The following is a 144,179-nucleotide window of genomic DNA, read 5'->3' as shown; positions in this document are numbered from 1 at the left end:
CCAAATTGATCCATAGACTAAAATATATGAGAACTAGTATTCCAGAAGCTATTTCCTCAGCCAAATTCTTGTCTTCTTTTATATAATCACATTTCAGTAAATTTATCCTCCAGATGATCTAATTCTCTCTGAATATATGTGACTTTTCACTTGGGTCTGCTGATTTGGACAAACTTATAAGGGTCATATAATATATTTCCTTTTCAGTTTGTAGCAACTCGTTCAGATTAAATATCTAGAGGTAGAAAATAAAAATAGAAAGGCTTTTCTTTTTTACTTTTAAAAAAAATTTTTATACTTCGAACATTTTCTCTCATGATCCAGTATTAACTTTCACTTAACAGCAATCTCAAAAGTATGCCTCTTAGTCAGTTCCCTAGGGAAAATGGTAAACCAATAAAAACAGAGACAGTATAATCATTTTTGGCACGAGAGCATAACTTATTTGAACAGATCAGGAAGCATCAATAAAATATAGTGACGCACAAGATAAATGGAAATGTGATATACTGTAGAGTTATAGACTAACGAGTGTCTCTTCTCCTAATATACATGTCAATCTAGCAAGGCTATGGTCTAAAGCTCTCTGATGTCTATCAGGTCACGGGGTCATCCTGGGAAAACATAGTGCAGATTATGTAGAAATCTGCAAATAGAACAGTGCAAAAAAAGAGAGGGATTTATGTCTTCATGTATTTCAAGAGATAATGTTTCAATTGGAAAATTATAGTATTTGGGCCTTGTGGGGAATGTCACAGTTTCCAGATTTAAAAAATACCTTTGTTGAAACAGCCGTTTGTGAAATACCGAAATCCCTGATTTAAAAACAAAAAATAGAAAAACAAAAAGAAGAAAGGAAAGAAAACCCCAGATTTTGTACTGCGTTTTTCAGAACATAAAGTAAGAGAAAAATTAACTACACCTTCTGAGATAATATCTGTGTGAAGAGTTAAGCCTCAAACCAATTGATTTCTAGCAAAAGGATTAATAGTTCATATGTTAAATTTTCTCTCTATTTTCAAATGCTTAAACGTGAAAACATTCATTAATCTTATATTTGGCGAGTAGATGAATTAAATATATAGATTGATAAATAATGTTTGGCAGGCTCCAATTTTATTTGATTACCATATCATTACCCACAAGACAAATTATATGCTACCATTAAAATATCTGTAATCAAAAAACTTAATAAGTATGAAGTTTATTACATTTATCAGACTTTTTTAAGAAGAAAATCTAAGCCTGAAAACATTTTAATTATGCATCTTTCCTGAGGCAATATATTATATATGCGGTTTTTCAGTTCAAAATGTAAACCCACATCAAGGAACTCTTACTGACTTCACTTCTGAACCAGGCATTTCTCGGCACTAGGAAAGAAACATAAATAGGATGCCGTGCCTGCCAGAAGAAAACTTACAGTGTCATAGGAAAATGAGGAAGCAAAAGTAATTTAAGTTTACTATGGTAATTTAGGTGAGAGAGATTTGCATTGAAGAAATGTAGTTAATTAAGTTTTTTAAAATTAGAAAACTCTTCCTTGAGGAAGTAATACAACAGCTGAGTCTAAAGGTATTATACTGACTCATCGAATTAGAAATGAAGTCCCTTCCAGGGAAAGAAACAGCATGAACAAAAGCAGAGAAGTGTGAAATAGCATAGTGCGTGCACTAATGTGTGTGTGTGTGCGCGTGTGTGTGTGAGAGAGAGAGGGAGAGGGAGAGAGAGAGAGAGAGACAGTCCAAGTATGAGGGAAAAGGAAGGGAATAACAGATTATGCAGCTGAAATAGCAGATCATGATGACCTTAAGTGATTTTTGTTAATGGATGATACAATCAGACTTATGTTTTAGATTCACTCATTTGTGTGTATTGCAAAATTTTGAGAGGTACAAACTGATGCATGAATCACATGGGACTCTGCAGTTACTCAGAGATAGGTAATAAGAATCCAAGATAAAGCAATATATATACAAATGGAACAAAATGGGACCTTTTTTTCATCATATGCAAGTGATGAAAAGTGTAAGACTTGATACTTAATTAGATGTAACTAGTAAGAGTGAGGGGTAGCCTGGTTAGCTCCCCAATCCCTATCTTAGGTGTTATATAGATGGAGGTATCACTAAATGAGATGGAAAATACAGGAAGAATACTAAGACTTGTGATTTAAAGGAGGAGAGAACAGTGAATAATGATGTCAGCATGGGTTACATGTGAGACATCCAAGTGATATGCACTGGGTAATTTTATATATTTTTTCTAAAGGTCAAAATAGAGATAAGGTCAAGAAATAAATACCTGGCATAAAAATAAGCATAGGATTGTTAGTTAAAATTTAGAATATAATTAAGATGGTCTAAGAAAAAAGAAAACTTTTTCTTAAAAAGCTAGTATTTGAAAGGGAGTTCTAGAATGACAACACTGCAATGGAGAATGGGAAAAAATTACATATAAAGCAACCAAGAGAAAAGGTTTCAGAAAACTAAAAATACAGAGTTCAGCCATTGATTTTACATCATGAAAGTTATTGGCTCATGTTCCTTTACCAGGATAGAGTGACCGGGCTTGAAAACAGCTAACAGTTAGTTAAAAAATTGATAAGAGGTGAAGAACCTTGAAGAATGACTACTGGGCCTCTCTCAAAAGAACTCTTCTAAAAAGGGAGGGAGGCAGAGAGAAAGAGGAATCTCCTACACCTCTCTTGTAGAGGAGGGGAAGAGAGAGACAATTAGAATTACTTAGAATTTAAGAATAAAAAGAAGTTATTTAGAATAGGATTTCGGAATAGAAAGAAGTTATTTAGATTAGGAGAAAATTTCAATGAAGCGGTTAAAGAAGAGAACGGATAAGCCACGGTTTAAGCTCCCTGAGAAGAAAGGACATGGAACCAAGAGCTTGAACACAGAAACTGGCCTCCATGGGGAAGGCCCCTCAAATTCTGAGAAGAAAATATTACAGTAGAGTAACACAGATAAATTGGGCTGTGGGATGGGATTGAATGTGAGTCATATGTGACTGTGCATCTCCATTTTTTAAAGGAAAACAGGAGAGGAGATTAAAGAGAATAGATTTGATTTGGGAGCTTAAAGAAACCAGTGAAAAGTATGACTAAGTATGACTGTAGGAAAGACTTTTCCTTTACCCTCGTAGGCTCTATGGCTGGGCAGGAGAAATAAACTGACAAAAGACAAAATAACAGGAAAGAAGTGTACACATTTATTTAATGTCTTTACTTGCATATGAAGAGCTGTATATATAAAAAAATGAAGATCTCAAAAGTAGATATGCCTGAGACAGCTTATATACCATTTTAACAAAGAGTGATAAGTTGTGGAGACATGAGAAAACAAATTAAAAGAGAGAGAGATTTAGGCTAGGAGCAGTAAATTGGGGAAAAGTGACTGGGAAATATATAAGGAAAACTAATTGAAGATAAGAGTTATTTTAGTAGATTTGTTTTTACAGATTCATCTTGGTACCAACTCCCCAGCTCCAGTGATAAAACAAATATTCTCTCCTTGGTACAAGGACTTCTTTTTCAGAAATTCATGCCCTACTTTTTGGTAAAAAGGAAGAAGTAAGAAACCCTTTCCTGCGTCTATCTTTTCTCAATTGCCTTCAGCTCAAAATAATAAATATACCAAAATGGCATATTTTGGGGTAACATATTCTGATTCCCTTCAGAGCTAAAAATAAAAAAGGTAAAGAAACATAGAGGCTATAGTGGAAGTGAACTTTTCCATTCTACATTTTTAATTAGAACTTTCAATCCCAATGTCAAATTCAGCATAATCTCAGCACACCTCTCCATTCAAAGGATAATTTAAATAACTCAAAAATGTAAATAAATGACAAGAACTGTAAAGATGTTGGTAGAAAAAGAAAACACAAGGCAGTCCAGAGATTATGAGAACTCTTGGAATATCTAAAACAAATGGAATTATGAGAGAAACAGAAGAAGGTATACTACAGTCCTGAAATTAAGAGCAACAGGGCCTGTAAGAAGTTTCATTCTGAGAGTCAATAAACTTAAGATCCTTCAGTAAGTTTTCAACTACTAATCATAGTCATCAAATGGAACTTCATTTCGAACAGCTCAACCAGATAGGTCCAGTGGGTTTTACCCTCAGCCTAGAAACCAAGAACTGCTATGAAAGCAAAATGAAACATCTGCCCTGGGAGTTAGGCAAATATGGGTGTTGCAGACTAGGAATCATTTGCAAACTCACCTTGAAGTAGCTCTAGAGTCTTGACCAACATACTCAGAGCTACATAAAAGCAAAGATAGCTTTACCCAAGAGTGGAATACAATGAGTACAAAACTCTTCTTGGATTGGTAATGGTGGGGACCATAGCGTTCCAACTTGTTACACATGTACACACACTGAATCCTAACCAACAGGAAGCACTGATGTAGAGCCTCAGATGTGCTGCCCTACAGAACATGCCTATTGGAGAAATTTACCTAAACTAAAGCAGAGGAAAATTATAGCAGCTACCTAGATAATTAACCCAGCCCTTCATTTTCAAATATAAATTAGTAACTAGACAAGGATCATCAGATAAAGAAAAGGACAAACCTAAATGAAAGGAAGCAAGATAAACTGAACTGGAAAACAAAAATAATTCAACAAAGGAAAAAGAAACTTGTTTCAAATTTGTGATTAGTGTAACAATAGTCAGATAATTAAAATAATATTAACATATTAAAGGTGTACTATAAATTCTTAATAAATATAATTAATATCTAATTTTATAAATAATAATAAAATGTAATTTTCATAGGGTTCCTTTTATAGATACCATTTGGTAGATATATAAATTTTGCTACAAGTTCAAAGTGAACTTTTTCTAATGCAAATGGTATTTAAGTATAGTTGAAGCCAAAATGTTAATACCTGGCTTTAGAGAGATTAGATGTAGGCAGAGAAAGATAATTTATTCTAGGCTGGGTGCGGTGGCTCACACCTGTAATCTCAGCACTTTGGGAGGCTAAGGTGGGTGGATCACCTGAGGTCAGGAGTTCGAGCCCAGCCTGGCCAACATAGTGAAACTCCATCTCTACTAAAAAATACAAAAATTAGCCAAGTGTGGTGGTAGGCACCTATAATCCCAGCTACTCGGGAGGCTGAGGCAGGAGAATTGCTTGAACCCGGGAGGCGGAGTTTGCAGTGAGCCACGATTGCGCCACTGTACTCCAGCCTGGGCAATGAGAACAAAATTCCACCTAAAAAAAAAAGATCATTTATTCTAAAAGAAAATAACAACTTTTATCAATATAAAAAAGTCATTCAGATGTGTCAATTTAAATATGAGACTTTCATTACAAGAAATTTTAGAAGTGAGCAACAACTAATGAGATTAGAAAAACTTAATTTTATTGAAGTATAGATTTTGTGCCCACTTAAAAGAAAGGAAAATGTTTTTAACTTGTGTTTTTTAACAGTAGTTTTAGTTCTATGATACTTAAGCTCACTTGGAGTAAAATATGAAGCAGGCTGGAATATAAAGATGCCGTACCGTCCTGGGTGCTTTTTTGTGTGTGTATGTGTGTGCAACACAGAGCGGGCAACCAATGCTACATGTTTTGGCAATGCTATTTTTTGTTACGTCTCATCAGGAGGCACATAACATAAAGTTGTTCCATTTTTAATGATGTTAAGATTGATCATGGGGCCTGTGAAAATTCCTGAGACCCAGGGGCAAGCTATACCAATTAAATCTGAATGTCCAGAGTTGGTGGTCAGGCATAGTAATTTTTTTAAGATACTCAGCTGATGCCAATATGTGTGTGACAAAGTTTAGAAAACACACGGTCAAAGTGATTCTAGCCTAATCTATTCATTTATATAATTCGCCATTAACATTTAATTCATGGTTTCAGTGTAATTATTAATGCTTAGATTCATTATTTATTAGGGTTTGTAAATGATGACTTAAAGTTCTATCTATTTCTGAACTCATTAGCTGGACTTCTATAAATAAATTTTTGTCATCAACTATTTGGTTACCCTAAAATACAGTTTTTACAAGAAATCCATATAAATTTGTTATATTCATCATGACTATCTTTTTATTCTAGAAATATACTAGATAACTATAGTCCATAAGTGACCCAAGGCCTCTTTTTGTATTGCCTACAAGCTGAAATTCCTTTTTATTTAAAAAAAAATTTTTTTTCAAAGGGTATTAATAAAAACAAGAAAAGACTATGCAACAGATAACAGTATGTAGACCTACAAAAGAAGTGGAGGAATAGGAAAGGGAAGAAAAAAGAGAAGAAAGAAGAAGAAAGAAGAAGGCAGAAGGAAGAAGCAGAAGAAGAGACTGATGTGAATCCCAAAGTCTAAAATTCTTATTATGTGATCTTTCACAGAAAACATTTGTCAGTCCCTGGTTTAGAATAAAGAGTTTGTGTCCTTATAAATTCTCAATGGTAAAAATAACCAGTATGTGTGTTTCATAATAAACTCATAATTTTTAACATCACAGCTATTATTTTTTCATGCTATAGTTCTCTTATATTTTAGGCCAGTAGGAACACTTTCACATAATTTTTAGTTTTGATTAGTTAGTTTAGTCTCGTGATGCTAACTGGACTCCAGCAATATTTCATAGCTTCCTTTGTTTCTGGCAGAAAAAGTTCCAGAAATATCTGACCCTTTTCCTGCTCCAGAGCTGGAACCAGCCATTTCATCAAGGAGTCCTCATTTCCTTTAGTGGGAAATTATATTTAGAGATGAAATCTGGGTGATAATGGAATACCATGCAGCCATAAAAAGGAATGAGATCATCTCCTTTGCGGAGATGTGGATGGAGCTGGAAGCCATTATCCTCAGCAAACTAATGCAGGAACAGAAAACCAAACACTGTATGTTCTCATTTATAAGTGGGAGCTGAACAATGAGAACACAGGGAGGGAACAGCACACACCGGAGTCTGTTGGGGGTTGTGGGGAGTTGGGGAGGGAGAGCATCAGGATAAATAGCTAATGCCTGCGGGGTGTAATACCTAGGTGATGGGTTGATAGGTGCAGCAAACCACCATGGCACACATTTACCTATGTAACAAGCCTACACATCCTGAACGTGTATCCTGGAACTTAAAATTAAGTTGAAAAAAAAAAAAAACAAAATCTGGGTGATAGAGGCACTAATTGCTAATGAGTTGTTTTTGCTTATAGCCTACATCGTTATTGTTTCTATGCCTTTTCAACAAGTTAGATAATGCATATTTATTTGAGAGATATAAAATATTAAGTGTCTCTGATATTTCCAAATTACATTTAAGTCACTTTATATTTCTTTTCTCTTACGCTGAAAGCTTAATTCCTAACAAGATAAACATAATTTCTTATTTGATTTATTCTGTATTACAATAACAGCAACATTATTAATATATTCAGTTCAAATTACATAGCCTTGTTTTATAGGTGATTCTGTTTAAAGACACCTCATGTAAAATACAGTGTTGATTCATTAACACTGAACTTCTAGCCAACCGCAATGTAACTCATGCCTGAAGGAAGCCAAGAAGCCGATGTGACACATCTATTTTCTGTGTATGGCACATCACAGCCATCTTGCAGTCAGGGCCATCTGTGTATGGCACATCACAGAACATCTTGCAGTCAGGAACGTAGACAGCATTGCAGCACTATGCTTGGGGACCATTTTAAAAGCAAAATCACCAACAACAAGCACAAGAATGTGAAAATGTGGCATTAAATAGACCACAAAAATGACACTGTTTATAGTATAACAACTGAAACAAGAAAGTAGAGTGTCTCCTTAGTCAACGTCTACTGGGAATAAGCACCTTGGGCAATTCAATTTTTCTGCCACTCTTAATGTCTGCAATTAACTGTGCCTGAATGTCTGCAAAGGACTGTGAAAGTTTTGTGAATGTTGATTTGGGGGTTACAAATACATTTTAATGTGTAGGTGGATTCTCAAATATGGAATCTGTGAATAATGAGGATTGGCTCTGTGTGAAAGATTCATAGGTAATGAATATACAGAGAAAAAATATGATGCTGGAAGAGTGAGGAAGGGTAATATTAGACTGACTTCTCAAGCTTAGAAGCTTTAGCCTGTAGGAATTTTGCCATGAGACAGGAGCATTCAAGGATTTTTAAGCTGTGGGGTGATAAAATTGTATTTCTCTTTTGTAATAATCACTCTATGTACTGTGGGAAGGACAGTGGTGAGGCAGAAGTTGGATACTGTCAGGCCCCAGCGATGATCCCAGTAAGAAGTCATAAGGCCTCTACTAAGGAAGTGGCAATGGGCATGATGTGAAGGGGGTGGCCATGGCGAGTGCTTCAGTGTGAAGGACAAGAGAAGAGAAATCAAAGATGACCTTCTGGGTAATCAAGGTGCCATGTGGTGGGACAAAATTTCAAAGAGTCAGAACCAGTTTCAACAGGGAAAAATGCAAAATTAAGTTTAGCCAGATTGAGCTTTAGTTGCCTAGAGGTTACCTAGGGGTAAATTTCCAGAAAATATTTACATATAGAAACCAGTTTTTAGATAACATTTAAGTAATAAGTTGAGGGCTGAGAACGGAATTTAAACAAAACAAAACAAAAATAAAATAAAACTAAGAGGTTGAAGACAGTAGAATATACGAAAAAAAATTTAAGCAGCCAGAAATGCTAAGAAGGCAAGCAAAAGTAAAACATTTTCATGAAAACTAAGCAAGAAAAAGTTTCAACAAGGAAGAAGTGGCTAATAATGTTAACTATGGCAAACAAGTAAAGCAAGACAGGCTTGGTAAGACATAAAAGAAATTTGGCAGTTAAAGACTTGGTGACTCTAGCAAAGAGAGTTTCACTATAATACAAGCCAGATTTCTTTTAGGTTGAGAGAAAAACGTGGTAAGAAAGTCTAGACAACCTATTGGTGATCAAGCACTTAGATTCAAGGACGTCATTCAAATTTCAATTCTGCCACTTGAAAGCTGTGGTAGCTTTGATAATTTGTTCAGTGTCTGTTTTTGTTTTGTCATCTGCAAAACTGATCCAATGATAGTACTTAATATATTTGAGTACTGTTTTGAGAAAGAAATGAGTGAATGCAGTGAAGTAATTAGAAAATTTTAAAAAGTTTTTAGCCCAAGTAGAACTAAGATGTGAAACATCATAATGTATGGTACAAAATTTATTTTAAAATGAGGATACTAAAGTTGAATATGTACAAGGAATATTATAAAGGCTCTTTGAAGGCGTATTTCAAAGGTAAAAATAAACATTGGTTTGTGAAATTGACTTTCACAAACATAACGTAATTAAACATAAATTAACATAAAAATTAGTAAATTTCTAGAAGTGATGACCTGAGGCAAAATAAGCACTTAATAACATAAAAAAGATAGACTGTGATAGCATATTTTTCTGATAAACACACTGTCAAAAGAAATACAACAATCCAAAGAGTATGTTGGCACACACACACACACACACACACACACACACACACACACACACAATGTATTTTCTGGAGAAGAAGGAAGGCATATAATCTCTATAAATATCTTTTTGGAGTAGTCTCACAACATATGTATTAAAATAGCCAAAACTTGGGGAACTGGCAACATCAAATGCTGGTTAGTATGTGGAACAAGAGGAACTCTAATTAATTGCTGGTGGGAATGCCAAATGGTACAACCACTTTGAAAGACAGTTTGGTGGTTTCTTAGAAAATTAAACATCGTCTTACCATATATGATTCAGCAATCATACTCCTTGGTATTTACTCAAAGGTGTTGAAAACTTGTATCTGCCCAAAAATCTGCACATAGATATTTATAGCAGTTTTGTTAATAGTAGGCAAAACTTGGAAACAAACAAGAGGTCCTTTAGTAAGTGAATGGATAAACTGTGGTACATCTAGACAATGGAATATTAATTATTGCTAAAAAGAAATGAGTTACCAAGACATGAAAAGGCAGGGGAACTTAAATGCCTATTACTAAGTGAAAGAAGCCGATGTAAGAAAATTACATACTGTGTTATTTCAACATATGACATGGAAAAAAAGAAACTCTACAGACTGTGAAAACAGCAGTGGTTGCAGGGGTTGAGTGGACAAAGAGGGATGAATAGGCAGAACACAAAGGATTTTGAGGGTAGTTAAAATACTCTATATAATAATATAATGGTGGATACATGTCATTTTACATTTGTCTAAACCCACAGAATATATAACATCAACTGTGAACTCTGGTGTAAACTATGGACTTTGGGAAATTAGGATGTGTCAATATGGCTTTATGAATTATAACAAATGTACCACTCTGTGGGAGGACGTGCATGTGTGACAGAAAAAAGCATATGGGTAATCTCTACTTTTCTCTCAATTTAACTAGAAACCTAAAACTGTTCTTAAAAAGGTTTTAATAAAATAAAATTTTTTTAAAAGTGTAGTCCTTGTTTACCATTAAGCAAAAACAGATAGCAGAAAGTTTAACTGGATTATATACTTCATTTTCACAAAACCAATGTTTTATTTTTAACTTTGAAATCATATTGTCTTCAAAGAGCCTTTATAATATTTCTTATATATATTCAACTTTAGCATTACCATTTTAAGAGGCATTCTATACCACACATTCTGATGTTTCACATCTTAGTTTAACTTAGGCTTAAAATGTTTTCAAAAGTTCTGAATTTTTTAAAAAAATAGGATAGATTGTACCTTTGATTTCTACTTTAATAAAAATGTTATGTTTCATTTATTTATCCTTTAACATCATGAAGTGTTGAAATTTTTTTTTTTAATGGTTGGTTTTTCTGGATGCTACATTACCATGAAACTGCAATGTTTTAAGTGTGAAAGCATTAGAGTTTCAAGTTTGATTTGGCCTGAATGTTTTTCTTTGGCAAACCTTCAACTTCAAAAACATACATGCTTATTTGTGGTTTCTTATGGTTTTGAGCCTCTTTGGGGGAAAGAGATTGGCTTAATATGGTTAAAACTATCTATGTGGGGTGCTGGCAGGTACAAGGGGAAACACAGAAGAAACTGACTAAACAAAGGATTTTCCAAAGATGTTCCATCCCAGGAGGAAAAAAAAAATCATTCTTTTAACCATGTTAAAATACCCGTATTAGGTACAGTTCATACTTGACAAAACTGTGCTTAATGTTTATTTTAGCTAGATTTGCCTTGGTATTAATCCAAGCTATTCGGTTTTCTATTTTTGGAACTTACTGTTAGAATTGTCTTTATATTAAAAAATGTGTCCTCTCTCCTAAGCAATCCACAGTTGTTCCACCAAACTTTAAGCTCCATTTTCCCAAATACCTAATTATCAGCTTTCTCCTACCATTCCATATCCTCCTACATAAGTATATTTTTATCATTATGGGAGTTCAGAATCTTTTTTTATTCTTTCATCATAATAATTCAACAAAAAATGGGGGGCAGCTAATACATATTGCACATTTTCTGTAGGTATTGGTGACAGACATGCAGAAAATCCGTTCGAAGATTCCACTATGGGACATTCAATCTAGAAAAGAGTCAAATAAAAAAATAACGATTTGAAATAATTATAATTAAATTCTTGTAATGAGGCATGGTGAGAGTGATTCATAAGCAGACCTACCTTATCTAAAATGAGAAAGCAAAGCTAAATTCTGGAAGTAAAAAGGGAAACTGTAGGTGAGAAGACCTTTTAAAACAGTAGGTGCAAAGACCACAAGGAATAATGACCTCAAGTCATCCTAAAGCTATACCAAGGTCAGTAAGGCTGGAGTTAAAGAATGGTTGACAGGTGGAGGAGGTGGGATGATATGTTGAAGTAAATACAGAGATAAAGTTAAGGATTATATCATGAAAACTCAATACCTATCAAGATAATTATTGTGCTTTTTAGGCACTGTTCCAAATTTACTATCATTTAAACTCATTTAATCTTCACAATAACCTCATAATGTGTATATATATTCTTTCTCCATTGTATAGCAGAAGAAACTTGTCACAGAGAATTAGAAACTTGCCCAAAATTACATAGTTAGTAAGCAGGAGAGCTAGGATTTGAAGGGGCTCCAGAGGACGTTTTCTTAGCCAGAGTCCTACAGTCTCAATAGCTGGACTGCTGGGCAATGCTAAGGACTTAGCCTTAGTTTCTTTTACATATACATTGTTCTAAAGCTATTTTTAGAAATGGCATGAAAAGCTACTGAAAACTTTCAAGAAGAGAAGTAAGTAACATATTTTTTTTTTTTACTTAAAAAATCACCCTGATGGTTTATTCATGAGTAGAATCAAGGAACTGAATGTGTCTATTACAGTTACTAGGTGTGCAGTAATGGTGGTTTAGACTCAGTTGATGGCATCAGAGATGTAGCAAAGTGGGCAGATCTGAGAGCTATTAAGGATTTAGAATTAAAAATTATTGGTGATTGCTTAGATTTGGGGCAGGGTGATATCATGAAAATCTTTAAGTTACCCTCATAAGCAACTTTCAGTCCTACATTATAGAAAATACAGCCCCTTTGCCCAAAAAAGTAAATATACTAAGACATGCATATATACATGGCTATTGTTTTCATACTTCATGAGACTAAGAACAATATAAAGCACAAGCAATAGACACACAGGGTTCATGGATCTCAACTTAAGAAGTGCTGCCCTATATATCCTCTGCACTGTAGATTACCTGTATCACAAAAGCACCACAGGGTGGTTACAAATTTCTTGAGATGACAGCAGAGTTAAGTTTCAATGCTTAGAGAACACAGCTAGATCACCAGAAATTTGTCCGAATAGTGAAAGCAGAGTTGAAGGGAAGTATGGATCCAATTCAATAGCAGAAATCACCTAGTCTGCTAAGTAAACTACAGAACCAAAATCCGAATAGTATATTCCATATTTAAATCAGCAAGCGAAACTTAGAAATCAAATACCATGATTCCAGAGTTTGTGTGACTGCTGTGGTAGATACTCGTGAAAGGGCATAGCTGGGCATTCCAAAGTTTTTCTTGACTATTCTTCTAGGTAACATATTTAGCCTAGTGCCATAAATTTATAATCAGTTTACAAAATTCCTTTAAAGAGTTACTAAAAATCTGACTCTCTTTTCTATTTCTACTGTAACTGTCCTATTTCACTAGACTATAAGTTCCATGTTAGCGGGGATATTTGCCTAGTTTGTTCACCTGCATGTTGTAAGATTTTAGAAGAGAGCTCAGATCACAGTAGTGCCTCAATAACTATTTGTTTAAAAATTAGTAAGTTTCCCACCTTCTTTGTCTTGCGTATAAGCAAATAAAATAGCGTCCTGCTCAATTTCACCTTAACTATACATCCTGAAAGTGTCCAAAAGATACAACATGAATAAATACATTTTTGTCTTACCCTTCCAGCTGTGATGGACTAAATTATAGGAGACAAATCCTCCTTCTGAGAATAACTATAAAAACTAAATGAAATAGAAATATATCACCTGTAAGGAAACATTAGAAAAGCTACAATGGCAGACAGGACTTGAGTTACGCTGTAGAGACAGAAAACTACAGTTAAGATAAGCACAACATTTTTCATTAATTTTCTACTCAAAGGATTGCACATATGTAACAAGTGCTAGTACAGGCTTATCAATGGCTTCATACTTTTGGAAGGCTGAAGATAGGCAGAAAATAGAGATGAGTAGTACAAGGTAGCCAGAAAATGAAGGTCTGGCATCACAGAGAAACCAGAACGGTAAAGACGTGAGCATGACACTCTCTACAACTTTTCCGAATGTACTTCCTGATCCCTATGCTGCATGTGGTCAGTGATTAGAAAGCCAAGACTGAAGCAGCAAAGGTAAGAAAGAAAAGAAAAAGAAAAAATGCAAACTTTAGCAGCAACATAGTGCTAGTGAGACAAAAACTGGAGCTTAAGGCATTGTAACACAGAAGATACCCAGAACACGACCCAGACCTTCAGCCAAGACTTCTGAAGGGCCTCATCATAGGAGCAAAAGCAGACAGGATCAGTCATCCCAAGTGCTGAAATACAACTTCATCTCATTTGTTGGTAATCTGCTCCTACTCTAACAGAATGCAGAGACCAATCAAATCTTTCCTGAAATGAGATAGTGGCACCCACAGAATAAATAATGTTACAAACAATAGTCATGAAGTCAATATACAGACATATCTGGAGAATCACTTAACCAAAAAACAATAAAAAGAACTGAAAATAAAAGTCATCGGAAGAGTGACTATATTTTGCAGTTTTCAAATATAAATTTTAGAAGAACAAATCTGTTCAAGAAAATATACTTTTAGAAAAACTAAAGAATTTTATCTGAGAACTTGAGGTTTTAAAAAAGAAACAAGTAGAAATACTAGAACGGTAAAACATAATAATTTCAAAAAGAACTCAGTGGATGAGGCTTACAGTCAAATAGATGCTGCAAAAAGAGGGTTACTAAATTGGAAAACTGGTTGGTAGGAATAGTTACAACTGAAGAAAGGCGAGAAAAAAGATAGAAAACAAATACAAGTGTGTAAAAGATATTTGAATCATAGTAAAAGTTCTGACATATAGTTAACTGGAATCCCAGAAAAACAAGAGAGAAATAGTTGGGCAGAGGAAATATTTGAAGATTCTGGCCAAAAAAATATTTCAAAAACTTAATTAGGTTATCAAACCACAGAGTCAAGAAACTCTGCAAATATCCAACAAGATAAGTGTAAGAAAGCCACACCCAGCTACATCTTAATAAAACCCTGAAAATCAAAGACCAAGAAAAAAGTCTCAAAAGTAGCCACCATCTCCAATGGGCCAATGATTAGGCTGACTACTGACATTTCAATAGAAACAATAAAGGACAAAACAAAACTGACATTTTAAAATGTTAAAAGAAAATAACTAGTGACCTAGGATATTATCTAGATGATGTCATACAGAGTGTGAAGGGGAGCTATGGGTGGCTATGAGCTCTTGGCACCAGCACTGAGGTTCTTATGTGAAGTGGGTGGCAGCAGAGGCTGGACTTGGTGGGGAGAGATTGTCTTTGCCCTGTTTATTCCCCACTGTTTATTCTCCAGTGCTTCTGCCCTAATGCACTGCCCACAGAGGGATCACCTGGGGTTGGGTTCTGGCCTGAGACAAGAGGGCACAGGCAGTCCCCATCCAGCTGCTTACTGAGAACAGACATTCTCACCCTGTCCTCTTTTGCATAAACATCCCCTAAATCACTTCCTGGAAGATTCTCTCTTGACCACCAGCTTCCACAGGAAGGGAGATACCGTCCTTATTGGCTAAGTTTCTATAGAGGAATTACTCTGGCTGGAGAAGTCTAGAGGATCAATACCTACAGACTGCCTCTTCAAGCAGGAATGATAGGAATTTCAGATTCAAACGGAATGGTCCCTGAATACTCATTATTATTTTGTCAGGTATTGCTACAATAAGCCTCCCTGTACAATTCAACCGTTCATCTTTATTTCATCTGCCCACATTGATCAGGCAATCCCAGTATCACTAGTACCAGCACCAGGACAAGCTTTAACATTGTGTCCTCTACTCATTCTAGCTGGAAATCTCTCTTTATTGCCCACCCCTGTGCATCAGTGTCATGACCACTGAAAAAGACTAAATGTCATCTACCTCTGCTTTCAGTATTTCCTACTTTCCAAATGAGAAGCCCATCAGTCCCCTCAAAGAACACCAACTAAAGGCTTATGTCAGAAGTATCCCACAGTGTGGTGAGAGAGGTGGCAGGGAATGGTTTATTGGGTACAGGGATTAGGAAGCCAGCAGTCTTGGCCTATCTGCCTTTCATGTAGGATATGGTAGCAAAGTGTTTCAGATTTTAATGGATAAAAACAGCTACTGTTGATATTGTTGAGGATCAGCTCTTTGATGTGTAACAAGCATTTAGAGCTGAAAATTTGGCTGAAACTCAAGTGCTTCAAGGAAGGAGACATCATCTTAATTGGCCAACCTGTCTGTGGAGCTATGCTATAGTCAACGTTGAGGTAGCACTGAAATATTAATAGATGGTTTATCAGCAGGAATGGTGGTGTTCTGTGAGAATTCATCTAGTTTGAATACACAGACTGCCAAGTAAAGCTGACAAATGTGAAAATCTGTGGATTTGATAAGCATTTTGATCCAGTTTATAATTCTTGTAGTAAAAGGTACATAATAGCTGTGTATAATGGCGATTTATCACATTGTTACACTTGACAATCTATATCCAGCAGCTTCTCTCATCATCCTAAGGAAATCAGGTAGAAATCTCTGTAATGTTGCTGTATCTAATATGAATATTAGTAGTATGTTACTGGAAAAAATGATCCACACACAGCATTTGCAATGGGAAATGAATTTTGTTCAAATGTAACCTCCTTAAATGATACAGACACTCTTCTGATCAGCATAGAATGGTCAGTCCTAGTGAGCTATTCTTAGCTTAGATATCAGCACTTAATTAAAATTTTTTATCAGACTAAAGCTCCTTGTTTTTCAAGGAACATAACAGGGAGATAATAAGAACACTTAGGGGGTTTCAGAAATGTGGTACTCTTATGCCCCTATGCTTATAAAGTCATGCCAGCTGCCACCAGGAAGCCAGGGGTCCTTCAATATTTTCTCAGGACTCTCAAAGGAATAGAAGCTCCTCCTATCACCAAAGTGGTATCTTGGGACCACTCAGGCAGCCGAAGCAGCGGAGGATTCTTAAAGTAATGGTCAGCTTTGGTTTTTGTTTGTTTTTGAGATGGAGTCTTGTTCTGTTGCCCAGTCTGGAGAGCAGTGGTGTGATCTCAGCTCACTGAAACCTCTGTCCCCCTGGGTTCAACTGATTCTCCTGCCTCAGCCACAGAGTAACTGGGACTTCAAGTGCCCACCACCACGCCCAGCTTTTTTCTTTTTTTTTTTTTGTATTTTTAGTAGAGACAGCGTTTTGCCATGTTGGCCTCGAACTCCTGACCTCAAGTGATCTGCCTGCCTCGGCCTCCCAAAGTGCTAGGATTACAGGCATGAGCCACCGTGCTGGGCCTAGCTTTGGATCTTCAAAATGAAACTCTACATGCCTCTGTTATCAAGATGGAAATTCTGTGCCATCCACCATGGCTTGATCACAAGATCCTACCTAAAGTATAATTTTAAAAGAAAAATATGGCCTTACAACCACTGCTATTTAGACCAATTACTAAACAGAATATACAAAAGTTTGTGTTAAATTTTTTCACTAGAAACTAGACTGGGGAACATTTTTAACCTAAAGTATATGTTTAATTGCTGGTATAACAAGTGCTATTTTAAGACGTTATAGAAGATTCAGAAAAACCTACTAGAGGGAGATGCTTGTGGGTTATTTTGTTTTGGGATAAGACTTGGAAAATGTGAAATGCCTTCTTAATCAAGGTTTTCCCTTGATGGAAGTCCTCAGCCTGAAACACATGTTGATAGAGTCTATTAGGATGAATTTAAGTCAGGAGTTCAACTATATAAAGTGTGTCAGAAACCTTCAGCTTCAGCAGTATGTTTTTTGTGTGTGTATGAAGAGAGTAAAAGAAGGCTAAGTTTATTTTTGATTAACTCTGTCACGAAATAGTTTGCAGTTTTCATCTGAGCTTTTTTGAGGAAATATCACACTATGTAAAAACTATTTTTTAAGAATCTCTAATATTATACAATGCTATTTCAAAGGAATATGATGAAATATCCATATATAATATGAAGAACAATTTTGTTGTTCATACCTGCATATAAATCTTCTCTTTTGACTTCAGTAGAGGAATGGAATGATCGTTTACTTCCAGTGGGGGAATAGCAAGTATTTTAGCAATAGGATTTATCTTTTATATTTAGCAGTTAAGTATTTGGGGTTTCATGGAAATGTTCCAGAAAATGTTCCTGCAATGTGGGCAGATCAGCTTTAAAATAGGCCATTTGTAACTTTTTAAAAAATGTATGTAAAAATTTATTGCAGATGTTTTTATATGTTCAAAAACAGTTATCCATCTCATACCCCATGTTATTTTAAAAAATACCCTTGTGATTAAAGAAAAAAATGAAGGCAAAGTAAAAATATTTTCAGGCAAAAAGAAAACAAAAAACAAAGAAAGAAAGAAAAAAAAATACAGGCTAGGTACAGTGGCTAATTTCGATAATCCCAGTAATTTAGGAGGCCAAAGCAGGAGGATTGCTAGAAGCCCAGAGTTCAAGACCAGCCTGGGCAACATAGTGAGACCACATCTCTACAAAAAATAAAAATAATAAAACAAGAAAACTAATTTTAAGTTCTTCAGGTAGAGGAAAAATCACCTGTGATGGAAGCATACAAATTCAGGGACGAATGACAAACATAAAAAAGGGGAAAATAGGCAAATCTGAATATTAATTATGTAAAACAATAATAATCTGAGTGTCAATATATCTGACAAAAACCAAAAAAGACAAGAGAGAAGTAAAAGGAAAACTAAGTGACCTAAAGCCCTTGCATTGTCTTGGAAATGATGAAAATATCAATAGACACCACACTGTAGTAAAAGGGATATATACTGCTATCTCCAAGGTAACCATCAAAACGAAAATTGAAAGAATGTATTAAGAATAGCTATCGCAGGGGAAAGACACAGGATAATTAAAAGAAAACCAATTCTTAACCCAAGATGAAGAACGAAAGAAGGAAAACAAATACAAGAAAACAGTGATGCCAGGAGACAAAAAAAGTGAAATAGTAGTTATAAGAGTAACTTGAAATTGAATTGTAAGTAAATAGTAAGTAGTCCAATGAACAGGCAAAATTGTCAGATTCCACTAATCAATCAGCAATAGATCGACCAATTAAAGAATGTGGAAAGAAAGAAATAAACTATAAAAAGTATTTATTTAAATAACAAATAAATACATAATAGCAAAAGCAACTAGCCAGATTTACCTTTCCAAAAGATGAAAAAATTGGTCATTTCTAGGGAGGCTAAATTTAAAAAGGAGAGAAGGCACAAGTTAGTATCAGGAATAGGAATGTGGATATCTCTAAGCTCCTTTTGATATTTAGAATATAATAAAGATTTAATAAACAGTATCATGCTAACAAATTTTAAAAATATAAATTCAATGAATAAATTCCTGAGACAAAAAAAATTTACCCAAATTATACAAGAAATATTAATTCCAAATTGTATACCTTAAATAAAAACTTTTTCACAAAGAAAATTCCAGACCTAGATGCCTTTTTTGAACTTTTCCAAATACTAAAAAAAAAAAACCATAAATATCACATAAACTTTTTCAAGAAATGTAAAATAAATGGAAAAACTTTCCAACATGCTTTATAAAATCAGCATAAGAGTGATACAGAAGACTGACAAAAACATCACAGGAAAGGAAAATTATAGGTTAAACTTTCTCATAAGCCTTGTCATAGAAGTTCAAAACAAATATTCACTAACTGAATCCAGTATATCTACTCATATAACTGAGTATATGTTATATACTCAGCTAATATGTATATAGCCATATATACATATATACATTGCTGAGAAAAATTAATTACCCAGAATGTATACTAGTAATAGATATGCTTAATAATCAGTAGAACGTCCATATTTGTTTCCTGGCCAATGGAGTAATGACTATTATGAGAGGGAACAAAATGTGGCATCCCCTGAAACCACTCTACCCCCACTGCAGCCAACATTGTGTCTAAAATAAAAAGCAATGCCAAATCTCTGGATTGTGCCAGCCAGGATTTTAGAATGTACCCAATTCCCACATGAGCTATAGGGCATTGTGAGGAGGAAGTTCTAGTTTCAATTACTAGTGCCAGATTTGGCAGGGAGTGCAAGACTAGCTGCTCTAAATTCCATTCTGTGTTTTAATCTAAAAAGAAGTTCAGGAAATAAACCCCAAGATTCATGTGAATTGTCCATAGGATTTTAAAATTCACCCTCTACTCTGTGGTCTCAAGTTGGCCCTAACTTGGTTAATTACATAAATACTGATAATATTCTGCTTCACCTAAATGTCAGCTTCACCCAGAGAAACACAGTAATTTTTATTAATGAGCAACTGAAAGGAATATAAGCCTAATGTATAGGCCTTTCGTTTACTCATTAATAAAAAACTACGTATACTTACAAAAGAAATATACATCTTCTTGGGTTAAAATAAGACTGAGAGAAATTATCCAAACCCATGTATAAGGAGGTAAATAAACAGGGCTTTGATACAAATCTGTATCTGCACCTAACAATCAGGTTTCTTCAAATAGAAAATATGGTGGCTTATAAAACTTGCTTTGATATGAAAGGAGTAGCTAATAAAAGGAAAAGAAAAATAATTAAAAGAAGACAGTCTGATTCAACTGGAAGAAAAGAGACATGCAATTTGAAAAAAAGATTGACATCCAAAGTTTACACTAGAAATATAAACTAGAAAATGATATGCTGAAGAGAATAGTCGATGTTTCTAGAGCTAATTACTCTCTTAAAGAGATAAAGGAGAAACATATATTAGCTGTTACCAGATTTTATTTTTCTGAAAGAATAGATTGGAATATTTTCCCCCAAAACTAAGACACAGGAAATGATGGGGAAGTGTCTCTTAAGTCTTCATAGTCGATTTGTACCTTGAAACCCTAACACCTCTCCACCCCCCCACCCCGTGAGATGGTATTAAGAGGTAAGGCTCTGGGAGGTGATTAAGTCATGAGGGTAGAGTTCCCATGATGGATTCATGCCCTTATTGAAAGAGGAAGAGGATCTGGTTCAAGATGGCTGACTAGAAACAGCTAGTGCAAGCCATGTTAGATTAGCATGGAAGTGAGGAGGCTTGGCAGCTTTGTGTGCTCTCAATAGCAAAATCCAGCATCACTTGTGTGGGAGGGAAATGCCAGAGGGCCACCTTCCCCACAGCCACCAGTATCCATTGCCCCAGCTGAGGGGTCCTGCCCTCTCCACAGAACAGCTACCCTCCCCCTACATGAATATTCCAGCTGCAGCCCATAACACTTCTGAAACTCCAGTCCCCACAGGCCTGTGATATTCCCTCAGGCTCTCACCACCCAAGTGTTCTGCCTGCCCCTGCCTCAGAGTTCGGATGGTGATCCAGGGACCAACCCATTTCACTCATCACAGCCAGCACCTGAACACTGGGCTAGCCCAACCCTGTTCCAGCTCCTTGATGACTCATACATACTATCTAGTGGGCCATCTAGGGGCCAAGGAACTGAGGAACTACCTACTCCATTCCAACTCAGCTATTAGCTGACTACTTCCTTAAGGGCAGAGTCTGAGATGGGGCTGACCCAACCAGGCTCTGCCTGAGGTGGGGCTGACCCACCATCACAACCAACACCCACCCACACAGACCTAACAGTGGAGCTCCCACTTTTAAACACAGTGGCAATGCTATAATGTTGGAGAACAGGTGAGAAGCAAAGCCAAAAGACCCTTCTGAACATACTCTACAGTCACACTCCCTAGGCGAGCAATAAAGCTATCTGTATTGGGCTCAGTCACAAGGTTCTGCCCTGAAAGCAATGCCATAGTCACAAAACCAGGTATTTCCCATGGGTCTCAAGCACATCATGGTCTGGAGATAGCCTATAGTGTATGCCTGAACTAGAAGTCACCATCCCTGGAACAGGGGTGAGATAGGGAAACAGATCACATTCCTGCTTCTCCAGGATGGGGAGCCAGTAGAAGCCCCTCACCCTCCCACAGACACCTCAGTGTCTTTCGACAGGAGCTCCCTGCAGCCACCCTCATCAGGGTTGGTGCTTGTGCTAACCATTGGGGTATTCAAGGGCAATTCAGGGACTCTAGCTCTGCCCACCTGTGTCCTCCCACCCACACAGAATAGGAAGCTCAGGGCACTGGGTACTCCACTGTCTAGCCCATCACCTGAAACAACAGAGAGCACCTCACAGTAAACAAAAATCCACATCTGGCTCTTGCCCAAAAGTGCCTTCTACTGGCCTGTAGGTTAAACCACACAGCCCAATCTAAAACCTGCCAACAGAAGTGGCAATATACTCTATAGTCACACTCTCTAGGGAGGAAAAGATAGGAAAGAGAAATAAATATATAAGGAAACAAAAAAAAAAAACCCTATCTCTACTAAAATATTTACAAAAATTAGAAGCGCCAGCCACTCCAGAGAAGAAGGAACTAGCAAAAACACTCTGGCACTATGAAAAATCTGAATGTTGTGAAACTACCAAAGAATCACACCAGCATTCCAGCAGTGGACCTTAACCACAATGAAAGCTCAGAAGTGACAGGTAAAGAATTCAAAGTATGGATTGCAAGTAAGCTCAACGAAAGCCAAGACAAGGTTGAAAATCAACACAAAGAAACTAATAAAGCAATTCAGGAAATAAAGGAAGAGATAGATACCTTTTAAAAAATCAGTCAGAACATCTGAAATTGAAAAACTCACTTAAGGAATTTTAAAATAAAATGGAAAGCTTTATCAAAAGACTAGACCAAGCAGAAGAAAGAATTTCAGAGCTTGAAGCCTTCCAAACTAACCCAATTAGAGAAAAACAAATCCGAATTTTAAAAAACAAATTATTTGAGAAATATGGAATTATATGAAGCAACCAAAACTATGAATTATTGGCATTCCTGAGAAGGAGAAAAAGTTTAAAATCTGGAAAACATATTTCAGGGAATAATTCAAGAAAATTTTTCTAATCTTGCTAGAGAGGTAGACATCCAGAGGATATTTGTGAGATATTATATAAGATATTATATAAGATGAATATCACCAACATGTGTAGTCACCAGACTATCCAAAGTCAAAGTGAAAGAAAAAAACCTTAAAGGCAGCAAGAGAAAAGGGAACCCCATCAGGCTAACAGCAGGTTTCTTAGCAGAAACCATATAAGCCAGAAGAGATTAAGGAGCCTATTTTCAGCATTCTTAAAGAAAAGAAATTACAACCAAGATTTCATATCCTGCCAAACTAAGCTAAAGGAGAAATAAAATCTTTTCCAGATAAGAAATTGCTAAGGGAACTTGTTACCACTAGACCAGTTTTATAAGAGACCCTTAAGGGAGTTATTAACATGAAAACAAAAGAACAATAGTTGCTACCACAAAAACACACTTAAATACATAGCCCACAGACCCTATAAAGCAACTATACAATGGACACTACCAAGTAACTAACAACATCACAACAGGATCAAAACCACACATGCCAATATTAAGTTTGAATGTAAATGATCTAAATGATTCACTTAAAAGACACAAAGTGGCAAGTTGGATTAAAAAAACAAGACCCAGCCTAAGTAAAGGATTGGAGAAAGATCTATCACACAAACAGAAAACAAAAAAAGAGCAGGAGTTTCTATTCTTACATCAAATAAAACATACTTTAAACCAACAACAGTTAAAAAAGGACAAAGAAGGGTATTACATAATGATAAATGGTTCAATTCAACAAGACTTAACTATGTATGCAACCAATATTGGAGTACTTACATTCAAAAACAAGTAATTCTAGACCTAGGAAAAGCCACAGAGTAATAGTCGGGGACTTTAATAGCCCACTGACGGTGTTAGGCAGATCATTGAAAAGGAAAACTGACAAATTTGACACTTGACCAATTGGACCTAATAGAATACTCCACCCAACAACCATAGAATGTACATTTTTCTCATCTGTACATGAAATTTACTGTAAATACCCCATGTTCTCACTTATAAGTGGAAACCGAACATTGGATACATATGGATATGAAGATGGGAATAGTGGGGGGCACTGCTGAAAAATTACCTATTGGGTACTATGCTTACTACCTGACAGATTCAATCATACCCAAAATGACAACATTGCACGATATACCCTTCTAACAAACATGTACATGTACGCCCTCAATCTAAAATAAAAGTTGAAAAAAAAATCTGCTTAGTTAGAGCAATTAGGAAACTATCTCTTTACAGACACATCTAGGCCACTTGATTAGATAAAATAATTCACTGACTTGAAATGGGAAGACCAAAAGTATTGGAGTAAAAAATTCAAAATATTACAAGATGATTTTCAAGTTGATATGATAAATATACACGCAGCTACAGACATTGCCTGTGCCTAAAATATGTGTGAAATTAGTCTTCCAAGGGAAGGTCTAGAAAAGAGAAACATGTTGAAGTACAGAGGTTAGAGAGGGAAAGACAGGGACAGCTTGACTGCAGGCCTTGGTGACGTTCTTATGCGGTATACATCCTGAATGTGATTCTTCTAAATTAGAAACTTGAAGATGGAGAAGATACCTGAACAAGGGTTCATTTGGGAAGTCCCTGAACTAATTTTCACTATTTACTCTATGGAACACAACACGAGACAACATAAAGAAGATTATGAAGGTGGGTGCGGGCCAGCTATTAGGAGAGAAAAGGAAAATTAATGAAAGAAACCATTCTGTCCCAGAAATCAATTTGAGCCCAAATGCACTAAAGATGTAAAGGAAACAGGCCAGACACAGTGGCTCATGCATGTAATCCCAGCACTTTGGGAGGCTGAGGCAAAAGAATCACTTGAGCCCAGGAGTTTGTGACTATCCTGGGCAACATAGTGAGACCCTGTATTTAAAAAAAAAAAAAAAAAGTGTAAAGAAAGCAATGGACACATTGATTCAGCTGGGCCTCCCTAAAAGAGATAAAGAATATGGAGGAATGAAATACTAGAGATATGAGAGGCATGACCCACTACTGCTAAAAATGATGGAGCAGATAGAATGTTGCTCAAGGCTATAAAGCCACATAAGACTTTCAAAAGCTGAAGAAATATACAGATACTGTGGAATGACTAAATCTAGCAATTAACGTGTATTAACGCACAAAGTTATCATTTTTGTAGTGGGAAAACTTAACATCCACTGTCTTGGAATTTTTTGTACATAACACAATTGTATCTGTCAATTAAAATAAATAAAATTAAGAAATGCAAAAATAAATAAATAAAATGTCAGTGTAGAAGAAAAAATCCTGAAGAAATACAGTGCCTCGGGAAGGACACATTCTGATCTGACATACTGACTTGACATCTTCTGACATTCAGAGCTTACTCCTCGTTCTGGCTTGAGCCATGGGGCCCAAGTTCCAAGCATCAGTGGCAGCCTCTGTTCAGAAATCTCCTGAGGACAAATACATATCTGAAACAAATGTGGAAATGAAAGAAAAACCTTGCCTAAGAGGCAGATATCAGCTGAAAGCCTGTGGAAGACATGTCATCCCTAGAGGCCGTACTCAGCACATTAAGGGGCATATTAAGCAGGAGAGTTCACATGTGCTGGATGGGTACACATTGTGTAGGCTGGGCCAAAATGCAATTCTCTGAGAAAAGAGAAAGGATGAATCAATGATGTTTCCTGCAACAGAAAAATGCACAATGTCAAATTTATCATTTGAAAGGAGGGTCTTCTAATTACATCTTAAGTCTCGAGTGATGAACTCTGGACAGCTAGTGCAGACAAAATGGTAGCTATTGAGGCAAAAAAAAAAAAAGAGAACTTTCCCTTCTGCTCTTCTTACTGAGACACTACTGAGTCTCTATTTTATGTTTTGGAATCACTCTGGAGTCCCAGATTTGCCAGGAGTAATTGCTTTAGGGGCTTTTTATTTAAAAAGTTGGACTTAATTTTATTTATTTATTAATTTGATGGATGAGGAGCTGGTGCTGTGATCATCTTATTTATCCCACTAACTTTTGAGCTCCTTTAAAAGGCAACACATGAGACTAATTAGGACTCTGAAGTACTGGAAAAATTACAGTGATTTTCATGGAGAAAAGCCCAGGATACAGGATGCTTAAAGGTGCTCACATCTAACCAGCCATTGAGAATGTCTTTGGCTGAGGCTGAGCAGAATAAAAAATTAGGGAGATAAGTTTTAGATTTTAATTTATTTGAAGTTTACATGGTAAAAAGAATTTAATTTTTTTCCTTAGTCATTTCTACCCTTTGAACTAGTAACTGGAAACTTGGCCAAAATCAGCCACATAGAGCTCCAGAAAAACTGGCCAAAAATAATTATTACTCTTGCATGTTTGTGATAGAGAAAGTTTGGTAAAACATTCATAACCAAAAACAGGACATTAGTTGGAAGAATAATATCCAAGAATTGGTGAACGCATACATATGTATTTGTAGGTTTACATAACTGTACACATAATGTTTTTATAAAGAAGATAGAGTTGGGGCATAGAGAATGATATCCCAAATTATGGTACTCCGGCATGCTAGGCACCTTGAATTTTAAAAAACTGGAATGACTTAAAAGATGCTTCAAAACCCATAACTTTCTAAACTTCTTTTGTTCCTCCCCCCTATTGTCCCCACCATCAGCGCTGGGAGGAACTCTCTTAATTTCCTTATTCAACTAAAGAAACTTCTCTCCAAAAGAAATGAAACTGTCTGTAACACACCCCCTTCCCCCAGGGATCTCATTAAATAACCAGGAAAGATTAACCACTGGAGAAAAGACTAAGAGAAAAGATTAAAAGTCGCCCTGCTCAGACAGACTTTTCATCTGTTCTCCTGAGGGCAGCACTGAGAGATTATCTAGGGGGTCGTCTGCGTCATAAGAACCTTTGTTCATGGTGAAGTTCCACCTTTCAACTTCTCTAAATTTGACTCCACCTCCCCCAGAGCTCAGAGAAATTCTTTTACAGGTCAACTGTCTGTTCCTTGGGCTCTTGCATTTTCCTGAAAGTTGTTTGTTGCTACTCATAATTACCTACATCCCCCATTTCCCCCCTTCCCTATGAGAGAGTATCTAACCTTCAAACATCTGGCCCTTCTTTGAGTCTCGTATTTGTAGGACTCCCACATCCACGTGCATGTAAACAAATGTGTATGCATTTTTCTCCTATTACTCTGTCTATTGCAAGTTCAGTCTAGTGAATGTTCAGAGAGGACAGAGGGGAGCTTTCCCTCTGCCCCCACAATACACAGATACATGCACGCGTACATACACACATACATAGAATCAATGACTCTTAGTGATTACATCATAATTTATCAATAAAGGTTGCCTCAAGGTGAGAAATATCAGTGATATGTATTGTGATTGTTTTTTGCCTTCTGATGATTTGAGTTATATGAAAATACGATCAAGAATTGGGGCAGAAATAGGTACTGTTTTGGGAGAACCGGATTTTTTTCCTGCTCTGAAATAAAAGAGCTCCAAAATTAATTCTTTTATTTCTTTTCTTACCTGCCTCCTTTTGATATATTTGAATAAATATATATATATTATCTTCTAAAAGATCACCTACCATACATATTAATTTTTCAGTGTTTCCCTAACACAAATTTGGAAAAATAGCTGATTGAAAATGAATGTAATAAAACAATACTGACAATAATGGGTAAGATTTTAATAGTATTAACTTACTAAATGCCAGATGCTGTTCTACAGGCTTTACAAATCCTAACTATTTAATCCTCATCATACCAATATGAAGTTTTACTCTATTATATGAGATTAAGTGCCTTGCCCAAGGCCACACAGCTGTTTCTGAGAAAATGATTATTAGGGTCGGGACATGATTGTTGCTTTGCACAGAACTTGATCAAAGACATTTCAATTTTCAGAACCTGGCTGGATATTTCTGAAATGTTTTTCTATGTTTCTTCACTTTTTAGTATATTGTCACCAAAAAAAAAAAAAAAAAAAAAAAGGAAAATCATCTAGTGTGATTTCAATTTGCACCTGATCTAACAACTTACTAGTTCTGGGATCTTAGCAAGCTTATGAATTTCATATTCATTCCTTCAATAAAAACTTAAGTGCAAGAAGATATTCCCGGCACTGAGGGTATGGTTGTGAAAAGACAGAGCAAGATATCTTTTCCGGGGATTGCATTCTAGTGAGGGAGATCTACAATAATCAAACAAACATATAATACAAAGTAATATCATTTTAGGTGCTTAATATTCCTTAGCCTCAATTTTCTTTTCTATGAATTAAGAAATATACTACCGACTTCAGGGCTGTTGCTGAGATGTAATAAAATAATATGTGGAAAGCATTTAATACAGTAAAAATTGCAGCTCTACTCTGGCTACTATAGAAATATTTAACTTTTGTTTGAATCTTCCTTTGTATGTCTTTTTTTCCACTACAATAACACATGCATACTTTTTCATTTAAACAATATAAGCGACTTTCTTAGGTATTACACAATAGGACCTCAGTTTATCCTTGAACATCTAGGCCTCCCTGCGTTCCCAGTGTTAGCAATAATCTATTCTGTTTAAATTTTTGCTTTTATTAGTAGCTTTAAGGAATTTAAGATAAATATTTGCATAAGAAAGAGTTTTTATTGAAATGATCCCAAATCAACATATGCTTTGTCATTTGTAATATTCCCATTAGGGAGTAGAATGAATAATAAATGGCCAGCCAGATGTGGGACTTATTTAAGTACTTAACAGCGAGTTTATATTTGAGGCATTTAGCCGGAACCATACTTCAGCTGTGTTTTTGCCTTAAGACACATTTTTTAACTCCATGAATACAGAGAACTTCAGACGTCTACTCTGACTCACTCTCTCTCTGGGCTCAAACAGAATTCAGTAGTAGGAGTGTACATAATTAAAACATGGTAAAAAAAAAACTCAATTAAATTTTGTTTTAATCGGCTATGAAAAATGGCGTTGCTCATGGGGAACTACCTGTAGGTCAATGGTCGGTTTACTATAAATATGAAAACATAGTCAATTGTAAGATATGCCTTGAGGCACTTTATCCTGGCCAGAATTCTACAAAGTACTACAAGCTTATACATTATACATAGCAGACAATTTGCTGTACATTTTTAAAAACAGACATACTGAAGGTTTTCTTTATGAATTTAACAACTCTTTTATGACACTTAACATGTGTCAGCCCGTTTTAAGCAATTTACAAATATTAATTCATTTAATACATTGCAAAAATCTAATGAGGATGGTTCTAATATAGACTGTATTTTACAGATAAGGAAACAGAAGCCAGAAAAAAAAGTAAATTTCTCAAGATTGTAGAGCTAGTAAGTGGCTGCAAGTTGGATTCAGCACTAGCACATGGGCTTCCGAGTCCAAGTTCTTAATCACAGCCCTCCGCTGCCTCTTATTTGAAAAGCATATGGGCAAAGTAACTTATGGGTAGTAAAAGAGACTTCAAAGCTGCTTTTGTTTAATATTATAAATCCCTGAACTTTTGCTTTCCCTTACTAAAAATATTACTATTTTCAATAATAATAGTATTCTAAGATAATTCTTGTATTTTTCAATAACTATAATTTGGTCTACTTAGTTACTGAACTCTTAGTTACTGAACTTAGTTCTTAGTTACCGAGTGCAAAAGAAAGTGAATTGTAATTCTCTAGGAAGTAAAGATATAGCTACACTAAGTAAAATGTCAATATATGTTTCATCAGGTGTTTTTACATTCTTAGCAAAAGGTAAAATATAAAAGTTTGATATGTAACACTAAAAATACATTTTGTGAGACTTGGCAAATAATATTAAATAGTATACAAATAATATTCACTTAGTTTGCAAAGAACTTTTGAAAAGAAGATTATATATACTTGGGTATTGACCTTAAAGGTTCAGGCCTTTCTAAAAAAATTGTGTGGCTCATGGTAGTTTCCTAGTAGACTTTATCTATGATGTGTAACTATCAGCAGTAACATTACGAAAACAATTGTTTATATTAAACACTAGAGAGTTTTGTAACCCTGATTCACATACTAATTAAAATCTTTGAATACAAGGAAACAAAAATGTTACAGAAAAGAAAGAAGGCATATATCAAGTAACTAATAAAGAAAAAAACTGTTATTGAATAAATTACATTTCACGCTAACTCTGGATAATTTTGCCATTTGAAACAAGAATGAAATTGCTATTAACTGTTAATTCCTTTGCATTCTGAGCATAGAAATCTAGATAAACCATTAATCATATGCTGCTATTTACCCCCATTGGGCCATCATGTTCTCCTGTATCATCATCACATGTGATTGTATGGCAAATGTACCTGATAGCGATAACTTAAGCATACCCTTAGAATGACCCTGTATGGCAGACACACCTGAATGTGTGTTCCCAGTTCTGAGCTAGGGAATCCAGGAACGACCAACCCAGAGATTTGTTCTATGAGGAGCATCTGAGCCTCTGTCCTGTACCATGGAGCACGGGCTGGGCCATATGGAGAATCAAGGCCATAAGTTTTGGGTTGACTGAATGGTGCCAGGTGGAAGTTGTTAGGGAGAGGGTGCTAAGTGAAAATGCTATATAAACTGCGTGCTTTTCGCAAGCAGTTGCCATTCTTCTGCCCCTGTCTGCCACCATCAGGCCATGCGATTCTCCTGTCCAGTCTGCCACCAATGGACTCTCTTTGAGATATAAGCCCCTCTAAAACCCCTCATTTGCTGGCTCTGGGTCTCTTTGGCTTCTTGAACCTGGTGCCATCCCGATTGGCATCGATACAGGTTGGCCACAACGGTGATCGACCCTTAACCCAGATCAGCTGCTTGTCAAAACACAAAGTCTTCAGACTCGACCAATAAAATTAGATGGCTCTAAGTGTGGTGGTTCACACCCATATCCTCAGTATGTTGGGAGGCAGAGGCAGAAGGATTGCTTGAGGCCAGGAGTTTAAGGCCAGCCTGGGCAACAAAGCAAGACCTCATCTCTAAAAATAAAAAAGTTTTAATAAAAAAATAAATAGCCAAACATCATGGTGCACACCTGTTTCCCAGCTACTCAGGAGGCTGAGGTGGGAGGATCGTTTGAGCCCAGGAGTTCAAGGTTACAGTGAGCTACGATTGTGCCATTGCACTCCAGCCTAGGCAACAGAGCAAGACTCTATCTCTAAAATTAAAAAAACAAAACAAAAAACTAAATAGCTCTATATAGGTACCTAGAAGTTTCATCTTGAGTTCCTTTTAATGTCTATCAAAATTCATCATTATTAAACAGTAGTTGATGAATCTCTATCCCATCCTCTTTTCTAAATTTTTCTCTGAGTTAATCTAGAGTCTGCATGATCAGAGAACAGTCTATTGGACATCATTAGGTGCACAAGTTTCCTGAAGTGTTTCTTATGCAACCATATTAGTTTAGGTTTTAAAATATTGTCAGAAATAGGCCCATGAAACATCACTGCAAGGATTTTGAGAAGTACATTGCTTATTAAACTGCCTTCTTTATTGGAACACTTAGAACAAATTCATTTCTGGTCTTAGCATCAAAAAGAGCTTTGCCTCTTCTGAATAATTTTTGACACAAACTTTGTGGCTACCTACATTTCCCTGTTTGTTAAAAAGCTTAAAAAATAGCTGCCTCTGTTTATCAAACTAGTATGTTTTGGGGCAGAGTTTTGTGTAGTACCTTCATCTTTGCTCACTGGTGTGCTCCTATCATTGTTTTCTTTTGGAATCATGTTATCCACTTCCCATTTATGTTATTGTGCCAGTCCTGGGGCTCACACTTATCTATGATTGTCTTCCCAGCTCCTCTCAGTTGGTTTCCACTGTGTTCAGCCAATGAGAGGCACTTTGGGAAGGCTGGAGTCCAGAGGCTGGGAGAGGCCAGGGTACGTTTCCCTCTTTCTTTCTCTTTCCAGAGATGCAGTCAGCAACCACATATCTGCTGAGGCCCTGGTTCCTGCCAGAGAGCCCTGCGGTGGTTCTAGCTCCTATGGGAGGATTCAGTCCTTATGTCCATTAACACAGCCTTATCACCTTCTTCTTTCAGCTGCAGGATGGCAGCTGTCTCCTGCTGTTGCTAATTTCTGTGTATCTCATCATCCCCTATTTGCCCTCTTCCTCAGTTTATCGCCTGTGTAAACACTGTTTTCTATTAAATTTACTTTATTAAACATGTTTAGACCAGTTTCTGTTTTCCTGGTTAGACCCTGACGGTTATCTTGCGAAATGTCATATATTTCCATATAAGGTATCTTAAATCCTTTTGGAAGACAGCCAGAAGTCTGGATAGATAGGGAGAGGGGGCAGAGGAAGATAGAAAGAAGGAGACAGAGATAAAGATGAAAGAAAGTGTGAGACACTATGTAAATATTCTAAGTTCATAATGTTTGTAAACAGATTTCTAGGGCATAATTGCTTTCAAACTTGCATTTTACAGACTCTTTTCACTTCATTCAGATTTTTAAATTCATTTTTGCTTTCTTAATGTTATTTATAAGATTTTTGTGATAGAATGTTAAGGAATCTAATTTATAAAAATAAATGATTAGCTATTTTTTCATGACTGTGAAAGTAGCAGTAATCTTTTAAAACTTTCCATTTTTCATTTGGATTTGTTTTAAGCATTCTTCAGTCTTGCCTAAAATAACATTTCTTACTTACATACTCTTACACTTTAAGTCACGTTGAAAATTATGTGCAAAATCTGATTTTTTTTTGAGAAAGACACTTGTTTTCCTTTTAATGTCATTAATATTAATTACTCCTAGAAGGCCCTGATATTAACATGTGGGAAGTATAATAGCAATATTATAAATCTGGTTAACCTTACAACAACCTAACAGCTGTCTTATTCCATATGTGCTCCAGACATTTTTCCAGGATCTTTTAATAGGACATATTTGTATTATTATGTATACACACAATTTTAATATGTTTGTTATGAGTTTTTTTTTTTACTTTTCATTTTTTGGAACATTCCTCCCTGATATACCATATGTCAAGAAAAAGACTTGTAATATGTGAGCTACAGCTCTTCAGTAGCAGCCACATGTTCATGGGAGACCTTGGGTTTCCTTTTGTTAAACATTTCTGTGACATTTACACCACAAGCTAAGCTCTCAACAAGCAGCCCTGATTTTTTTTCCTCCACACAAATCTTTATTTAATGAATATACTGGCAAAGGCAGCTACTCACCACTATGCCCAATATTATCAACATAAAATCAGTAATTATTACTAATTAAAATTTAAATTCTTGAACAAAAACTTTCTCCTCCATCAAAAGCAGGGATAAAGTTTCACACTTGGTAATTAGTATTTCTGTTAATAATGATGGCCTTTATTACAACATTTATTATTTTTTCAAAATTCATTAATTTTTCTGATCCTAATTTACTTATGACATATACTCCACTCTCTTCCAGTAAGATTTTTGGTAGAATTAAGCGTGAAAAAAATGCGGAAAAATATTATATTATGAAGTTAAAGAATGAATTTAAGACCACATATATATGGGTTGCCTACCTCTAGATCAACTAATTATCAATATTAAGTGATAAATATGGTTATATGTTTCCTGACAAGATCAAAGAATCCAAACAAATATTGTCATTCACAGACAAAAATATGACAATTCATGTGTAAAGATCCTTTCTTCCCCCAGAATTCAATTACAGATTTACTCTCCATGGCATTTAACAATTGAGAAGACAGATATTTTTAACTACAAAGTTATGTAAAAATTTATTTTAATTAGTTCAGTTACACCTGTTTTAGCTAAAAATTTCCAGAAGATGCAGAGTTACTGTTTACATGGTTAATTCTTGAAACATCCTTCTATGCAGAAGATATGATATTAAATCAATGTATAAGACTGACATAAGGTCTGGACACTTTGCTACTTTTTTTTTAATGCTATTACTTAATATTGGACTAGAACATGGCAAATTGTATTCAAGTAGGTAGTAAACATGCCCATTAGGCTTTCCTGAAACTTCTGTCTTGAAAGAGCCTTTGGCAGGAGCTGTCTGGCTGTCAAGACATGATTGGATCTCCTAAGTATATTTCACTCAGTTACGTCGCTTAATTGAAAGTCATATGCTCTATTTAGCAGAAGTGAGGAAGACAAGTCCTCGTTCTACTTTACATTTTTAAGAATTCGATATTTGTCTCAAAGACAATTCAGAATTGATATAGGCGTCAGGCACTAGCAGTTAGATCTAGGTTCCTACACAGAAAAAAATTTGAATCTTCTTAAGTACCTTCAGAAAATGTCAAAAGTGTGGTCTTTAAAGCACAGAAGATAGGACAGTATGAAAACAAAAAATGAGGAAAGTACTAGTTCTGTATAACTAATAGAATGTCTAATATAAATTTTTTATATAAAGAATTGTACCTGGAAATGGTGAAGTAAGCTGTAAAGCTGAAAGAAAGATTTGATGCTATTATTTAAATCTACTGGTTTAAATGTTGAAGAACACATATGGAATGCAATCATTTTTGATTAATCAGAATTCATACTGAGATGCCTTTCTAGGCATCTGTCAGTCATCAAGCCCAATCTCAATATAAATCTACTAGCAAAACAATAGTTTTTGTCTTTTCATAGATAAAAAATATTTTTCCAAGTCACTTGGAGGCTAACAAGTGGTTATACAGTAAGTATTATGAATATATGAGAAAATGGCTATTTCACAATATTTAAAAGTTGAAGTTATATGTAAATGTAACTGATATGAGAATACACGGCATGAAAGATAACTAGCAAAGATTAAAAGAACGTATTAAAATTTGTGAAGATAGAAAAAGAATAAGAAAATTAGAAATAATGTTTGAAGAATCATCTTGATAAATTGTCTTTTACTGGCTAGCCCGGGAGACTAGTTCTAGGGATTTGGGATATCATAGAAAGATAGAAGATGATAACTGGCTTGTGATGTTTCCAAAATTAATTTTGGTTTACACTCAAGGCTTTACATGATAGCCATAAAAAATACCTTGTTTATTAAGCCCTGCTTCTAAGTGGTTTGAAGGACTAAGGAAATGCAGAACAATTCATTAAACTGTATTAAACTCCTTCTGAAACTGCATTTATTTATTTGTAGTTTTTCTCTTAGAAGACTATTTTGTGAAGTAATACCTACTGAGAATGAAATAATTCAAAGTATGTAGGCAGACTATTAAGAAAAGCTGAGTCCTTTGTGTTTGTTTGATGCCACAATTTAAATAGGAGAATTCTTTTAACAGCTTCAAGGGTCGCTATTGTTTGGATGTGGTTTGTCTCCACTAAAACTCAAGTTGAAATTTGATCCCGAATGTGGCAGTGTTGAGAAGTAGGGCCTAGTGGGTAGTGTTTGGGTCATGGGGGCAGATCCCTCATGAACAGATGAATATCCTTCAGTGGGGGTGAGTTCTCACTCTCATGGGAAAGGATTAGTTCCTGTGAGAAGGGGTTGTTAAAGAGTCTAGTTTCCTTGGTTTCTCTCTCTGGCCCCCTCTCTTGCCATGTGATCTGTTTGCACACACCTGCTCCCCTTTTGCACTCACAGTAGATGGGGGCAATATGAGGCCCTCGCCAGATGCAGCTGCCCAATTATAAACTTTCCAGCCACCAGAATCATGAGCCAAATATACCTCTTTTCTTAGTAAGTTACCCAGCCTCAAGTATTTTGTTATAGCAACACTGAATGGACTGAGACAGTAGTGGTGACAGTAAATTTTAAAGACTTCTTTTTGAGACTTCTGGCTTTTTTTCCATTTAAACTTAATTGCCTTGCAGTCAACTTCCAATTATGTCCACCCGATCCTAGTGATTACAAAGTGCCCTACCACTTCACCAATATCTGTCATCACTAATGATTTTAGTTGGAAAAATACTAACTATGAAATGCACGGTTGTAACAAGGAAAATATTTTATAATTTTGAATTAGTAGTATTACTTTAATTCATCTGTTTTTTATTTCTAGTCTATGCAAACTAGGACCACAGCTAAAATGCAATACCAGCCACAAACTCTTATTCAAAGATTGTACTCTCCCAAAAGACAAAGGTAAGGTAAATCAGTAACTTCAATCACAATATTATCTGTGAAGAGATTGACAAATAAATATAAGATAGCTGAATTTACCCACAAAAGTGCAAAATAGCTGTTAGTAGTTCACATGTATGTGTAGAATCCTCACATTTTGAATGCCTAACAAAACGTAACTATAGTCCTAAAGTAAACGTTAAAATTAGTTAAAGCTAAAATGTGTGTCTTTAAGCCAAAGTTGAAAGTGTCAGAAAGCGTTATAGGAACTTAAAGGCAAACTCGGTGACTTCCTTTCTCTGAAAGGACTGAAAAATGATTTCTTTGTACTTAGATTCACAGAAGTATATTCTCTAGTTTAAGGCAAATTAATTTAAATTAACATTTGATCTTACTTTATGATTTGGTTTAAGATATATTTGTGTATTTTAAATTAACTTATTTGTAAAGGAAATTTTTGTCCAGCTGTGGTAATGTTCTCTTCTGCTCTGAAAAGGAAGGAAGGAAGGAAATTTGAAGTTATGCTAATGAAACTACTTGAAAATACAATATATTTTATCATACAACAGCATTATATTTGTGCAGGGGAAAATTGTGGCTAAAATATCCCAAAGGTAAACATTAAAGAAAAAAAAAGTTAATTTGTTTCTGCAATTCAACTAGGACAGTCAGAGCAGCAAGCTAATTGGAGTAAGGAGGGTTGTATTGAGGTAACAGTTTTCAAATTTAAAATATATACCTTTTCCCCTCTTAAAAGAAATACTTGTTTGCTGACTTCCTCACTGCTAGTATTTATCATTTTTTTTCCCATGGATTTTTTTTTTTTTCTTCTTTAGTCCCTTCTAAAAAGGGAACAGGAACTCCATTCTGGAACTGACTTCCTTCACTAGGAGCCAAGAATCTACCCTACGAACTTTCTGAAGGAACTCCCAGTTGCTGAAACATAAGTTAAAATATAGCAAATAGAGTTATCAGTTGTTACAAAAATAATATATAGGTGTTTATATGGCTGTACTACAACATTAGCACCACTTCCTAGACCATAGCAATGGAATAGACTGAACATTATTTCAATAACCATCTTAGTCTTAAAGCCAAAATAACTTAATTTTAAAAGTCCTATTTTAAAACACATAAAAGTGCAGTACTGTTGCATTCACACATTATTGAAAGCTACATTTGATTTTATGTCATTCTTTAGAGAGAATTTTACTTTTAGATTTATTTTTTGGAAAAAAATAAAACAGATGCTTTTAGTTTAAATAGTTTACTCTTGCTGAATGCAATGGCAGTCTAGAAACATTTTTCTATCAAGGTTTATCTCCACTTGTTAAAGTTTAGATAAGAGACTGCCAGATTTTCTGCTTCAAAAGCGATAAAAACAAATGTAACTATAGATTCTGCTCATTTATCATTAGTATGTATGGTTTCACAGAACAAAGTAAAAATGCATCTAGCTCTGCTTAGAAAGAAGATGCATTTGATTTAGACCTAAAGGAAACATCAGATATTTAATTTCAAAAGATAGTGGTACAGGTTTTGTAGAAGAGGAGAGAATAATTCATAAATAATACAATAATGGAATTTTAAGTATAAAGTTATTGAAGTTCACTAGACTCAGGCATTTTTAAGGGTTTGTGGGGAAGACAATGTCTTAAAACAGTCACTCATCATTATTCTAATGCTTAGGGTTGAAACACAGTACTTTTTCTATTCAAGAAGATTTGCAAATACTTTTTATACCTACATAGTATTATTTCTTATTCAGCAATTAACATTTACATGCACTTACATATTGCACAAAATAACTATTAGGAATTATAGGACAGATAGTATAGTCTAGGCATGCTAAACACAGCAAGATAAAAGATAAAGAATGCACAGGGGGATGATATACAAAGACACAAGTAATCCAAATGTAGTATGATAGGCATTATGGGTGAAAAATGGGTGAGCAATTTATGGACAAGGCACAATTCATGGAGGGAAAAAGACTGGATCTAGGACTTGAGGAAGAATAATCAAGATGATTTCAAGTAGAGAATGAGAAAGGGAGAAGACATTCTGCATAAGGGGCATAAGTAAAGGCACTGAATCATAAAAGGATATCAGGAATTTGGGAACAGAAATATTGTTTAAATTGGTCATACATCATCAGTTGTTGAAATGGTGTTGTAGGAAACAATGGAGGAGATACATACTTGAGCCAAGATAATGAAGGAAATTTAACTGAAGCTTTGGCAAAATTGCATGATACATTTCTGTCATGGCAAATAGGTCACTATGGCTAAAATATGTGATATCTTTGACTAACAAAAGAAAGCAAGAGTCAGATGAAATGACTGGAGAGATACATATGTAAAAAATTGAGAAGGGTCTTGCAGAGTGTGCTAAAATGTTGTATTTTAGCTGCAGTCAACGGGCGTCCACTGAAGCATTTAAGCTGGGAAATGGCATGATGAGTTCTGTCATTTGGGATGACTGTGGTGATGCTGTGTAGCATGAGAATGTGAAGGAAGTGAATTGCATAAGACCGGGTCATGTTAATTTTGCCTTCCCATCATTCTTCCTTCCCCTTCTAGTGAAAGGACCTTTTCCTTTCTCTCTTTTTTTGGCTGGTTCTGGGAGCAAAAGGCATCCTATAATGCCTTGGATAGGTTAATTATCTGGGCTAATTATAGTATTCTTTATCCCTGGCTACAGTGAAAGAATCAGAGATAGGTATGTATCCCTAGTGGGGTTTACCCTGGGATATTTTTTTCAGATGTTTCTGCTGAGGAAGAATGTAGTTTCATTTTAAGTGCAGAGCCACTTGCAACTTTAGAACCAGCCTCGTGGGAATAGCTGGCCTGAAAATTACAGATTAGAACTGAACAGAGGAAAGGAGAAAGGAGACTCCTGATAGACTCTATCCCCACAGTCAGTCTTCTCTGGAACTAGCTCTATCTCATTTCCAAATTGTATTTATGTGATTATAGTAGTGTGAAAGTGGCCCCAGTTCTTCCCCTCCCTTTATCTGTGCCTTTTGCAATGTGAATTTTCAGCTCTTCCCATCAAAAAAAATGGATTCTATTCTCCACTTCTCAAAGCCAGGATAACCTTGTAACTTGCTTTGGCCAATAGAATGAGGAGGAAGTGATCATGTACCAGCTCTGAGCCTGAGTTTCAAGAGGCCTATGGCAATCTGTCCTTTTGAAACCCTGCCATTGCTGTAAGAACAAACCTACACTGGCTCACTGGAGGTTGGAAGACCTTGTGAAGGAGAGCTGGGTCATCCTGGCCAGATGGCAGCCGACTTGCCAGCCTACCTCAGTTATGCTAGCCCAACCGAAAGTATTCAAACCCAGTCCAGCTTAGCAGTTGTGCTCACCTAACCCATAGGCTTATAGGGCAAAATCAATCTTTAGTGTTTGTATTCCACTGAGATGTAATAGCTATTTCTGACATTGTTTATTGTGACATTATATAGTTGACAGTATATGACTGTGACAATATATAATTGATGCAATAAGCCAATAAATTTACCCTTTTTAGAATTAGCTGGATTTGAGATTATGAAACAACTAAATGAATCCAAACATAACCAGTTAACGAGGCATTTCAATCATCTAGATGAGAGTTCATAGCCTGAAATACCATGGAATGCCCAATTATTTAACATTATAAACAAATTAGAGAACCTAAAGTTGCTCTAAAAGAGTATTTAAAAAAAAACAACACATGTGATGGGTGATGCACAAAACTTGTTATACAGTTGGATGCAGTCTGGGAGTAAGGGGACATTGTTAAAAATGATGCTAAGATTTCAATTTAGAAAAATTAGGAGTTTGATAACTAAAATGGGGAATAAAGAAGCAGAGCAGGGGACTGAGAAAACATGACCTAAGTGACAAACACAGAAGTTAGGGAAAGAGTGGAATTCAAATGTGTTAGCATTTAATGATTTCCATGGTTATGGAAAGATCAAGTATGATTGAGTCTAGAATGAAGGCATTGGTTTTGATCATCAGAACAGAGTGGTTGAATTTTCCATTGCAACTTCAGGGAAAACATAAAGTGGAATGTATGAGAAAATACAATCTGCACCAATTATTAACTACTATTATTTATATTGTATATATCTGTTTTTAAGTATATATGTCTATTTACTTTGAAAGGAAGGCATACACACATGTGTGTTTACTCATTGATGCACTCAACATTTATGTATTGCCTGCTTTTTGTCATGTTGATTGCCAGGGATATGGATAGTGTCTCTGCTCATATTCCTGTGACGGAGATATTATGTAGACATATATATGAAATATATAAAAATAAGGTGATAGAAGAAAATATTTAATAACATAAAATATCATATCACAGAGAGAGAAATCATCAACTCTACCTTTCAGAAGGCTTCCTGAAAGACAACATATGAATTGGGTTTTGAAGCATGAATCTAAATTCTCCATTTGGATAAGCAAATATGTGACCATCTAGTCAAAGGAAACTATTGCCTAAATGGTCATAGATTGTAAAACTGTACTGGGTATGATAATGACATTTCAACAACTTGATCCTGATGAAACACAAAGTGTGCTGGGAAAGCTGCGATCATTGAGATTGGTGACAGAGGCACAGGCCAAATCTGCCTTTGTCGCAGTCTCAATGACCACAAAGAGATTTGTGCATTCCTAAGGTTGAGATCTGTACTATAGGGAAGGCTAAGAGTTGAAGATACCTAATGCAAGGGGGCTGCAGAGTCAGATTTTTGTTTGGAAAGGTAATTCAGAGGATAGTAGAGAATTGAAAAGAAGTAGGGAATGAGACTGGGGTAAAAAGATGGTCAAGATAAAAATCTTTCTAAATATCACTGACTATTCCTATAAAATGCCATCAAGATTTTTTGCATATCAATGTATTAACTATAAATGTCTTTACTTAATGATTTTATATCAACGTGCTTTAAAATTCAAACTTATTCAGAACAAAACTAATTTCACAATCTTAAAACAGAATAACTTTATTTTTATGATTTATTCTTACATGACATCTAAAATAATCTTTTGTACTACTAGTGCCAAGTAAACAAATTGGAAAACAGTGCCCTCTGTCATCGATGGTGAGAAAAAGGAGAAGATAGAGTTGAGAGACACAGAGAGATTCACCAAGGCCTGATCATTGATTGGGTGATGGTGGTAATACTAACTTTACATTTAGACACTTCATATGTGCTGAACACAATTGTAAGCACTTCAATATGCTTACAATGAGAGCAGAGTGAGTTGTCTCATTTTTTATGGAATTATCTACAATTTACGAATGGGAAATGCAGCATAGAGTCTGGTAGAATGGTTCTCAGGTTTCTCATCCCACTGGTTTTCTCTAAAGACTTATCTGGATAAAATAAAGATTCCATATCATTGTGAATAAGCTAGCATTTATTGGGTGCTATATCTTATTAGATATTGTAACGGGATTTTGATGGTGTTTGGTGACACTAAGTCCAGGAACAAAAAAAGAACCATAGTCTCCCCTGCTAATTAAAAACTAACCTTAGTGGCTCACACCTATAATCCCAGCACTTTGGGAGGCTGAGTCAGGTGGATCACGAGGTCAGGAGATCAAGGCCATCCTGGCTAACATGGTAAAACCCCGTCTCTACTGAAAATACAAAAATTAGCCAGGCGTGGTGGCGGGCACCTGTAGTTCCAGCTACTCAGGAGGCTGAGGCAGGAGAATCGCTTGAACCCAGGAGGCAGACGTTGCAGTGAGCAGAGATCAAGCCATTGCACTCCAGCCTGGGCGACAGATCGAGACTCAGTCTCAAAAACAAACGAAACTAACCTTTTGTCTCCCACTACCACATTAATATCCCTGTGGAATTATTATTAAAGAATGGTAGCAAACTTAGGTAAAGTGCCAATTGATTAAGAGCTGAGGTTGTATTATTCCATATCCTAAAGAACTCTGGTGAAATTGAGTTGGAATGCACAGTGTGGCCATTCTACCTTCTGCTTATTGATCCATATTGCTTTGTTGTTTTTGTTTTTCAATTATTTGGTAAATATATATTAAAGACTGACTCTGTGACAAGTACCCTGGTTACAAGATTGAAGAAACACCTGTCGACCTTCATGGAATTTATATCCTATTGATGAAAGAGATAATTAACAAGTTAATTAGATATTCCATATGTTAGATGGCCATAAGTGGCTTGGGCAAATACATAAAGCAGTGACAAATGATAGTGAAAGCCAAAAGGCTCTGAATGTAGTTTATAATGGGATGGACAAGGAAAGGTCTCATTGAGAGCTTTGCAATTTTGACAAAGATCTGAAGGAAGTAAGCCACAAGATAACCCAGGTAGAAGTATTCTATACAGAGGAAACAGCAACAGAAAAAAAATCCCATATGTTTAAAGAGGTATGGGGAAGATACTCTCACCTGGGTAAGGTAGAGAGAGCTAGAAGACTCTGCAGGGTCTTAACCTCTCAGCTACAAAGAGGAAGTAGGAGAGAAAGAACCCGATAATAGCAACTACTTTTTAAGCCATAGTGACTCCATTGGCTAGTTATTGTAGTTTATAGTAAATTCAAACTCTGATCAAGTGGATTATCAACTAGTTCCTCCTTGAAGAAAAGCTAGAAATGAGTTTAACAGGAGCAGGTGTAGCATGAAAAAAGCGCAAAAATTGTCCTCTCTCCAGTGACAGTCTTAGATGAAAGATAGGTGAATCAGGGATCTTCCTTCAGATAACTCCAGTTCATGCCAGATTGCATTTAAAAGATTGCTTTTCCAAACTGGCTTCCCTGTATTATCATCATGTATGCATCCACATCATTTCATTTATTGCTGAAATAAAGCCAATGCTATGCTTAAATACAACAGCTGTTCTATAGTATATTATGGAATAACTGAAGATAGGAAGTTTAAACACCATAATAATGCAACTAACAATCACGTTTCCAGAGTTCTCTCACTTAAATGTAATCTTATTTTAATAAAGTAATCGAGTTTCAGTTTACAGAAATTCATACCTTATTTGAAAAGAATTTTATAACTGCATAAATATGCATATAACCAGTAAAGTTGCTCATAAGATGAGAACAACTTCCAAATATAGGATACTGTTGAAATGAACTTACTTCTTTCACTTGAAAGATTATTTCTAACATAAGAAGAAGGTGCTTATAAAAAATAAATCAAAAGTAGCTCAAACATCAGCGAAATCCAATAAAAGAGACATTTGAATGACTTTTCAGTATTGGATTTACCAGAGCTAGAAAATTATAAACAGAGAAGACATAGATATCATGAAGTTACACAAGGCTCTGATGCCTTAAAAAGAGGCCAGGGGACATTTCCCTAGGTCTTTTTCTTGTGCCCAATAAAACAATATGCATTGGACCTAAGTTCATAGTAAACTCTGGCAATTTCTGTTGGATTATTTAAATGGTCCTAGAGTGGAAAGAAATCTGTCCTGTATTCTCACCTTTTCACGACAATCCTAGAGTAAAACTGGCTACAGTAATAGAGAAGATTTGGGACATAATTAGTATCATCCATCCATACAAAAATACTCATCCCTCAAAGATGCAGATTTAGATTATTAAAGCTGATCTATATTCTCGTGGTGGATTTGGTAATTCAGTGGTCAGGGTAGGAATCTAACCTCAAGTTAAGTATTCTGTGGTATTTATTTAGCTCTAATTTCTTGGGCACTGACTATTTGCTACCCAAGGAGCTAGACTGGGTAGAAGACAAATAGAAGCTACAAATACAAATTTTACTTTCTAAAAGTCTGTGCTAAAACCATGATTGCACTATATTATGATATGATATATAATATGGTAAAGGCATGTCTAAATTGATATAGCAGCTCATAGAAAGAAGTGACTATTCTCTCTGAGGAAGTTTAGGAGGGCTTCCCAGAGGTGGTGACAATTTAGTTGTATGGAAAATACCAATATAATTTTACCATGTATAGAAGTAAGATGTAGTAGCATTTGAGAAAGTGATATGCAAAGTTGTGATATGTAATGTTCGGTGAATGAAAATTAGTTCTGCATGATTATAGATTGAGGGGTTGGAGACAAAGGAGTTTAAATGGCTTTGAAACACTGTTGAGTATTTCAGACCAGATCTTCTAGAGAATTGCAAGCCATTGGAGGTTAACTAAATTATTAAATTTTTAGGAAGATGAATTGTGAAACAATATAAAACAAATATTATCTATTATAAACACTTAAATGAGTAACATTAAATGGCTTAATAGAAAAATAAAGCCTATGTTTTTATACAGACATGGTCAAATACTATCACATCCATTTATCACCTTTAGTTTTTAGCCTCTTGAAGTCAGTTTTCTCTTCCCTTTATGAAATGATCACAGTATATCTAACTTGCATGACAGCTAGTTCACACAACACTGGGCACAAAGGAGGTGTTCAATAAATATTGTATTACCAGTGGGTTTTATTCACACAATTTTTATAAAGATAAAAAACATATACATTTAAAAGTCCTAGTATAAATCCTGGCACATATTAAGCATGATGTTTCATTTCCCTTTCTTTTTAAATTTTTGACTGAAATAATTGGATTTTGATACTTATTTTTATAAGAAAAGGCAAAGAAAAATTACTCAGTTTGAAAATGCCATAAGGAAATCTAGGGGATTAAGCAGTGTGATTGAAAGAAAAAAATGACAATAATAAGGTTGTGTGATATCCATTCACATAAAAAGTAATAGCTTTCCAGTGGAATGCTGATCTATATAAATATATACACCTAAAGTCTAGAATAATTTCAGTTATAGAGGATGGAAATGGTCTGTGAATGTGATCATGGAAAGACATATATGATAGTGTTGAGAGTATTAAAAAAATTACAGAACAATATCTGTAGGCTGATTACATTTTTGAAAAGAAAGCATAAATTATTATATACATAGAATAGCATTTAAATGATATATGCCAAACTGTTAATATCATCTCTGTGATGATGTGCAGTTTTCAATTTTACCCTGTACTATTCTGCATTTCTTACATTTTTTATATTCATAGGCAGGAATTACATTTATACTATAAATACAAAATGGTAACACACACACACATATATACCTCTCACCAAGCTCTTTATTTTTTGCTAAGCTAATACACAAAAGATAGCACTAAAGAACAAAACACCAGCTCCTTTTACCAAGGGACCCAGCACACAAAAATGCAAAGGGAAAGTGGTAGCTTTGCCTTAATGAAGATAAAGCTGACAGTGAGAAAGTCCAGGGAGGGTAATTGAAGAGATGTGCAGACACATTCCTCCACTCACTTATGGTTACTGACTACCAACGCTGCTGCTGTGCATGGATGGCAGAGGCAATCTGTGAGCCTTGAAATTAGGTAAATAAAGATAAATTTCCCCTTTTATTACACATAGAATTAGAAGCAAAAAGGATGAGGGACCGTGGTGATAAATAGTGTAAAGCTAAACCTTAGCATATGGCACCTACAGCCACACAGGATATGTTTTTAAGAGACTCCAACTACAGTTAGAAACAAAAGTCTGAAACATTTTTAAATGACAAATTGAAGGTATAAGATTATGAAATTGATTAATATGGAGTCACAAAGACTCGTTCTAAATTGCACAAAGAAAATTTGGCAACGTTAAGGGGAAAAAATGTTATTTTTCATGTCCGTGAAAACTCAGATTTTCTCTTTTAAACACTTTATGAGCATTTTGTATTTGTATATATTATGTTTTCTGCTTAATTTCAAGGCTGAGAGAGAACATTTGGAAAAACACAAAGTAAAATTACCTGCTAATCCAACACATCATGTTTAGTTTTTCTCCCTCAATTAAATCTTGTTTTTCCAAGATCAACCACAAAACCCGACCTGCCAAATCCTGCAGGCCCTATTTTGTTCTGTATTAAGTGTGTGTGCATATACCATAGGGTGATGAAATTTTGTTAAATGTGGCAAGAATAATTTAAAATCACTCTTTTCTCCACCTTATGGCTACAGATGTCAACTTTTTTGTTCCTTGCTATCCAGAAATACTAATTTTCACTTCTATTTTTACTATGTTTTATATTTACACACAGACATATACACACATCACACATATACATCACAAGCATTTTCACAAGTAACCCTCAACAATGTGACATTTTAATAGCAGCAAAATATATCTGAGTTTATACTATATATTAAGCCATCCTAAAGTCAGATATTTAGGTTGCTTCAGGGTTTGAGTATTATAGAAATGCAATGATAAACATATTAGCACACTTTTTTCTCTGTATATATAATTCTATCCTTAGGCTAGATGAGTTAGCCTCCTCAGCCTTGCTCTCAAGAATCAATAATAATACTTATGACAATAAATAAGTCTCTGATGCCATTCATCGTAAACCAAACCACAGTCATCTGTGAGTGACATGTTAACTCTAAATCAACACCTCTTCATTTGGAGTTTCTGCCTGTCTGAATTTTAGTTTTGACCTCATACATGAAACCACTATTTGTTTTCACATTCCATAGAATCTGAATGCTTATTGTGTGCTATTACTGATTGACCGTCATGTAGCAGTCTTAGTGTGCCTTCATTTCAATCTTCTGAAGTATAATTATTTCAGTCAAGGTAGTCTAGGTTATGCCATGGTGATAAACACGAATATCCTAGTGTTTTTCAAGACAAAGGCTTATTTCTTTCACACCATTTTCCATTGCAGGTGGAGAGGACATGGAAAAAAAAAAAAGCCATCTTCAGAGCTAAACACAGGAAAACTGTAGCTCTTCTTACAAGCCAGAGCAGGAGAAAGTACCCCTATTATCCTATATCAAAAACCAAAATACAAGAAGTCAGAAAACAAACTGCTAATGATGCTTCAATGACACTTAAAATTCTCATACGTTGTTAAGAGCTTAAATTCATGAAAATTCTCACATATTGTTGATGAGAGCATAAATTCATGCACCCCCATTTTGAAGGCAATCTGGGTATATGTTAAAGAGCTTCATAAATAATTATCTCCCTTACTTTAATCCAGTCATTCTTTTTCTGGAGCTTTCAATAAATAAAGCCAGACTTATCTGTCTGGCTGATCTGTTTCAATGACATAGCTGAATTTTTTTTTCTTGCAAAGTTGAGAAAAAGTATTTTAAATTGTATGATTTAAATGCTGTCATATGGAGTATATGAAATTCATTTGGGGGCCCAGAGGATCCTCCAATTAACAGACAGTTACTTGTGATAGGTTGTGTTATGATTCACACATGTTCCTTGCTCTTCTCTCAGGGAGAATTACATTCTGGCTCACTGACTCAGGACTGGCCCTGTGACTCACTCTCATCAATGAACTCTACACAGAAGTGACGTGTGTTGCCTCTGGGGAGCAGCTGTAAGTCCCTTCTGCAATGCTGACTGGCAGTGGTCCAGAGTGAGGCTGTTCCCTCAATCTGAGTAAGCAGAGCTTCCTACTAAACTCCTAACCATAGCCTACTAAGCTCTCCATTTATGATCTGGACCCTGTCTATCTCCAAACCTACTTCTAAGCCTCCTCTTCCACCACTCTCCAAACTCATCCAAACATGCAGACCTTCTTGTTGCCCTAGAGTTCTCCAAGCATGCATCACTTCATGTCCCTTATGCTTGCCCTTCCTCCCCGTGGAGTATGGTGTTTTCTTTTGTTTTTTTCCTTCTTGTGTTTTCGGTCTCTGCTCAAATATGATCTCATGAAGAGAAAGGTCTTCCTTGATCATAGATCTTATACCTCAGACTCTTCCTCGGATTGCTTTATCTCCCTACATTTTTTTTCTATTTTTTAAAAATGTTGTTTTTATTATTTTTAAGTTGTTTATTTATTGCCTAAGTCACCCACTACTGTGTTCTCAATGCTTAGGCAAGTACCTGACACATAACATCTGTTTAATAAATATGTCAAGTTAAATTAACAAATGTAGTTTAGAGCAGCGCCGAATTTCACATTCTTGAAAAAACGGTTTGTTCTATTGCTACAAGGAATTTTCATAAATAGCAACGAGCAGAAATAATTTAACTCCTTGAAATATATACTTAAAAATAAAGGAGGCAGAACACAGATACAATAACATTAGCATATCTTTCAAAATAGATATGTTAGCTATTTCATCCTAAGATTATGAAACAATGAAAATAAAACATATCACGGTGGAGCAAGATGGAAAAATCTGTGGTGAAGAGTATAAATTGGATGCACATCACTTAATAATGATCACCATGCCTAGTTCCTAACTTTCCATTAACTTGTTGGTAAAATGAAGATAGACAAATATATTCATCTGTTCTCACACTGTTATAAAGAACTACCCAAGACTGGATAATTTATAAAAGAAAGAGGTTTAATTGACTCACAGTTCTGCATGGCGGAGGAGGCCTCAGGAAACTTACAATCATGGCAGAAGGGAAAGCAAACACGTTCTTCTTCACATGATTTCAGGAAAGAAGAATGAGAGCCAAGCAAAGCGGGAAGGAAGCCCCTTATAAAACCGTAAGATCTTGTAAGAACTTACTATCACGAGTCTAGCATGGGGGAAACTGCCCCCATGATTCAATTATCTCCACCTGGTCCCACCCTTGACATGTGGGGATTATTACAATTCAAGATGAGATTTAGGTGGGGACACAGAGCCAAACCATATCCACAGATTATTGTGAGATTAAAAATCTATATTCATGGCCAGGCGAGGTGGCTCACACCAGTAATCCCAGCACTTTGGGAGGCCGAAGCGGGCAGATCACCTAAGGTCAGGAGTTCAAGAGCAGCCTGGCTAACATGGTGAAACCTCGTCTCTACTAACAATACAAAAATCAGCTGGGCATAGTGGCGGGCACCTGTAATCCCAGCTACTCGGGAGGTTGAGGCAGGAGAATCCCTCGAACTTGGGAGGCGGAGGTTGCAGTGAGCCGAGATTTTGCCACTGCACTCCAGCCTGGATGACAATGTGAGACTCCATCTCAAAAAAAAAAAAAAGAAAAAAGAAAAAATCTATATTCACTTTTTGTATAGTGTCTGCACATAGAATGTATTCAGTAAGTATTGTTTCATTTCTTTATCTTGGCTTATTTATATTATCATTAATTTTAATATATTTTAAATTTTGAACATATAACACATCATTACTTAAAAGTAGATTACCTAATCATAAATATTTTCCAAATAGAAAGTCTATCTAATGATGAAAAAGCATTACGTTATACACTGCAACTTAAAAATTTAACTATTGTAAACTAAAATTCTCTTTCCTCATGAATATATGAAATTCATATAAATTCCTATAGATTATTAGGCTTTAGTGAGATTTAAAAAATGTATAGCTTTATTATAGGAATATAAGTATGTTTAAGTTGAAATGGTTGCTAGAAAATGTATTTAAAAATCACTCTACTTTCTTTCCCATATAAAACCCAACTCTCATAATTATCTAGCATATCATCAAATCACGAGTGTTGCTTGAAATAGTCATGACCAGATGTTAAGTACAGTTTTGTCTTCATAATTTTAACAAGATATTGTTTAGTTTTTTTCTTGTCTTTTAAAGCTCACTGATTACATAATACATTCTCTCTCCACAAAGTATATAAAGTTTGTTCCAACAAAAGTATACAAAAAAGTAAAATATATTAAAAATGAAATTTTAGGACTGTGATCTGATGAAAACAGTAGAAAATGAAGGTAAGAGGAGAAATCTGGAGATAAAAATTTTTTTCAGTAAATATTCTTATACTCACTCTGAATCACTAGAAATGATATCTCTAATTGTCCCTTTATGTAACCTGATCCTGTAATTCAAATAAAGTTCTATTGTCATTAAGTGGGTTAAATAATTGTATCAATACTCCATCTAAGGAAGTATACTACTACTACTTTACCTTTCCACCCTCACCATTTATGTTCTGCTATACAAGGAAAAGAAAACTATATGTCATGTTTTCCTCCTTAAAATTATGAAGAATTGTGAATCTTCGGAAAGAATGGAAAATAAAGTTTGAAGTTTTTCTTTATGAAAAGTAAATATCCTTTAGCACAGAGTTAGCTGGTACTCCCCCAAATCCATTCTCTACTAATGTTAGTAATAGAATTCCAAATATTTAGCTGGGCACATGAAGACTAAGTCACCCTTTCAGCCAGGTTTGGCCGTGTAACTAAGTTCATGGCCAAGGGAACATAAGCAGGAGAGCCATGCCTGGGCTCTTGGGATATATTCTTAAGGAAAGGCTGCACTTCCTTCTTTTCTCTCTGGTTGCTTGGAACACAGACCTGGTAATGGGTCCTTAAGCACCCATTTTGTACATGAAATGGAGCTGAATATTGGGAATAATTCAGCTGAGTATTGGGAATAATTCAGTAACAGACAGAATCTGAGTCCCCAGTGATTCCTGAAATTACCGTGTCAACTCGGGACTTCTGCCTCTAGTTTGCTTTTATATGAAGGAAAAATAAAATTATTATCTTGTATTTTTGTCAATTTAGCAAAACCTAATTCTAACTGATAAAACCACATTCATAAGACTTTCTTTCACATTGATAGCATACTTAATATATATTGCAAACAACAACTCATAAAGGCATAGATAGAATCCCTTAATATCACACAAAGATCAGAAGCACTTAGAGAGCTGAGCTGTGGGGCAGTGGCAGAACAATGGGATGGGCCAGGGCTCTGGCTTTGGTGGTTTTGCAGATGGTACTGCCAGAACTGGAATAGAAACTTGAAAATTTTAGAGAAAACCCAGTTTTCGGGGGAAACGACATGATCTGTGTTTGTAAGATGTCATTTGAAGTACCTGTTGGACATCCAGGTGGATAGATGCACAAGAGTTTGTCTTTTTGAGTAAACCTCAGAAGAGCATGCAGATACACTAAACTCCAGGCATGACGCTATAAGAGGGTTCCAAAAAATTTAGCTAAAATTTGGGCCACATTGCTATGATGTTACTCAAAACATGAAAGTCAGGATAATACAATTGTACATCATCGACGACATGCAGAAGTGATCAGGATATCTCATTTTCCAGCCCTCTCTCTTCCACCAAACAGTACTGTTTTGTAAAGGAGACTGCAGAGTTTCCACAGGGATCATTAGACTAAAGAGGGCTTTTGTTATATTTTTAGATATGTGAACATCTTGAGAATACTCATAATATTACAAGGTACACAGAGTTTGAAGATTCAAATTAATGAAGGTGGCTGAGAAATATACAAATCATGAGCATGATATTGAGAACGATAAGAACTATTTACTAAGCCTGTAATCAAAGTGTACAATCTATATTTGGGAAACATCAAGTTAGAGTCTCAAACTGGTCTATTTAAGAACTCATCTCACAGGTTGCACAGCCACAGAACACCCCTAGTTCTATAAAAGTAAGTGAAAGCAATTTTAAATCTGCAAACAAAGACAGTCGTCCACAGCTGCTTAAAAAATAAAAATAAAATCACCTCTCTAGGTCAGGAACTCTTGCGGGTTTCTGAATTGGCAGGGTCATTTCCCCAGAGGCTGAAAAGAACGGACCTGCACTCATTCCATTTTATGCTACTGCTTGCTCGCTTGTGCTCTTGTTTGATTTGCATTTCAACTCCATTTCTGCCAACAAATGCAGCCCCAGGTTCTCCTTAGAAGAACTTCTTCCCGGCCAGGCACGGAGTCAAATTACAAACTGAAGTGCAGAAGGAGGCCAAACGAAGATCCACCTGGCTTGCTCCTTATGTAGGAGTTTACTAGGGCTGCACCTGGGATTGGCTTTCTCTGCCAGGCCTTTTCTATTATCTCTTTCAGCTGTAAGGTAGGTTGAGCCTCTCCTTTTCTCTGACAGTGTTTTAAATTTTTTAACTATTCATGCGTTTAAACTCTTTTAAAAGTATTGCAGATCCTTTAGGATTCTGATTAAATTTTAATATACATGAATATGATTAAAAATAAGTAAATAATACAACTAAGGTTTTGAATGTAAAATAGAGTAGATCTTGTTCCCAGGACTGGCTCTGCCTCCAGCTATGTGACCCTGGGCAAGTCATTATACTTTTCTGTTCGTCTGTGTGTGTGTGTGTGTGTGTGTGTGTAAAATGAAGAGCTGATTTTTAACAGGCCTTGGCAGTTTGTCAAAGTCTATGTAATATAGACTTGTAATGTAATGCAAAATGACCCTATGAAAAAGATGGTAATTTTCTTTGAAGGTGTTTCTCTCTTTCATAAAACACCTTCTGGTATCAGCAATAAAGGGCAGGGACCATTACTGCTTTTCTTTGTTTCAGAATACATTTTGAACTTTTTCCCAACAAAGTCCCTTAGAATTCTTACCAATACACATTTCTCTGCAGTTCTATTTCTGTCTCACAAGCCTGTTGCTTTTCTTTTTCAATAGCTACATTCCCTTCCCCCATAAAAGATAAATAAATCTCCTCTGCTAAACTGGCCTTTCTCTGCTAACTTTCAACTCCATGGTAAGAAGCAACTCTCATGTTAGCCAGGTGTATTTAGAGATGAGGAGGCCATGTTCCTTTAGTTGACATCTCAAACAGCTGTGGGCAAGGCCTGTCCGAAAAGCAGTTTGACCTCTGAATAACTTCTTGCTCATATCCTACCCAGATGATAGCAGTGTTTTCTTGTTTAAATAAGTGTTTTCCCTCCCTCCTACTTTCCTGGAAAATAATTAAGTCAAACGTCCACAACACAGTATAGAACAAAGGGCCAGGTGGAATTAATATTGAAAATCCACCCCTAAATGTATTCTAATTATGAATTATTTGAACATTTCCTTTTCTCTAAAATGGATGCAGTTTTAGAACCTGCCTATGTAAAGGTGTAGTGGTGATTAAATGAGATAAAACAGAGCCTGGAAAACAGTAAGCACTGAATAAGCATTATCTATTGTTATTTGATCATCTTCAAATGTAATTAAAAACTTATGATGAAACATTTGTCAATTTCATGCTAACTAGAGAAATCTTTGTAATTTCATGTGTAAAATTTGCTAGTGTTTTCACCATTTGAGAAACTACATTATTCCCTTGATAATAAATGCACAGACCTCTTGAATCTATTAAGTGTGATAAGATTCTTGGGAAAGTAAGGAAGAAGGGGCAAGACTTAAAAGATTAGGAATCTGGAAAAATTCAACAAAGAAAGAGGAAAGATAAAAGAGAGAAACACTAAATATAATTAAATAATTATGTCATAATGGAAGTGTTCATAAAATAGAAAAAAATGATATTCCAATAGGCAGGATTTAAGATTACCACAATATTGAAAGATTAAGGAAGGAAGAACTGAAAAGCACAGTAAAATCTTGCTATATACTCCAGAAGCTATTTGCACTTCTCAGTTAACACTTTCAGATTCTTGGTTTATGCCTGTTTCCCAAACTTGCTTGTATTTATAAGAAGGGTAGGGGTCAAGGTTTATTTATTCACCATGGTATCCCCAGCACCCAGTACTATCATAGTAAATGCTCAGTAAACATGTGCTGATTTAAAACAGAAGTGTATGACAGAAGCCTGTGGAAACCACCTCCCCAACACTACTGCCAAAGGAATTTGGAGATGCTAGTACTAAAAGAGTAAACAAAAGAGATTATAATGCAATCGTATTTTTGAATCGAAAGAAAACAAGACAAAAACTGTGAACATGATTTCTGACACATTCATTTAAAAAATATTTATCATGTAGTACCTAGCCTAGCCCATGTTCTCCTGGAGCTTAGAATCTAGTAATAGAGACTATAGTCATATCTGTGTATGCAAATGATAATTTAATTAATTGAGGTAAGTGTCCTGAAATAGAAGTGTGTCATCCTGTGCAATGTGTAACTGGATCAGGAAGGTGGGTGGGGGGATGATTGGTGATATTTAAGCTGAATGATGAAGTAGGCATTAGTCAGGCAAAAGCTGGTGGGTGGGGGGATAATTCCAGGCAGAAGAACAGCAGATGCAAAGGTTTTGAGGCAGGAAAGAGCTTCCTGGCCTACTCCCAGAACCGAAAGATACCAGTGTAGCTAGAATATAGTGGACAAAAGGAAAAGAGGTGAGTGAGGAGTTGAACCATCAGGGATAGTTCATCTATTGGTCAGCTGATAGGAAAACATTGAGAAAATTCAAACAGGAGAATAATACAGAGTTACATTTTTAGAATGTATATTCTAGCTGGATGTGGTGGTGCATGCCTGGAGTCCCATCTGCTTGGGAAACTGAGGTGAGAGGATTGCTTGAACCCAGGAGTTCAATATGGTATTGAGCCATGATGGCACCACTGCACTCCAGCCTGGGCCACAGAAGAGACCCTGTCTCAAAAAAAAAAAAAAAAAAGGATAGAAGATGGAGAGTAAATGTGGAGAAACACATTTTTGAGATTGCTATAGTAATGAATACAGTTTTGAGATTACTATAGTAATGAAAGTGGAAGAAAATTGTGCCTTGGGCTAAAGTGGAGCCATTGGAGACAGAGACATGTGTGATTTAAGATGTATTTAGAAGGTAAAACTGATGTCTGGGTGATTGGCTGAATGGAGAAAGAAGGACACAAATAGGTTAAAAATGACTTTCTAGATCCTAGCTTGGGCAAGCCCGATGGATGTACTTTTTATTGAGAAGAAGATTGAAGGGCAAGGAGAGACTGGGGTTCAGTTTTAGAAATGTTCAGTTTAGATGCTGAGAGCACATCCAAGCAGTGACGTTAAGTGCACAGATGAGCCTTTGCTTTTATCTCCACCTGCTTCAGTGCTTTCCCATTGAGCTGCTTTGCTGAGATCCAGCCAACCTCCCCTGTAAAGTCATGGTGGTGGAAAGATGCTAAAGCATTTGAAGCTGAGAAGGGAGTTGTAATATTTTAGAGAGCAATTTTAATAAGTACTAGAGCCCTAATGTACAGATTGGTAACTATAGTTAAGAAGATGTTGTAGACTTGAAATTTGTTGAGAGTAAAAATCAAGTGTTCTCATCTCACACATACACAGTGACTGTGAGGTGATTAATATATTAATTAATTTGATTGTGGTAATCATTTTGCAATGTGTACAGATATCAAACATCATGTTTTACACCTTAAATATATACAATTTTTATTTGTCAATCATACCTCAATAAGGTGGATAAAAAAGACATTACTGAGGAAGTTTAGAAGTAAAAAGAAGAACAAGATGATGAAAGAATAAAAATGGGACATTGTGAATGTGGAAGAACTGCATTCTCTGTGCTTGTTAATTTTGGGATGACTCATTGTATTTGGTTTTTAAGTGGATTTTGGAAATACAAGTGATTGTAATTAAGAGGAAAGAGGCTAATAAAGAAGAATAATGCTTTAGATCTTTTTGTTGACCTCACTTCTAAGGACATGTAAATGCCTTCAGAAAACTTCTCCCAGCTTCCCTCAACTTCTTTTTTAATCTTTTTTTTCCTTTTTCTTCTTTCATTTTTATTTTCTTTCGTAATCTTTACTTGTCTTTCTTTTCCTTGGTGCCCCATTTCTAGAGCGGGAAATTTAGGAAGATGAGGGGATGTTGTAAACACCAGAAAGATTTTTAAAAACAGGCAATTTTTTTAGCTTTAGTACTGTTAAAATAGGACTACCTTCATAGTTTTGTGTAATCAATTTTGGTTCTGTATTATTGATAGGAAAGTTCCTATAGATGGTACATATATGTCAAGAAAAATATGCATCAACTCCTTCTGTCTGAATTTTACTCACACTAAGTAGAAAAGAGTAAATCATGTAAAAAAGAAGTTTGATCTGGGAAAATTTGCTGAGATGCTTTTGTAGAGAAAAAATATTGTACATTATAAAGACATAGAAATCTCAAACCGTGTAGTAATAACTGCCTCTCGTTTAGAAAGTAAATTTGAAAATCAAGTTTTTCTGGACTGCATTTATCATAACTCTAGTGTCTTAAGAGGAAATGAAATATTAGCTCTGTAATTGTAAGGCGGTTCTGGAATACAGTAAATCTGAAGAATGTCATCTACCATACTCCCTCATGGAGCTTCAAGACACACATGAGCATCTAAAGACTCTTAACTATCCCACAGCAAAGTGGCCTGTATAAAGCATCCCAGCATCTCCAAAGCTTACTTAAGCCTTGAACATTTTATTCTTCTCAGTATAGCTTTTAAGGATCCTGCAAAAGACCAGTTTGGTTAAAGCTTATGAAAGTCATTAAAGAAATATTTCCTTCTTTAGAAAACATTTGTAGTTAGAGATTCTATTCTTCTTGTTCATTCACATATTCTGCAACCTTCACTATTGGGAAGTACTGCCTGGTACCTAAACTATCTGATTGAAATGTCAATCTTATTTTTCACAAATTCTTACTTTTTTAACCAAAAGGACCTGAGCATTTCCTCTCAGACTTTTTGGACAACTGAAGAAACATATTTAATCATATTTGCACCTTCTCTTCTCTAATCTAGATATCTTTAATCACTTTATTTCATAAAGTCAATTTTCCACATACTAAATTATTCATTATTTTTAATAGGATATAAATTCTTTGTTTTATGGCACAACAATATATTTTGAGCTATTACTACATTTAGGTTTTAATTCATCTAAAAAGTCAGAAACTTGAAAACTGCACACTTTTGTAAAGCTTTAAAAATACATGAAAAATAATAAATATGAAAATCCATCTGCCTTTGGTTCACCTCATTTCCTTGCAACATGCTACCCATGTTGATTTCTCTCAGTTAAGAAAACTCATCAAATGAAAACCTTTTGTTCCTTAAGTAATGATGCTGTGAAGCTTCTCAATGCACAACAGATTGGATATTTGCACATATGTAATGAATGGACTATTGTGGACTCAGGATATTTTTGCAATAATTTATCCTTTAACTTTACCCTCCAATGTTACAACATCAACCTTTCATAGAAGAATCTTTTCCCAGATGGGAAAAAGTATTCACTAGCATAATCTAAACTCTATTAGTTTGATAAAATATTTATCCATAAGCAAACTAAAATTTAATTTGTTATTTCTATTTTTAATAACCACATTGCAAATATAAATGTATAAACTCTCTAGTTAATAATTTCTCTTTTCCAGCTGCATTGTCTATTGTATAAATACAATAAAATATTTTAAAATAGCCCCACTTACTAATTCAAATCTAAATAATCCAACTAAATATAAAATCTTAAAATTCTTAATCCTCGTTGAGAGTTGCATAATTTTTACAAAAATCCCAAATGTCTTATTAACACTGATAAGGCTTCAAGAAGAGGGTGAATTATAGAATATTAATAATTATAAAATATATATTGGATACCATATGTGAAGCACTGTACAAAATAGTGTACAAATATTGCTAATATGACAATGCTAAATGTCCTCAAGGAGCTCAAACTCACTGGAGGTGATTACACATTGAAACAAAGCAGAATAGCCGGGCATGGTGGCTCACGCCTGTAATCTCAGCACTTTGGGAGAACGAGGTGGGTAGATCACAAGGTCAGGAGTTCAAGACCAGCTTGGCCAAGACGGTGAAACACCGTCTCTACTAAAAATGAAAAAATTAGTCAGGCATGGTGGCAAGCGCCTGTAATCCCAGCTATTCGGGTGGTTGAGGCAAGGAATTGCTTAAACCTGGGAGGCGGAGGTTGCAGTGAGCCGAGATCATTCCACTGCACTCCAGCCTGGGCAGCAGAGCAAGACTCCATCTCAAAAAAAAAAAAAATTAAAAAAAAAAGCAGAATAAAACGAAACTAATCTAATTCAGTCATACACACACTATTGTAACAAACGAAAAGAAAGCATCAACAATTCATAATTGTCAAATCGTGGAACCAATCCAAATGCCCATCAATCAACGAGTAGATGAAGAAACTGTGGTGTGTGTATGTATATAGATGGAATACTATATCTGCACATATAGTATACATATATATCATGTATACATATATGTGGTGATATAGACATATAATATATATATATGTATATATGATGGAAAACTACACAGCCATAAACAGGAACGAATTAACGGCATTTGCAGTGACCTGAGTGAAATTGGAGACTATTATTCTAAGTGAAGTAGCTCAGGAATGGAAAACCAAACATCGTATGTTCTCACCAATATGTGGATGCTAAGCTATGAGGACGCAAAGGCATAAGAATGATGCAATGGACTTTGGGGACTTGGGAAGAAGAGTGGGAGGGCGGCGAAGGATAAAAGACTACAAATATGGTGCAGTGTATACTGCTTCAGTGATGAGTGCACCAAAATTTTGCAAATCACCACTAAAGAACTTACTCATTTAACCAAATACCACCTGTATCCCAATAACTTGTGGGAAAAAAATAATAAATAATAAAATAATAAAACATTTAAATATATATATATATATAAAATAAAAGAAAGCATAAGCAGCCACTGCAGCAGGCTGAGGAAATGATGATTTTTTGGATAGGGATGTTAAGGATGGAATCACATAGGAAACTCAGTGACATATGAAGGTTTTTAAATGTTGAAGAAAAGTATGATATTCTTAGGGACTGTTTGAACACAGACATGAAGTTTAAATATGAAGACATGTTCAAAAATTATGAAAATAAAATAATGTTAAGCAGTATTTGAGTGGGATGAGGGTCTGAATTTGGCTTGGAGTTAGATTGTATGTGTGATTGATAAGTTTTTTGTTTTCACTGGTGCTTTTTTGATGTTGTTATTATTTACTTTTAAAATCCATAAATGAACATATAACCTATGATCCCATACTTCTTTTGAATTATATAAAATAAAATTAAGTTTCTTTTCTTTGCCAGGTATTTTCTGTCTTGCTTAGCTGTGCTTTAGGCAATGATATATTTTTCATAATACTGTAAACTCTTCGCCAATTACTAGAAGTATTCCTTTCATCTTACTTTTAATTCTTGGCTTTTAAAAATAACACATGCAATCAAGATATTTGTAAATGTGAGGGACAAAAGAAAAATATAGAGTGCCAAGAATAAAACGTTTAATGTGAATTATACATGAGAGGCTTGTAATTTGGTGAAAGTGATGTAGAAAACTTTTTAAGGATTGTATAGATTAAGGATGGCGCCTGTGTAGGAGAATAATAAAGTAGAATGGCAATAGAACTCCAGAACTGAAACACACAGGAAGTGCAGACCAAGATGATTCTATTCAGGACATTGACAAATGGTAACTATTTAGAGCATCACAATTTATAAGAGTAAATAAATAAGAAACCAACAAAAATATTTTGTAAGTATTATTTATTAGACCCCAGGTATTTAAACAGCTCACTCCCTAACTTTTACTGAGGACCCTGTTCAAATATCTCTTAAAGAAGCTTTACTGGACTATTCTATTTAAAGAGCAGAATATAAGTTTAGAATGGAATGGGATTCTAGAAAAGAGAGAAAAAAAAGGTCAACATTTAGAGAAATCAGCAGTTAATACATTTGAAATATTCTTACTGTCACCATAAATAAGTATATATTCTGCTTTAATCACAATCACTTAAAAGATTAGGTATTTTAATATGGGCTATAGAATTAGATACATTAATCATCATTTGAGATCACTATCTATGCCAGAATAAATTAGTACAGCAACCTTTTGGGGGGAAAAGGCAGTAAAATACAATTTGAAATAATCAGTGGTGTTATAGAGCTCTCTTTGCTTAGATCATTGATGACTAGTTCTTCCAATTTGAATAAAATGAATTCGTTGGATTCTTATTTATTCTTAACTGAATGCACACTTTACAGAGATACCCAAAGTGATTCATTAAATAATTTAAAATTACCTTTGTATTATATAGTGGCATGAGAAAGGAAATTAGGTGACAATTCATGGGAATATTTTGTATATATTGGCAAATCACAACATAGCACCATTCTAGCAAATATGAAGCATAAACGAACAGTTACATTTTACAGTGGGAGAAACTAAAGTGTATAGAGATTAATGGTTTACTGAAGACTATCTATATTGCTGTGGATATTAGTTGGAATAAAATAATATTTTTTGTCTTAGTTCTATAAACAAGTTATACTACAGTTTTTGCAAGAACGTATATGTAATTTTTGTCAGTGAAGTCAACGTTGTTGCTATTTTCTGCATTTAAGCCCTAAGACAGATATAAATATGTACATGTAAATAACTACAACAGAGAAAATAAGCATTTTGATAAAATATTTTATTAATAATAATAATATAATCATGGTTATAAAAATAACAACTTTATTAACTACAGAAAGTTTATAATACAAGTCATAACCACAGTGTTCCCTTTTTTGGGTAAGCATACAGCTATACCACTCAATAGGCAGCTTATTAATTTCCTATTTACATACAAGACAAACAGTCATAGCATCCACAGTATTTCATTTTCAGTTTCCTAAAGACAGAAACTTTCTGTGCAAATGGAAATGAACCTACTTAAAAGTTACACTGTCAAGATATATATGGTCCAAAAAATTTTAACTTTTTTTGCATTAGTAAATTCTTAGCTCCAACCTTAGTTGAATGTTGAAAGATAACTTCTTTTTGGACTTTATCATGACAAGTGATTTATTTTAAAATTATGTATTTTAAAAACAAAGGCCATGTACTTTTACCAAAATTAGTTTTATTTTTTAAACGAGTTTGCCTATATATATGGGATGTAATTAATTATAATAGTATTTTTTGAATCTCAATAAATCGATTTAAGGCTTTTTAGTATAAGAGCTTATTAAAATTCTTTACCTCATGATCTCTATATTGCAAAACCAGTATTTCTTTTAAAAAAAGTTTAAAAACAACAACGAAATGCCTGACAGCAATTTCCCACTTCTTGACAGTGTTCTTTTCAAGAGAATGTTGTGGCTATAACATTCACTTTGTACAGTACCATTGGTACCAACAAGAAATATTCACAGGAATAAGTGAAATACAATTTTGCTATCACATGCCATTATTGTTAATTTTCTTGCCTTCCAGTGTCTCACACTTCCCATAATTTGAAACACTTAGATAGCAAGCAAAAGCCTGTTAATACTAGAAATTGACTCAATAGATTTTACTGAGGACCTGCCCACAGCATATAGGTAAAAGTCATTACACATTTTACAATAAAATTAAAGAAGTATACAAAAGGATTATCATTCCTTCTGCACGGCAGAGGCATTATGAAAAATATTTTAGTTTTACACTTCAATTCCTGGTAGACATGAGAAAATGTCTACAATTATAACAGTACACAACCACTATTCAAACAGCCAAACCAAAAATCTCATTGAAACCTTCTGATTTAAAAGATCCTTTTGTCAATGACACAAAATAAAGTGGATTGTTGGATTTTTAAAAATGTTTAATACTTTATTCAGCAAAGAACACCTAGTAAATAGTATCTTCCACCAGCAAATAATGACATGACTCTACTCTGTTCTACCACCTAAAATAACATGGACCTCGTTCATCTAACTTTCATTGTCAATTCCACCCATGTCCCTCTATCACGAAAAGAGCCTCCCAAAGACAGAATTACTTTGTACAGTTTGTTTGATGATTTATTCGTGGTATTGTTTTTAGCCTTGAATAAAATGAAAAATACTAGGCTCAAAATGTCTAAATACTTAGCTGCATCTTGTGTCTAGCTAATCTTTATCTGTATTTCCAGGAAATTTAGAGGAATAGTCATAAAAGAAGTATTTTTAAAATGTGAGTATTTAAAAGTATGACAATTTTTATAAAAGTTTTACAAATATCATTAATATGCAACAATAAAATTTCACTGGTTCAGCCAGAAGAAACTATGAAATATACTTTATATTTTGGCAATATGCTCTTGAAATTTCTAGGTGTGCTTATTAAAATGGTGTATAAGGAAAAGAGAAATACAATCAGATAAGATGATAGAGACTAGCAACTAGTTGGATGTCTTTTTGCTTCCACTTTAAGTTTCTTGATGCCAGCGCATATCTTATTATGAAAAAAATTGTATAAGCATTTCTGGACTTGCTGCCCCATATTCTGTGGACTAAGCTCTTCATAAACTTAAAACCATTTTAGTCCAGATTGAACAGTATTCTAAAGAGCTGGTAGGGAATCGTTTGGGGACTTGGCCTTGATAAAAATCACTCAAGAAAACTAAGTCAGAGAAATGGGAATACTGGATTCATACCATTCAAAAATTATTTTTAAAGATGTTTTGTACAGGAAGATTCCTGCAAAAATTCAAAGCCTATCCTATTACTTTTTGTTATTCTATTTCTCAACAAATACATGATCTTTAGCTAAGCATGACAAATACAATGATAAATATGATAATTTGGCTGTTATACAGAAAACAAAATTTAAATGTCTGTTACATATGGCATTAGGAGTGAACTTTGTAAAATGAAATAAGAAAAAATAAACATATCTTGATAAAATACCTGATTCAACAGATTCCACTCTACTTCAAAAAAAAATAAACGAATACAGAGTTGAGACAAACTAGTTTCTTTCCTTTTACAAGTTGTCTTTTACTTCAAAAAAGCTTTATTAGGCTAAAATCTTCCAGGTTGAGAAAAGTATTTTTATTTTTTTCTCCAATATATACTTTCATGCATGACTTGATGAAGGGTATAAAACTTTGGAGACATGGAAATTTTCCTCTTAAATTTTTTAAAATTTAAAGGCAGTGAGCTAGAAGCCAATCACAGCAGCAAGTCTTAGAATTAACCTATTTAAATACATTTTTAATGACCAAAACACTTTTAAACTTCTTCAGTTAGATACCGATCTGAGCACTTAAGAAATGCTTTAGGAAAATAGATCTATAAATATCTTGTGTAAATAAGTGGCCTTAAGTTTGGGGGAAAGAAATTACACAAATAGAACTATTACCCTCTTTCCTTTAAGAATTAGAAACTACATGAAATAACTAGGATAATGAATACATGTAAACACCTAGATTAGGTGTTATTTAACCCTGGGTGATGGCCACACCTGAAATGCCAACCAAAGAAGATCATTTGCAGATTATATATGGAGAATTAGCTAGTCATTTTGATCTTGCATCATTTTTTAATATTTCTACTGGTCTTCAGAGATTTCTGTTTTTCTGAGGTAAAACTATAGGTACATACTTCTAAAATATTTAGGGGTTACATTAGGTACAACATAATTTAAACTGTAGTGCATGCACATGTGTACCTAGGCATGTGTACATGGGTATGTGGTTTTGTAAAAAGTGTGTTTGTGTACCAGTATTGCAGGATACATGGTGAAGAGAAATGAATGAACTATAACTATAGCATATGAAATGTAATATAATTTAATACAGGGCTACAATTTAGGGACACAAGGTATAAATTGTTTTGGTGAGGTTAAAATAACATTTAATTTATGGTTTACTCATTATTAAGAAACCAACATCAGAAAGCAGCTTAGACAGATTAATTGATTTTTTTTCCCATGAAATCCTTATCATCCAGCAATTATACCTGTGTGTTTTTTTAATCCATTCAAGTATCTTCAGGAGATATGTTATTACACTTGCATGTACCTTAATTCACTTCAACATTGACAAAATAACACTGACAAACAAAACAACAGAAAACACCCATAAACATTAGTGAGAATTTCAACAAACATGACTCTCCAGTAGTTGTCTTAGGATTGTTGTAACTGACATTTTAAATTCCACATTCTCTGAAATCTTCATGTAAAAGACAGTTGTATTGGTGGGTGCTTCAGACACACTTACTTCAGCTATGACTGTGGTACCTTATATGTTAAAATAATTTTGTGTATCCATTTTGCATAATATGCTACTCGGACAAAAATACCAGGACGATTTGGAATGGCACATCCACGACCAGGAACAATGACACCAAGAACCATTCTCATTTTATGTTGCTCACAAACAAGTGGGCCACCATAATCCCCCTAGGAGTAGGACATACAAAAACAAAGTATTATTAGGAATTTTTTAAAAGTTCATTAACATAATCATATATAGATTTGCATCTCAGAGATATATACAGAAAAAGAGAATAACTGCAACTGAAATATGAAGATATAGAAATTAGTGTACTAGACCATTTGTTGACTTTCTACTGAATTAGCCAAGACTGAGATAAGTACAAAGTTTAAAGTGTTCTATTATGTGTAGTATTCTCCTAAAAATGACTTGCCTTTTCCAAAATAGTCAACCATCCTTTTAAGTGTGATTTGCCTTTGTTGGATGCAGACTAACATATAACCATTTGTACCTATTTAATAAGGTAGATTTGATATTTATTTTGATCTTCTTATGTTCAATATAGAAAATTTGGAACATGTAGAAAAATACAAGTAAAAAAGAAAATAATTTGTAATCATATAGTTTTAACAATTAAACTGCATTACATTTTCTCTTATTTCTAAAGCTTTTTTTTTTTTTTGCCTCTCCCAATCCTGCCCTAGATGATCTTAATAAGTTAAATAAAAAACTTGTTGTCAACAAAATAATTCTGTCAATTGAAATTGCTTTTCCAGGCAAGGAATATTCCTCCACTTACTGCTGGTATTAGTAGTTAATATAGTTATAGTTATATTTTATACCCTCCTTTCTGTAGTGTGTCCTGTGATTTCATGGCATTTCTTATATGGTAAGCCTGTTGCATCATCAGATAGAGAGAGATGAAAGATGAACAGATAGCTTTATTTGTGTTGTGTATATATACATACATATATTCATTTATGGTTTTATTTATATAAATATAATTATATAAAAATATATAAGTAAATATAAATAAACAATGCACATAGTGTTATATATAACAACTACAACTGTGCTGCACCACTTTCATGAACCATGTAGCCTCCTAAGAATGCAGTTGCTGGCTTTTGGTATCCTTATATGCAGAAGAGTGTTTGGAACTACCTTAATTTTCCCTCAACAGCGATGGGGGAAACCACTGCAAAATTAACTTAAGTGATTCAAATGGAAAGAAGAGAGCCATTGGCATTCTATGATGGGGAAAACCAAGTTAGGGGTAAAGTAGAATATCAAACAGTAAAGAAAAATAGTTTATTCCAAGAGACTACATAAACTATGCCAGTTGAGGAAAGAAAACTGATTTTTAAACAAATGTACTAGTGATTACTGACACAAACTCCTCAAAGTCATTCACTCTGGAGACTTTCACTAAATATGATGTTACTGCTATTATACAAACATTTGGGAGATATCTCCTTCAAATTTATTTCAGTGGCTAAATTACCTTGATTTAAATGTCGGTGACATATATATTTTTAAAAACATTCTGGAGGATAAATACATTTTTGAGAAGTGGCAGAATCTACTTGAGGTCAAGTCTTATCAATAAAGTTAAAAACAACATATATAGTATACAGATATGAATAATTCAAGCTGAAGAGGGAAGTGAAAAATATATAGGTGATAATCCAAATTAAAGGCTATTCTTCAAAAGCAGTTGTCAAATTGGTTTTAGTAATGACAATGATTAGATGATCTGTAAGGTTGGGTCTAGTTAGAAACTTCTGTGTTTTCCAGATGCTTATTGCTTTTTCTTTTTAAAGTATAGTCATTTCTTTCTCCTAGTAAATGTTCCCTTGTTATAATGAACAATGGTTTCATTGTTCATGATTTACTAGAAAGGCAACAAATTTGAAACTGTTTATAAACATATAATCTGTTTCTAACCATATCATTTTTAAGCAGTTCTAAAAACTCGGTAAACAGTAAACATTTTCTCTTCTTTTCAGAATAAAATCTCAGAGCAAGGTGTATAACACTTGCATTTCAATACATATTTATGTTCCATACTTACAGCATGCATTCTCCTACATATCGAAGGACATTTCACTATCACTGAACTCATTTCATCCTTTGCCACACACAGCATTCCACAATCCCACAGCCCTGAAGCTTGAAGAACATGTCTCTCACATTCAAAATCTAACTAAACTAACAGTTTAATAGCTTGTCTATGTAAAATAGGGATAGGAACATTGCCAAGCTGAAATAACAGTTGCTTAACAAATGAAATGTCCAAGCTCGTAAAGTCACAAACTTTGACCTTTAGCTTTTTAAACTAGAATCTGTTTAAACACATACACGGAGCGAGAGAGCAAAAGAGAGACCAGCTTACCCAAAAAGAGATTTAAAAGTTTAAAACCAGCCATCTCTGAATGATATAATTAGTGGAGTTCACTTCGAGATAATTTGGGAAGATGAGATAAATTTAGAAAAACATTAGAAAAATGCAAACTATTGATCTAACTGATTTGGATACTTCTCATTTGAATAGCTCTCCCTTGGAGTTCCGGCTCTACATACTTATTATTTTTTGAGTGACAAATGTCATCATAGTTTGCTGCTAATAAAACATTGATTATCTCACTGCTTAGCTAAAAGAAATGCAGAACATTACAGAGTTAATTTTCCCAATTCCTTTCTCCTAGAACAAGTTGGTATACAATATTTTTGATCTGAGACAAATAAACAGAAAAAACATGAAACACTAAGCTATTAATTACATACTCCTTATTAAAGAACTTCCTTTTTACCTCACATGGTCCTGATCCAATCTTTTCAGCCCCAGCACATATTTCAGACTCATTGAGAGTCACCTTCCCTCGATGATGCTGGCTGCATTTCTCATTTCCCATTATATAGAGATGTGCCACTCGTAATAGACCATCATAGTTGATCACTAGATTGATGCAAAAAACATACAACGTGAGAAAATTAAGAAACAAAGACAAATGTGTTCTTTTTAAAATAAAATAAATATGGCCTCATCTTTTGAAAACTAGCTTACGTCCAGTGTAGCCCCAGCCATAAACACTGCAACTGGTCTTTTCAGGAATTGTGCATCCATAATTAGGTAAATCAATTGTACTAACAAAATCATCCAGGACAGCAGGCCTGAAAACACAAAATACAATGGTAAGTACTCTCAATTGGATTCAACACAAAATTAACATATTAAATGTAGTGTTCATGTTTAATATGGCATTTACAGAGAATGAAGTCCTGTTTCTTAAAAAAAAAAAAGTGGGAATATCCAAATATAATGATGAAATTTGGAATAGGTAGTAAAGAAATGAGTCATGTATTTGCCAATATTTAAGAATAAATGGTCAATGCTATTTTTTAAAAGAATTATTTTACATTTGAAAGTTATCGAATAACTGCTAAGTTTCCATTTTAAAACAGACTGACCAGACTGTTGGCCCTATGTTAGTTATTCATTTTTTACAGTTTTGCAAATACCTCTCTCTATATACACACAGAGAGACCCATACACACGCATACATACATATACATACATATATATATATATAGCATGTAACATATATTTATAATGCATCTGTATGAGAGAGAAAGAACTGCCACACAGCTGAAGAAAATGCTCCAACAATTCTTGTCCAGATGAAAAATACAAAATCTTCTAAAGTAACTAACCTGGCAAGCTTCATTAAAACCAGATCTGATCCTTCAGGGCCATATACCAGCTGGGAAATATTGAGAACCTGTTTGCGTTTCTCATCTCCTCTTCCGTGGACATCATGAATTCCAAGCCAAGCTTCATAATCTTTCAAGTCTCTGTTTTGAAGGAAAAAAATTTAAATGTAAAACAGAGTAATTCCAAATTCTGTAGTATTATTCCTATCTATTGTTATTTTAGACTATTAAGGCAAATAACCTAAATTTAAAATTTGATTCAGAGTATAGTAAAGAACAACACATTTGTTATGGGAGATTCTGAATACTACAAACATACATAAGCAGAAAGAGGCTTTAAATTGCTGAGATTCTAAAGGACTATTTTAGAAACTTGCTTATGCTTGCTAGAGTAAGTCACTTGTGAAAAATGCTCAGGTAAAGCACTTTACATGAATTATAATTTTTTCTGCAAATTTTGCTTTGTTTATGTCAGCTGTGTATATATTTGGTTTGGTAACAGGGGTTGAAGTTTTCTACAAACAAAATCAAAGTGATCTTGCTGAGAAGCAGGAAGGAAGTTTACGAATGCTGCCTCTTTATCTTTTCCTTAGGCTAATTTTCACTGAAAATTTTGCCCAGGATGATCCTGAGGCTGACTCTACAGGAGAAAGAAGTAGTGAGGATTGAAAAAAGCCTATTGATAATTTAGAAAAAAAAAAGAATTATATCTAGAAATACAGGGTACAAGTAGAAAGTTGGGATATAAAACATTTACATAATTCTAGCAAAATTTTCCCCAACTGAGGGTAACACTAATTGTGAAAAGAGGTGAACTGAAGTAGTGTCTTGTAAATATCAGTGAAGTCAAAGTAAGTTTTATAAGTCAAATTCTAAAAATACAATAATTTGTTCACCCCATTTGTGAATCTCTGTAAAATGAGTACATATTATAACATTAAGAGCAAAGTGGAAGACATATACATTTTAAAGGCTCAAAATAATACTAGTTTTAAAAACACTTTACCGAGAAGGGAAACACTGTCGTGCAGTAAGAACCCAACTTTCCTTTATCAATGATCCTCCGCAGATATGTTTATTTCTGTGAAAAAGAGGAAAGAGAAACAAGTAACATCTGTGCAGAAAGAGTGACGGCCAATTAATGCAAAGCCTGTGGCTCCATTTGTTAAAAATAAATGCACTGCAGAGGAAAATATAGAAATTAACCCAACTGGAATAAAATGAGAAGTTCTTTTATCTGAAGGGTGATATTTGGTGATTGTAGCATTAGCTTTTTTTCATAATGTGACTACAAATTTATGAAATCAATTTTACTTTTGTGTAGTCTAAAGTTATTACACATCAATAGCCATCCCGAACACACACATTCGTGTGTATGTGCATCTATCCTTGTGAGGAACGTATGTGCTACAAATATAGGGTAATTATAATTTTTTTAAAATGTGAATCTATTTTAAATTCAGTGTTTGCTTATTAAAAATGCAAAGTTGAGTTCTTATTTGAACCCTGAAAACCATCTAGTGGTAGCAATTTTATTTGTGCACTATTTCCTCCTTCTACTACCATTATGTAGTTTTGATATATTAACTTAAAATGTAACTGAATCTGAATAAATTACTTTTTCCAGTATAAGATCAGGAATATAATATTTCATCTCTAAAGTAAAACAATTTTGCAAGGCAAATCATTTAGGAAATTGTAAAATATTTGTAGAGTATGATGAGTACTAGTACATTTTTTTGATGATATCCAAAATCTGTAAATCCATTTTTTTTGGCAGAGACATGGAAAAAGCACAACTTATCATAATTTACATTTCCAAAGAGTACAGATGTTCAGTGCTTCAGAGGGTAATACTAGAAGATTCCCAGACTGAGACCACAGTTATTTATGGCTTTTACCACACAGGAGGATAAGAATATATATTGACTTTTAATTTCTATCCTTCTCAGTATGAGTTTTGGAAGAATAACTAAGCAGCTGTTGTTGTTAAGAACTTGGATTTAAAAAGGAAAAAAACTAAAAATTTACAGTACTCTAATCTGATGGAAAAATAGCTTCACCTGCTTCTCCAACAATGGAGATGACCAAAGCAGTATCCTTGTGAATTCTCTTACTGGAAAAAATAACTTAGAAGTATTAATATATGTCTTCTTTTATCCTCTGGGGTTATAAGATAAGCAAAGAATCACCAATTAACTCAAATGTGGATTATTGAAAAATTTCTCCTTCCTTCCTTCCTTCTTTTTATTTATTTTTTTTTTTGAGACAGACTCTCGCTCAGTAGCTGGGATTACAGGCGTGTGCCACCATGCCTGGCTAATTTTTGTATTTTTAGTAGAGATGGGGTTTTACCATGTTGGCCAGGCTGCTCTTGAACTCCTGACCTCAAGTGATACACCTGCCTCAGCCTCCCAAACTGCTGGGATTACAGGTGTGAGCCACCACACCCAGCCTCTTGAAAGATTTTCTATAATTAAGAAAATTAAACACTCCAACAGAATTCTAAAGTCTTTACTAAATCCTCATACTGCACACTCAGCTTTAATATTCTGGTTAGTTTCACAATTCTATTTTAGTACTACACACCTAGGACAGCTATACTACAATTATTGGCATAAATATTTATAAAATCTGATGAGCCATTCCTTGAGAAAAGGGTATACTAAAAAAGAACTTTAGGCCATCTCCTACAACATTGTGGTCATCTAAAGTCACATATATCAAATTATATAAACTCTTGCTTTCCAATAATTGGTTTACTCATAAAAGGACTTCTGTTTCAAGTTGTCTCTATTCTAATGTCACTGTGATTTAATAATAGTAACAGATATACTTTCTTTTTCTCTACTCTAGGAGGCTAGCAGTGAGGGAACAGGAGAGTATTCTAAAAGAGGGGATATTTAGGTTGAAATTTGAAGGAGAAAGAATTTTCAGGCATAAAACATGGAGGAAGAAAGCCACAACGTGTTGTGGGAACAACAGCATAAAGGCTTGGAGGAAGAAACATGAGTTATCTAGAAAACAAGAGACAATGTAGTTCAAATTCAGATGTATCTTGGGGTGTGCTGCATGGTGAGGTTCTGACAGAGATAGCCAAAGACATAAATATTTTAGCATTCCAATTAACATACAGAATAATATATGTAGTATATGAAAGCAGTAAGATCAGATTTTAAGTTAACTTATATTTTCAGTATTTAATTCTTATGACATAATTATTAAGCATAATTTTCTCTAACAATATGATCTGCAAAGTGATTTTATGTAAAACATGTCATTGATTCTTAAGAGCATTGAGAAATAGACATGTCAAGAATTTTGTATCCCCACTGATTATTATAATATCAAGACTATTTAACTATTGGCCTTTTTGTAATGATAAAATGCTCTAGAATTTAAAATTGCCATTTTTCATTTGATTGACCAGGAAAAAGTCAGAAATTAAAAACAAATATAAATGTTTTGACATGATCATGCATAAACATATTAGAAAATAAACCCATAATATCCTAGATTAGAAATTTAATAACAAGTATCATAACTACTATGGTAATATTAAGGTTTCAATAGGTCCTCTGTATTTTGCTTAATCGGAACCAAAGTGTCTCTTAGAATCAGGGACAATGCCAACACATATGGGACCTTTGTGAAGATTTAAAAAGGCACTACCTCGGGAGGCACAAATTATAGTCCAGAGCTTACAGTCTGGCAAGCAGAATTGTGATCAGTCTCCTCTTTTACTGCCTCACCCAGGGGCCCTGTGGAGGATACAACCTTCAGGACCACATGTGTCCATATTTCTGGGAATAGGACTCTTGTACATATTCTGGATATGCATGACTTGCATCTATTAATACTTACCTGTATCTCAAACTAACCATCCATCCTACGTTTGTTCGTGTTGGAATCCCATTTACAACTCGCAATTGTTTCGTTTTGGCACAAGATATTACAGGATCTGAAACAGGACCAAACATAACATTTTAAAATAAGAATTTGAAATAATCAGTGCCTCTTAGTTTTCTTAAATGCAATGATAATTAGACAAATGTAACTATTCTTATTGTGTCCAAAAAACAGTTTGGAGAAAGAGTAGTTTTATATCACCGCAGCATTATATTAAGCCCTTAACACTTGCCGTCTTCATCTAAGAAGTTGAGTAACTCAGAAAAACAAATCAACTGAAAGCAGACAGGATTGCCATGAGAGTGACAATGGCTTTGCTCACAATACACTAAGACCGAGCTCCTCAGGTCTAATCCCTCACCACCCTCAACATAAAATAAACCAAAGTTATTTACAATGGTTATTTCTAAAGGTCAGTAGAAATCAATAGATTCAGTGAAAAAAAACAAAACCAAGCTTTACTTGGATATTACTTCTGAATTTGTACAGTTAGATTGTAGATTTATTCAATGTCTTACCAACATTTGATTTATTGAAATCATATCCAAATGATGTAATTATTATATTCAAATCATTATGTCCAAAGACATAATACAAAATTCACTGGAGTAAATGTTTTCCTGACCCTCCTCTGTGCTCCTCGCCTTATCCCCTCTACTTCTGCCCATGGTCTAGAATAGATTTCCATTTGCTTCTTGAGCCTGGGGCACAGCAGGTGGTATTTTAAATCAAAAACACTTGAGTAACTTCCTTCAGCTCAAGAGATATGTGAAAATAAAATACAAGTGGCCCCCAACAGATTCTTAAACTGAGGATTAACTGAGTATCTCAGACTGTGTCATCTTGTGCCCACTTGACTGTAGGGCATGCAGAGAAGTTTACAAATAGAGTAGAATAGAGGCACTGAATAACTTTCCAAATTTCGGGTTTCATTCTTCCTGACTTCAGCATCCTAATTTTATTAAATCATGGTATATATAAAGGTGGTCCATTATACGGATTGTGCCCCAAATTAAAAGTAAATATAAACACTCTTTTCAAAATCACATATACCATCTTATAAATTTTTTGCAAGAGAATTGAATTTTTATATTCAGTATGCAGTTGCCTTTGAAACTCCTTTACACCTATGCATAGAAAAAAATATTTTAAAAAGTAAAAATAAATAGATTAACTTCTTTTTATAATGGAAGCTAATATAGATAATTTTCTTTGAAAGAAATAATGACACTTCTGACACGCAGAGAGAGACTCAGAATATACTTTATATTGTGAAATATTACTTACGGTCTAAATTGACTATTGTGGGTGTGGTATCACCTTCACCTGTAAAAATAAATGTATAGATAAATACATAATTCATATATGCATATATCTGTTACATAAAACTAAATATATATTAAAATCCAAGTATCAATGAATTCAGTAATTTACGAAAATTCTTTTTGTTTTGTTGTTTTGTTTTGTTTTGAGACAGAGTCTCATTCTGTCACCCAGGCTGGAGTCCAGTGGTGCTATCTCAGCTCACTGCAACCTCCTCCTCTCAGGTTCAAGGGATTCTCCTGACTCAGCCTCCCAAGTAGCTGGGACCACAGGCACACACCACCACACCCAGCTACTTTTTGTATTTTTAGTAGAGACGGGATTTCGCCATGTTGGCCAGGCTGGTCTCAAAACTCATGACCTCAAATGATCCACCTGCCTCAGCCTCCCAAAGTGCTAGGATTATAGGCATGAGCCACCACACCTGGCCAATTTAATAAAATTCTTGACATTTTATTCAGAGATAAAATGTAAACTCTTTTGAGTAATTATACACCACATTTACTGGATAATATTGTAAGTTTATGCCCTCTGGTACTAGGTGATATGAGCAGAGCCCTATTTTATGACTGTGGAGGCCCTCAGGTGTGTGTTTTGATGATCATTGACCATTTGAATTACATTGCCGTCATCAAGGAGCTGCCTCGATCCACCAAGATGTCCAATATCCTACACCATGAACATTCCATTGAATAGCACTCGTGTTCATTATTGTCTACTTGGACTCTTCATATTGATAGGCCATTTGCTTCTGTAATTTGAATCATTTAATTTATTTCTGAAAACTTTTAGTTTTATATGGTTAAGGATAATTGCAACTACACAAACTTCATAAATCTCTGCAAGGATTCTAGAAGATAGATATCAATGTCACTAACAGAAAAAGAGGAATAATACAATATAATTATGCTTTGTTGCTTAAATATTTCAAGGGTTGATTTTTCCAGATGCTAGTAAAAAATATGGAAAAAAGAGAACACTGAAAACTACAAATTAATTCTAATTAAAACCTGTAGCTTACTACTTTTTCATCTCTACTGGGGCTTAATTGCCACAAATAAGAGAAAGGCTTGGAAGATGCGAGGATTTTGAAATACTTATGCTGTAATGAATGAGACACAAGACATTTCCTGGAGCTTAATGTGTGACTATTCAGAATTGATGGCATAGAGTTCAGTCAGGCACTGTTGAGACTCAGATGGTTGTTAATCCCTGGAAATGCCCTGAGCTCAAATAAGCCAGCAACAAACCAATAATGTATATGGATTCCTTTGTAATAGATGCCAATGTGATTGTTATTTATGAGGATAGTTGTGAGAATTAATATATACTTATTTAAGTCCATTTTTCAGATCTATGTATTTTAAATGAATAGGTTAATGGTAAACATACAAAATTCATCATTTCTCTTTCCCTGTAGCTTATCCTAGAGGAGGGTTTGTCAGTCAGCTGAGGTCAGTGTTTCAGTTCATTAAGTATGAGTTAAGATTGAGGCAGACTATGGTAACAAAACATCAAGGATATTGGTTTTCCACGTAAGTCAAATACATGAAAATGTTAAATAAGTAGATTTTTATTTCTTATTTTGTGATGAGAAAGACTGGTTATTTGTTCTATCTTTACTTGTATATTAAGTCTCTTATTTCTAAGCATTAAGCTAATAGGTCAACAAAGTGCTTAGTTAACTCTTGTATCTTACAATATATTTCGCTTTAAAAATTTGTAGATATGGCATTGCGTGGTGGCTCGTGCCTCCCAGCACTTTGGGAGGCTGAGGTGGGTGGATCACAAGGTGAGGAGTTCAAGACCAGTCTGGCAAACATAGTGAAACCCTGAATCTACTAAAAATACAAAACATCAGCCAGGAGTGGTGGCAGGCATCTGTAATTCCAGCTCCTTGGGAGGCTGAGGCAGGAGAATTGCTTAAACCTGGGAGGTGGAGGTTGCAGTGAGCCGAGATTGTGCCACTGCACTCCAGCCTGGGCAACAGTGTGAGACTCTGTCTCAAAAAAAAAATTGTAGATACTATACATTTTGGGTTTTAATAATTAATAGTAATGTATATGTTTTGCTTTCTCTAATCCAATATTTCTCACACTTTAGCATAAACTGAAATACCTTTTACAATTAAATTTCTGGGGATTCTGGGTTGGTGGCTGGATGCATCCATTTAACAAGCATCCTAGGTTCTTCTGTTGCATGCGTGGAGGAAAACTTGAAAAACTACTTTCTAGGCCTTTTCCATTTCACTGCCAAATACTATTCTCACTTTTCTTCCTTTACTTTCACCACTATCTATACTACACTATCTATACCACACTACTTTCAGACTCATGTCTAAAAAATATATGTGATACAATACTTATTTTTTATTGGTTCAACTTAAATTTGAAGAAATAAAACATGTCGATGATAAAAGTTTTACCTATGGAAGAGTAGGGGTGTGTGTGTGTGTGTGTGTGTGTGTGTGTGTGTGTGTGTGTGTATGGCCTCAGAACCAAACATGGACATTTTCTGAAAACATAAAGAAAACTTTCTCCCACTCTTCTTAAAGTTTTAACTCAATTTCAAAAGTTTACGAACATCATGTATTTCTCCATGAAGAAATCTATGTTCACATTCTCATTTTATTGTTAATATATACGTATTACCTGATTATATTGCTTTGTAATTGTTTCCATAAATGTCTCTCTTCTACACTATGAACTATTTAAAATTAAGAAGCAGTGTTTGTATTTTTATAAATGTAGTATGTTATATATGGCTTTGAACTCAATAGCAGCTCAATTAACAATAATGAATGAACAAACAAAAACGGAGATGGAAGTTAAGGTTTTGACTGTTTACTATGCAACAGACACTGTTCACAATAGCCCCATATAATAGGTACTTTTATTATAATATATTGCAAATACAAGAGTCCTAAGTGGGTTTAGTAACTTGCCCAAGGTACTTAAAAGTGATGGGTCTGGCATTCTTAGGAAGTCTGCATTGAAGTTCTCAACCACTACGCTCTTGGTAGTTAATCAAGATTTTTCTAAAATAGTATACTAACTGTCTGTGTATACTCAATCATATAGTCACCTCTGCATTTTTATGTTTGCATATTTGATAAACTTAAAAATATGTAAAATATTATTTTGTAAGCATGTTAGAAAAAAAGAATAAAAACCTTTACATGTTTTGTAAGAGAATTTTACAGTGTAAAAATGATTTATACAGCCTCTGCAGTTATATAAATAATAATAACTCAAATCTTCTAAAGATAAATATTATCACCCTTTCACCAGGGAGAAAATGTAAATAAATCCTGGCTATAAATATTAGTTAGAAAAATGACAGTGTAAAAATCTTTATTGAAATTAATGTGTGGTATACATTGAAATAAAATGATTTATCTGCAATAGCATTTAATCAAATACTAGTAACACCCTCAAGTCTTTCAACAGCACGTTACTTTAAGTTTAAAAATATTAGTTGAAAAAATTTTTTGAAAACTTGTAAATTATTAGAGTCCTGGCTCTCTTGGTTTGTGATTATAAATGAAATCACAGTGCCTTGAGATACTATAGGGCATTTCACTCGTAACCATGCATATGTGCTAGATAGAGCTGCTGTGATTTTTAAAAATCTGGAAATCGGTAGAGGAAGCAAAATAACCTGTTTTAGAAGGCAGATAATTGCCTTTTTCCTTCTTCCTACACCATTTTATATTCTATGAGCCTCCATTAGTCTTAAACATAGAGACTTAACAAAAACATAGTGCTATAAAACTAGTACTTAGAAAAATAATAATCTTTTAATAATTTTTAAATATTTTTGTATGGCATTCTCTGAAAAGGTAGGTGTGTTTCTTCTAGTATTAACAATGGGCCTATGCCAACCTTAACAAGGGAAAAGTGAAGAACATTAGGAAAACAAATTCATTTGAAAGGCTATGATCATGGCTGATAAAATGAAAATAAACTTATTAGAAATGCCATTTATTGGCAAACATATAATATATTTAGTTATTTATTCTTACAGAGAATTTCCCAACCTATTAAAAATCGATGGAGCAGCTCCACGTCTTAATTATAGGTAGACTTGATTAACATCATATTTTAAAAGTTTGCCTTTAATGCTAGAATTTCATAAAACATGACTGCTGTTTCCATTTAAGGTGAAATTTACCTCTTTAATTTGACATAAATTCGAGAAAAACATAGACTTGTGTTTGTATTTCATTTTTTAAAAGCAACACTATTATTTCTTCAGTTTAATCTCTTTTTAGAGTATATATTTTTGCTGCCCTTCGCAAGGTACTTGCTACTACTGGCTTGTCTCACAAGAAAAACATTCTTAAAACAAAGTTCTTATCGAACTTATAAAAGTATTTCCTTTCTAAAGAGAAGGTGATTTAACATTGTGGTAAAGGATGTTTGTTGTAAACATAGAGTTACAGATACATAGTATAATAAAATGGTTTCTTTCTACTGACACAGTTTTATAAAAAGGCTTTTTCACTCAATAACATATTTAAGACATACTTCCATCTCAATACGTATTACTGGACATCAGTGGTTACCAGTGGTAATGATTTTGCCCTCCAGGGGACATTGGCAATGTCTAGAGATAGTTTTGATTGTCACGACTTGGAGCAGGTGTCATGCTACTGGCATCTAGTGGATAGAGTCCAGGAATACTACTAACATGCTACAATGCACAGAACAGCATCTACCCCAAAATGTGGGTGTGTGGAGGCTCAAAAGTCCTGATCTATGTCAACATTATTACTGCTTTTGATACATTTTACCAAACTAACTTCCAGGCAGGATTTTGAATTCACACTCCAAGTAGCATAGAATTGAGACAGCCTGATTACCCAGGTCCTCACTAATACTGGATATTTACAATCATTTTATTTGCCACCCTGACAGGTAGAAGTGACTTCTCATGTTTTAAATATTTTTTCCTACCAATATGTTTTAATGTCTTTTCATTTATTTATTAGCTATATTTTTGAAGATTTATTTTCTACTTTTTTGTCCGGAGTTCTCACATCTTTTTCTTACTGATATCTAGGGACTTTTTAATATGAATTATGCCAGACATGTATTTTATATGAACTATGTCAAACATGTATTACATGTTTTTTATATAACTTTTACTTTATACACTAATATCTTTTTAACAAAGCCATCTGGGAATCAGATAACTGGGTGGAAAACTCCAGGCTCTTCTTTAGTCTTAAGTTAAAGAACTGAGAAGGAAATAGAAGTACCATTAGTTCAGATCTGCTCACGGCTTTTTAGTGGGCTGGGAACTTTGCTGAGAGCTCTGCTATATTCAGAAGCCGAACAGGTAGTATTGGTGTGGGGGAGTGGGGAGATCTTTCTAGCCCAGTCATATTAGAACTGTGGCCAATTAATGCTTTCGGAATCCAAATGAAAATCTTCTGAGGGAAGAGAATCTCCTTTAAAATGTTAAAGTTTCTTCTTATTTATACGAGAGATGGAGAGAGAGAAAGAGAGACCATGTGGTGTGTCTGTGTGTGTGTTGTGTACATTTGTGTGTGTTGCTCTCTGGAGAGCTTCCTCATTTGGGAATAAATGCCAGACCGCTTGTATTATTTACAACTTTGAGATGAAATGTAGTACGTTTAAAATATTTCACAAGACACCAATCCCTAACTGTACTTACAACGAGAAATAGGGCAATAATCCCAAGGAATGAGTGGATTTCCCGTGTAGCACCAGGGTCCATGAGCATCATCATCTGGATTTCGGCAGTAATTCTCATTCAGCTTACTTGCATCTGGTTCCCAGAAGATATGACTGTGGAAAAAACAGGCTTTGCACATCATAAGATGCTCATTCCATCCAAGAGACACAAAATATTACAAAAAGATATAATCTCAGCACATTACTTTCACTGTAGATACAGCATAACCTTCTACTTGGGATGAATTTTAGCTATTTTGTTTGAGCTCTGTTTGGTTGCTACTGTTATTCCTACACTTTAGAAGCAGATTCTCTAACTTGGAAATATGGAAGAGGGCTCCATAATTGGCATATTAGATTTTGTGATTTTGCCGCTATTTGATAATCCCAGTGGCATGGTAACGATAATTCTGTGCATAGAAATAAGAGAAACATTGTCTAAAGCAAGCAGATGGCAAAGATTAAAACTATAAAATACACAAAAATACAAGCTATTATACAAGTTTTTTTACATTTTAGATACAAATGAAGCATCACTAGCAATATCACTATGACAGAGTACAAGAAGATATACTGAAATTAATAATGTGTTAATTAAATAATTAAAATTCTAAATTGTACTGGTCATAGTTACAAAATATTATTTTCTGACAGATAACCGAGCAATATTTTATTTCTAATTTACATCTTAACTAAATTTATTACAAAAGAAAAGCAAAGATTGTAAATTTACTGTAAATTATTTTATAAGGCCATTTTCATTCATGTAACATCAATATTTACATTTACCTCAATAACATGAATGAAGTCAATTCTACATGGCCACTTCGACTGATCATAAAAGTCATTAAAACTATGTATCTTACTGAACTTGTTTCCAGTTATTAATTGCTACCATGCTTGAATATAATTAATGTGTCATTTTAAATAAAATTTTAAAAAGCTTGAACATGGAAACTTGGACTGTATTTCCAGACCAAGTTTCATTTTTCTGGACCAAGAATAACAGTAAACACATACAATACTTATTACATGCCACATTGTGTTGTAGGTTCTTTATAGATATAACCTTAGACCAATCTTATGAGATAGTCTTTAAGGTTATGCCATATTACATTTGTGGAAATTGAAATCCAGACAGGAAAACTAATTGGTGTAATGTCACATGACTTGCAAACACTAGAGCTGGGGTTTGAACCCATGGCTATTTCAGGAGTCAGTGCTCAAAACCGCCATGCTCTATCTCCTACTTACAAAGTTTGTCCTTAAGCCAAAATGGTACCATGTGACTTAATCCTTGATCAGTTTCCTACAAATTGTTTCCAAAAGTCAAACCTAAACTTGATGAATTAAGTATTACTAGAGACCCATTGATAGTTTCTAAATAAATATATCACATATTTTCAGTGGCATGCTGGTAAAAGTTTACCAACTGGTACTTTGAAGTATGTGTATGTTGAGGATGAAGATGAGGAATCCTCGTCTGAAGCTGTTGCTGATTTCTGTAGTGTAAATACTTCTACCATGAAAATTCCAAGCTTCTAGTGTAAAATCACTGAAACACTTTTGAAAGACGATGAGAACAATTCTCTCTCACAAGTCCATAAGAGCAATCCACCCCACCCACCACTGCATGTTTCTAAAAATGCTTTAAAAAATAGCAGTGCTGAAATTAGCATTTATTTTAATCATGCCAATTCTTACTTAAAATTATTTAATAAATCCTTTTACTCCTCAGGATAAAATTTAGATTTCTTAACTGAGCTTACAAGACTCTCTATATGGTGTTGCCACTTTGTGAATTCCTTCTCTGTGGACATGGACCAAGTTACATTCTTTCAGTCTTACCAAAATTATTTCCTATATTCAAATAATCTAATGCTTTGGCCTTTGCACATGCAATTTCTTGTGTCTAATATCCTCTTCCTCCTCTACTTCCCTTGCCCAATTCCTACTCATCATGTACATCCCAGCTAATTTCCCTTCCTTTAAGAAGCCTTCCTGACCACTTACATCTGAGTAGGCACTTCTTTGCATTCCCATAGCATAAAATATGCTATCTTTCGTAGTTTTCATATGGCATTCCCTGTTTGCTGGCATCCCACAAAAGAGTGGGAGATCTATAAGGACAGAACTCTGCTGCTCTTTGAAGTCCTAGAACTACAGTGTCAATATAGTAGCCACTGGCCACATATGGCTACTGAGAAATTGATCCAGTCCAAATTGACAGGTGCTGTAAGTGTAAACAGACACCAGATTTTGAATATGGAGAATGAGAATATAATATAAAATATATTTTTAATTATTTTGTATTAAATACATATTGAAATGAAAAACTGTAGATATATTGGATTAAATAAAATATATTAAAATTAATTTTGCCTGTTTATTTTTACCTCTTTAAAAGTGGCTACTAGGAATTTAACAGAACATATGTCACTTACATTTGTGAGCTGCATTGTCTTTATATTGGAGAGCATTATTTTAGAACTATCCTTTTGTGTGACATAAATTGAAACAATATAATCCACTATTGAGTACATTTTGGAAGAGAATAAGGAACTTAAAGTTAAAAGACTAAAGCAAAGTCACTCCATCTCCCTGAGCCCTTAAATTCCTATCCACATATGAATCTTTCCTATAGGATTATGGTGGTCAAATGGCATAACTCATGTAAAGCAGCTATGTTATAGGCACTTGATCAAATGACTGTAACTTGTTTTTTCTTTTATTCTAGTGCATATACTCTGGGATGTTTATGAAAAAATCTGCTTTAGGTCACAATTATGTGTCATACTTCTTTTGCAATTTTGTAAACACTAGCACTATTGCTAGGGCTGAGTGGGTGCTACCTTCTCTGTCTATATCTATGGTAAAAATCTGTAATTCTCTAAAATGTGTAGATTTTTTTCAACTACATATACATTCCTGTAATTACTGGAAAATTTTATGTATCAAAGCTACAGAAGGCAACCTATCATTACACATTTTTAATAGTTAAGGTTTAGTATTTTAGAAATTTAAATTATATGAGTGATTATTCATTGATTTTTCATAAACTATCAATTATTAAATATGAAAACAATAATCCCATGAAATGCACTATTTCAAACACCAGATTTGCCACTTACTTATACACTGTCTTATTAAGTTATGTAACTATTGTGTCAATGTGACCTTATCCTCCTTGGAGGTTGGAACCAAAATATTATCCACTTTTTGTTGATGTTCCCCATGGTACCAATTACAGTACAGAATACATAGTAAGTGCTCAATAAATATCCACTAACTTGAATTGCATATTTAAAAGTTTGCTACATAAAGAAACAATGTTATGATGAGTTGTAAAGAAAAAACCAATCTAATGCTTTTATTAGCTTACCATGATATATAAAAGAATAGAAAGAAATAGCAATGTACATATCTAAATACACAGTCTGTTGGTATCACTACCTTCTATATATTGAAAGGAAGAAATTTACACACCGATGTAAATCTTCCATGTTCTTGTCCCACATTGAACATGTTAGTCCAGATCTTGTTTGGGATAAGTTGCCCATATAATTTTTGCCATTCCCACGATAACAATCTAGACATAAAATATACAGAAATAAGTCCAATGAATATTAAGGGGGATAAAACAAGAAGATTTTTTACAAGTATATGGAATCATGAAATCAACATAAAAATTAAAGTACTTGAAAGGGCTGGGTGCGGTGGCTCACGCCTGTAATCCCAGCACTTTGGGAGGCCAAGGCAGGCCGATCACGAGGTCAGGAGATCAAGACCATCCTGGCTAACACGGTGAAACTCTGTCTCTACTTTAAAAATACAAAAAATTAGCCAGGGCGTAGATGGCGGGCGCCTGTAGTCCCAGCTACTCAAGAGGCTGAAGCAGGAGAATGGCGTGAACCCGGGAGGCGGAGCTTGCAGTGAGCCCAGATGGCGCCACTGCACTAGAGCCTGGGCGACAGAGCGAGACTCCGTCTCAAAACAAAAAGAAAAAAAAATTAAAGTACTTGAAATCTGTACAAATCGAAAATACTCAAATATCTCAGATTAAAATATCTTTAAGCCCAATATCTTCATCAAAATAAGGGCTTATGCAAATTCAAATATAACAAATAATAATTTAAAAACAAAATAATTTAAATGAGTGGCCCTTTGGAACAACAAAGAAATAAGAATTTTTAGAATAACACATGTATTTCCCAACATTTTCTTCTGAAAAATTTCATTCCATAGAAAAGTAATATAACGAACATTCATCTCCTAGTCACATTTCTTATGTTTTGATTTTTGTCTTTTATGACATTGACATTCTGAGTCACCCAAGTCAGCTGTTTTACAAATGCTCTTTAAGTTCATTTTGTTTGATTTATTTTCTCATGAATAAAACCAAGTTAAAGATATTTGACAGGAATATTGCATCAGTGATGCTTTGTCCTTTTTAGAGCATAACATCTTGTGACACATGATGTCACTTTGTTCCATCACTGGTGATGTGTTTGATCACTTGGTTAAGTGGTGCAAAGGAAAAACTCCTCTTTGTATTTCACAAAAAAATCGGTTGGGGCCTTTGAGTCTGAATAAATATCCTAATGCCAAACAAATTTTCACAAAATAGCTTAGGCATACGTTAATGAATTTTGCATGAACCACTTATTGTCATGCTGATGATAAAATGGTTATTTTGCTATTTCTAACATTTCTTTGTATTTGTTAGTTAGCATTAATAAATAAAAATTTTTCCTTTTCCCTTACCCCATTCATTTAGGTATTAGTAGTAGAAGTGCTAGCACTAGCTGTAGAAGTAGTAAATTAAATGTGGACCAGTGGATTTTCTTTGTATTTAATATGATATATAATCTATTCCTGTTATTCATTTTGATGCTCAAATTGTTCCAAATTTGGCCAGTGGAAGCCACTTACTCCTGTGTCTCTTACTATGCTCCATGAGGTTTTCTGTTTCTCTTTTTTTAATTGAGCAATTTGTGTTCTCCTGCCTCAGCCTCTTGTGTAGCTGGGATTACAGGCATGCATCACCACACCTGGCTAATTTTTTATATTTTTGGTAGAGATGGGGTTTCACCATGTTGGCCAGACTGGTCTCAAACTCCTGACCTCAAGTGATCCACCTGCCTCGGACTTCCAAAATGCTGGGATTACAGGCATGAGCCACCATGCCCAGCCATACTGTTCATATTTTTAATCAAAAGAAATATAGTCAGAAATCAAGTTCTTCAAAAAATATAAGTTGGTCAGGTGCGGTGGCTCACATCTGTAATCTCAGCACTTTGGGAGGTTGAGGCAGGTGGATCACTTGAGGTCAGGAGTTCAAGACCAGCCTGGTCAACATCGTGAAACCCCATTTCTACCAAAAATATAAAAAATTAGCTGGGTGTGGTGGCGTGCGCCTATAATCCCAGCTACTCAGGAGGCTGAGGCAGGAGAATTGCTTGAACCCCAGAGGCAGAGGTTGCAATGGGCCGAGATCATGCCACTGCAATCCAGCCTGGGCGACAGAGCGAGATTCTGTCTCAAAAAAAAAAAAAAAGAAAAAGAAATTTTAAAAAGTACATATATATATATATGTTGCATTCCAAATTTAAAAAGAATTAATCTACTTTTAAAAATATTCTATACTTTTAAATAATACCAAACATTTTTAAAGTGACCTTTTATATTTAATATTCTTAATTTTTATGTGAATGAAAACTGTACATTTGACTATGAAAGGTCATCTACAAATTTATATCAACATTAAGATTTTATGTTGGGAAAAATAACTAATGGGTACTAGCCTTAGTACCTGGGTGATGAAATTGTCTGTACAACAAACCCCCATAACACAAGTTTACCAATGTAACAAACCTACACATATATTCCAAAAAAGTAAAGAATGGAAAATACACAAGAGCCATAAACAAGAAACTAATGAAATTGCCTACTTGCAATGGTGAGTAGAAAGTAGAAATGGAATGGCATGGAAGCAAGAGAAAAGGACACTTCTCTGAATTTACCCTTTCATATAGTATTGACTATATCCAATGTTAAGGTTTTAAATATTCAAAAACTAATATCCAGAAAGATGAAAATAAAGAGAAATATGCCTATGTATATATCAAATGTATACCATTAATACAGAGAAGGAAAAAAATCCAGATGATTTTTGGATACAATTTTCTGACTGTATATACTCTCATTAGAATATATTTTAAGACTGAAATAACTGTAAATACATTTTATGATACTGATATAAATATTTAAATTATATTGTTTACTGCCTTAAGTATATAATATATAGTATATACAATATGTAGTGTTTTATCCACATTTTAACGAAATTCTGTAATTTCAGTTTTCATTTTTCTTTAATAGTGTTTTTTAACATCCAGTTGGAAGAATGTTTGTATATACATTAATTCAGATGTTGCAAGATTTGAAAAATGTTTCCACTCATCTAACTATATGTAGAACTTATATTTTCTGTTTTCTGGAGAAGGATAAGAGCAACATCTTTCATATATATATATATATAGATATAGATATAGATATAGATATAGATATACACACACAGATATATATATATACACACATATATACACACACATATATATACACATATATATATATCTGTGTGTGTAGATTTATATCTATAGAAAGATACCTAGATCTAAGTAGATAGATCTATCTGTAGATATATCTGTATTTGAGAATTTAGGCAAGTTACTTAAATTCCATAAAACTAATATTTTCACCTATGAATGAATTATCTGATAAGCAATAACATGTTTACCCTCCAGAATCCCAAATTTTCATATTCTATTACCTGATCCTTTTTAAGTGATGTATATGTATATAAAATATCTTAATACACACCAAAGGTTTATCAAATAATTGTTTTCCTTTATCACTCACAAATTATTAACAAATGTTCAAGTAAATGAGACAGGAACACAGAAGACTCAGCTGGTACCAAACTTCCCTTAATCATTGGCTTCAACTTTATTTCCAACTGATCCTTAAAAGAACAGTGAAATTGACTGAAAAGGGACTCATCCCTTCTTCCCTCTACAACTCTATTTTCAGAGTTGCTCGTGAACAATGACACTGTGGAAAAAGTTAAAGGATAGAAGAAGTATGCCTAGGGCAGTAAGTCTATGAGATGGAGCTTTAAATTTGGCTTGGGATTTCAAGGATGATTTAGGGCTAACCATGATCATGACCATCACAATTAAGTCTATGTGAAATAGAACATGATCATTTAAAAAGGATAACTCTCAATTTACTATACATCAGTAATTCCCAGGACTCAACTTTATCCTTAATATTCAACAAATTATTTCTTCGAAAAATCTACCTTTTAAAAAAATTATTTTACATTCATGGGTACATAGGTAGGTTTGTTATATGTAAATTGTGTGTCACCGGGGTGGGGTGCATAGATTATTTTGCGTGCATATGCATGCGTGTGTCTTTATGGTAGAATGATGTATATTCCTTTGGGTATACACCCAGTAATGGGATTGCTGTGTTGAATGGTAGTTGTGTTTTAAGTTTTTTGAGAAATCTCCATGTGGCTGAATCAATTTACATTCCCACCAAAGGGATATAAGCATTTCCTTTTCTCAGCAACCTCACCATCATCTATTATTTTTTGACTTAAAAATCTATTTCAATCTGATTTTACTACCACTCCCTGAGGCAGTTATCTTCAATGGCGTCTATGTTTCCAAATGCAATGGTGATTTCCCTCAAACCCCACCATTATCCAGCAGCTACACTGCTAACAACCAGGGTCAAGTCACTCCCATCTGTAGTCTGAATTACTGAAACAACCACTTCATTGGTTCTCCTGTTTTAACCTTTGTCAGGAATTCTAGCTATTTTCCGAAATGCAGCCAGAGTGATCCAGTTAAAACTTAAGTCAGATTGTGTAACTTCTCCTTTCAGAGAAGAGTCCTAAGAGTCCTTTCTCTTTCAGAGCAAAAGGGCAAACAATTCCTGAAAGGCTGATGCAATTTTAGCCCAATTGCCTCTCTAATCTCATCTCCTACTACTCTTCATCTTACTTATTTTGTACTAGCTACAGTGATGTGCTTATTTATTTAACTTTCTCAGAACTCCCTCATCTCACACCATTTGCATTTGCAGTTTTCTTTATCTAGAATACTCTTACACATATATGTGCATGGCACATGCTGCTCCCTCACTGCCCTTGGGTCCTCCTTATATGTTAACATAGCAAGTAAGATCTTCCCTGAACATTAAAATATAAAAGAGCAGCACCCCTCTTTTCTAACTCTGCGACATTTTTCTCTCTACTACTTGTGATAAACTACTGTAATATTCCCATTCTCATTTTTATTTTGCTTATTTTCTATCAGTTGGATATTAGCTCCAGGGGGTCAGCTTAGTTTTGTTTACTTGTATATCTCCAAGGCTTAGAACTGTGGCTGTCAGTAGCATACACTCAGCTAAATAAATAAATGTTGAGTGAATAAACATATAAGAAAAATCCAGCTTCAAACTTGGTGATTTTGTTTGCAAGCCAGCAAAACCAGTGCAGCAAGAAGTAGATCTTATGCTGTAAAATGTGTCCTCCCTTTAGGCATTTCCCCTGAATTTAATCATGCCCACCCTGCAGAATGTCAGCTATTACCTTGTCCATGTGACATATCACAGTTTGGAATTTGGGAGCAGTAGCCAACTCGGATGTTTGGATCAGTGGTAAAACACCAGGGTGATTCAGACCCATCTGGATTTCGGCAGTAATTTTCTCGTAGGTCCCTATTGAGAATAAGCATGTTAATGTAAATTGCCGGAGTTCTTACGTTGGTGAAGTCAGCGCTGTTACATTTCTAGAATTCTAGAACGTATGCATGTTTATAAATAGAGTTCTAAGTTTTTGGACTTAGAATAGCTATAACAATTTAATACTCAGTATACATAACTGACACTGCCCAAATTACTGAAATAAATGCTGTCATATGTTAATATTTTTTTCCTTCCACAGGCCTAGAGTTTCACCCAAACATTACTGCTTCATAAAAGAGAGAAACGGTACCACTGCATTCTTTTCACTCAGTCTCAAGATTGAGACTCTTAATTGGTACCATTTCAAAACACTGGGCTGTTATTTATTACATGTTCATGGCCCACATATTATGTAGAAACAACATATATCTCTCTTTGTGGAAGAAAGGTTATTATCAATAGTCATTAACTACTCTCATTTAAAATGGAAGTTCAATCTATTCAAATATGTGCCACAAAAAATATGATAGCTATTTTTATTTGAGTTCTGCATTTCTTTGATTTATTTAATTTGATGCATTGATTTATTTTAATTACAAAGCAATTATTTATTGATTTAGAGAGGCTACCTAAAATCTTTCTATATATTTCTATAAAATTAAGGCCCAGGTATACTATAGAAAAACGAACTATAGAACAAATTTTCAGTGTAGTACATGTATCTTCTACATTTTGCCAGTATTTTAATTAGAAATTTAGAGTTCCTAATAAGAAAAAAAATCTATGCTAATATTCTCTGTATGTAGAAGACTTTTAATGGTTTTCTATCAATATAAATAAGGTTCACATTAAATAAAATGTGGATTTCATGATAAATAAAATGTATTAAATATGCTAATTTTAAACAAGTAGGTGCTTTTATTTCATAGATTCCTTGTTAATAACTAAATTAATATTCAATCTTTTGGAGACCACAGTATTTGTATCACTTAGGTCCAATTATAAGTACTATTATACAATTATATTAATATCCAAATGGACCATTCGAAACTGAGGATTTTTTTTTTTTTTTTGAAAGAGTCTCATTCTGTTGCCCAAGCTGGAGTGCAGTGGTGCGATCTCGGCTCACTGCAAGCTCCGCCTCCCAGGTTCACGCCATTCTCCTGCCTCGGCCTCCCGAGTAGCTGGGATTACAGGTGCCCGCCACCATGCCTGGCTAATTTTTTTTTTTTTTTTTTTTTTTAGCAGAGACAGGGTTTCACCGTGTTAGCCAGGATGCCGATCTCCTGACCTCATGATCTGCCAACCTTGGCCTCCCAAAGTGCTGGAATTACAGGCATGAGCCACCACACCCAGCCGAAACTGAGAAATTTTTAAGGAAGAAGCTTGTGTTGAGTTAGAAAGTCAACAAGTATTAGTCTTATCTAATCAAAGTATAAGTCCTGACACAAACTATTATTTAAGGATATAAGAATGTCAGCCACCAATGGTTAAAGCCACTGCATAGCTAAGTGTTAATAACCCATATTCAAACCTTTAGCCTTCTTATAAAATTATTAACTGGAATAGATGAGACAAGCAATTTATCCTTACATCAAAAAAAACTATGTCAGTATAAAATATGTGTGTTAAATTTTACATGAACTTTGCATACACTTTGGCTTTATTTTCTATTATTTGGTGGAGATGGAGTCACCCTTTGTTGCCCAGGCTGGTCTTGAACTCCTGACCTTAAGCCATCCTCCTGTTTCATCCCCCCAAAGTTCTGGATTGTTCATTTAGACAAGCTAATTAAGTGAAGATCGAGGGCTATCAAAGTCTTAGTTTGGACTGACTTTAACATCTGTATTAGAAGCACCTCAGTCAATAATCTAGATTAAGCAAGAATGAAAGTCAAGATTTGCCCAAATATTTTTACTAGGTCCTTACTTTTCACTTGAAGAAAGGATGGTTTACAATTACTAAAGTAAATTGATGATTTTATGATTCATGTCGATTCATCACAGGCAGTATTGTTCAGTTTCAGTGTTCCAAAGATTGCCATTTGTAAGGTCTCAGTACTGGGGCAAGTAAGATTTCATGTTTAATGTTTAATAGAGACACGTGACCAGTACACCCCTCACTACTAGATCACAAATAGTAAATGGTAAATCAGTGTCCTGAGAAAAATGTTGAATCAGATTTTATCAGTTTTATAACACTGCCCAAGCTTTGTTTCTTAATACTTGTGTTTGGTTATTTAAACCAAATAACAAAATTAAGAAAGGATGACTTAAATTCTGCCAAGATACAACAGGTAACTTTTGATACTTAAGTTTCACTTGTGAAGTCTGTGAATTAAATGTTTATAACCATTCTGTTTTTCTTACAGATGAATTTTACTAGGTATCTTCACATACACAATTTCTTATTGGCTATTATGAGTCATTAGAAGTTAACAAAAATGTGAATGGCAGTGACACTATCTCCTTTGTCCCTTATAACTAATATTTTCTCTGTTTCTTTGTTTTTTCTACTTTGATATGTATTTCTCAGGTGTGAAACACATGGGTCATGAATAGAGAGTGAATTGCTATGATGGAAATGAGGGAAATAAACCCAGCATGACAACTATCAATTTTGTTATTGTAAACTAATGGGAAAAAACCTTAGATTAATATTTACTATTTAAACAAATAAATTATGGAACCAGCTAAAGCTTGTGCATGCACACACACATACAATACATATCTCCCCTCTCCTATGGTGGATGGGCCAACTAGTGCTCATAGCTCTTCATTCAGAAATGTTAGGCTGTCTTATTAAAAGCCAATTACATAAAGCCAATATATGTTATTTATAGGTGCTATTTCAGAAAAGCCACTATGAATGATGTGTGTTATTAATTTCAAAAGCAATCACTTTATGTTCCTTATAACAAGGTGGACAATTTAAAAACACATGGCATTGTGTCTGTGCCTGTCTGCAAAAGTCAAGTGGTGTGAAAAGCACCCACAGAGAATGCACAAAACAACTATGTAATTGATACTCAAGGGCAGTTTCTTTGGCTTGAGTCATCTACACAATTGGTTTGCTTCCTCACTTTCAAAGCAAATCCAGAAACAACTGAACACATTCATTTAAGCTTTGAAAAATTATTTTATTCACAGATCTTTAAGGCTAATAACTCTTCAGTAGTAGGCCTTCTCTTTCCATTCTTTCAAAAGAAAAAATGTGTAATCCTCCCAAAGCTAATAAGAAAATTTAAGAAGGCAGTATTTTGAGACATGCCTGGCTATCATGACTATTAACTGATTTATTAAACAGACCCATAAGAGCAAAACTGTGATCAGAAATCCACCTAGGGATGTGTTTCCCAAAGCATAGTGAATCTACCCTCTGGATTTGAACCACCTAGAGTGCTTAATGAAATGCGTATTTGAGGACCAAATCCCAGATTAAGAGAATCAAAATCTCTGAGTGGAGGTGTAATCTGCCTTTTAACTCCTGATTATCACTGGGCGCGCTAAAGTTTGATCACTAACACAAAATTAGTAAAAAGTAACCACTCTACCTCATTTTCCCCAGGGCCTACTGAAATGTATAACATTTGCCTACTTTACTCACTTGCACTTGAAATTTTCAGGAGTCATGTCATGCTTGTGAGGATACTGAGAATCCCAACGCTGACATGGAATTCCATTCCAAATGGTATTGACAGTGCCCCTGTAGCCTTCTCCTTGACCTTGGATGCATTCAGTTGTTTCCAAAGGAACATCAGTGTCATTCATAGTATTGTCAGCTATTGGTAAAAAACAACAAAAAAAAACTTATATAAAATCTTTGAAGATGTCATTTGCCTCTTAGAGTTTATTGGTATTTGTATTAGCAGATTTTTTTCCTGCTACTTATAAGCTTTTATAATAATTGAGTGGAACAAGAAATTTAGCTTAACATCATTACTAACTTCATTCCAATTTTCCTTTCATTCAAATCCTAAATTAGTTTTTTCTTGAAAAGTTACTTAAATGCATTTTACCTCCACATGTATAACTTATATATGCTGAATATATAGTGTTTCTGAAATGACTATACAATTATTTCTAAAATCAGCTTGCTTATAAGTACATACAAAGTAGTAATGAAATTAACCATAATTTTCCTCCAATATAATACATATATTCTGGCCAGGTATGGTGGTTTATGCCTGTAATCCCAGAACTTTGGGAAGCTGAGGTGGGTGGATCACCTGAGGTCAGGAGTTTAAGACCAGCCTGGCCAGCATGGTGAAACCCCGTCTCTACTAAAAATACAAAAAAAATTAGCCAGGAGTGGTGGCAGGTGCCTGTAATCCCAGCTACTTGGGAGGCTGAGCCAGAAAAATGGCTTGAACTCGGGAAGCGGAGGTTGCAGTGAGCCAAGATCGTGCCATTGCACTCCAGCCTGGGCAAGAAGAGCGAAAGTCTGTCTCAAAAAATAAATTAAATAAATAAATAAATTCTAAGCTGACATGTTAAATATATTTTTAGTCATCTTGTTGACAATAAAGAAAAAAATCAGTTATTCCTGGGAAGATCTATCTCCTGCTTTTTTTCCTAGTCCAACTTCAATGCTTACTATACTTCATGAAGATTATGAAACCTTCAGTCACTAAGTAAAAAAAGTATAAAATTAAATTTTTACTACAATTTGGTCTCTCTATGTGTAATGTTTGGTCAATCAAAATGTAACTCAAGACATTCCAGAGCAACTAAAATTCATATATCTTCTTAAAACATACATGAAAATGTTTATGGTTTGATAAAAGTGTAAACTTCCCAGCTACCTTTACAATCTAAATGGCCATTCAAGATGCCTCTGGATGAAACTCAAGTTGACAGCCTCTAGGAGAGTTTAAGATTTGAGTAAATTTCATTGATTTATCCATTTTGGAACTGGATGTACCACTGTACAAAGGACAGGCTAGAATTAGACATGCTTTCAGTGACTAGGGATGCCTATGAAAGTTTTCTATAGTTAATAGTGTACATATTTTTAATAGCTCTTAAATTTCATCTAAACATTTCTCTCATACAAACCATTGCTATCTTATGTAGTTAGTTGAATGCTTTATTTCATTGCATTCTATGAGCTAACCTAGGCAAACTAAACAATAGCCTATGTTTAGAGTTATTCTATGAAGCTTTGTGAAAAAAGGGAAAACGTTACCTTAATGACTACCCTAGTTACTGAAATAAGTTGTACTATGCAAATTTTCAGTAAATTCCTTTTAAATAACTTTATTGCAGCCCATTTAAAAAGTGTTTCAATGTTTTGTATATCTGCTTCAGAGAATAGAAATATGACTCAGAAATATCCAAACTTAAAAAGAAATTCAAATGAAGATGAAAAATGTTCAGTAATTGACCCCTAAAGTGGTAACTGAGATCTGATAGCCTAGAGAATTCATCTATATTGATATTGATGATATATATTGATTTTAGGAAGAACAAAAATTATTGGACTTGGGGAAATGGCTTGTATAGAAAAAGCTGATGCTGATTATGCAAGTCTTTCATAATTTCAATACTATTCAAAGGTCTTTGGTGAAATACAATATAAGATGGATTTCATAGGTCCTAAGGAACTGTATTTCATCGATATAAATGCCATTAACTTACTCTATTTCTGACTATTTGAATTAACTGTTAAATGATATAAGGAGACTGAATCTGTGGGGAAAGTTTTAAAAGATGATAACTCTAAAACAGGTAAAAGGTTAAGTTTGTACTGCTATATTTCATATCTAGTTATAAAACTGATGGGAAAGGAGACAAAAATAAATGTCCTTGGGCATCTATCAATTCATTAGCTTAACATGCTAAAAGAAAATTTTTGGGCACAAGCTCTTGGGCAGCAAACTTGTGACCTCAGTCAGGACTAAGTCCTGACAATGGAAGGGAGTTCAGAGTTAGAACAGCCAGTGTAAACACACTTCCACTAATCTCATAGACTTCATTGTCTGCCTCAGGTACCTCAACTCTTTTACTTTCCTGCTCAACTGTATGTGATTTGTTTTGATTGTTTACTACTGAGCCATTCTTCTCAAGCACTACTCTTACACTGTGCACATAACTCACAGATCCAGTCTTGATGAGTCCAGGTGTCAATCAGTGCCATCTTTGGCTGGATATGGGCCCATCCATTGCATCTCACTGAGAAACTAGTTCAAGGCTCAGTCCATGAAAAATTAACACACCACTCCTTGGACACAAGTATGATTTGCCAGATACCAATCAAGACAATAAATAAAAGGAATATAATATTCAGACCTGATTAAGGATTTGAACATTATTTGTTGAAATTTCTAAATATGGAAGCAGCTTCAAAAGGCTGTTTACTATGTGAAGGTAACTTCCTACTGTAAGGATATGCCTGGGTAGGGGTGAGAGAGTAAAATTGTCTGTCTACATTGTCAATGTAAGATTAAATATCAACTATCATTTCTAGAGCATGTTATTAGTCAAGGGTGATTTGACTTTCAAAGTAATTTTTCCAAAAATAACGTTTTAAAGTTATACTCTTACAGAAATGACCCATGATAATTACAATCTGAAGCAATACTTAGAGCCTTAAACTCAGACACAAGTGGAAATATACCTTATAAAAATGGAGATAGTAAGGTAGACATAGGTTATCACAATTCATTAAAAAATCAATATCTGGCAGGTGCAATGAGCAACTATAAGCAATCACGTGATAATCAGGAACTATTAAGAGGAATGATAAGAGGTAAATACTGATAAAGGCTAAACATATTCCTAATTTGAGAGCAAATTTTGAAATTTTAAGAGCCTCTGTGAAATGAAAGATCTATATTACCAAAACCCCAAGTCAAAGAAAAGTCTACCTGCTTAAAAATATTTAGGAAAATAGTTCACTGCTGATTTATCCACTAAAACTTCAATGTCAGTTCAGACATGTATTGTTAGTGCTAATTCTCTACTTCAACAGGAAGTTTCCAACAAGATTTAATTGAAGAATCTTTCACTTTTAAAAATAGCAATGACATAAATCTCATCATTTGAACTATTATATTGAATAGATTTTTTTCTAAACTTTCATTGGCATATTTTAAAGCATTTACTATAAACTTGAAAAGCCATTGAACATTCATTTTTTAAAAAGTATGTTAAATCGTTAAATAAAAACCCAAATGCTGGCTTTGGATTAAATAATTTAAACTATTTAATATATTTTAATTTGGAGATGGAAAATAAAACCCTTTAGAATTTTTTAAATTATAGAGTACAAAGAATTACTGTAATTCATATAAATATAATATTTTACCAAATAAATATAACTTTTTCATTAGGCTTTATTGAGATGTAAAGAATCTAAATAATAACATTATTATTTTTCATCTTTTTAAAAATAAATATCCATAACTTTAAAATGTGTATAACTCTAATAACTTAATTGTTTTATTTTTCTCGTGTTTTAATTCATTGGAAATATTTGTCATTATTTTAAACACAAACTAGAGTATTTAGCTAGTATTTTTCTTTAACTCCAAAGTATCCTCTGAAATCAGTGCATTGTATTTATTCCCTTTGACATTCAACTGCTAGAAGTCACCCCATAAAAAAAAACTGCATAATTCTGGTGGCAATGTATAGAATAAATAATACAGGCGAATAAAGATATATTAGTATGACAAGGTAACTAAATAGTTTTCATCAATAAATAAGAGTTATTATGAGTCTCCATGAAGCTGTTTAATAAATATCTGATGAGGACCATGATGAATGATTTGTCCATAGACCATTTAACTGTGATATAAATGTTTGATCTTTGCTGCTCACATACTTACTATTCAAACAAAATTAATTATTCCTCGATGGCAGTAAAACAAACTCCTCCTGCAGCCCTGCTGTATAAATATCAAAACTGCGTGTAAAAATAAAACAAATGTTTCGTGACAATTGATTTGGAAAGGGCTATTAAATGTTGGGAAAGGCATTCCTTTGTACTTAATACTTAACATGGGACCTGAGTAAGGGAGGGTTTTGAAAAGTCTCCATTGGCCAAACTAAAATGTCAGAAAACACAGAAACATTCCAAAATATCAGCTGAAGTTGATTGTTTAGACAAAGCAACAAGTATTTTAAAATACAGCATCCCCACATACACAAATATTTTTGCAATCATGTCTACCCAGTTAACATTGAAAATATCTGGAACTCTTCTGAGAGTTCCTACAAAGAAAACATTTTGCCAGGGGTATCAGTAGTGGCTACCCATTGGAAGCAGAAGCAGAATCAAAAGCATTTATGTAATCATCAGTGGTCTATGAGTAAAGGAATGCTTTCCTTTGATGATTGACACAAAATTTTCTGGTTGGAAATGCTTTAAGTAAAACAACATTTGCTATCAAAATTTTTCACTGTCCTGTTTGAATATGAACAAACGCAATGAGTGCCTCTTGGAACATTAATTTCACTTTGCTGGTGTGGTTGTGCTGTGATCTGATTGCTACAAAATTTGGAAGTGAATTTTAAGATGTGAATAGATTTTTTTTGAGACAAAGAGTATTCACTGTTGTCTAATTCTTGGGACAACCATCTTGCCTCCCAACAGAGACCAAGAGAACAAGATCACTAATTAGAAAAAAAATCTAATTACTTTTTTCTATGACGTGCTAGCCAAAGCCTTGCAGAGAGGCCACAGGGCCCTGATAGAGTTCTGAATGGTAGCTGGAGAGAAGGAGTGCATAGTATATTACGAACAGTGACACCCAGGGCTCTGTAAGCTTCATATGAATGATGAGTAAATTCTTACATCTACAGTTTCCACCACCCCCACCCTGCCCTCAACATCCCCACCAAAAGAAAACCCAGATTTCCCAATGGAGACAAGCTATTGCTTCTCTTTTCCCTATAGTTAAGAATAAGTCAATTCATAGGCTGGTAGACAAATACCTGATAATCCCCTGGAGCAGTTCAACCTAACCCACTGCTTCTTCCCAGCTACTGAAGAGCAACTGAAATAGAATTTACTTTATGAAGGTCCCTCGGGATTGAGAACAGTGTGTAATAAAGCCATTCTCCCATCAACAATACTTGTGCTCTGTGGGCCATGAAGACCAGGATCGAGCTCATTATAAATTTAAAGAGCTTTTTGTTTTAAAATTGACATGGGATAAAGTAGTAAAGACCTCCAAAATATGAACCTCAAATTGTTTGCACGTTTGCTTTCCATGTGAAGCCAGGATTCATACCTCAAACTTTTCCCTGGACTTTATCCAAGCTTTTTCTGGTACAAAATGCTCAGGAGACAAGACTTTCATGAAAGGTCTTCAATTCTATAGCCTTAATCTTTAGAAGATGATTTGGAAGAGACCTCCAAGTAAAAGATTTTTCCCTTGAAAAAGGGTATTGACAGCATTGTTTTTTTCTGACACAGGACACAAGATTTTATTTCTATGAATCTCTATTCTGGCCTTGGATAAATTAGGAAAACTCAAAGAAACAATCAGCTTTGTCTAAGAAAGAAAATAATTTGTAAAAATTATTTTGTAATTGTATACAATTTGTAAAAAATATTTTCTCATCATATAAACACACCGAGTCTTAAAAGATGACTATGTTCTTTTAAAGTGATGTCCACGTTCATTGGTTACTAAGGGAAAGGATTTTTTTGTGTATTTGTTTCCAATGGCAACATACCTATATTAGTCTGCTCATGCTGCCATAACAAGACTGCAGATTTGCTGATTTAAACAAAAATAACTTATCTTCTCACATTTCTGGAGGCTAGGAAGTTCAAGACCAAGGTGCTAGCCAGTTGGGTCCTTGGTGAGGGCTCTCTTCCTCACTTGCAAATGGCCACTTTCTTGCTATGTCCTTACATGGTAGAAAAACAGAATTCTCTCTTTCTTCCTCTTGTTATAAGGCCAGCGATCCTACCAGATTAAGGCCCACTCTCATGACCTCATTTAACATTAATTACCACTTACGATACCTATATCTAAATATAGTCACAATGGGAGTTGGGGCTTCAACATACGGATTTGGTGGGAGACACAATTCACTCCAGAGCAGTACCTCGAATAGAAACCTTAGTTATCAAAGATCTACCCAGGTCTCACTTCTAAAGTGTTTCTGGGCACTTAAGTATAGTAGTTCCTCCTTAATTGCAGTTTTGCATTCTGCCATTTCAGTTACCTGTGGTCAACTGTCATCCAAAAATATTAAATAAAAAATTCCAGAAGTAAACAATTCATATGTTTCAAACTGTATACTCCATTCTATTTTGCCTCAAATGTGACCCATTCCTTTGTCCAGCATTGTATATGCAACCTGCCCATTTAGTCACTTAGTAGCCTTCTAGGTGATCAGGTCAACGGTCATAGTTTTGCAGTGCTGATACTCAAGTATCCTTTATTTTACTTAACAATGGCCCCAAGGCACAAAAATAGTGATGCTAGCATATTGTTATCATTATTCTATTTTATTGTTGTTGTTAATCTCTTATTGTGCCTAATTTATAAATTAAACTTTATCATAAGAATGTATGGAGATGACACAGTAAGGGAGCTCAAATGAAGGAGCTGATGTGAGGAAATCATAACTTAGTTGAAATGTGAATGAGTAGCTGCCAACCAGGTAAGGAAGAAAGTAAAATTTTTTGAAGGCAGAAGGCATGGCTGGGGTGAAGAGACTATAATGAGAACATGGAAAATATGAGGCAAAGGAAGAAAATCATTGTGGCTGGAACAGACAGCATGAGAGTCTGGAGAGAAATGTGGAGGTATATGAAGTCACATATAAGGTTAGAAATATAGGTAGGGGGTAACAGATGGTTATGTTTTGTCATTGTCCTAAGATCAAAGGAAATCACTGAAGGGTTTTTAATTTATGTGTAAAGGGGTGTGTGTGTGTGTGTGTGTGTGTGTGTGGTGTTCTATAGATGAGGAATGATATAATCATATTTTTGAAAACATTCTCTTTTGCAGGGAAAAATAGTGGATATAGATATTTCACTCTGAAGGCATTCATGTTAAAAAATGATACTCTCTTGGACAAAGGAGACAATGATGGAGTGAAATGGTCTTATGTGAAAGGTATATAGAAGATAAAATTGACAGGACTTGGTGATAAATCAAATGTGAAGAGTGAAGGAGAAGGCTATATCTAGGATTATGCCAGGCTTTTGGATTTTAAGCTGGGTAAATAATAGTACCAATCATGCAAAAGAGAGCTTAAAAGGTGAAACAGACCCTCCCATCCCCACTTCACAGGATTCATGAAGAAAATCAGGGTTAAAGATAATCAATAAGAGAAGAGGCGAGTTTCTGGTGCCAAGGGGCTGAGGGAAATTGGAGTAGCCCACAGGTAAATACTAAGTAGCGTACTCTTAAGGGGACCGTGTCAGTCTTGCATGTTCTGATATATAGCAAAAAGTTGTTCTTAGAGCGTCCTGAGACACCTCAGGTTCCTGAGATCCTTTCAGGGGTCCAGGAGATCAAAACTATTTTCACAGTAATGTTAAGACATCATTTGTTCTTTACACCATGAAACTTTCAGATGGCACGTGATATGTGATATCCTGAAAGACTGATGGCAAAAACAAATACAAGACACCCAGATGTTTTCATTTAAGGTGCCATTAAAGAAAAATTTTTTAAATGCCAAATTTGTAAAAAGTTGATGATGCCACTGGTTTTACTACTTTTCATTAAAATATATTTATTAATAGCCAATGGCCTTATTGCTATTTTAAATGAATTAATAAATGTTTTGAATTTTCTGTTTTAATTTCTAATATAGAAAAACATGGATTCGTATAATCCACATAGATAATTTGGGCTTCCCAATAATGTCGAAGAGTATAAAGGTATCTTCAGTCCAAGAAGTTTGTGAACTGATCTAAATACTCAATGTGATTTCTAAGGGGTATCAATCACAGGAGAGCTTTTAAATTGCCAGGGACCTGTTGGAGTTTACTTCATAAAAATACTAATACTGCATGTTCTTACTTAAAGCGGCAGCTAAATGATGAGAACACATGGACACATAGAGGGGAACAATAGACACTGGGGCCACCAGAGGGTGGTGGATAGGACAAGGGAGAGGGTCAGGAAAAATAACTAATGGGTACTAAGTTTAATGCCTGGGTGACAAAATAATCTTTACAACAAAACCCCATGACACAGGTTTACCCATATGACAAACCTGTACATTTATGCCTGAATTTAAAACTTAAAGAAAATACAATAAATTTAACAAACATTATTATTTGTCTCTGAAAAGCAGGAAACTAATATATAGAACCAACTGTTACTCAGAATATGAAGTTATAATCAGGGAAAAACATAAGAAAATCAGTACTTCATTCAAGCACTGTGCAGGACTTCCAATCTTATTATATATTTGTGATGTCTTAAAATTCCATATGCCCAAAACGCTGTTAAAATTATATACACAGAATATTTGTGGGCTGATGACATTTAGGTATATATGCCCTCCTGAGAAATACAGTGTGAAGGAAGTCTGAAAAGGCCCATCCCAGAGCACCCTGGCACACATTTGTCAGACAATGAGCAACATTCATTCTTTACTTTGAGTGATACATTGATTGTAACATAGAAGCTTGGAAGCAAAGTGACTAGAACAAATTGGTAGTTCAGCTTTTGAACAAATAAAAGGAACAAATAAAAGGAGAGCAGTATTCAAACGTTGGCTGGCAGGTGTGAATATCCTCACATTAAGGCAGTGTCATCTTTTGCTTTACTGGTTTGTGTTAAAGTTCTGAATTTTCTATCTTGTTATAGGCCTTGGTCTGTTTTATTCACTTCTGTATCCCCAGCTACTAGGAAAGTGTTTGTTTGACATATAATAGCTGCTCAGAAAATATTTATTCAATGAATGCTATGGAGAAAGGGGCAAACAACCCTCTTTGTGTTCTCAACATGCTAGGTGGAATTGCCGATGCCAAAGGCTTTTGCTATCCCTGTTTACTTGTGACTTTCCTTGGCTTTCTGTAGAAGAATGAACTTAGATATGCTATGAACAAGGATGCCAAGCACCTGCATCTCAATGTAAGCAGAACTAAACCTGTGATCTTTCTCCTCAAATTAATGCCTCTCTTATATATATGTCATCTACCCAATAACTTTAAAATATTTTAGACTTTTCTCTCTCCCTATCCCATTTCCTAGTATAACCAATTTGTCATTATATACTGTACATTCCCCCTTTTGATATTGTTCACATCCTTCCCCACCTTGTTTTTCTCACTGCTTACTGCCTTAATCACACTCTTTATTTCTTACTGGCCTGTGTTGTATTTTGTATTGAATAGTCTTTTATTCCTCACCTCATCGTACTTCTCTGAAAGCTTTTTATTCATTGAAATTACATTTTAAAATGTCTTGTGACCCAAGGTTTTAAGAGAAAAATACACACATACAGTGGACACATGCACGTATGTATACACATATATAGTGTATAGAGATACAATTATCAGTACTCCATAAATTATAAACAGCATGAATATATGTTTAATGTATTTTCAAAGATCTTTTTGTTTAGTGTCACCAGGGTTTTTAAACCCAGAGCAATGAGCTACAGTAAAATTCAGGTAAAGTAGGAAAGAGCGGCAGTGTGGGAGGGCAGGGGTGTTGACATGCCTGGCTTCCGAGAAACACATGCATCTCAAGAAGGGACCTTTGGGAAAGAATTCGCCCAAGAGAAGAAGAGATGGAACTTGAGCCCCTTAAGCAATCTATGCCCAAGGGTCCTTAAGAGAGTCTTTGTGTTTTCCTGGGTCTCATGGACACCAGTTTAGAGATCACTATTCTAGATCACAAATGAGGTAAGATCCCTCCCTTTGCTTAATTTTTCAGTGTTTCTCATGGCAACTGAATGGGGTACTCTTGGATCTTACTTGATCTGCCTCATATCAACTTAATTTTTCTCAACTTCTTTCAGTTTTCTGTTTTTACCCCATACCCTACCCATATCAATCATGTACCTTGTCTTGAATTACCATACTGCTCCAGCCATCCATGTCTTTACCCCCTTCCTCACTGGCCTAATTGCAACCATTTGCTAAGAATGAAATAAGGATTGTTAACTCTACAATGGAAAGCACCTCTTTGTAGGTGTTAAATAAATGATGGTAATTATGATTTTCTAATACAGTTAGTATATGATAAAACACGAGTTTAGAAACTCCCCTCCAACTTTCTAGAGAGTAAGTGACATAATCATTATCTTTATTCTTTGTTTTGGAAACATTGAAAACCCAGAATGACTTCAGCTGGACTGGACTAAGAGAAAACCAGAAAACTGGCCCAGTTAATGATATGAATAAAAAATAATAATTAATTATCTGTTACAACCAGTACAAGTAAATACATGTGTGGTCCTCCAGATCCCCACCCACTTGTGTACACACTGCATAATCTTCTCCTCTTCGGTATGGATGAAACTTTTGAATACAATGAGAACTACTCTTATGATTAGGTTATATTATACAAGAAAGATGAAGAGATTTTGCATATGTAATTGAAGTCCCTAATCAGTTGACTATAAGTGAATTAAAAGGGAAATTAACCTAGGCAGGACTGACCTAATTAGGTTAGCTCTTTAAAAGAGAGTCTGGAGGTCAAAAGCTCAAAGCAGGAGAGATGCTATCCTGTTGGCGGGAGTAAACTGCCATATTGTAGAGAGGGTTATGTGTCAGAGAAAGTTAGGCAGTCTCTAGAAGAATTATACTGCAGCCTTAAAACCACAAGAAACTGAATTCTGTCGAAACTAGTGAACTTTAAATGCAACACGGAGTTTTAGATGAGATCTGAGGTGTGGTAGGCACCTTGATCAGGACCTTTTGAGACCCTAACAAGGAGCCTGCTTGAGTTATGGCTGGACTCCTGACCTACAGAAAATATGAGATAATAAATGTGTGTTGTTGTTAGCCTCTAAGGTTTTGGTAATTTGTTATGCCACAATAGAAAATAAATGCACAATTGAATCCACCACCAAATTTTTGGTTTTGCCTTATAGGCTTTACTATATATGTGAACCAAAACATTTGAAAGAATATTCATAAAACATTATCTCTTACGGTTTCCAGAATGTCAACTTTATTTCATCCACTTTAATAGAAGTATTGTCTCTTTATAGTCATATTTATATCTCTTTCATATATGTATTTTTTAAACTAAAAGCTATCCTTTAATAAGATATTTCCAAAATATTCCCAAAGCTCAGAAGACTTTTTAAATTTGAGTGATATAGTTTTGGCTCACAAATTCTGGTGTCAGGTTTTTAGAATTAACACCCTATAAACACTATCCTCTGCTTAACAAAGACATTGGAATTATATAGCATGTTACTTGCATAACTAGCCAGCTCCTTTTTGACAGAAGAGAAAAAAGAAACCTACTTAATAGCTAGCAAGTGTCATAGTCATTCTATTTCTTGCCTCTCTCAATCTCTTTTTAAAAATACCCTAAAGATTGGTTTGGAACTGAAGAGGAGGGCAACATTTGGATTTCTTGGTGTGTGCATGCCAGTTGAAGGGTGAATGTGCAGGTGAGTGTGTATGTGTGTGTGTGTGTGTCCGTGTGTGTGTGTGTGTATAGGTTTTATTCCAGAGAAAATTTATAAGAGTATGTAAACCGGCCAGGCATGGTGGCTCATGCCTGTAATCCCAGCACTTTGGGAGGCTGAGGCAGGCGGATCACCCAAGGTCGGGAGTTCGAGACCAGCCTGACCAACATGGAGATACCCTGTCTCTACTAAAAATACAAAATTAGCTGGGCTTGGTGGTGCATGCCTGTAATCCCAGCTTCTCAGGAGGCTGAGGCAGGAGAATCACTTGAACCCAGGAGGTGGAAGTTTTGGCGAGCTGAGATTGTGCCATTGCACTCCAGCTTGGACAACAAGAGTGAAACTCCATCTCAAAAAAAAAAAAAAAATACCGAAACCACACATACATACACACACACAAAATCAGAAGGGAAACAATTGGTTTATTATACCTAACTGGTGTAGAACAATGGAAAGACTAATACAATTTAAAAAGTCAGTGAGTGGAACCAACCCAGTCTATGCAGAGAAACACTATCACAGGAGTCATCTTTTATTTTAAAGGACAAAACAGATGATTCAATTTCCTTGGAACACAGTGTTTTACTCTGAAAGGCTTCCAGATTCTTCAGTTATTTATTGTTGTCCAAAATATTAAGAGTTGTCCAAAACATTTCGTTTTATTAGCAGGTCTAGATTGAGAGAGATTTACCTTGGCAGTACCATAGTGTGGATAATATTCAGTTAGGTTTGTTCAGAGGAACTTCCCCATCATTCTGCTATAGTGAAATATATGAAAATCAATCCATGCCCTCTTAATTGTATATTTTACTCTAGGTGCTGGTGCCTGATCTTATGTAGGTTATTTAGCTTTACATATCTGTCCATATATACATAACTTTATATTATCAGGCCGATTTATAACATTATTATACCTTACTAAATTTATGCAATTCTATTGATTTTAAAGAATTTTAGGATCCAGTTGAAAAAAATAAGACCTGTATTCAAAGAAATCAAAACATTATGTAATATTGTTTAAGAGAACAGTGAAAATGTGTGACTTAACCATAGAGGAGAGGACCAAGTTCACAGATTGAAAGGAACAATATAAAACAGGTTAAAAAATAGTTTTTATTGTAAATTCAGAAAAGCTGGGTAAGGGCCAGCACGTAGAAAAATGATTGTATGGACTGCTAAAAGACAGATCGAAACAGAATGCAGGCTGGGTACAAAGACAGCCAGAGAGGTAGGGATCAGCTATAGAGATTAGAGACATCTGTGATAAACTTCTATTAGACTCATTATTCTTCCTTGCAGCCTCTGTCACTCACCAGAAGAGGTTCACCATCAGTTGAGAGCTCATGTTATGTCTCTGGGGAGGAAAGGTAGGTAAAGGATACAGGATTGGAAGGTAAGGATCTAAGGTCCTAGCTTTTACTCCCCTAATGACTTTGTGATGCTGCACACATTTCCGATCTTTTTCTCTCTCTGTGGTTTTTTAAATTTTCTTGATAATATTAGAAGGTTCAGGCTCTTGCCATAAGTAAAAATGTTTTCTGTGGATGTGTGTATTTGCATATTTATCACTGTCAAAATAATCAGTCTCTGAAAATGCAAAAGATTGGGTAGGATTATGTAACACATTCTTAAAATATTAAAACCTGAGCACGTTAAAGCATCAAGTTAAATAGTTGTTAACCTGTCTCACTAATAATCGCCTGCTTAGATCCAGTCCGTGAGAGGAAAAGGAAGCAATAAATTTGACCTTCACTTACCGCATGTTTTAATTGCACAGTACTCCCAGCGGGTGTGAGGGTCAAGAGTATAGCACCATGGCCTCGGCTGGCCATCGGGATTGCGGCAATAATTATCATCAAAGCCCTTGTCGGGATATCTGCAAACCACACCAAGAAAAGTGTCACGTAAATCTGCCTGGAAACACCACCCACCCCTCAGCTCACAAAATAACTTTCCACTTAGGTTGTCTACACCTAGCTGGGGAAAGAGGACATTTTCTATGTTTTGCCTTATGAGGACTGCTGATCACTGACTACTGAATCTACTAATTTATATATCCCACTAAAGATAGAGTATCACCTCCTGGCTAATAAGTTAGGTCCATGTGGTACCTTCCCACTAGCTGAGGTTCCAAATGGAGTCTCTTTCTCCTAGAACCCAGTTAAGGGGAGATTACAAAAACACGACTTCATGTAGAATGCTCATTAAGAAAACAGGTCCTCTTCTAGGGAAGGCTTAAAGTTCAAACTGAAATTTCGGTTTCAGTGGCGCTGTTACTAATGACAGCTCAGTTTTGGAAATAGAGCCCTTCGAGGTCATGCCCTCACCTTCACCAGATCATGAGACAAACTTCATCACACTACTTTCTCCACACCCCACCTCCCTTCAAATGAACAGAGTCCTGAATTGGTGACTTGATTTTAATTGCTACCATATCCCTTCTGCTCTCACTTAAATGACAAGACAAGCATTTATTTGGAAAATAAGCTGGAGTTTTAATTTCATTAAAAATAACAACAAACAAAAAAGAATAGAGAAAAAGAACAAAGAAAAAACACCTAACAGCAATTTCCAAAGAAAGGTGGGGGACGGAATTTCCTGTGTAATTATTTGTATTTTTATTCTTTATAATCAAACTAAATGAACTTCTTCCTTTTTTTTTTTTTTTTTCACCTTAAAAGTTTCATGTAAAATACATGGGCAAAAGTAGACATGATTTTTTTTTGACGGGGGTAGGTAATGATTTAAGCTCAAAACCTACTCCTGGGGATAAAAGATAGATTTAGTTGCCTGACTTCTCCAAATTGGCTTTTTATATGGGCAATTTCAAAACACACCAGGACAAAGCAACCTGAATGGTTTGCTCTACTTTTTACTCCCTATGAGCACTACTTATGTCATGCTGTTATGCGTGTGGCCTGCAGTACCTGAGTCTCTGAAGATGCTCCAGAAGGAGATTCGCCTGCAATTAGTAACAATACCTCTAATCACAGCTAACACTTGTCAAAGTGGTCATTACTGAATTGGCCCTGTGGTTTGCTTTAGTTTTGTTTTGTTTCTGCTCTGAGAGAGAAAGAAGCTTCTTTTAGTGCTTCCACTCTATACCCTGCTGATGATTTTGTGTTCAGTACCATGCTGATTTTAGAAACCCTGACCAGTTGACTATGTAGTCAGTGTTCTCATATACCTCATCATGAATCTTTTTGCCCTTATACTATTTCCTCCAAATATAATGGCCAGAAATTCTGTCAGAAGAACTCCTGAACATTCTGGGAGTTCTAAATGTTATTTTCATGCCCTATCGGGAAAACATAATATAAAGAGAATTTCCACAGCGGTGTGTCATAGAGTGAATAATAGTTTGTAAAAGAATCACTGAAAGCATGATTCATTAATATTTTACCTTTCAGGCAAGAATTTGTGCCGGTGTGGTGTCTGATGATCCCAGCGCTGACAAATCTTGCCTGATTCTGTATGATCCATGAGACCTCGATAACTTTCCCCATTGCAGGTCATGCATTCAACTAATAAAATTAAAGTATGGCATGTTAATTGTTTCTGACAACAAAATCAAAAACACCACTGTTCCATTTAAAGAACAGCACCTGTTTAGTAAACAGATTTTTAAAAAATCCTACACATCATCCTAACTTTTTATTAGGACCTAATGTCCATAAATAGTGACATAAGCTACTCCCCATAGAACACATCATACAATTTAAGTGGGATTTTTGTACTTAGTGTCACACAGATTTACTATAGGGCCACGAAGCTGTCTATCTATTGTTTCAATAACTGTCTCAAAGGTATCTAGAAAATGGAAATAAAAGACAGGTTCTTGGAAATTTTTCCTGTGTTGGTCTAAAATGCAAAGATCTCAGTATCTATTTGTCAGCACAATAGTGTTTTTCTCTCAATTTGCCCTCCAAACACATACACAGGAAATACAAAGTTTAATTGAGTTTGTGTCATACTTTTATGGTTAATGACATAATCAAGACCACATAGATTTAAGAGATCGGCTTCATATAGAAATCTAGTGCAATTCAAAGAATATGGATATTTTTAAAAAATAAATCACAGCTCCTTTCTGTTAGCGAACATCCATGTTGAATAGGCTGGGCAGGTTTACATTCCTATCTGGCTTAGGATAGAAGATGACCTGCTATTGAACTCCGTGTTCCCACTCTTTTTAAAATGTATAAGCTAACGTAATTAGGTAGGATCTTACTGATGATTTTGTGAGGTTAATTCATTGTTCTCTTCTGGCTGGCCTCTTATGTCACACTGAAAACTGAATCACATCAATTGCTGAAAGTGAGACTTCTCAAACAGACAGGTTGATTTATAGCACAGAAAGCATCCTGTGGAATAAATCATTCCTTGGCTTTCCTATGAATCAGGCAAACTTCCTTAAACACATCATTTGTATCTTGGAATTACTGATCATCTAACTTTAGCTGAAGTGGGAAGAGGCATCAATGTTTAGTTTTATCCAACGGAATCTAGCCTAATGAGTATTTGTAGTAATTTGGGATTATAGTATTAGAATCATGACTTTTGAATCCTTGATTCTTATAATCTAATAGGGACATTAACTATTAACTTTCTGCAACATGCAACAACTTGGCTTGATCCATCCACTTTCCTTCATTTATATTAATACATTAGCTAAGAGGCCAACTCAGCTTCCCTTCATTTGATACTGAGATTTTCCAGACTACACCCAATAAGCACCTGAACTGTAAATGAGCGGAGTCCATGAGCATATCAATAAAGGTGTTCAGGTTGGCCAGGGTCATAGCAGTGCTCAACATAGGTGATGCAATGTTACATTTCAGCTAATGTTACATTTCAGCTTTCCATTTGAATGCTTAACAGGTTCATTTAGTTATCTCTCTTTTTTTTTAAAGAACACAAATTTTGATACTGTCAAAGAAAATAATGCAGCATTTATCATTATTTGTTCCTTCGTGTTGGATGAAATGTACAATAGAGTACTAGGGTCACATATAAAAGATAAGTATTCACATATACAATTTCTACTCTTGTATAGTACTCAGGAAAGAGATTACATCTATTATGCCTCCTTCAGCAAATGCAGCTTGTGATAGTATATTCCTTTCTAATGACAGTGAATAGAATTATTTCCTGGTAATCACTACATTGAGCAGTATTATAAAAATTTTTCCTTGACTTACACATTTTAATGGTTTTAAGAAAAAATAGCTACATGAATGAAACAGATGGTTCCATAAGATGACCACTTTCCATTAGGAGTGTGGCAGATCAATGCTTGTTCAAATATGAATGTGTGTAAAAACCACCTTGAAATCCCGTTATGAGGCAAGTTCTGAGTCAGTGGGTCTGGGCTGGGGCACTAATAACAAGCTCCCAGGGGTTGCTGCTGCTTCTGGTACTTGGACCTCACTTTGCTTTGCAACTTTCTAGATAACAGGATCTATTATAAAAGTTCCGGGGCCGGGCGCGGTGGCTCACGCTTGTAATCCCAGCACTTTGGAACGCCGAGGCGGGCGGATCACGAGGTCAGGAGATCGAGACCACGGTGAAACCCCGTCTCTACTAAAAATACAAAAAATTAGCCAGGCGTGGTGGCGGGCGCCTGTAGTCCCAGCTACTCGGAGAGGCTGAGGCAGGAGAATGGCGTGAACCTGGGAGGCGGAGCTTGCAGTGAGCCGAGATTGCGCCACTGCACTCCAGCCTGGGCGACAGAGCGAGACTTCATCTCAAAAACAAAACAAACAAACAAAAAGTTCTGGCCAGGCGCGGTGGCTCACGCCTATAATCCCAGCACTTTGGGAGGCCAAGATGGGCGGATCATGAGGTCAGGAGATCGAGACCATCCTGGCTAACACGGTGAAAGCCCGTCTCTAGTAAAAATATAAAAAAATTAGTTGGGCACGGTGGTGGGCGCCTGTAGTCCCAGTTACTCGGGAGGCTGAGGCAGGAGAATGGCGTGAACCCGGGAGATGGAGCTTGCAGTGAGCCGAGATGGCACCACTGCACTCCAGCCTCCGCGACAGAGTGAGACTCCGTCTCAAAAAAAAAATAAAAAAAGTTCTAAGTATTTGGCAGTAATAGTTTTTTAGGAGAGACTAGATTTTACTAGGACCTTGAATAGATGAGAGTTGGATAAATTATAAAGGGACAAAATAATGTAAAATTAGAAGCATAAGTATGCTATGTTGATAGTAAAGTGAAGAGAGAGTTATGATTGCAGTTGTGGGCCTAAAAATAAATAAATAAAAGTTAGCAAGAATAATGTTACATTTTAGAAAGCAATGAAAGTTATTGTTGGGGTGGGAATTAAACATGCCATGATTGAATTGAGATACTTAAATATATTATAGTTACATATTATTTGATTGTTTATACCATACTTTTAACATAAAAGGTATCAACCAGGCACGGTGGCTCAAGCCTGTAATCCTAGTACTTTGGGAGGCTAAGGCAGGCAGATTGCCTGAGGTCAGGAGTTTGAGACCAGCTTGGGCATGGTGGTGCATGCCTGTAGTCCCAGCTACTTGGGAGGCTGAGGCAGGAGAATTGCTTGAACCCAGGAGGTGGAGGCTGCACTGAGCCGAGATGGCGCCACTGCACCACTCCAGCCTGGGTGACAGAACAAGACTCTGTCTAAAAAACAAAAAACAAAAACAAACAAACAAACATGAAAGCTATCATCTGATTCTTACAGTGAGGAAAACAAGGCTCACAAAAGTTTTAAGAGACTTACCTAAAACACAAAATGTTAAACCTGAGCCTGGAACACAAATCTTCTGACCCATAGTCTTAATTTTTTTGCATTATCCCAAACTGCCTCTTTGTTTTACATATTTTAACTCATTTCCTACATATTCTAACCAGTTATACTTTATGATATACTGATAGCAATAACTTTAGAAAGTTGTTATCCCTACCCTTTTCAACGTTGTCCTCATTGCCCTCTGCTTTTTTGTTTACAACAGTTAACTTGCTCTCCTGTTGCAGTCTCATCTATTGGAGCATTGCAGGGAAAGTGCATAGGAATGTAACTAGATTGGACACCTTATCCAAAGTCAATGGCTGAAAAGTTGGCTGTTTTCCCACGGAATCAAACCATCAAGTTAGTCATAAGAATTATCTCAAGAAAGCCAAATTTTTAACTCATATTCACTTTTCAAACTTTGGGAATTCTCAGATTCTTCTAAATTTTATTAAAGTCAAGCAGTTCAGGTGAAACCATATGTACTCAAGGAAACAGGTGAACATATAAACGATGTAACAGTTTATATGTAGGAATGCCCTTTGGCTCTTTTTATTGCTGTCAGTACATTATTTAACTGCTCCAGCAAGTTCTCCTCTTAAAAAAAAAAAAAAAAAAAAAAGCTAACTACTGCCCTAGATAGATCACATAGATCACAAAAACTCACAGAGTAATGGTTTCTGTTCATCAGTTCAATATTTGTTCTAAGTACAGTTCTGGACTGAATAATAGTAGAATACTATAAAAACTGTGTATAAATTAGAAAATACAGAGGATTAATTTAGCAGCTTTCTCATCATACTAACTAACCAAACTTTAAAAATGTTTTTCATTTTTCTCAGTCATAAAACAGGAGTGATATGAGTATACAGACTAAAACAGTTATTCTGAAAGTATCTGAATCTATTTTTAATTAGTGTTTGTTTTATTCCATTAAAGACAATCTCAGAAAAATCCATGCAGGTGATTACTTCAACAAAATTGAATGTTTAAAATATAAATAGTCTCACAAATTTACACATATAAATAAAGGTTTTACAAATAAATTATAAGTTGCCATTTAATCTTTGTAACTTGCCATTTAATCTTTGTTTTTAAAAGTCTTTCTTCACATAGAGTATCGAATTATACACATAAACTTATGTCAGTATTATTTGGGATTTTAAATGTAATGTGTTTTTAAAAATAATGATTATGGCTTAATTAAAATATATTTACTTGATCATTTGACAATCATTAGAAATGACATCTGTTCCAATGACTAATGATTATTTTATTTTAAATTTCAAGCAAACACTAAAGCAAGAAATTGGATTTTACATACCTCAACTTTCTAAAACTTTTGCATCAAGCACTAATTATTTTCTCTGTATAACTCTATAAGGTTCTTTTTTAAAATTGTCCATTAAAAGTGTACATATTTATCATGTACAACATGATGTTTTGAAGCATATATACATTGTCAGTGGACTAAATCAAACTAGTTAACATATGCATTACTTCACATAGCAATTTTGTGGTAAGAACATTTAACATCTAGTCTCTTAGCATTTTTTAAGTATACAATATAATATTATTAGCTATAGTCATCATTCACACAACAGATCTATTGAACTTACTCCTCTTATCTAACTGGAAGGTGATAAATGTGATAAAAGAATATTTGTTTTCTTTTGGAATATTTACTATATTTTAAAGTTTTAAATTATAAGAAAATAATATTAATCATTGACTATCAGATACAATTCTTTTAATTTTAAACAAATTTCAGGTGATTATATAGCCAAGTTTTAAGCATAGTTACAAAAATTTCAAAAAATATATACTGTTCTATATGTCTTTTTCATTTGAACAGTCTAAAGTTTGATCACGGGTGTTTTTCCTTGTTTAATTTTAAATACGCAAAATGATTTTATAGTTGCTACCTTAGCCATAATAAAATAACCTTTACAACTTACCATTTAATTTGTATCCATGGATAGAAGTGGCCCATCTATTATACAACTTAAGCATTCTGGATTTTGAGGTTTCCCCCTTATATGTATTTTAGAAGAAATTTAAATCATGTCACATTATTTTGTATATTTTATATTATTGATTTTATAAGTCACTCTTTTCCTCTGCCAATATTTTGACAATGCTTCTTATTTTGGATCTTTTTCATTAAAACCTTGCTAACACATTGCTTGTGTTAGCTTGAATTTAAAATATCACAGTTTAACTCATACTCTCTGAAATATGTTTAACCTACAGGGCAGATGTTGGTTCCCTTCTCCCACAGGAGAGTTATCCCACTATTGCCAGGCCACTAATTATTTCCAGAAAGAACGTATCTGCAACCTTTAGTGCCACGGTGACCAATAGCAGCATGCGCCACTAATACCAGAGAGGAGTGCCCTTTTCTAAGGGAGATGTGATGACCTCAAATTTTTAAAGATACTAGAGAGTTACATTCTAATGAGATAAGAATAACTGAAAATAGGATTTATTCAAGGACTTCTTTTCTAGCACTTTTAATCTATGTCACCTAGCAGTCCAGTCCTATGTAAGTAAGTATATTTTGACAACTGTATTTCTTATAAACCCGGAGTTGAAAAATCATATTCTCACAAGAACCAGGCAGGTAACGAAAATAGTAAGCTGTTTAAAGTTTGGCCAAGGTACCGGCCTTTGAAAACACGTTTTCAGGTCAAACAAAACCCCTTGCCAATGATTTTCAACCTCAGAAAACTGTAATAGGAGAGATTCCCCTAAAAGTAGGGTTTTTTTTCTTCCATGTGCAAGTTTAAGACAAATATTAATTCATTCAGACTTATTCATACAAAACAGACTTGTTCATAACGTGATCATAGAAAAGTTTATTATTTTTAAAAGAAAAGAAAACAATGAAGAGGTTATAGGGAACAGAATATGATATGGAATGGAAAGTAAGAATTTACAAACAGAGATGGAACTGGCTCTAGCACATAAAGTCAAGGATTTCAAATTCACTAACAACAGAAAACAAATCCTTCTCTGTGACAATTAGCTAACAGTAGCCTTTACTTTTTATGTGATAAATATCAACCTAATATTAAATGAATATTTATGGAGGAAATATTTTTTAAAATATTTGGTTAATAACAAACAGGTAAGATATCTTAGCATAAAACTTGGACAGCATTCCCGTAGTCCCCCTCCCCAAATACTCCAAAATCCTAATAATTTTCTAACAGAGTTTCATCCATGTTTCACTTAGATTTTTGGAAATTTAGAGTTTCTGACAGAACTGAAAAATCCAGCTATTCAGTAGCCAGATAACTAAGAAAAATGAAACCACATACAATGCCGAAATGGTTACTCTTCCATCTTGTCAGCCATTCAGTTTTCCACTGCAAAAGTAAAGACAATGCCCTTTTATGCTGTGAGAAGAGCTGAAAACACAGACATGGATTTAAGGTGCCTGCCTTCAAGACAGTTTGGGCTCCATTGCTTTGATCTCTTCAGATCCTATTCTGAATGGTACTCAGTTCCAGGCTATGTGTCACATTTGATTCTAGGCACATTTTCACCAAAACGTGCATGGGGTCAAGATTCCAGTGATCCCTTCTTATATTGTATTCTCTTCTGGGTCCATATACCCTTGTCACACCACTTCAGAATAGTTTGGACAAAATTTCTGTGGAAGCAGGTGCTGGTTGAATAGAATTAACATTGCTAATGAAAGGCTAAGCTTCATTCAACTCCTTTCAGGTGCCACACAGTAAGTAGATTTTGAGGTATGTGAGCTCAAGACAGTAGGTAAGTAAACCCTCTCTTTCACTTTCCCCAGAGGGATGTCTCAGGCAGTGTTGAAATTCAAACTGATAACTCGCTCTGTTATTTTGCATTAATCTGGTGATAATCCAACAGTTTTAAAAACATTGTATAAAAATGTTTAAATAATTATTTGTAGTTGCATTTGCATGAACAACATATTTATTATGATTGATTCGTTGCTGTTAACCTTCAATGTGAGTTACAGTTCTACACATAGGGGGAATAGAATGGCCCACACGGCATTCAGGTTTATTTACCTTCTGAACACTGAGGAATGTCACAGACTTCGTAGCGTACCTCTGGATTGCTTGTGAAACACCAGGGTCCCCCTTCTTCCCCTCGAGGATTTCGACAGTAGTTTTCCTGTAGGTCTTTACCCCGATAGCTCGAAGGCAAAAAGCTAGTTTTAAAATGATAATCATTACAGTATAAGAGCATGCAACTTTTTTTGCCTATTAATTTTACTAATTAGTGGGTATGTTTTTGCTGAAAGTAGAAAAATCCTTTATCTTATATTCCTTCATATATTTTAACTTAAAATTCTGTCATTTCCATCTGTCCTTAAAACGTTTGAATTTTATTAACATCCATTTAGCTGAATTTCCATATTCACCATCAAGTTAGAAAGATGAGCCTGTTAATTTGCTAAGAGTCAAACATTCTAGAACTTAATTGATGTTGTTTGAAACATAATTTCAAAGCGCCACTAAGAGATAGCAGGTGATTGAGCAAGGCCACTTAGGAGAGAACTGAGAAATCGCTGCCACTGATTTTGAAATCTCATTATTTCTTGCATTACTTATTTGAGATCATTACTTGTTTGTTTATTGCTTTTCTTATAAATAGCCCCCTTTTTTCTGCACAATTGAGAAACAGATTCATGAAGTAACATGAATAAGGAGCCCAGAATCCAATTAAATCTGGGCTGAAACTTCAGCTCACTTTCTTACTGTGAGACCCCAGCAAGTAATTTAGCTTCTCTCAGCCTATTAGCTTACCTGTGCACTGAGTGTAACCATAACCTTTAACATCTTACACCTTATATGGTTATTTTGAGAAGCTCCAAGGGATAATAGAGTAATTGACACTTAACAAATGCTACCTCTTATTAAGCACATTCCACTTCGTAGTCTGTATCTACTGTGTCCTAATAAAGAACAGAATTGCTTATTCTCTTCAATAATTTTGATCATTTTGACTGACTGGAGCTTAGTAATCCCAGTTTTGGTTTATAATAGTAAGCCATTGAGTGCAGTAACTGCAACACATTATCTTCACTTAAAATTTCTAGTGCCCTACTCTTAGTGTTATCACCAGCATAAAGTATTTTAACACATTAGAAAAGGCCAAGTCTTTTTGATACTTTTGTACTGCTTGTGATACTGGACTCAACAATTAGATATTGCATTTGTCTGCCAGACTTTACACAAAAGATCATAATAAAGAATATACATCTACAGGTAATACCAGTAAACATTTCTTTGAAAATCCAGTTACATTTTTAATATTCAGTTTGCATTTTGTTAACAGGCTTTATTTCTACTTTTACTGAGACCTTAAGTTCTAAATGGCACTAAAATTACAGTGAAGTCCAAGGATTTTAGTCTCTTAGTAAATACCATTCAAATGTGTTTCCTACCCAATGAAACTTCTAATAAACCATCATTTTTCATGTTGATGACCCAAAACAAATACAGGTATGCATCATGTACCAAGCAGTATTTTGCAATGAAATTCTTTCATTTTGACATGAGCGTATTCTAGATTTAAGTCTTCGGAAAATATAAATTATTGGACAAAACAAATAGTGTAAGAGACTTATTACTAACTAAACATTTTCAGGGAACCAATGAAACATTATCCATATTATGCAACTTCAGTGCATCTAAATAGTTAATATCCATACTTCACTAGCATTCTTCATATGGGGAAATAGAAATAAGACAGGTTGTCAGACCATATGACTGATAAAAATTATAATGCAACTAAAATTCAGCATAATTTCACAATTCCTAACAGTAAACTTTTTTAAAAAGTCATTTTTCTTACTTTTAGCTCCATCATTCCAGAATATTTTAATGCATCTTTTGTTTGGGCCATGGCTTACTCACTTTTCTGACAGAATCAAATGTGACTTTTGCTTTATATGTTTTCAAGAAGTCATGCACTAATCAAATTTATTTAAGCAAAGTATACTATAGCTCTCTTTTACGGAAAAGTTGATATGGTAGAGTGGTGAGAAGTTTATTTGTTAATCACAAAACCCATAAGGTTGCCCCATGTCTATCATCTAAATAGTATACAACCTTAGTCCTTAGACAATTTATTCACTCCCTGGGTTTTAATTTCTTCACTTACATGAATAATATGAACTATAATTTCCCTTTCTCTGTATCATTTTATATATTAAGATTATTTAAGAAACCTAGTAGCGATAGCAAATGTTCAGTACACAAATACTCAATCTTTATACTCTGAGAGAGGATTTTTGTCCCCTCTACATATGCACACCGAAATACACAAAGTGATATACCCATATACCTTTCCAGTGGATTTGTAAAGCCAAAAAAAGGCTGCAAAGAAGTAGTGAATTAGTAAGTCAACAATTTATTAGGAAAAATACAGGTAGAAAGGAAGAGAGAATAATGTAGAAATCAAACGTAGATATGGCCAAAAGATGAATAAAATTCCCCCATTGGAGTTAATAAAATCAAAATGAAGAGAAAAGATGGGCTCATTTCCACCATTCTGAATCAATCCATATCAAAAACCTCTCTAGGACATGAAGGTGAAATAGCAGTCTGGGTCATCTCTTTTCTTCATTCTATAGTGTATTTTATCTTTTACCTAAATTAACTGTTTTTTTTTTTTTGTTAGTGTCCCAATGTATTTCTCCTGCTTTTCTTTAGCACCCCATATTTGACCAAGGGATGAAGCCTAGCCATGCTCTTTCACTTACGTGTGTTCATTCAACAAGTGTTTATGAGAACCCATTACACACAAAGCATGTGCCAGTCAGCAGATTCTGCAATAAGCATTTATTCATATATACACTATTTTTCATTCTCTGTCCTTGCTGTTGGCAAGGCTTTAAGAGAGATAAGTGAGGAAATGTTTAAAATTGGGTTACATCCAAATATACTTTGAAATATAAACTAGGTCTTCTAGGTGCTAGACTCCCTTTGTTTTCTTTTAATATTCACTGTGTTCCTAGGAAACTTGATCTATTCCATCATCTGATTCATTAATGAATGCTGGATGGCCAATGAAGGATATAGATGTAGATATCAGGTCACCTGATTTTCTAGTTAAGCTTCTACACTAATTTCATCATCTATCATCATCTTTCCATTAAGCCACTTGTAAAATATTTCAATTTAGGGGTCAACAATAAATCATTCCTCCAGACAGAAACATATTTCTTTTTCTATTTTCTGTAAAATTAATCTTTAGTCAACACTTAAAAGTGTTAAACCATCATGCAGATATTCCAATAAGCTGCTAATTGATGAAAATTATATGTTTCCCTCATTGAATACAAAAAGGGATTTTATTAATATACTGGATCCTCTCAGCCATAAACATCTATATCACAAGGAAGTGTTCATTGGTAAAAGAGCTGATCGGACTGGGAGGCCAGTTCCCAGAGAGATCTATTTCACATTTACTCCTCCAGCAGAGAATCACAATCATAGAAAACTCAGGGTGAAATAAGACCTCTATTAGGTCAATCTAATGCATTCTCCTGGACTAGGGTAGGATTGATTTCAAATGTTATTCCTTTGTTCATGAAAAACTTAGCTCCATCTACTTAAATAAAATGTTTTCTTCACTATGCAGGGAGTAACACCATGCAAACTCTCAAGAGAGGACAAAACCAATCATAATTTTTGTTTTTGTAATATAAGGAAAATACTGTGTTTTAGAGGCATTTCTACATAATTGTAAGTAACTAATTTTGAAAATTGTTGTTTTCTGCTACTGAAATGTTGTAGAGCTGATCAGCTTGGACACTTACTAGCTAGTGTTAATTAGGCCAAGATCATAGGTTTAATCCCAGTGTGGAACAACAAACTCTTTTTCTTTCTGTGTTGGTCAATTAACTTATCTCTGTTTCCTAATGAAGAATCATCTTGCAGAATTATGGAATAGAATAATTCTACTTTTACTGAGACCTTAAGTTCTAAATGGCACTAAAATTACAGTGAAGTCCCCAAAATGGAATAGAATAAAAAGTAGATTCAAAAAGGCAGTCATCACCACCACTGCAAAAACAAATCACAGCATGGTTTCTACTGACCCGCCAAATGTTTCATGCCCTGAAGTTGTTAAGAGCACAGGTTATAGTGATGGTGACTGGGCTTATATTCTGGCCATGTCACTTCCTAGTTGTGCATGACACTGAAAACTTACTAAGTGTGTTTATGCTTCAGTTTTGTCATGTAGGTAAAATAGAACCAATAAAACTACCCACTGTGTGGTTCTCATGATGAGTAAATGAGATTAACAGGGTACATTGCTTAGCATGGTACATGGTAAAGTAAACCCTCCAATGCATTACTAACAAGGGGAGAGCTGTTTTAAACTACTTTGGTTTCTCATAAAATTGTGTGCGAAATAAGCCTTGACTAATACTCCAGTCAGTATTAGATATCTATGTTTTTCCTCAGTGATGATTGAAACTCTCAGTCTGACGAGCTTAAGTATATTGTGTTTACTCATCTTTAAATAGTATCCATCTGTTGTAATGAACACATTTATCCAATTTGGTCTTTAGGCAATAGGTGAGATGGAAAAGCTGGTCAATCTGAAGCTTGAGCTTTTGGCAGTGGTTCTCAATTTTGGCTGCACTTTGGATTCATGGTGGGAGCTTAAAAAATACTGGTGCCTTATTCTCCCCAGAGATTCTGATTTAATTGTTCTGTGTTGTCATCTTCTAAGTAAGATTCGTCAAGGGCTTGCAGCAGGTGATTTTAATGTGCAACAAATGTTGGGATCCACCAAGGTTCAAGAACCCTCAGCCCTCAGTAAGAATCTCATCTACCTCTGATTTTTCACAATCAACCTCTCCCCCTGCGCAGTGACGTACTATCTCAAAGACAGAAAGAGGAAGAAGAATCGTCTTACACGAAGTTTACGTTATGATTTCACAAATACCGAGATCTACAAATTGAGGCATTAAGGTAAGATATTGTTTTGGCTACATTTTATTAACATATTAATTAATCATATGCTAAATATCAGCCATGAATTCATATAAAGCGTGCCGTAATGCAATTCGGCAAGTTGGCTAAGTTATTCTAGGACTGTAGAATTATTCTGAAGGACTAATATGAGACTGTTAACATGTATAAAAGACAGAGGCTTCATCCTCTTTTCTTCATACTGTTCTTACCTGTGTTCGTGTGGTATCATGGAACTCCAGGGCTGACATTTGATGCCACTCTTAGTGATAGATACTGTTCCCTTGTAGCTGCGTCCTTTACCAATGATGCAGTTTCTAATGTAGTCTATTGAAGAAAGTAGATAAAATTATTGCAACTATGCAAAACATATGCTGTATTTAAGAAAAAAATTCCGTTCAAACCTGTAATTAACTCTTGTAAACTATTTTAAATAACATTGAAATTTCTTGCCTAAATCTTCTACTAGCATTTTCAAAATAACACATTTCCGAATAATCCAAAACAGATGATTGAGAAGTTTTAATTTTGTGTATATATGCATAGATAACTCCAGAGAGCAGTCTCTGTACTTAACATAGTCTGTATACTCATCTGGCCAAGCAATTATGATTTCCTCAAATATACAGACCATTTTTAAAAATATTAAAAACAAAATTAAATGATTTTTAAAACCTATATTGAATTCAAAAAGTTAGCTAAGATAATTAATTTGTCCTTCTTAGTAAAATTGTGTGGATTTTTGTTTATATATGTATATGCATGAGGTAGCTTGCTTATTATTTTCCATATTTTTGCAAACATTTCCACTGCTAACTGATAGGACAATCAAATTGTAATAACCTATATATTCCTACCAAATAATAGTACATGCAGTTGTTAACAAGCTAGAAGACAGTTTGAAGTAAGAATGGTCTTATACTACATCATGAATTATGTTTAGGATTTGCAGTACTATTGAGGTGTATAAAGATTAACTTACTTCTACCATGAATTTATTTTTATTTAAACATTTACCCTGTTAACTTGAAAACATCTATATATTGTACCATGTTATGTATCCAAATTCAATAGGACGCAGTTGTTTAACATTCTTCAATTATTTCATTTACTTGATTCTGCTTTTGAATAAAATAAATACCTAGTGAATATAATATCAGACCACCAGAATAGGCAATCAGCAAATAATATGGTCTCAATTCCTCCTTTAAAGGTTTTTTCAAATATATGATGAAACATAGTCCCAACTCATTTCTCCAAAATCTCCATATTTTGTTATGATCAGTAATCATCACTATAATTTAGTTATCCAACATTGTTAAGTGCAAAATACTGTAGCAAACTCAAAATTTGCTGTAATATAAAGTGTTTTAAACTTTATAATGAATTAAAGTAGCACTTTCTAAAATGAACATGGAGAATGCCAGTTCTAGGAGATGCTCCAAAAAAAATAAAAATAAAAATAAACAGAGGGAGGAAGGGAATCAAGATTATGAAAAGTTTTGAAAATGTTCTCCTTAAAGTACCACACTAAAAATAGTCAAGATACTAGTTTCAACTGTCTTAATGGATGAATTGACTAAATAAAATATCTCATATATACTAGAAAAATCAGTGAGAAAGACCACTCTGGCAGGAAATTACAAACATACATTTCATTATACTTTATTTCATCATGCAATATTTAGGGAGAAGTCAGTTACCTTTGTTTTCATAGAGGTCAAATTCATGGCCAAACTCTTTTTTCACTCCACTTGACATGCTATTGAAGGGGAACCAGAGGCATTGTTTTCTTGCTTTATCAAAAACAAAAGCCCTGAAAAAAAAATCAGAATGAAAAGAAGAAATACTACTATTCATACAGTATTTAAAGAATGGGCATATGGTTCATCAAGGAGGACAATATAGAAACAAATGCATAATTACATATACATAATAAAAATGAGTTAAATTTGAACCTACCATTTTGATAGCCAAACAAGAAAGAACAAAATTAAGTTTTTGTAGGAGTAGATTTAAATATCAGATTGAATACTCTTTGGACTATTCTCATGTTATTCCAAAAGGCTTGTAGAAAAATAACAGTTTTAACATGCAAAATCAATATGTAACACAACTATTTGAATTACTTCTGAAGGCTTTATTTTTCTGTAACTTCACAAAAAGTTGGAAGATTTTTATCCACACTTGTACAAAATGGTATTATATTTGAGATATTTAAGCTATCTCAATTATATCTGAGATAGTAGGAGTAATTTACAAAGTGTGTAACTGTAAAAAATATATTCTAAAATGACATTTTCTAAGGTGCATTAGATATATCAATTGAGCCCTAGGAGATTCTCCTAAAAAGTGGGATCTGAAACCAAGTGTTTGGAAATTTTTGCATATAATGTAATTTTTTGGTGAATTATAAAACATTGCAGTTTATTAAAAGCTATGAAAATCTTGTTAACTATTTAAGCTAATATTTCCTAAATAGGTTTGCTTATATAAGCATTTTTTGTTTTTTTGTTTTTGAGACAGTCTCACACTGTCGTTCAGGCTGGAGTGCAGTGGTGCGATCTCGGCTCACTGCAAGCTCCGCCTCCCAGGTTCACGCCATTCTCCTGCCTCAGCCTCCCAAGTAGCTGGGACTACAGGCACCCACCACCATGCCAGGCTAATTTTTTGTATTTTTAGTAGAGACAGGGTTTCACCATGTTAGCCAGTATGGTCTCGATCTCCTGACCTCGTGATCTACCCACCTCGGCCTCCCAAAGTGCTAAGCATTTTTAATTTAAAGAAAACTAGTAATATTAGAGAATATCTTTTTGATATAACATCTTAAAGAAAGTTACGAAGACATGACACCCCTACTATTCCTATAGCTAAGTATTATATTGGTTTTTTTGTTATTGTTCACTAAAAGAATCTATTTATATAACAAAATGATAAATATGCAAAAAAGTGATAAATTTGTTTTTAAGTGATTCCATCTGTAAAGTGGGTAACAGGATTTCCAGTTTGCTGATCTCATTCACTCTTTTCTCTCGTTCCAATATAATGACAGATTCTTTAGAAAAGTGTTTTTTATATTATTTTACACCTCCATATAAAGTGGGTGGAAGCCATCAAATTCTGTAAGTTGCATCTTCTTTCAGGTTTGACTTTTAGAGTCTTTATCTTAACATCGTTCTAGTTGTAATCTTTTCAACAGCTTATTTTGTCTATTTCCTATTTGTTTATGGCAGGAAGGCAATTCTAGTACCAGTTGCCAGCCATGGCTAAAATAGGAAAGCTTCCTATCTTATTAAGTGAATTTATGAATGAGCTATTTCCTGAAGAGCTTAGAATCAGGCAGTCTTGGTCATCTTTCCTACCCAGCAACGAATAATTTGAATCTCTAGAAAATCAATATTGTTGATATCTTCTCAAGAAAAAACAATATTTAAGAATGTTCCACCTCACACCCATTCACGTCACAGATGGTTTCGCACACTTCTTTGGTATTTTATAAGTGGTTTACGGTATTTTTCATTGTTTTTAAATAATTCTGTTTTATATAACATATCTAGAAACAACATCCTTTGATTCATTAAGACCCTAAGTTCATAGTATCATAGTATGTTCATTCAATTCTATATAGCTAAGACAGTTAATAATCCCAAATACATATGTGTGTCTATGTGCGTGTGTGTGTGTATATGTGTATGAATGAGGAGGATTTTACCATTTCTGGGCCAAGAAATCTTGGCTCTAATACATAATATTACCTGTGGTTTTCTGCACAGGTTGCCGTAAATTTGGAGACTAAATATAACTCAACCAAAATATGGTAGGAAAGTATGAAATCTCATATACATGGAACATGTGAGCACTTACTAATTTATTAATGTCTTCTCTAGTAAAATCATTTTAGTTCCTAGTAAATAAAACGAAAGGAAAGTTTTTCTTTCCTAAGTATAAGGTTGACTAATGTGAAAATTGAATGGTAGCAATACTTCCCTTACTTGTGGGTCCAAGAGAGTTTATTTTCAAAGCTAAAAATCAGCAATGAGGTGTCCTCTCCCTCCCTTTTCCCTGCCCTTCCAGCCCTTCCAGCCCTGAGAGGGGAAAATACATCTCTATCCTCCTCAGCTGCTGGAACATCTCCATGAATCTACACAGCTGAGATGTTAATTGAGAGTAGTTGTCTCTATTTTTAACAATAGCAAGGCTTTTATAGGGAAGTCAGGGAATAAAACAGAATTATCATAGGAATATACTTGCAAAGTCAATTCCCACTCCCCTTGCCAGGAACTATCTCCCTGAAATTGGCAGTTTCACTCTAGAAATTGAAAGCAGATAGTCTTTCCTCAACCTAAACCTGATAAAGATCTGTTCTGACCATGCTCTTTCCTCTCAGGCCCATAACATTTATTTCTCTGAAAAAGGCAAGATGAAATTAGGACCACTTGCCATGACGTTACTAAACCCTGTGGTCATATTATGGGTCACTACCGAAATGTAATTGAGTAGAATTTAATATGTACAGGATTTTATGCATGACCTTGTTAAAAAAAAAAAAAAAAGATAAAATAGGGAGTGAAAGAGTGGGAAATAAGTGAGGGAAGATAATGAACTAAAAATGTGTCTTCTTCTGATAGTTTAGGAGACTATTCGAATCAAATTGTCACCCTCTTAGCCCAAAACAAAAAGTTTTATCCTCTGGGATCACTGGCAAAGTAGTAAGGCATCAGTTCCCAACCTTTTTGGCACCAGGGACTGGTTTATTTTTCCAAGGGGGTGGAGTGGGGGTGGGGGTGGGCCGGGGAGCGGGGAATGGTTTCGGGATGAAACTGTTCCACTTCAGATCATCAGGCACTAGATTCTCACAAGGAGCGCACACCCTAGATCCCACGCATGTGCAGTTAACAATGGGGTTCAGCTCCTGTGAGAATCTAATGTGGCAGATCCAACAGGAGGTGGAGCTCAGGCAGTAATGCTCACTGGCCTGCAGCTCACTCCGGCTGTGAGGCCTGGTTCTTAACAGGCCACAGACTAGTGGCAGGGGTAGGGGGTTAAGGACCCCTGTAGTAAGGAATTCTTCCCTATGAGGTCACACAGGGACTGTCAAAAGACATGAAACTCTCCATTTAGGTCCCCTCATGCCTCTTTAAATTGCCCCATCAATTTTCACCTGAAACTTTACCATTGCTATCCTCTTCTTTCAAACAGTCTCTGCTGACACCAGTGTCTCTAATTTTTAAACTAATTCTCTCAACACCTTTTATTTAAATCCCTAAAAGCAATGATATAATAAAGTTGAAGTAAATTTTGGCTGCTGCCCAAATTCTGTTCTAAAAATTCCTCCATTCCTCTTGCAAGAAAAAAAAAGTTCCTCTGAATAGATATTTTAAAACCCAAAGCCAATTGAATTTCATTTTAGTTACTCAAATTCAATTGCCCATCAGATGAGAAAACAAATTCCATAACCAAAGCCACTGTGGATTTTAGAAGGTAGCAGTTTTTGCGCTCTCCCTTACTCAAGCTATGTTTCCATAAACTGAGAGCTGAGTCTTCGTTTGTAGTGAGTTAAATCTAGAGTCAAACTTACAATTTTATGATCAAATCACATTGACAACAACACAAAAGACACATGATTATAATACACGCATGCTATATTTGGAAAATTATTCCAAGAACGAAATGAAGTAACTTACTTGCAAGTGAATGGAAGTCCTTTATTCCTAGTACATCTATTAGCACATTGGTCTGCAGTATTCACTTTTTTGGTTTTTATCTTCAGTGCTGGATCTATTTTGATTAGGGTAGTCTTTGCTGACTTTTTGAATTCATGAATTGTATTTCTTCTTTTCTTTTGTCCCTCTATTAAATACAAAATGTTTAAAAAAAAATTAACATTGGAGAAATGTTTTTAAGGCTCATATATATATAAAAAAAAAATCCTAAGGATCGTCTACAAGAAAGTGATTTTACTTGACAATATACTAGATTTCCAGGGGTTAGGAGCAGAGTGAGGTAGGGAATAGTTAAGAGAAAGAGAGGAATATTGTAATCAAGGAAAAACAAATAACTTGTCATGTAGTGTCACTCATTTACATTCTTTCAAATTAAGGAGCTTTTAAAAATCAGGACAGAGTTCACACTAAAGAAATAAATAACATGATATTTCCCAAACATCATGAAAGCAAATATCAGTGCTAGAAGCATATCATATCATGCTTCATAATTAAACTTTTCATTTCCTTCTACAATTAGTCCTCATGTACGTTATAGTATTTAACGAGATAAGCCAACATAAAGACAGGCAAGAAACTTCACACTAAAAACTGTACAGTGGACAAATTCTTCTGACCTACTCTTTAAAGTCTTTCATATTATTCATATTTTAGCCACTCTCTCCTCATTTAGTGCATAAATGTTTTCTGTGCTTTTGGACACTATTTCTTGTATCACTGAACTATTTGTCTTGAGATCAAGCCAAATGCTGTAAATCAAATGTATGTAAAACTTCATCCTTTAATGCAGCAATATCATTTTTCTTCATGAAAATACAAGGCGCCTAGATAGCATGAAGCCTCCTACTGAAAACCTGAAAAACAGAACTAAAACATTCTAAAAGACTTAATCTTATGGATAACTTTAGTGTTTCAAAAAACTTGTTCTCTGTATTCTCAATTTGCCCAAAATAGCCCCAATCTGTTAGTGATCAGCATCTTCACAATGCAGATCAAAATCTTTAATAGAATGCAGCTATTGTGTAATAAGGATAGATGTGCTTGTGCTCCTCTGCCTGTCAATTCTTTTCAAACATGCTTATACCAAAGGCAGTAAGGATACATTCATTTTTCAGTCAAAGAAACCAAGACTTAGAAAAAAATTAATTGACCACTTAGAAGATCTCAGACTGGAAACCCAGCAGGCTGACTTAAAAACCACCACTCTGAACCACTGACCATGCCATCTGTAGCTAAGAATCGCTAAGATTGTAGTGGAAATATGGCATGTAACATTTTCCTGAATATTTGGTTTAGAGCTAGCAGTAGAGAAGAAATGTGGATAGTAGAGCAGGAAATACATTCCTCGTCTGTATCTGTGTTGAAATGTGTCAAAAAAGGAGAGTAAAAATTTGTGGGCACAAAATTTGGAAATACAACTAGCAGAGTGAGGTACCAGAAATGCCATCATACTCTAAGTTTGTCAGCAACCACTGGCTCCAGTTGGTTTATGAGATGAGCAGATGCTACTAATTAGTGTCCATCCTAATTTGAAGGCTGCAATAAATTAGAGAAAACACAAGGTCCTCTAAATTTCTGAATCTCTGTAAAACTCCAAAGCACAATCTCCAAAAGACAATACAAATTCCTGCAATGATGTTTTCATTTTTAATTTTTCTTTGCCTTACTGGATAGAATGGCTATGGTAAAACAGATACAGTTTAAAAGACATTTTAACATAAAAATGAAATCAACCAAAAATCTGTCAACATGTTATTTATTGAGCATGGACCAAATGCCTTGTACAACACTGGCAATCTTATTGACTTGCCAAATGACTTTTTAATTACCTGAAATGTTAACATCCCAATTTCTCAATCTAAAATATAAAAGTTACATTAACTTTAAACTATAACCATTAAGTAAATATTTGAAAATCAATTTGGATTTTTTAAATGTTATAAATATGCAAAGTTTTAGTTTTGTTTTTGAAATTTTATCCTTTAATCTCTGGCATGAAGAAGAAACTGTGATTCTTCCAAGCAAAGAAGGCATAATTCATTTCAAATTTTGGTTTCTGTCACAGAACCATGTTAATAGGAGATAAGTTTTTCCATTAAGAGTTTATCTTTCCTTTGACCTTATTACACTATTTCCAAGGTGCTTTGAAATGCTTCATAGCATAATAGTTATATAATTTCCTGTATAAATTTGAACGTTTCTTAGAAATAAATGATAGTTAATTGACGAAAAAAATCTATGAAACAACTGTTCACCAAAATAGAAGAGTTTTATACACATATTTCTTAAATATGTGTATAATTATATTAGCTAAAAATATAAAATTGAAGTTGGCCTGATGTATAATGTATTTAGTATACATGTCTAAGTGTGAGGGAAAAGCCTAAAAATCAAAAAGTCTAAGACATATTAAATGTGTAATATATTTTAATGTATCAAATGAAACAAAATCTCTGGTCAATGTTCTGGCTTCTTTTCTCAATGCCACACAAAATGAAGGCAAGCCATGAAGAAGAGTCTGGAGAGCTGAGGTCTCTGTGGAATTGTTGATTGTATTTAATTCTAAATCTCCTCAGTTGTTCTACTGAAATGTGTTAATGTTTTGTTTTACCTCATAAAAACAGTCTACACTTGCTTGCTGACAAATTTTCCAATCACTACCTTTCATCTAAAGATCAAAAAGCATTTTGAAAAACAAATAAATCTATTATTTCCCTTTACTAGATAATAAATAGAAGTGAAAAGCTTGTCTGGGGCTACAAAGCTATCAGGGGCAATCAGAACCAGACACCAGAATTCTCTTCTCACTATTTTGTTCTCATGACGTAGAAACTTTCCCTTTTAATTAAGTCATCTATACTAAGCCAGTAACTAATTACTAAAAAATATGAAGTTGGAGCTAATTGTACATCATGTAATCCACACATCTATAAAATTAATTCCTTATTCAATAAAAGAAAAATTCAAAACAGAAGTCATTCAAAAACAGCATCTGAAAATAAAATTCCTTTGCTGAAAATAGTTTCAACTTTCTCTTCCATATGTATTAACAACTGATGCTTGTTTTACTGAAAACAGTTAAAAGCCAAGCTTAATTTGGGAAGAAACTCAAAAATATCTTTGGATCAGATTTTTCCCTACTATTTTTTGTGCGTGACTGTTAGCTGAAGTTTATAAACAAAATATTGAAATGAAATCAAAGGGTGAGAGATCACTACAAATTTGTCATGCTTTCCTGTGCTTTAAATTACAACTCCTTTTTCCTCTTCTCCCAGTATGGGAAAACATTCTGGAAGCTATATTTCCTGAAGAACCTGAAGTCCCTGTTTTAGAGCTGAAATCATTAGGATCCTAGTGAAAACCTACACACAGAAAGTAGGGTCAAATGTATCAAGGTGCTTGAAGAAAGACACATTTCTCCCTCTGGTCCCGGCACCTCACACTCATTTCTCTCAGTACCTCATATATTTTCTTCTCTGTGTGGACTAACCATTGACTTCAAAGGAAAATCATGCAAGGAAAGGATTTGCAGGGTGTGGAAAGAAGCAGGAATCTGGCTCCACATATTCTGAGAAACCTATCCACATGATTAGTGATTAACAGATTGAAGTGGCAAGATGTTAAGATGAAAGTACACAAATAATTAATGGAAGGGAACGGTTGGGACTGGAGATTGTAAACTCTCCAAAGCCAAGAATTTCAAATAGAAATCTAAATTTTCACTGTTATTATGTAAGACATAGATTTTTGCAAATCAGCAATCATCTCCCTTTCTTTAGAGAAGGCAACAATATCACAAATAAAGATACCAAGAAGACAGAGATTGTGTCAGATGTAAATGAAACGCTGGTATTTGAGAAGCTGCAGCATCATCTCTTCCAAGGGGATTTACAAAATGAAGTGATGTTCAGTGTGATTTGAGGGGCCTCCCTAGGTATTTTCTTCCTTCTCCTTTCCAGTTCTTATTTAAGGTTTCATTCTTCTAGAAGCCTCATCCTGGCCTCCACCTTCACTGTCTGTTTCTGCCTACAACTTTCCTTCCACACAGGAACTGAAGCAACAACACTGAAGAACAACTTCAATCAAGTACCTTTTCAACAAAAAAACTTTCAGCTGCTCCCATGACATTCCTTTTAAAGACCACATGGTTGAGCATGACCTTCAATCCTATCCATTCTACCTCATCTTACTTTTCCGCTCACAGACAATATGCCCCATCACATGCCCACTACTTCTGCCTCAAATGCTTGCCTTCAGTTGCCGTGTGGGGTCCTTCCTGGGACATTCCTTATACTTATGAACCTCTGTACCTTGGGCCACTTGTGTTCCTGTGCTAAGGTACTGACTATTCGACCATCCATCTTTTCATATGGACTTCAGTACCATATGACCCCTTAACCTGGTTTGATTCTCTATGCTAAAAATGAACTCTCAATCATAGTACAAATTACTTCTAACAGGGTTTTTTATAAATATATCACTTAGCCAAATGATTTTAAGTAAGTTTGAGTTGATTTCACTGCTACTGGCTCCAATATAAATGAAAAAAGAAAAAAAAAAACACCACATAGTTCATTCACATGCATTTGGGTAGGAATCTCAGCTCTGTCCCTTAACTCACAAAGAAATAAGATAACTGAGGTCTTTGAACCTCAGTTTCCTCAGGCAAAATGAGTCCAATAGTGCCAATCTTATTAGAATTAAGTAAGATGTACTTTACTACTTGGTTCATATCAGTTGCTCAACAAATTTAAGTTCCTTTCTCATTTGTTCATCTTTACATCCCCCACATACTCTTGAACATTAGGTGCTCATTTAATGCTTCTTTTATTACAGAGGATTGGATATTTGTTTCCCATGTAGGTGGGAGTGAATAGAGGGTAATTCTATATAGGCTAACTCCTACAAAGATGGTGTGGGCCCAATATATTGAATATTTCTTAAGCTTTTAAAAAAGTATCTCCATAATGTATTCTGTTGATAACTGGTTGTCAACTTACAGTATATACTTCTTTCCTAACAATGTGTTATTTTACAATATGTACAAATATAAATTCATAGAATAAATAGTTATAATCAAAGCTAGTAACAACAAAAGAAACCTCTAAATAGTCAATATTAAATGTCATTTAAAAAAGAACAAACTTTGTGTGTTCTAAGAGGCTACCCATGTTTTTTATTTTAAAGGTTATTTAAAAAAACTATCAAAATAAACTGGCCATCTAAACAAAGGCGCACCCTCCTTTGATGACAATTTTAGAATTATCCACTTCAGGAATTATTCACAGCATATTTGTAATTCCCAACTGGACTCTCCTTGCCTGCCAGTACTCTTGGGCTGCATTCTGCCTGTACTCAGGAAACACAGTCATTTCTACATTAGGCAAAGTGAAATATAATTACAAATGTATGTCTCCTGCCAAAAGTTCATAATGCATGCCAAAAACAAATAGACACTGCCTATGGTTGATCTACTGTTTGGGTTTTCCACACTGCGTTCCCCTTGCGTTAGCACAGATGAATTCAGGTAACCAGATTCTACTTAAGAACAGTGACATTTTAATCTTTAAAAATGAAAACCCTCAAAATATTAGCCATTATTTCCATTTAAGCTCAAAATCCCCTAAACCAGCAGTCATCTGTGAAGCATTTTTTTTTTCTTCTTCTTGAGATGGAGTCTCGCTCCATGGCCCAGGCTGAAGTGCGGTGACACAATCTCGGCTCACGGCAACCTCCACCTCCCAGGTTCAAGAGATTCTCCTGCCTCAGCCTCCCAAGTAGCTGGGACTACAGGTGCCTGCCACCACGCCTGGCTAATTTTTTGTACTTTTAGTAGAGATGGGGTTTCACCGTGTTAGCTAGGATGGTCTCGATCTCCTGATCTTGTGATCCGCCCGCCTCGGCCTCCCAAAGTGCTGGGATTACAGACATGAGCCGCCGCACCCGACCCTGTGAAGCGATTTTAACATGACACATCTCAAGCATTATAACCTGCTTGATTTGAACTCACTGCTTTTTCACTTCTTCAGAAATCTTACCTAAATGCTTTCAAAGTGACCCTTTCCAAACAGTGTCATTTTCCAGAAGGGCCACTTCACAAAATAAAACCAGGTGGGTTGAATGATTTTCCTTTCATTTAGCAAATTCTTGAGTTTTTTAACCCTTGTACCATATCAAAAACTAGATCAGAGGTCTGATAAATTTCATATTTACCATCTCAAAAGATACAGCCAGTTCTCTTTTTTATATAGTAAAAAGGCCATGTCTCCATCTGGGCATTTGTTCCACTCTTTTATTCTCTTGTGCCTACCCTTGATATTCACTGCCTTCTCCCGTTGGCACCTCAGCCTCTACAATGATACAACAAAATACAGATGTTTCCTCTTGCCCTGATAACAAGAGAAACTTCCCAAAGCAGCAAACGAGATCTCTAAACCTCCAGGCAATGTGAACTTTCAAGCAACTCCTCCCCAAACGGCAAATCCAAGGGAGAAAGTGGGAGACAGAGATGGGCAATTCTGCAGCTTTAATCAGAGTCTCCGTGCACTGCAGTTTCAAAGGGCAGGCATCCCTACCCAGAAAGAAGAAGATCTTTAAAAAGAGGCTTTCTCTTTCATTTTTATGATATGCAAATACTCAGAGTTTATTCTGCCTCCTCAAAATGAAAACCTGTACAAAGTCGTAATTTGGCTCCAAATGTTGACTAGGTGATGTGGAGTAGTGGATTATCATGAAAAATTGTTCTCTGGAAAAGGATGACTTCCTGCTGGACTGACCATCACTCTTGCCTCTTCAGACCAGACCCTCTCTTTAGCTTTAAACTTGTCCAAAGCAGCCAAGTTCAGCCAGTATTAGCACTTCCTCCCCATCTCATAATCCACAACTATGAGGCTAAGTGGGACGGGGCTTGGGTTGGAGGTGGAGGAGAGTTGAGGGAAAGTTAATTATCATTTTAAATGCTATTCAAACAAAAAAAAAAGAATGTCAAAAGAAAGCATAATGAGAGCTTTTAGAAACCTATACTACATACTGAGTTCAGAAAAGATGCTGGGAATAGGGTAAAAAGAGGGTGTTAAAAGGAATAGGGAAGGTTAGCAGGAGAGTTAAATACTAATACTAATAATGAAGAAGAAGGGAACTAACCTGCATAGGGGATGGCGATGGGGAGCAGGAGGAGATGCAGGAGGACATGCTGCAGCAGCAGGGCTGGCAGGAGTTTGGTCACCCACATGGTGCTGCTGGACGGGCTGGCGGATCCCTCTGGAGGAGATGCCTGGGTGAAAGAATCCTGTTCGGAGTCAGTGCCTCAAAGAGCCAGTCGGCTCTGAGCTGCTTTTTATTGCGATGAGCTAAGTTTGTTGTGTGATTAACTGGAAAGATCTAGGTCTGAACTCCCTCTTACGGTAAGAAACTGTTTAACAACAGCCCTTTACTCTCTTCCAGCCCCCTCCTTTCCTCATTCGCCCCCCCTTCAACACCACCAAACAGATCCCTGCCCCCCCCCCCCCCCATTCCCCGCCTCCCCCCAACCCCACGCTTAGGAAAGAAACTTACAAAGAAAAGGTCACCTGGCCTGAGGCCAGCTTCAATTTGGAAGCTGGAGCTCCAGATCCCAGTGGCTCCTATCCGAGTAGGGAAGGGAGGAGCAAGGCTGAGCCCAATAGCTAAATCAAGGCACAGGCAGAGGACCAATTCGCTCAATTTAAACAGGAAAATACATGTGTTTATATGTCTATTTGGGAAAAGAGGAAGGGGAAGCAGCATAAGAAGAAAGCGAAGAGCTGTCTTTCAGCCAAATGTGCCCCAGCTCCTAATCTGTCTAGTTTTCCTGCTAGAGCAATTGAGGGATTCAAAACACTGACACAGGTTCTCTAGGGGAGAGAGACCTGGGAGAGGCGGGAGGGGGGCCAGGGAGGAGGGCCCAGGCAAGTCCGGCCCAGGTAGAAAGAGGTTAGTTAAGAAAAGGGTGTGGTATTGTGGGGCCAAAATAAGCAAGCAAAACAAAAGCACGCAGATTGTCAGATGAAAAAATTGCCCCTGCTCCATGGGCTCAGAGCAGGCAGCTTTTTTTTTTTTTTTTCCACAAACTGCTAAACTCACGAAATACCACACATTTACCCAAAGTATACAAAATAAACTTGTCTGATCTGACTTTTTAAGAGAAAGTCCAAGAAATAGTCATTGTCCATAGGCTGTCCCTGACAGGTAAATATGCCATGTGTCCTTGTACAGGCACACACGTACACACAACACATTCACACATGTTGGTGTGTACGTACATATACACTGGTTAGGACTGACTTTCACCGGAAATCCCTCAAGCTGTTTGAATTCGTGAATACTGAATATGCCTCTCTTTTCCAGCTTCATCTGCCTGTACACGACAGCCAGCTTCCCAAAGTGTTAAGTGGAAAGATGAGGAGCTTGTATGGCATGGGGGGACTCCTAGGTATCAAATCTTTGTGAGATCATTGCCCAGACCCCTCACTTGATTCAGAGAATTTGTCTTTGCAGCCAGAGGTGGATGCTCTGGTAACTTTAAGCAAGAGCCTGCTTTATTTCTAATGGATGCCGAGGGATACTTGCCCCTGTGCCTCTCTGAGATGGATTATTAGTAGAGAACAGTGCCCCTGTCCACAGAGGAAGAGAAATCGGGCCAAATGTGGGAATGACTAGAGCGGTGTGTAGCTGTACAGAAGTGACTGTGGGGCTGAATTAAACTCATCCACAGAACAGCCTTCCCTCCACATACCGCCTTCATTTGTCCTCCAGCTCCCCTACCACCGCTTTCAGGAAAAAACAACCTGCCTGATAAGTCCCTGAGGTTGTGGGATATCTAGAGAAGCTAGGGATTAAGAGAATTCCTTTTGAGGGACCTATTTTATATGACCAGTTTCTATTGCTAATCCTTCTCTTTTATCATTTTCTCCTTATTTAAAAATCATTTGTCAGCCTCTCTCTGGTGTCCCTGGGATCCATTTTACTTTCTTTTTACCACTCATTAGACTTTTTGGGAAATCTCAGTTCAATGTATTGCCTGACCATGACCCTGAATTGCTCCACTGCATCTCTTGTGCTTTATTAGGGTGTAGGGGCTCAGAAAAATGATACCCCAGATGAAGATCTCAGAAGCAGCTCTCTCTGACCTTCTCCTGCCCTCCAGTCTCCGGCCCTTCATTCTCCCCCAAGGCAAGCCGTAGAAACTAAAATCCCTCTTTCCCAGGATGGCTCCTAGAAACCAGAACCCTTTTCCCCAAACCAGCTATAAAACCTAAACATATCACTCTAACACCTCAACTTTCTGTGTGAAATCTGGCCATAAAGACATTATCTGACCTACCTTGTTTGATCGTAGCTCATAAGACCCCATTCCAGAGAAGGTCCTGCCCCATACCCAGAAGGAATGAGTACTGTACGGAGATACCAGGAAGAACCTCACCTTGCCAGGCGTCCCCACTCAGTCTGTTAGCATGAGATCATATTCCTTTTGTCCAGTTGTATTTCTCCACACCTGCCCACACTTTGTTGAACCTAAGCGTAAAAATGGACAATTTCTTTTGTAACTTTGGGTCTTTGTTCTAAAGGCTCTCGGGTTGCGTAAAATTATGATCAAATAAATGTGTATGCCTTTTCTCCTATTGATCTGCCTCTTGTCAGTAATTTTGTTTAGCAAACCTTCAGAGAACAATGGAAAAGTTTTCCCTTGGCCCAACAAGGGATTAAGGCTGTTTTTAAAAGAAGCTAGATTTTTCTGTAAGTAAATTCCTGTAGGTAAGGAAAGAAAAAGAACAGTGTTTCTATTTATTTTTTTCTCTCAGAAAAAAAACCAGAGTCAGTGTTGTAAATTATTGTTATAAGTTTGGAGCAAAATCCATCTGAGCTAAAAGGTTCAGGACGTTAGAAAATTGAATAAACTTATTTATTAGGTCACACATTTTCACAAGTTTTTTTACTGTCACATTAAATATGGTAAATCCAACTTAAATATTATATTATATAACTATTAAATATGGTAAATACAACTATATAATTTATATATTCATACTTCTTGTTGACAAAAATTATTTGGTCTTCCTTTACTGAACTTATTTCTAATATACACTGAGCTCTTAAGGTACGCTAAGCATCGTATTATGCACCATTGAAAATTATTTAATCCTTACAGTAAGTTTAAGATTATTAAAATTCTCACTTTATGGTTGAGGAAACACAGTAAGTTATTTTTATTCTTAAATAACTTGCCTAAGATCCCAAAGTAATATTCAAGTGTGAGATTCAGAATAGTCATAGCCCATAGGATGGTATAAATTTTTTTTAACCCCACAAGGAGAAGAATCACATGTTCCAGAGTATAATCACCAAAATAAGTTTGAGACTGGATATATAGGAGAACCTCTGTAATAATTTATAAAATAAATCAATACGTAATTTTAAATCTCTCAAAACTATAAAGAAATATTCAAATGAAATTCTAATTATGCTATTAGTTTAGTATGTTTTGATAACACATTCTCTTTGTTCTTTCTAAATCACGCGATGTTTTTTTTCCCATCATCTACTGATTGCCTTACATAGGCATACATCATTTTATTGCCCTTCACTTTATTGTACTTCACAGATAATATGTTTTTACAAATTGAAGTTTTGTGGTGTCCTCGAATTGAGCAAGTCTGTTGGTGCCGTTTTTCCCACAGCATGTGCTCACTTTGTGTCTCCATGTCACATTTTGGTGATTCTTGCAATATTTCAAATATTTCCTTATTATTTTACATGGTGATCTGTGATCAGTGATCTTTGATGTTTCTGCTATAATCGTTTTGGGCACCACAAACCACAACCCAAACTTAATCCATTCATGTTTGTATTCTGACTACTCCTCTGACGAGCTGTTCACCCATCTCTCTCCCTCCCCTCAGGCTTCTCTATTTCCTGAAACACAACATTATTGAAATTAGACCAGTTGATAGCCCTGCAATGACCTCTAAGTGTTCAAGTGAAAGGAAGAGTTGCGTGTCTCTTTCTTGAAATCAAAAGCTAGAGATAAAGTAAGCTTTTGGGGAAAGGCATACCCAAAGATGAGTTAGGTCAAAAGCCAGTCCTCTTGCACCAGTTACCGAGTTGCAAATGCAAAAGAAAAGTTCTTGACGCAAGTTAGAAGTGCTACTCCAGTGAACACACAAATGACAAGAGAGCATAGCAGCCTTATTGCTGATATGCGGAAAATTTGAGCAGTCTAGATAGAAGATCAAACCAGCTGCAATATTCCCTTAAGCCTTAAGCCAAAGCCACAGCAAGGCTCTGAACATCAAGCAAGACGCTCCATCAGCAAAAAGATTATCACTCACTGAAGGCTCATATGATCATTAGCATTTTTTAACAATAAAGTATTTTTAAGTTAAAGTATGGACATTTTTAAACATAGTGCTATTGCACACTTAATAGTGTGCTGTGTAACTTTTATATGCACTGGGAAACAAAAAAAAAATTCATGTAACTTGCTTTATTGCGATTTTTGCTTGATCACAGTGGTCTGAAACCAAACGAGCAGTATCTCCAAAGTAAGCCAGTACTTCTTAAGTGTTAAACAGTTTGTATAAATCCCCCAAAAATTGTGTCTGAAAAGTTTTTGATAAAATAACTTGTAAAGAGATTACTTTAAATACTGCAATTTATGTAAATACTTAAATACTAGATGGATACTCATTACCCTATAATACCATTTTAAATCTGTCCTATGATTGAGGTTTCTAGTATCTCATGGATACTAGATGGATTTAATGGAAAAACCTCTATTACTGTGCTTTTTAAAAGGCTGCTGCTTTAACACAGTATCTTTCTTTGTCTTAAGCCCATGTTTCTCCGCAAGTGATGCTTGTAAGAACGTACATGGGGAATAAGCTCACATGACCTTATGATCTGTAGATTACTAATGAGTTTTGTTTTCTTGAACTGGTCATTTTGTTTACTAAACGCCTGTGATTACTAATGCATTTTGTGTTCTTGAACTGTCATTTTGTTTATTAAATGCCTGTCACGTGCCAGGTGCCATTCTGTTTCTGCTACCACTTGGATAGGCTCAGCTTAGTCACAGGCCTACTTTCAAATCCCAGCTGAATCACTTACTAAAACAATTACAAATTGAGGAAGCTAATTTGTAGATAAAGCTAGATTTATCACCCTAATATCTCAGTTTCCCTAACACCAAAATGGGGCCCTGTGTGTCAGGTGCTGTACTAAACACTTCATATGTATTATCTCACCTGCCCTTACACCTTGCCTCAGGAAAAAAAAGGTATGTGTATCTAAGAGGTATATCTTATTATTGTGATTGACTTGCAGGTAATGAAATCAACATTTAGAGATGGTAACTTGGTTTAGGTTAAACTGTTAATGAAATGTGATTTCAAGACACCAGCTATCCAGGTATCCAATCACTGCTATCAAACACTATGCCACATTGAAAGAGATCCAGATTAAGAAATTTCCAGCATTCCTTCTCTCTTTAAAATTAGATTATTCTACTTATCTGAATTCTTTAGTAGCCACTATACTTCTATACAATTCTTACCTTCCAAACCTATGAAGGAAGCACTTGTGTAACCTTTGGTATTGCTTACTTTTCCTACACCACCATATCTTCTCATTCTTTTCCTGTTTGTTGATTCTACCCCCAACTGCTCACTTTTTATCTTTAGACCTTGCCACTGAATATGTTGACTACCTTTAATGTAGGAAATATTACAAAATACATTACAATTTGAATCAGACAAAAACTACTTTAAGCACATGAAGCAGAAACTAAAATCTGTATGACACAAGCAGGCATGATGACATATTTATTTGCAAAATTATTGAAGAGTGAGTACAACATCCATGCAGACACCTAGACCTGTGATGCCTAATATAGTAGCTATAAGCCACATGTTCCTATATATATTCAAAATTAAATTAATTAAAACTAAACTTCCTCTGTTGTGTTTGGTAATCACATATATGTGGTTGGTGGCTCCCACGGTAGATAATGCAGATACAGAATATGTCCATCATTGCAGAAAGCTATATTAGATAATGTCGATCTAGTCTAAGATGATTAGTGTAAATGTGGTCTAAATGTGATTATGGGCAAAGCAAGATAATGACTATTAAAGGCATAATTTTAAAAGACACTAAAAAGTTATCTGTATGTTGGTGGCACTTTAGTTTGAAACCCCCCTTTCTTTCTACGAGTATTTTGCGTAGTATATTATGAACAAGGATAACAGGACTTTGATTGCTTTGTCTCTTAAACATAAAGTAACAATGATTGAAGATAGCTCCTTGTTCAGAGAGTATGCCAAGCACATACCACAGACACAAGCCCAGAGAAAATGGTTAAAGAAAAGTGTTTTAAAGTAGTTCTGTCTAACAAAACACTTGTCTACTAAGGAGTGTGATGCAATCTATAGGGTCAAGTATAGAGTCTCTGGGAATTTGGTGAGTCTTTGTCCATTACATGATAAAAATGACCTAATTGAAAGCAACTGACAGGACTTCAGTACACATTATAGACTTAATGTAAAGGTTTTATTTTTATTAATTCACCATTGATTAACCACTAAAAGGACTCTAATGGTTACTCAGTCAAATCATAGTCTCAACCACTCACCCATGACTTTGCCACACTCCCAGGAAATCTGTTGCAGAATTTGTGGTGAGACCACAAAGCAACATCCAGGAAAATGACAGTAACAGTTAAAGTACATCATCACAGGATAGGAATTGTCATGTGTGTAAAAATAGCAGGGTTTCTTTTTCCTCTAGAAATATGCCAAATGTACTTAAACAGCATTTTTATATTGTTCGCTATGACTATAAAACAATAGCAGCGTAATATTAAAAGAAATTCTTCTCAAACAGAAAAGACCATCATGACTTGAGCTGTGTTTTGCCTTTGGGGAGTAAAGAGAGGATAGGCGTTGAGAACACCAGGAAATCTGAGCTAAAACTAAACTCTGATGCTGCATTTTCAGTTTTCTTTTCTGAGCCACGAGGGGCCATTTTCTGAATCCAGGGGGCCTAGTTAACTAACACTCATCACCTTGTGCTTAGAGGCCAGCTTTTATGTATTTCCAGGTGTTGGCTGCTTTGTTAAATCTGGAGTGCCCCCAAACTTATAAAGCCCAAGCACTCCACACCTGGTGTGTTGGACACTGGCATATTAGTAAAATGCATGAATTGGAGGAATCTATTTCTTTTTTCCCAGTTTAGAATCCAACCATGATAAAATCATTAGTGTAAGAACATGAGAATATTCACAATAAGGTACTTTTCAAAGTAACTGTTTAATCCATTTATTTTGCATCTTAAAAGCCACGTAATAAAATTGAGGTTTCCCTTTTACTATATGTACATGTTGCATGTTTATTGTGGTCCTGGGGATATCTGAGGGCAATTCCACTTACCAGATGGCACTCAATACCAGGAATTACATTTCAAACCTGGGAGGAAAAGGCTCCACCTGGTGGAGCACTGCTTTTTTTTTTTCTGTACGGGGCCGAGGGTTGCGGGGGGGCGGTGTTTGTTTCTTTATAATATACTATTCTGTACACCAGTCATCTGGTGCATTGGCCCTTCTTAGGAATTAAAGAGTTATTTAGCTAACGCTATGACAGCATGACCCCATATGATACATTAATCTTGCAACATTTTTTAAATGACTGAATTTATATCTAGTTTATCCTTAATAAGATAGTATGCTTTAAGATTTTTAAGAAGCTTCTACTTAAATTCCTAAACTATGAGCCTGGGAATCCTCATTCTAAATGGGAGGGTTCTTGGCAGACTTCTTACCATTTTCAAGTTTGTGAGGATTTGCAGTTACTGGACTCCTGGAGACTTGATAGAGCTAAGGGACCATCAAATCCACCAGAAACATTGTTTTTTCTAGCCAAGGAACAAAGGATGTGAGGAGGCAAATTCATAGTTCCTGAAATTTTTTATATTCTTTATTTAATCTTGTTTTATTTATATGTTTTTACAACTCACAATAATGAATATAGCAAAATTATGGAAAATGGCAAGTGTAAAGGACAGATGAAGTATGTTGCCCAATGCTTTAATCTAGTCCTGAATGAAGGGACTAGAAGGGAGAAACATCTCTAGAATGAGCCTAGTCTCCTCATGCTGCAACTCCAAAACAGAATTATGCCTTGTATACTGAGTAAGTGATGACATTTAGCAGAACACCCACTATGGAGAGCACCAGATTATAGCTATCCTTCAACTGCTTGTTTGCTTTGCGCTGATAAAAGAAAAAATGTTCATACAGTTTTCTAAGTCTCTTTTGTGTGGTTAGTTTATTTGCTTGTTTTATGTGAGTAAGAAAGATTACATATGGCCTTCTCTTTTAAGAGTTAAGTAAGAGAATTCTCTTTTTCAGCTATCTCTGTCCAGCCCCAAAATGATGTATTTATCCTGGCATTTCTCACATTTAAAGGTGCACTAATATTTTTCTACAGTTTTTTTTCTGTCATTTTCCTAAGAGACAATCTTTTACCTCTCCAAAGTGCTATTACATCTTATGGTTATTTTGCCATTGCCCCGAATATTACTTATCAGAAAAAAACTTTGTGTCTCGTTTAATTTTTAATTCAGGATTTCTGTACAATATATAGCTTGAATACCCTGCCAATTAACATTTCTTGTTAGGGATTTATTTATTTTCTTCCTAATGACACAATGAGATAGCACAGTGTAGAGCAGCTGGTTGAAGTCTTAATTATACCACTTACTAACTGAGAAAACCTGGACAAATTATTTTACTGTATTCATTTGCAAAATGATTATAATAAGAGTTGTAGCAGTTATTTACACTTAAATGTATTACATGTGAATTATAGTGATGATTACAGAATAAACATGCAAAACACAGATGACATATTTAGGAACACAATACAATTTTATTACTAGTCTTATTAATACCGAAACATTTAAGATAGTCTTTGAGTCATTTAATATCTCAAACAGAAAATACCTAAATTAAAATGCAGAGTGAAGGCATGATCTTGGCATAATGGTTTTAGGAAACGCCTTAGTATTTAACAATTATTTAATCCAAAGTATCTGTTAATATTTTACAATAAGTTTTAAGTGAAACTAAACATGAATTTAAGTTTGCTGCATGCATCCATGTGTTAACTAATGCAGGGAAGCAGAAGAAGCCACATAATCCCATGTTATAAAATATTGCTAGTAAAAAATTATATTTAAGTGAAATAATTTGGTATTTTAAAATGTAAGAAGTTTTGAGCATACTTAACTTTGCATTGGCATCATTTCTTGATAAATGTCATTAAAATAATTGTCTTGAAGTTCCGTAAGGGGCATACAGCACCCAGGAACTAATAGCATTTGTATTTTGTACCATTAAATCAGTAAAAAGAGAATAAATACCATCATGCTCTGTCCAAAAAATTCTTATTGACTCAGCTTCTCAATTTTATTAATAAAATGTTAACTGAATTTTCCTATTTCCAAAGAACTCAGGCTAGCCACTCATTCTATTAATAGAGTACATGATTGACTCCCTATATTGTCCACCTTTTGAGTTAGAGCCCATAGCAGTGTCTGGCGTAGCTTAGTGACTACCAAAAGATATTTAGCAGTCACTAAGTAGGCTTTAATTGTTTTCACCTAATATATTCAAAGTATTTGATATTTTCCTTCAAACAACATTGCAAGGCCAACGCAGTGGCTCATACCTGTAATCCCGGCACTTTGGGAGGCCAAGGTGAGTGGATTATTTGAGTCCAGGAGTTTGAGACCAGCCTGGGCAACTTGGTAAAACCTCGCTTCTACAGAAAAACACAAAAATTAGACAGGCGTGGTGGTACAGGATCCCAACTACTCAGAAGGCTGAGGTGGGAGTGTCTGAGCCCAGGAGGTTGAGGCTGCAGTGAGCCATGAATCACACCACTGCACTCCAACCTGGGCAACAGAGTGAGACCCTGTCTCAAAAAAAAAAAAAAAGATAATAGTAAATTCACTATTTAATTCCTTTTACACAGACACACATCTGTATATACATGCATACATACAAACACACTCAAAAGAATGCATAAGTAAAATCTGTTCATCAAAACCACCGTGAATTACTCTAAGTCAGTTTACCATTTAGTAGACTGCTAGATTTATAAGTGACTCAAGGTCTGTCAATTTACAATAATAGAAATTGAAACTGAGAGCAGAGTTCTTCCCATTCTCTGATACATATCTTTATATATAATTTAAAGAGAAAACCTAAGATCTACGCCTATTGGCATTGTATTGAGATTGTGTTAAGCTCTAATAAATGGCATTCTAAATAGTATATGATTTGTAATAGCAAAACTTATGAGCAATATATTAACATGTATTGACACTAGAATTTATTTTTTATAATTGTAACACCATTCATGAATGCATTTATTTTTAGAGACATTTATTTTTAGAGACGGAGTCTTGCTATGTTACCCAGGCTGTAGTACAGTAGCTATTCACAGCCACCATGATGGCACACTACAGCCTCAAACTCCTGGGCTCAAGCAATCCTCCTGCCTTTGCCTCCAGAGAGCTGGGACTACATGCGCCTGCCACCTCACCCAGCAGTTTATAAGTTCTAAATGGAATCTTCCAATTTTTGACTTGAAATAATTAGATATTACTGTTTCAAAAACAAGTCATGTGGATTTATGTACAAGAGATGTCTATTTCCATAAACCTAAAAGCCCTTTTCTTATATCATCTTTATTGCTTTATACATCTTTCTATTTATTCATTGATTAAAAACATTTATGAAGTATTTTCTAAGTGCTAAAGATACCATAGTGATTTTATATGTTGTGGTAGGCAGAATAATATTTCCCAAAGATGTCCATGTCCTAATCCCTAGAAGTAGTGATAACCTTACATAGCAAAAGGGACTTTGTATATGTGGTTGAGGTTAAGAACTTTGAGATGGGAGATTATCTTGGTTTATCCTGGTAGGTCCATCATATGAATACTTTAAGTCAGAGAACCTTTCCCAGCTGTGCTCAGAGAGAGCTGTGCTGTCTGATAACCGTCAGAAGAATGCAACCTTGCTGATTTTGAAGATGGAGAAAGGGGGCCAGAAGATAAGAAATATGGGCAGCCTCTAGAAGCTGAAAAAGTTAAGGAAACAGATTCTCCCCTAGAGCCACCAGAAATGAACACTGCCCTGCTGTCACCTTGATTTTATCCCAGTAAGATGCATATCAGACTTCAGAGGTACACCAACAAGGAATACAGTTGTGCTGCTGTAGAACCAAGTTTTTTGTTGTTGTTGTTGTTGTTTGTTTTTTGTGATTTGTTATATCAGCAATTAATACCTAATATCTTCTTGGTATGTTTTACTTCTCTGAATGTTTTGTAAACTCTTTAAAGATAGTAATTAAGTCTTATATTTCATTGTATCTTTCCAAATTACCTATTTCTATGCTTTGCACTTAGTATTAAAGGAAATTTCTGAATGATTGATACAATAAGGAAGGTTTGTTTTTTAAGAAACTATCTGTATTGATTAGGTTACAATGATAATCTTACCCTCACAGTGGTTTTTGCCTTACCCTGTGCAATGATGCATTAACTGATCTTTAAGAGAAACATTTTGCAATGTGCTGTTTATTCAAGTTATCAGGAGAAAGCACAAATATTACACTTGACTTTGCAGGAAGATTAGCAAACAATAGTGCTGTTTTGAAAGACAGAGATCTGTATCTTTGAAAAGGGAAGTGGCAAAACTGTCTTTTCCTTTATCTATTCAGATTCCTTAGGAAGGAGGATTTTACAACTAGTATTATCCTTGTTGGAGACTCTTTTATACGGCGGGCACTCCTCCAGTCCAAGTTTATCTGATACCCTAAAGCTTCCTGGAGCCTCCTCTGGGATGTAGATCCAAAGTTTTTGTGCAAAATGTAACTGAAAAAATTTGATGTAGCAGTGCAGAAACTTGCCAAATAATTTATTAAGAAGAAGCAGAAAAATGTTACAGAAATTGCACAAAGTTTGTCAAACAGATGATTTTTGCTAAAAATCCTGGCCACACCCTCTAGAACCTATGGGTGTAAAGTGGGTAATTGAAAATATTTTTATTCCCGCCCCTCTTACCTTTTTAGCTCGTTTACTATACTTTGGATGACTCTTGTATTTACATATCTTATTACATACATAAATCATGTGTTAAAACCCACTTTAATTCTTGCACCTGCTGGGAAATGACATTAATAACCATTGAGTGCCCCATGTACTAATAGATATGAAATCATTCAGAGAAATAGGAGACAGCTACCCAACCCGAAGGGGGAATTGTCTTCTACCAATAGGCCTAACAATAATAACCTGAGTAGAGCCACTAGAGATTTTATATAATATATATTTAAAGTTATTTCATGTATTTTTATACTTAATTTTGTATTTCCATTCTTTGTATTGTATTTCTTGTAACTTTTTTGACTCAGTAACTAGAACTCAGTTTATTTTTTTGTTCCTTTTTGCTCAGTTATTATAATCTTTGGTGACCAAAACACTAGTACATGGCAAATCTGAGATTGGAACCCAAACATTCTGCTTCTGGAGCTTATTCTATTATCCTTTAGAAAAAAGGACAAAAATAAGGCACAGCAGTCTAGGGAAAGAAGATAGGGATTTTCCTCTCAATTGAACTTGAATGTAATGTAGAAAATGGGGAGAAATCTATCCATTAGTAATAAAACTGATTTCTCTCCTTCGGTAGGTGACAGCATGCATAAGTCAATTGTTGCAATCACTACTCAGGACTGCCCTATCCCCCACATGCATTGATCTATAATCCCTTTCCATTTTTTTTGAACGCTATTAGTTGTTACAAGTCTTTTTGATATTGAAATAAGTTATTGATGCTAACATTCTAGCTTTACCCATTGCTGCTAACAGCACTTCAACCACTAGTCATTTACCCTCTCTTACTTCTTCAAAGACAGGAAACACACCATCATTCTTGGCAGTTCTATTACTAAGCCGTTGTACGTTTAGAAAATGCTCCTTCATGTTGATCTGAAATCTACCACCTTATAATGTTCATGCATTTGGTTGTGATACTGCTTTCCAGAGCCAAAGAAAATAAGACTACTCTCTTCAGAATACATAAAGATGTGCAGTGCTTCATAGGAGGCACCCTACCCCAGTCCTTTCAGTATTCTTTCTCAGCTGTTATGTTCAAATGCCCTTTTAAACCACTAGGTCCAGAAGAGAATAGAACATGATAAACATGATCCACTCCATGCAGAATGGAACTCTGATTATCTTTATTCATG

The 144,179-nt window shown here is 35.0% G+C and overlaps 1 protein-coding gene across 4 annotated transcripts; it reads right to left on the bottom strand.

The window, feature by feature from the left end:
- Window positions 1-59,850: 59,850 nt before the first annotated feature.
- Window positions 59,851-131,515, bottom strand: HGF (hepatocyte growth factor). Of its 4 annotated transcripts, XM_032761218.2 has the most exons (19): window positions 131,407-131,515; window positions 130,996-131,125; window positions 123,814-123,979; window positions 119,833-119,945; window positions 118,342-118,456; window positions 113,204-113,346; window positions 105,789-105,909; window positions 104,143-104,261; window positions 90,414-90,588; window positions 86,713-86,840; window positions 81,534-81,636; window positions 78,028-78,161; window positions 72,310-72,348; window positions 70,978-71,074; window positions 68,120-68,194; window positions 67,114-67,254; window positions 66,467-66,573; window positions 66,213-66,358; window positions 63,388-63,584 (listed from the first exon to the last, which is right to left on the bottom strand). In XM_032761218.2, the coding sequence occupies exons 2-19, from the start codon at window positions 131,081-131,083 to the stop codon at window positions 63,408-63,410; spliced, it is 2,187 nt and encodes a 728-aa protein (XP_032617109.1). In that variant the 5' UTR covers window positions 131,084-131,125; window positions 131,407-131,515; the 3' UTR covers window positions 63,388-63,407. The 4 variants fall into 4 exon arrangements, with proteins under 4 accessions (XP_032617110.1, XP_032617109.1, XP_032617106.1 ...); XM_032761219.2 differs by lacking the exon at window positions 131,407-131,515 and having other exon boundaries at window positions 59,851-63,584; window positions 113,204-113,331; window positions 130,996-131,180; XM_032761215.2 differs by lacking the exons at window positions 63,388-63,584; window positions 66,213-66,358; window positions 66,467-66,573; ... (7 more) ...; window positions 90,414-90,588; window positions 131,407-131,515 and adding an exon at window positions 103,481-103,739 and having other exon boundaries at window positions 130,996-131,180.
- Between the last annotated feature and the right edge of the window lie 12,664 nt (window positions 131,516-144,179).

Source organism: Hylobates moloch, unplaced genomic scaffold (assembly GCF_009828535.3).
Source record: "Hylobates moloch isolate HMO894 unplaced genomic scaffold, HMol_V3 SCAFFOLD_1, whole genome shotgun sequence".
Lineage (NCBI taxonomy): Eukaryota > Metazoa > Chordata > Mammalia > Primates > Hylobatidae > Hylobates > Hylobates moloch.
This window is presented reverse-complemented; position numbering and strand designations above follow the sequence as displayed.

Excerpts from the sequence above, each read along its gene's own strand:
- HGF (XM_032761218.2), bottom strand. The coding sequence starts at position 131,083 with ATGTGGGTGACCAAACTCCTGCCAGCCCTGCTGCTGCAGCATGTCCTC. Across the intron at positions 90,589-104,142 it reads CTGTGCAATTAAAACATGCG|CTGACAATACTATGAATGAC; the intron begins GTAAGTGAAGGT and ends TTTTACCAATAG. Across the intron at positions 66,574-67,113 it reads GTTTTAATGAAGCTTGCCAG|GCCTGCTGTCCTGGATGATT; the intron begins GTTAGTTACTTT and ends TTGTGTTTTCAG.